The sequence below is a fragment of the Loxodonta africana genome, chromosome 27 (assembly GCF_030014295.1).
Source record: "Loxodonta africana isolate mLoxAfr1 chromosome 27, mLoxAfr1.hap2, whole genome shotgun sequence".
Taxonomy (NCBI): domain Eukaryota; kingdom Metazoa; phylum Chordata; class Mammalia; order Proboscidea; family Elephantidae; genus Loxodonta; species Loxodonta africana.
In genome coordinates this window covers 6,161,865-6,270,346 of record NC_087368.1, presented here as the reverse complement: position 1 = coordinate 6,270,346, position 108,482 = coordinate 6,161,865, and the positions used below count along the sequence as shown (strand labels likewise).

At 43.2% G+C, this 108,482-nt stretch overlaps 1 long non-coding RNA gene across 1 annotated transcript; it reads left to right on the top strand.

The window, feature by feature from the left end:
- Positions 1-28,036: 28,036 nt before the first annotated feature.
- LOC135228739 (uncharacterized) lies at positions 28,037-89,066 on the top strand. The gene is made up of 3 exons (XR_010319540.1): positions 28,037-28,147; positions 50,373-50,474; positions 88,551-89,066. It is a non-coding gene; the product is annotated as an uncharacterized LOC135228739 (long non-coding RNA).
- The last annotated feature ends 19,416 nt before the right edge of the window (positions 89,067-108,482 follow it).

Sequence of the window (108,482 nt, the reverse complement as noted above, 5' to 3'; positions counted from 1 at the left end):
CTGCATTTCAACCACTTCTCTGGACAAACTCATGTCTGTGTCCCAGTCTCTGCAACAGCTCTGTCTTCTCCCTGGCACGCTGTCCCCAGACTCGCGCAGGGCTGGTGCCTCCTGTCATTCTGGTCAGACATAAATGTCACCTTAGTGAGGCCTCCTGGACCACAGCCCAGTCTTGTCTCACAGCACCCTGCTTTATTTTCTCTATAAAATATGCTTTTTTCTTTGCATGTGTTTGTTTTCATGCTTTTATCCATCTCCATGTCTCCCCTACAGATTGTGAGTTCCAGTGGACAGGGACCACATGGGTCATTTTCAGAACCAGCTCCTGGACGACCTGCTGATGTTGATCCTGCTCCTGCACTAACACTGGAGCTCCACAGTGCACCAACTATACCGTCACCAGCTCCATCACCAGCGTCAGATGGCAGTCAGCTGGAGGCGTAGAGTTCAATCGTAGCCACCTCCTGAATGGCTCCCAGATCACCTGCTGATGTCGATCCGGCTCCTGCTCAACATCAGAGCTCTATAGAACACCAGGTCCTCCATCTCCTGCTCTGCCTCGGTCACCAGAGGTTGAGCCATTTGCTGCAAGTCCTCCACGGCCACCCCTCATTCACAGCTAGGAGACGTCAGCTCCAGAAACACACCCTACTTCAACTTACGTGAGCGGGAATTTCTTTGGTTTTGTTGTAATATTTTCCCAGATCACTTTATACTTCATAGTTTATGCTATTTAAACTGGTTGATTTCTCATAAAATTTGTTTTAATAATTTTTAAGTGTGTAGTATACTGGCTTTATATACTTTTACAGTCTTATTCAACCATCATCAGTACCTACTTCAGAATATTTTCAACACCACTGTGATAGTTAATGTTATGTGTCAGTTTAGTTAGGCCATGATTCTCAGGGGTTTCGCAGAAATTATGTAATGAGCCTCCATTTTGTGATCTGATGTGAGCAGCCAATCCGTTGGAAGAGGAGTTTCCTTGGAGGAGTGAACGGCAAATTAACACATCTCCTGGTACCTGGTATGCAGCCGTTGATGTGGCCAATGCCTTTTTCTTCATCCTTCTTCTGAAGGACAGGCCCTTTTGGCGAATCACTGCACAGATCTGCAGGATTTTGGAGCAAAGCCGTACCATTCTCTGTAGGTAACTACTTTCCTTTTTTAATATTTTTTATTGTGCTTTAAGTGAAAGTTTACAAATCAAGTCAGTCTGTCACACACAAGCTTACTCCATACTCCATACTCCCGCTAACTCTCCCCCAATGAGTCAGCCCGCTCCCTTCTTCCAGTCTCTCCTTTCGTGACAATTTTGCCAGTTTCTAACCCTCTCTACCCTCCCATCTCCCCTCCAGACAGGAGACGCCAACACAGTCTCAAGTGTCCACCTGATACAAGTAGCTCACTCTTCATCAGCATCTCTCTCCATCCCATTGTTCAGTCCCTTCCATGTCTGATGAGTTGTCTTCGGGAATGGTTCCTGCCCTGGGCCAACAGAAGATTTGGGGACCATGACTGCCGGGATTCTTCTAGTCTCAGTCAGACCATTAAGTCTGGTCCTTTTATGAGAATTTGGGGTCTGCATCCCACTGTCCTCCTGCTCCCTCAGGGGTTCTCTGTTGTGCTCCCTGTCAGTGCAGTCATGGGTTGTGGCCGGGCACCAACTAGTTCTTCTGGTCTCAGGATGATGTAAGTCTCTGGTTCACGTGGCCCTTTCTGTCTCTTGGGCTCATAGTTATCATGTGACCTTGGTGTTCTTTATTCTCCTTTCATCGAGATGGGTTGAGACTGACTGATGCACCTTAGACGGCCACTTGTTAGCATTTACGAACCGATATGCCATGCTTTAAAATGGGATGCAGAATGTTTTCATAATAGAATTTTTTTGCCAGTTGACTTAGAAGTCTCTTTAAGCCATAGGCCCCAAACCCCGACCCTTGCTCCGTTGACCTTCGAAACATTCAGTTTATCCTGGAAACTTGTTTGCTTTTGGTCCAGTCCAGTTGAGCTGACCTTCCCTGTGTTGAGTATTGTCCTTCCCTTCACCTAAAGCAGTTCTTATCTACTAACTAATCAGCAAATAACCCTCTCCCACCCTCCCTCCCTCCCCCTCTCGTAACCACAATTGTATATGTTCTTCTCAGTTTGTACTATTTCTCAAGATCTTATAATAGTGGTCTTATACAATATTTGTCCTTTTGCATCTGACTAAATTCACTCAGTATAATGCCTTCCAGGTTCCTCCATGTTATGAAATGTTTCACAGATTAGTCACTGTTCTTTATCGATGCGTAGTATTCCATTTTGTGAATATACCCTAATTTATTTACCCATTCATCCGTTGATGGACACCTTGGTTGCTTCCAGCTTTTTGCTATTGTAAACAGTGCTGCAATAAACACGGGTGTGCATATATCTGTTTGTGTAAAGGCTCTTATTTCTCTAGGTTATTTTCTGAGGAGTGGGATTTCTGGGTTGTATGGTAGTTCTATTTCTAACCTTTTAAGAAAACGCCAGATAGATTTCCAAAGTGATTGTACCATTTGACATTCCCATCAGTAGTGTATAAGAGTTCCAATCTCTCCGCAGCCTCTCCAACATTTATTATTTTGTGTTTTTTGGATGAATGCCAGCCTTGCTGGAGTGACATGGAACCTCATCGTAGTTTTAATTTGCATTTCTCTAATGGCTAATGATCGAGAGCAAGCATTTTTCTCATGTATCTGTTAGCTGCCTGAATATCTTCTTTTGTGAAGTGTGTGTTCATATCCTTTGCCCACTTTTTGATTGGGTTGTTTGTCTTTTTTTGGTTGAGTTTTAACAGAATCATATAGATTTTAGAGATCAGGTGCTGGTCGGAGATGTCACAGCTGAAATTTTTTTCCCAATCCATAGGTGGTCTTTTTACTCTTTTGGTGAAGTCTTTAGATGAGCATAGGTGTTTGATTTTTAGGAGCTCCCAGTTATCTGGTTTCTCTTTGTCATTTTTAGTAATGTTTTGTATTCCATTTATGCCTTGTATTAGGGCTCCTAAGGTTGTCCCTATTTTTTCTTCCATGATCTTTATCGTTTTAGTCTTTATGTTAAGTCTTTGATCCACTTGGAGTCAGTTTTTGTGCATGGTGTGAGGTATGGGTCCTGTTTCGTTTTTTTGCAAATGGATATCCAGTTATGCCAGCAGCATTTGTTAAAAAGACTCTCTTTTCCCCAATTAACTGACACTGGGCCTTTGTCAAATATCAGCTGCTCATATGTGGATGGATTTAAATCTGGGTTCTCCATTCTGTTCTATTGGTCTATGTGCCTGGTCTTGTACCAGTAGCAGGCTGTTTTGACTACTGTGACTGTGTAATACATTCTGAAATCAGGTAGAGTGAGGCCTCCCACTTTCTTCTTCTTTTTTAGTAATGCTTTACTTATCCGGGGCTTCTTTCCCTTCCAAATGAAGCTGGTGATTTGTTTCTCCATCACATTAAAAAATGTCATTGGAATTTGGATCGGAAGTGCATTGTATGTATAGATGGCTTTTGGTAGAATAGGCATTTTTACTATGTTAAGTGTTCCTATCCAGGAGCAAGGTATGTTTTTCCACTTATGTAGGTCCCGTTCAGTTTCTTGCACTAGTATTTGTCGTTTTCTTTGTATAGGTCTTTTACATCTTTGGTAAGATTTATTCCTAAGTCTTTTATCTTCTTGGGGGCTACTGCGAATGGTATTGATTTGGTGATTCCCTCTTCGTTGTTCTTTTTGTTGATGTAGAGGAATCCAAGTGATTTTTGTATGATTATCTTATAACCTGAGACTCTGCTAAACTCTTGTATTAGTTTCAGTAGTTTTCTGGAGGATTCCTTAGGGTTTTCTGTGTATAAGATCATGTCATCTGCAAATAGAGATAATTTTACTTCTTTCTTGCCAATCCGGATGCCCTATATTTCTTTGTCTGGCCTAATTGCTCTGGCTAGGACCTCTAGCACAATGTTGAATAAGAGCGGTGATAAAGGGCATCCTTGTCTGGTTCCCGTTCTCAAGGGAAATGCTTTCAGGCTCTCCATTTAGAGTGATATTGGCTGTTGGCTTTGTATTGATGCCCTTTATTATGTTGAGGAATTTTCCTTCAATTCCTATTTTGCTGAGAGTTTTTATCATGAATGGGTGTTGGACTTTGTCAAATGCCTTTTCTGCATGAATTGATAAGATCATGTGGTTTTTGTCTTTTGTTTTATTTATATGGTGGATTACATTAATGCTTTTCCTAATATTAAACCAACCTTGCATAAAAAAAAAACAAAAAAACAAAAAAAACCTTGCATACCTGGTATAAATCCCACTTGGCCATGGTGGATTATTTTGTTGATATGTTGTTGAATTCTCTTGGCTAGAATTTTGTTGAGGATTTTTTGCATCTATGTTCGTGGGACATAGGTCTGTAATTTTCTTTTTTTGTGGTGTCTTTTTTTTTACCTGGTTTTGGTATCTGGGATATGGTGGCTTCACAGAATGAGTTAGGTAATATTCCGTCATTTTCTATGTTTGGAAATACCTTTAGTAGTAGTGGTGTTAGCTATTCTCAGAATGTTTGGTAGAACTCTGCAGTGAAGCTGTCTGGGCCAGGGCTTTTTTTGGGGGGAGTTTTTTGATTACCTTTTCAATCTCTCTTTTTGTTATGGGTCTATTTAGTTGTTCTACTTCTGATTGTGTTACTTTAGGTAGGTAGTGTTTTTCTAGGAATTCATCCATTTCTTCTACTTTTGCAAATTCGTTAGAGTACAATTTTTGTAATAATCTGACATGATTCTTTTAATTTCAGTTGGGTCTGTTGTGACATGGCCCATCTCATTTCTTATTCGGGTTATGTGTTTCCTTTCCTGTATTTCTTTAGTCAGTCTGCCAAATGGTTTATCAATTTTGTTAATTTTTTCAAAGAACAAGCTTTTGACTTTGTTAATCCTTTCAATTGTTTTTCTGTTCTCTATTTATTTCAGTTAGGTCAGCTCTAATTTTTATTATTTGTTTTCTTCTGGTGCCTGATGGATTCTTTTGTTGTTCGCTTTCTATTTGTTCAAGTTGTAGGGACAGTTCTCTGATTTTGGCTCTTTCTTCTTTATGTATGTGTGCATTTATCGATATAAACTGACCTCTGAGCACTGCTTTTGCTGTGTCCCAGAGGTTTTGATAGGAAGTGTTTTCATTCTCATTGCATTCTATGAATTTCTTTATTCCCTCCTTAATGTCTTCTATAAGCCATTTTTTTTTTGAGCAGGGTATTGTTCAGTTTCCAAGTATTTGATTTCTTTTCCCTGATTTTTCTGTCATTGATTTCCACTTTTATGGCCTTGTAGCCTGAGAAGATGCTTAGTAATCTTTCTGTGTTTTGGATTCTGCAAAGGTTTGTTTTATGACCTAATATGTGGTCTATTCTAGAGAATGTTCCATGTGCAGTAGAATAAAAAAACTATACTTTGCATCTGCTGGGTGGCGTGTTCTGTATAAGTCTATGAGGTCAAGTTGGTTGGTTGTAGCAATTAGGTCTTCCCTGTCTCTATTGAGCTTCTTACTGGAAGTCCTGTCCTTCTCCGAAAGTGGTGTGTTGAAGTCTCCCACTATAATTGTGGAGGTGTCTATCTGACTTTTCAGTTCTGTTAACGTTTGTTTTATGTATCTTGCCGCCCTGTCATTGGGTGTATAAATATTTAATATGGTTATATCTTCCTGGTCAATTGTGCCTTTAATCATTATGTAGTGTCCTTCTTTATCCTTTGTGGTGGATTTAACTTTAAAGTGTATTTTGTCAGAAATTAATATTGCTACTCCTGCTCTTTTTTGCTTGTTGTTTGCTTGATATATTTTTTTCCATCCTTTGAGTTTTAGTTTGTTTGTGTCTCTATGTGTAAAGTGTGTCTTTTGTAGGCAGCATATAGGCGGATCGTGTGTCTTTATCCAGTCTGAGACTCTGCGTGTCTTTATTGGTGCATTTAGTCCATTTACATTCAGCGTAATTATAGATAAGTATGTGTTTCTATGTGTTTAGTGTTGTCATTTTGATCCCTTTTTGTGTGTGTTGTTGACAATTTCCTTTTTCCATTTGCTTTTTTGTGGTGAGACGTTTTCCTTTGTAAATTGTGTGTTTCTCATTTTCATAGTAGTTGAATTTATGTTGGTTGAGTTGTTATGTTTTTCTTGGTTTTTATTTTGAGTTATGAAATTGTTATACCTCTTTGTGGTTACCTTAATGTCTACCCCTATTTTTCTAAGTAAAAACCTAACTTGTATCGTCCTATATCGCCTTGTTTTCCTCTCCATATGGCAGTTCTATGCCTCCTGTATTTAGTCCCTCTTTTTGATTTTTATTTTTAAGGAATGACTTCAATGATTCCCTGTTTTGAGCATTTTTTCCTTTTTAAATTAATCTTAATTTGTTTTTGTGATTTCTCTGTTTGAGTTGATATCAGGATGTTCTGTTCTGTGACCTTGTGTTGTGTTGGTATCTGATATTATTGATTTTGTGACCAATTTCCTTTAGTATTTCTTTTAGCTGTGGTTTGGTTTTTCCAAATTCTCTAAGCTTGTGTTTATCTGTAAATGTCTTAATTTCGCCTTCGTATTTGAGAGAGAGTTTTGCTGGATATATGATCCTTGGCTGGCAGTTTTTCTCCTTCAGTTCTCTATATTGTCTGAACTTATTGATTCTCCTTTGTAGGAGACATTTCTCTTATCCCTGGCTGCTTTTAAAATTTTCTCTTTATCTTTGGTTTTGGCAAGTTTGATGATAATACGTCTTGGTGATTTTCTTTTTGGATCAATCTTAAATGGGGTTCGATGAGCATCTTGGATAGGTATTCTTTCGTCTTTTTTGATGTCAGGGAAGTTTTCTGCCAACAGATCTTCAACTATTCTCTCTGTGTTTTCTGTTATTCCTCCCTGTTCTGGAACTCCAATCACATGCAAGTTATTCTGCCTGGTAGAGTCCCACATAATTCTTAGGGATTCTTCATTTTTTTATGTTCTTTTATCTGATTTTTTTTTTCAGATATATTGGTGTCAATTCCCTGGTCCTCCAGATCTCCCACTCTGCATTCTAATTGCTCCTCTGACTTCCTATTGCGTTGTCTAATTCTGTAATTTTATTGTTAATCTTTTGGATTTCTGAATGCTGTCTCTCTATGGATTCTTGCAGCTTATTAATGTTTCCACTATGTTCTTGAATGATCTTTTTGATTTCTTCAACTGCTTTATCAGTGTCTTCCTTGGCTTTTTCTGTAGGTTTCCTTATTTCATTTATGAGGTCACCCCTGATGTCTTGAAGCATTTTGTAAATTAGTTTTTTATATTCTGCATCTGGCAATTCCAGGATTGTATCTGCATTTGGGAAAGATTTTGATTCTTTAGTTTGGGGAGTTGTAGAAGCAATCATGGTCTGCTTCTTTATGTGGTTTGATATCGACTGCTGTCTCCGAGCCATCTATAAGAAATTGTAATGATTTATTTTATATTTGCTCCCTGAGTCTTATCTTGTTTTGTTTTCTTTCAATATACGTAGATGGGCTACTAGATTGCACTGTCTTGATTATTGTAGCCCTTGAATCACTTCTGTCCTGTTACCAGCTGGTTTGGGCTGTTACCAGATATAGAAGCCTAAGAGTCCATTCACTATTCTTTAGTAGAATCTGATTTTGGGTCACCAAGTGTTTGGTGCAGACTGTCACCTATCCACCTAGAGGAGTAGTGGTGATAGTTGCGTGCACCAGATTCTAGTGGCAGGAGGGGGTCACACTCTGGGGGGGCAGGATGCTGACAGGCTTCCCCCAAGTGCCAGTGAGGTAGGTGTGTCTCTCTTCCTAAAGCACTTTGGTGGGTGGGCTCTGCAGATGTACCTTAGGCACCCAATGCATGCCCCTCTACAGATTGGTAGGTGTCACCATCCTCAGACCCCTAAGGCAGGAGGCTAGGTGGTCTGGGGGGAGCTTCAGCCCTCAGGTCCCCGATGTGGGTCAGTGAGGGCTCTGTTTAATATGCAGAGATATCAGACCTGGGAAACTTGTCTTTTCAGTAATCCGCTGAAACAATTACAGTCAGATCACTATCAGATTTGCCTTTGCATTATAATAGCCACCTTCTTCCCTGTAGGGATGAAAGCCCAAGACTGTGGATCTCATATGCTTGGCTGGAGCTGGTTCTGTGTTTTTAGTCCAATTTCAGGAAGTCAGGGAAGGATTTTTGGTCCCTGGGTTTTTTGTTGCTGCTTCTGTCTGGCCAGGAGGATGGGTTAGGAAAAGACCAAAATATAAAAAAACGGCAGAGCACTTCACTCTCTGGCTCAGAAAATTCCAATGTTAATGAAGCTGCTTGGGAAGGGGAGGGGAGGGATCAGAAAAATAGGAGAGGGTAGCACCCTGGAATATAGACAAAGTTACTTATCTTGCTTGGGGATGACTGATTTATCTGAGATTCCCGAGGGGTGCGTAGCCTGTGTGCATTGGCTGGGTCAAGATTGCCCCCGAGGGTCAGGCCTGCATCCTGTGTTTGTACTGTCTCAGAAGCCGTGGTCAGTTCCTCCTCTCCCAGTCCAAAGCCCAGTGCCAAGGTTCCCAGGCTGGGATGCCGCACTCCAGGATCCCAAACCAGTCACTGCCTCATGGCGACTTCTCCTGTCAGCTGCGTTGCTGCGCTGCCTGTGTGCACTGGCTGGGCTTCCCCCGAGGTCAATTCCGGGGCCTAGGGCTGGTTCCCCTGTTTGTGCCGTGTCAAATTCAGATTCAGGAGGCGGGGCCAGGATGGCTAACTAGTCAGAAGCTTCCCCTGAACCCTCTTGCAAAAAAGACCCGAAAAAACAAGTGAATCAATTATATATGTGACAGTCTACGAACCCTGAGGATCAAACACAGAACTAAGGAATCGATCTGAGTGACAGAGGAGCAAGAGACAGTGGAGAAGCAGTGACGAGTTACCGAGCCCACACAGCACCTCAGCTCCGATTCCTCGGCACCGTTCTTCAGTGCAAATGTGGCAGAGCTGATGGTGGTTTCCTGAGACACAGCAGATTCAGCAAAAGAATGCAAGCTAAGTGGCACACCCCTGACCCTGTAGTGTGTCTACAGCAGGGCTGGCCACAGCATTTTAGAAGCAGCTGCTTCAGTGAAAAAAGGCAAATGAAGTGCCAGCACCTCGATCCCCTGGTGTGACAGCCGCTGATCTGGCTGTGGAGTTTAGGACACAGCTGCTTTAGCGGAAGAAGGCAAGCACGGAATGCAGCCCTAACCCCCTGGGGCCATGTTGGTGGGTACCAGCCAGTGCACACAGGCTACACGCATCCTGGAATCTGTGATAAAAGAGCACTCTCGGTACAAGATACATGATTTTGTCTAATTTACCACAAGGATCTAATAGCTCTTTCTTCTGAAAGTACTCTGTCCTATCTATCTGATCCCTCCTGCCTCTGCCCCAGCAGGCTTCATTAGCTGGTGAATTCCCTGGGCCTGAGATAGAACCTGTTGCACCCTCTCTGAGCCATTCTCCAGGCCTGGGAGATGGAACCAATTAACAAACATGGGGAAAATACTTTCCCAACTCCCCTAAACTGGAAGCTCAGAGGAGAAGTGGCTCCAGTCCAGGCATAAGTGATCCACAGACTTTGGCTTTCACCTCTACATGGATCCAGGTGGCTATTATAATGCATGGGCTTATCTGTTAGAGATCTGACTGTAATGGTTTCAGCTGTGTGGTGGAGAGGCAGGTTTTGGAGGTCTGAAACCACTCTGTCTATTAAACAGAGCCCTCACCTACCCACAGCAGAGACCTGAGGGCTTAGGCTCCACCCATGCCACCTAGCCACTCCTGAAAGGGCTCTGAGGATAGTGGTACCTACCACTCTTTACAGGGATAAGCACTGGGTGCCTAAGGTACAGCTAAAGAGCCCACCCACCAGAGCACTGTAGAGAACAGAGACTCTCCTTCCTCACTGACACTTGGGGGAAGACTGTCAGTACCCTGCCATCCTTAGAGTGTGACCCCCTGCTGCTACCAGAAACCAGTGCATACAACCATTATCACTACCTCTCTAAGATAGCAGGTGAGAGCCTACACCACGCACTAGGTGACCGACTGTCAGGACACCTGAGCTGAATCCACCCAAGAGTAGTGAATGGACTCTTAGGCTCATATACCTGGTAACAGCTCTAACCATCTGGTAACAGGACATTAGTGCTTCAAAAAAAAAAAAAAGGCTCCAATAATTAAGTTAGCACACTCTAGTAGCCTATTTGGGTATATTGAAAGAAAACAAAGCAAGAAGCTAGGACACAGTGAGAAAACATAAAATAAATTATTACAAGAACTTACAGATGGCTCGGAGACAGCAGTTAATATCAAATCACATAAAAGAAGCAGACTGTGCTGGCTTCAGCAAACTCCCAAAAACAGAATCAAGGACTCTCCCGGATGAAGATGTATTCCTGGAATTGCCAGATGTAGAATACAAAAGATTAATATACAGAACACATGAAGACATCAGGGATGACATCAGGCAACATACAGAAAAGCCAAGGAACACACAGATAAAGCAGTTTAGAACTTAAGATTGTTCAAGAACATAATGAAAAATTAATAAGCTGCAAGAATCCGTAGAGACAGCATTCAGAAATTGACAAGATTAACAATAAAATTATAGAATTAGACAACACAATTGGAAGTCAGAGTAACAGAATTGAGGAGGTGGAATGCAGAATCACGTCAGACTCTATCAAGAAGAATAACTTGTGAGTGATTTACATACAAGAACAGGGAGGGATAAGAGAAAATACAGAGAGAATTGTTGAAGGTGTGTTGGCAGAAAACTTCCCTGACATAGTGAAAGATAAAAGGATATCTATCCTAGAACCCCATACACTGTAGGTCCCAAAAGAAAGTCACCAAGACGTATTATCATCAGTCTTGCCAAAACCAAAGATAATGAGAAAATTTTAAGAGCAGCCAGGGATAAGCAAAAACATCATCTACAAAGGAGAATGAATAAGAATAAGTTCGGACTACTCGGCAGACACAATGTAGGCAAGAATGCAGTGGGAAGACATATATGGAGCATCGAAGGAGAAAAATTGCCAGCCAAGAATCATGTATCCAGCAAAACTGTCTCTCAAATATGAAGGTGAAATGAAATCATTTCCAGATAAACACAAGCTTAGGGAATGTGCAAAAACCAAACCAAAACTACAAGAAATAATAAAGGGAATTCTCTAGTTAGAAAATCAATAATGTTAGATATCAACAGAGCACTAGGACACAGAACAGAGCATTCAGACATCAACTCAGATAGGGAAAGCACAAAAATAAAGATAAAAAAAGCTGAAAACAGGGAATCAGTGATGTCATTATGTGAAAGATGACAATTTTTAAATAAGGTAGCCCCCACGTGTGTGTTGCTGTGATGCTGGAAGCTAGCCGCTGGTATTCAGACACCAGTAGGGTAACCCATGGAGGACAGCTTTCAGCTGAGCTTCCAGACTAAGACAGACTAGGAAGAAGGACCCGGCAGTCTACTTGTGAAAAGAATTAGCCAGTGAAAACCTTATGAATAGCAGTGGAACGTTGTCTGATATAGTGCTGGAAGATGAGCTCCCCAGGTTGGAAGGCACTCAGAAGATGACTGGGGAAGAGCTACCTCCTCAAAGTAGGGTGGACCTTAATGATGTGGATGGAGTAAAGCTTTCGGGGCCTTCATTTGCTGATGTGGCATGAGTCAAAATGAGAAGAAATAGCTGCAAACATCCGTTAATAATCGGAACCTGGAATGTATGAAGTACGAATCTAGGAAAATTGGAAATCGTCAAAACTGAAATGGAATGCATAAACATCGATACCCTAGGCATTAGTGAACTGAAATGGACTGGTATTGGCCATTTTGAATTGGACAATCATATAGTCTACTGTGCTGGCAATGACAACTTGAAGAGGAATGGTATTGCATTCACTGTCAGAAAGAATGTTTCAAGATCTATCCTGAAGTACAACGCTGTCAGTGATAGGATAATATCCATATGCGTACAAGGAAGACCAGTTAATGCGACTGTTATTCAAATTTACGTACCAACCACTAGGGCCAAAGATGAAGAAATAGAAGATTTTTATCAGCTGCTGCAGTCTGAAATTGATTGAACATGCAATCAAGATGCTTTGATAATTACTGGTGATTGGAATGCGAAAGATGGAAACAAAGAAGGATCAGTAGTTGGAAAATATGGCCTTTGTGATGAACAATGTGTGAAAAATGTCGGAGATCGAACGATAGAATTTTGCAAGACCAGCGACTTCTTCATTGCAAACATTTTCCTTCACCAGCATAAATGGTGACTATACACATGGACCTCGCCAGATGGAATGCACAGAAATCAAATTGACTACATAAAAAAAAAAAAAAAATTTTTTTTTTTTTTTTTTTTTCTGGAAGAGACGATGGAAAGCTCAATATCATCAGTCAAGGCCAGGGGCCGACTGTGGAACAGACCATCAATTGCTCATATGCAAGTTCAAGCTGAAAGTGAAGAAAATCAGAGCAAGCCCACGAAAACCAAAATATGACCTTGAGTATATCCCACCTGAATTTAGAGACCATCTCAAGAATAGATTTGACGCATTGAACACTAGTGACCAAAGACCAGACGAGTTGTGGAATGACATCAAGGACATCAACTTTGGAGAAAGCAAGAGGTCACTGAGAAAACAAGAAAGAAAGAAAAGACCAAGGTGGATGTCAGAGGAGACTCTGAAACTTGTTCTTGAGCATCGAGCAGCTAAAGCAAAAGGAAGAATTGATGAAGTAAAAGAACTGAACAGAAGATTTCAAAGGGCTCTCGAGAAGACAAAATAAAGTATTATAAGAACATGTGCAAAGAGCTGGAGATGCAAAATCAAAACAGAAGAACACGCTTGGCGTTTCTCAAGCTGAAAGAACTGAAGAAAAAATTCAAGCCTCGAGTTGCAACAGTGAAAGATTCCATGGGAAAAATATGAAACGACGCAGGAAACATCAAAAGAAGATGGAAGGAACACACAGAGTCATTATACCAAAAAGAATTAGGCGATATTCAACTATTTCAAGAGGTGGCATATATCAGGAACCCATGGTACTGAAGGAAGAAGTCCAAGCTGCTCTGAAGTCATGGGTGAAAAACAAGGCTCCAGGAATTGATGGAATATCAATTGAGATGTTTCAACAAACAGATGCAGCACTGGAGGTGCTTACTCGTCTATGCGAAGAAATATGGAAGACAGCTTCCTGGCCAACTGACTGGAAGAGATCCATATTTATGCCTATTCCTAAGAAGGGTGATCCAGACGAATGTGGAAATTATAGAACAATATCATTAATATCACACACAAGCAAAATTTTGCTGAAGATCATTCAAAAACAGCTGCAGCAGTACATCAACAGAGAGAGAACTGCCAGAAATTCAGGCTGGTTTCAGAAGAGGACGTAGAACCAGGAATATCATTGCTGATGGCAGATGGATCCTGGTTGAAAGTAGAGAATACCAGAAGGATGTTTACCTGTGTTTTATTGACTATGCAAAGGCATTCGACTGTGTGGATCATAACAAATTATGGATAACATTGCGAAGAATGGGAATTCCAGAGCACTTAATTGTGCTCATGAGGAATGTTTACATAGATCGAGAGGCAGTTGTTCAGACAGAACAAGAGGATACTGATTGGTTTAAAGTCAGGAAAGGTGTGTGTCAGGGTTGTATTCTTTCATCATGCGTATTCAATCTGTACACTGAGCAAATTATACGAGAAGGTGGACTATATGAAGATGAACAGGTATCAGGATTGGAGGAAGGCTCATTAACAACCTGCATTATGCAGATGACACAACCTGGCTTGCTGAAAGTGAAAAGGACTTGAAGCACTTACTAATGAAAATCAAAGAGCACAGCCTTCAGTATGGATTGCACCTCAACATAAAGAAAAACAATCCTCACAACTGGTCCAATGAGCTATATCATGATAAACAGAGAAAAGATTGAAGTTGTCAAGGATTTCATTTTACTTGGATCCACCATCAATAGCCATGGAAGCAGCAGTCAAGAAATCAAAAGACGCATTGAATTGGGTGAATCTGCTGCAACGGACCTCTTTCATTTGTTGAAAAGCAAAGGTGTCACCTTGAAGACTAAGGTGGGCCTGACCCAAGCCATGGTATTTTCAATCGCATCATATGCATGTGAAAGCTGGACAATGAATAAGGAAGACTGAAGAAGAATTGACGCCTTCGAATTGTGGCGTTGGCGAAGAATATTGAATATACCATGGACTGCCAAAAGAATGAACAAATCTGTCTTGGAAGATGTACAGCCAGAATCCTCCTTAGAAGCAAGGATGGCGGGACTGCATCTTACATACTTTGGAGATGTTGTCAGGAGGGATCAGTCCCTGGAGAAGGGCATCATGCTTGGCAGAGTACAGGGTCACTGGAAAAGAGGAAGACCCTCAACAAGGTGGATTGACACAGTGGCTGCAACAATGAGCTCAAGCATAACAATGATTGTTAAGGATGCTTAGGACCAGGCAGTGTTTCGTTCTGTTGTGCATAGGGTTGCTATGAATTGGAACTGACTCGACAGCGCCTAACTACAACAACAACAAGGAAGATCAGTTAATTCAACTATTATTCAAATTTACACACCAACCACTAATGACAGAGATGAAGAAATTGAAGATTTTTACCAATTCTGCAGCCTGAAATTGATCAAATATGCAATCGAGATGCATTGGTAATTACTGGTGATTGGAAGGAGAAAGTTGGAAACACAGATGAAGCATTAGTAGTTGAAAAATATGGCCTTGGTGATAGAAACTATGTGGGAGATTGCATGATAGAATTTTGCAAGACCAGTAAACTATTCATTGCAAATACCTTTTCTCAGCAACATAAATGATGACTACACACGTAGACCTTGCCAGATGGAATACAAAGGAATAAAATCGACATATCTGGAATCTATATATGTGGAGACAACTGAGACATTCAGTATCATCAGTCAGCACAAGGCTGGGGCTGACTGCAGAGCAGGCCATCAATTACTCATATGCAAGTTCAAGTTGAAGGTGAAGAAAATTAAAAGAAGTCCACAAGAGCCAAAGTACACCCTTGAGTATAGCCAACCTGAATTTAGAGACCATCTCCAGAACAGATTTGATGCACTGAACACTAATGAATGAAGAGCAGATAAGTTGTAGGATCATGCATAAAGGACATCATATACGAAGGTCCTTAAAAAGACAAAAAAAAAGAAAAGACCAAAATGGTTGTCAGAAGAGACTCTGAAACTTACTCGTGAACATCGTGTAGCTAAAGCAAATGGAAGAAATGATGAGTAAAAGAGCTGAACAGAAGATTTCAAATGGCATCCAAGAAGACAAAGTAAAGTTTATAATGAAATGTGGAAGACCTGGAGTTAGAAAACCAAAAGGGAAGAATAAGCTCGGCACTTCTCAAGGTGAAAGAATTGAAGAAAAAATTCAAGCCTCAAGGTGCAATATTGAAGCATTCTACAGGTAAAAAACTGAACAAGCAGGAAGCATCAAAAGATGATGGAAGGAATACACAGAGTCGCTGTGCCAAAAATAACTGGTCAAAATTCAACTATTTCAGGAGGTAGCATATGATCGAGAACCAATGGTACTGAAGGAAGATGTCCAAGCTGCACTGAAGGCATTGGTGGAAAACAAGGCTCCAGGAGTGGAGGGGAAATCAATAGAAATGTTTCAACAAGCAGATACAATGCTGGAAGCACCCATTCATTTCTACCAAGAAATTTGGCAACAGCTACCTGGCCAACCGACTGGAAGAGATCCATATTCATGCCCATTCCAAAGAAAGGTGATCCAACAGAATGCAGAAATTATTGAACAATATCACTAATATTGTAATAAGTAAAATTTTGCTGAAGATAACTCAAAAATGGTTTTAGCAGTACATTGCCAGGGAGCTGCCAGAAATTCAAACTGGATTCAGAAGGGGATGTGGAATGATGTCAGATGGACCTTGGCTGAAAGCAGAAAATACTACAACAACGTTTACCTGTAGTTTATTGACTATGCAAAGGCATTAGACTGTGTGGATCCAACAATTTATGGGTAACATTGCCAAGAGTGGGCATTCCAGAACACTTAATCGTGCTCGTGAGAAACCTGTACATAAAGCAAGAGGCAGTCTTTAGAACAGCACAAGTGGATACTGCATGATTTAAAATCAAGAAAGGTGTGTGTCAGGGTTGTATCCTTTCACCATATTTATTTAATCTGTATGCTAAGTAAATAATCTGAGAAGCTGGACTATACGAAGAAGAACAGGGAATCAGTATTGGAGGAAGACTCATTAACATCCTGCCATATACACATGACACAACCTTGCTTGCTGAAAGCGAGAGGACTTGAAGCACTTACTGATGAAGACCACAGCCTTTAGTATGATGTATACCTCAACAGGAAGAAAACAAAAATCCTCACAACTGGACCAATAAACAACATCACGATAAACGAAGAGAAGACTGAAGTTGTCGAAGATTTCATTTTATTTGGATCCACGATCAACGTCTACCGAAGCAGCAGTCAAATAATCAAAAGATGCACAGCACTGGGAAAATCTGCTGCAAGAGATCTCTTTAAAGTGTCAAAAAGCAAAGATGTCACTTTAAAGTCCTTAAGGACTAGGGTATGCCTGACCCAAGCCATGGTGTTTCCAGTCGCTTCATATGTGAAAGTGGGACAATGAATAAGAGAGACCGAAGGAGAATTGATGCCTTTGAATTATGGTGTTGGCGAGGAATATTGAATATACCACAGGCTGCCAGAAGAAGGAATAAATTTGCCTTGAAAGAAATACAGCCAGAATGCCCCGTAGAAGCAAGGATGGTGAGACTTTGTCTCGCTTATTTTGGACATTTTATCAGGAGGGACCCGTCCCTGGAGGATATCACGCTTGGTAAAGTAGAATATCAGGGAGAAAGAGGAAGACCCTCAATGAGATGGATTGACACAGTGGCTGCAACAGTGAGCTCAAGCATAACAATGATTGTGAGGGTGACACAGGACTGGGCAATATTCTTTCTGTTGTACCTAGGGGCAGTATGAATCATAATTGACTTTACAGCACCTAAGTACAACAACACCACCTTTCAATCATCATTTCACCCTCTTCCCCTCTCACACCTAGTTAAACTCTTTTCTCTTCCCCAGTGTTCCATGCTTCCGTGCTTTTTATATGGCCTGTTCCCCAGGCCTGGAATACCCTTGGCTGGAAGCTCTTACTAGTTGTTTGGAATTCAGTTAAGGCATTACTTCTTGCAAAAATTCTTCCCTGTTTCCATCAATCAGAAGTGGTGGTCCTATTTGCTTTCTTGCCATGATGTGTGCGTCACTTGCAATACAACACTTTTTAATCTTGAATTGTGATGGCTTACTTCTCTTCTAAAATGAGCTGAAAGACAGGGGTCATGGAGTGTGTTTGTTGAATGAATGAGATCTGATCCCTCACCTTAGGCCTGCTCCTAATTGCCTGTGCTGCCCTCCAAAGGTGACTTGCTTTCCAGCTCCAAATCTGTAACTGTAAAACAGAAGGGTTGGGTGGACCACGTGGAATCTCCAGCTCTGTCATCATGCTCTTATACCAGTTTGGAATTTCCAAACATTTGGTTCAGTAAGAACTTTGTCCATTTATATTTATGTTGTTTATTACTTGTATACAACATGATGTTTCCTTACATAAGCCATTCTCTTTCCTTTGTGGCTAAGCTTGCTTATTGTGAATTCTCCTTCTAAAAAGTAAACGTCTTGGGAGTGGTTCACGGAGTTTTGACTGTGTTTATAACGTTTTCTTTCATGAGTTGAAGGGGGGGCTATAGAAGGCTATATCGTATATTACCTACACATTCCTTAAGTCTGAAATATTTTTTTTAAAAGTAACAACGTATAGAGACTATAAAGAAAATCATTTTATCTAAGCTGTGTGTTAGGTTAAAACTAAATCTGTACAGGATTACACTGGATGACAAAAAAAAAAAAAAAGCAACAGCTATTAAAACACAACTAAAACTCTTTGGTGTCAAGTTGATTCTGACTCATAGAAACCCTCTAGGATAGAGTAGAACTGCCCTATACAGTTTCCAAGGAGCTCCTGGTGGATTTGAACTGCAGACCTTTTTGTCAGTGGTCATAGCACTTAACCTCTACGCCACCAGCATTTCCAAAAGACAGACACATAGGTATAACATGTTACAGAGTAAATTTTTGGATAACCTGTGAGTCTTTGTGAATGAAATCAATTGCATTTAAAGAAGCTGTTTATTGCTAGAGAGATAAAAGTGTAATTAGCAATTATAAAGGAGTCTACAGAGGTTTTGCTCACAACGGACCAATGGGCGGATTTCTGGGGACTTGGCAAATTGGTGGGGTGTTTATATCTTATCTCTTTCTTTTCTTTTCAAATATACCCCAATCTCTTGTTCAGCAATTTCTGGGGGGGAAGAAAGTGCTTGCGATCACTCGGGATTTATATCACATCCTAACATAGCCATTTCCTGAGACAGAATAGTCGAGTTATGTACGTGAGGCAAGTAGACCGAGAAACAGAAAATGAATGAGGGCCTGGATGTCCTTTTTACAAATTTATATCCTCAGGTAAGCATCTCGTTGCTTCCTGTTCCCTCTCTTTATAATGATGACACCCATAAAGAGAAAAACAAATGTTTTTTTTCCTAGTTAAAAGTTCACATTCTTCATGCTAGTTAAATACCAGTGAAATCTGTCCTTAATTTCCCCAATAGATGCAGCCAGAAGTTTACAAGGCAAAAAACATTCTTCCCCCATTTGGATGCTGTGAAATATATTTTTTAAAGCGTCAGAGCTAGAAAGAAGCTAGTTTGAAGGCTCACGCATTGGGCTTCCGCATTTTTGGTGTCACAAATAAAGTTACTTTAGAAAAAGATGGCTGTTGTTAGCAGAGCGTTCTGAGGGGACCTCACTAATTGAGTTAAAAACTGAGTCAAGCTCCACTGCATTACACATCATTCCGTAGAAAAACTCTGTGCAACAACAGCATCCCGATGCCTTATTAAAAATAATGATAATAATAATGACAGAACTTCATACAATCCCAGTAAAGAGAACTGAGAATCTCCTGGAGTTTTATAAAATGGAATGGCCCTCCTTTATTTAGCCAGCATGGCAAACTAATAGCATAGGTCTTCTACTTGAAGCCTTGCCTGTGTGTAGGTGCTCTCTATCAGGAGGTCCAGTTTGGACTCCCATTTAACCAATACTGACTTCAGGATTGTTACATGAGAAAAGGTAACAGGAGGCTCTGGGGTGGGTCCTGGGAATCTGCATTTTAACAAGTACCCCTGGTGACTCTGTTACACACTTTGGGAAAAGCCTCAGAGAATAACTGTTACTGATATTCAACCAGGAATTTGCTTTTGGTAAGAGGGGCATAGAATAAGTGAAGATATCACTAGAGAGCTGGTCAGCTTGGCATGGTTAACAAAGATAACAGGTTCTTTCTGAAATATTTAGCTAATCAACTGGAATGAAACTGAGTTATGGACCTGGCTTTTCAGTTTGTACCGCTGAACTGTCCTTGGTGTATTTATTTCCTGTGAGTTATTTTTGGCCTTTCTTATCTCTTCTCACATGTTGTGTGCAACATGCCCTCTGTTTTCACAGTCTTCACGTCATTAGTGTTCTGTGTTGCAGAGCTGACTGTTCCTTGTGAAGGAATGACTCCATTGATCTAGGAACTTATGCAGGTGTTCTCACACATGCTGGATAGCAAATCACCTGCGGAGCTTTTTAAACCTATCGCTATGCAGGTTCCACGCCTCACCCCAATCAGAATCTCTGGGCACAGGGGCCCAAAATCTATACCCTTAAAAACCTTTACTGTACAGCCACGCGTGAGAACCACTGATTTAACGATAAACCCAAAATCAAACCCATTGCCATTGAGTTGATTCCAACTCATAGCGACCTTAGAAGACAGCAAAGGAGATTTTCTTTGAGACTTCAAATGTGTTTTTCTTGCTTGGACATCTGTTTATTCCTGCTGTAACCAGAACTGGTGCTATACTTGATTTAATGTGCTCCCAGAAACTCTGAATTTTGTGCTATGCCTGGCCTGGTACTGAGCAATGTGATGAACAATGTCCAAGGTTACTCACTGGGCTTCACTTCTAGCACTAAGACACACTGACAAGGATGAAGTTCTCTCTAAGTGGCAGTTTAGTCCCCTTGATGAATAGTCAGAGAGAACTGCTTGAAGCAATGTGGTGGAATATCACACCACCTGGTCTGAAGGCTTTAGAGAATTTAGCACTTAGACTCTTGAGCCACATCAGTACAACACTGGGTAATAAGAGCTTGGCTATGCTGAACCACAAAGCTTCCAGATGGCAGTCTGTACACTAAGTTCAGGTCAAGTGTGAGAGATGGCGGTGGCAATGGGCTTCTTGACGTCCTGACTCTGGAATTACAGAAGAGCATCTGGGAAAATTTTTAAGACTTCTAAGGCAGGTTTGCTATGGCTGCTAACCAGAAGGCCAGCAGTTCGAATCCACCAGGTGCTCCTTGGAAACTCCACAGGGCAGTCCTACCCTGTCCTATAGGGTCGCTATGAATCGGAATCGACTCGACGGCAGTGGGTTTTAAGGCAGGTTAGTGTACAACCACTCTAGCTTACACTGCAAGCATCAGGTCCCTGCATGTTTTTCCTATACTCCAAGTGCCCTTCCTGAACTTGCCCTTGTAGTTGTAGGACACACTGTAAATTAAATAAAGTAGGGGGGACTTTATGCCAGAGTCTGGCCCAGCTGCCACTCAGAAACACATGCCCAATATTTCAGAACACAGTCCTGTTATTTCCAAGGGTCATACAGTCTCCATTTCTACTTTCCATACCCCAACCCCAAGTTGGCATAGGTTGTTGTGCCTTAGCCTAAGGGTGGGTGGTTGGTGTGGGAATTAAACACAGCACAGCGGTGAAAGGTCAGGGGTTCCAATCCACCAGCTGCTCCTGGGACAAAGCAGTCTGCTTCCCTAAAGATTTACCGCCTTGGAAACCCTATGGGGCAGTTCTTCTCTGTCCTGTAGGGTCCTATGAGTCCAAATCGACACCACAGCACTGGGTTTCCTTAGCGGGTTTTTTCCCTCAGCCGGTGCCCAAACTATGAGCCTCAGCAGGACACCCCCTGCTTAGTCAGTCACTGGAATGCTCTGCATCACTGGAGGAAGAGGTCTCAAAAGTTGAAAGAGCGGCAGGGTTTGTTTTGTTTGTTTGTTTGTTTTGTTTTTTTTCCCCCGGAGCGTCGGAGGAAGCCGGAGCGTTTCTTCCGAGGTGAGCGATGCAGCGGAGCTGCTGGTCCCATCGCACGTTCGCGGGGTCTGGGCGATCGGGATAGGCGGGGCAGGGCGGGGTGAGCGGGATGGGCCTGGCGGGGCGGGCGGGGATTCACACGCCCCTCCCCCACCCCGGGATCCCCGATTCTGAGGTGGACGCAGACCCTCTTCCCTGGTGCGGGCGGGGTGGGGGCGGCGTGACCCGGAGACCGAGCCCGAGTGCCGCCCGGAGAAGCTTCTCTGGTCGCTTGACCTGCAGGCGAGTCCTCGGCCCAGGTTCCCCGCAGGTGGGCGCTCTGAGTGGGCTGCAGGGCCCAGGTTCAACGCAGTTGGACGCTCTGAGTGGGCTGCAGGGCCCAGGTTCCCCGCAGTTGGGTGCTCTGAGAGGGCTGAAGGGCCTAGGTTCCCCGCAGTCGGGTGCTCTGAGGGGGCTGAAGGGCCCAGGTTCCCCGCAGTCGGGCGCTCTGAGGGGGCTGAAGGGCCCAGGTTCCCCGCAGTTGGGCGCTGTGAGTGGGCTGAAGGGCCCAGGTTCCCCGCAGTTGGGTGCTCTGAGGGGGCTGAAGGGCCCAGGTTCCCCGCAGTTGGGCGCTCTGAGTGGGCTGAAGGGCCCAGGTTCCCCGCAGCTGGGCGCTCTGAATGGGCTGCAGGGCCCAGGTTCACCGCAGTTGGGCGTTCTGAGTGGGGTGCAGGTCCCAGGTTCCCCGCAGTTGGGCGCTCTGAGTGGGCTGAAGGGCCCAGGTTCCCTGCAGTTGGGCGCTCTGAGTGGGCTGAAGGGCCCAGGTTCCCCGCAGTTGGGCGCTCTGAGTGGGCTGAAGGGCCCAGGTTCCCCGCAGGTGGGCGTTCTGAGTGGGCTGAAGGGACCCAGAGATTCATTACAAAGGTAAAAATGTTCTAAGTAGCTGGGCGCTGGCGGAGCAGGTCTAAATGAGACGCTTAACTGGTGACTGGTAAATTGTGAGGAAGGAAATGCCTGCAGTGAAGGGCAGACCAGATCAGCACACTGAGATTCTTGTTCAAGAAGAAAGGATTTTGTGTGTGTGTGTGGGGGCGGGGGGGGGGGTCGCTGTAAACTGAGGCTTTTCTGGGGCTGTTCAAGAGGGAAATTAGTTATCTTCTGCATGTTACTGGGCTGTAGGGTGAGGAAGGCAGGGTCTAACTTAAGCCTCTTCAGACTTCCTCAGTTCTTTGAAAAGTGTGTGTTTGAAGACGACCATTTGGCTGGCAGAAGAGGGATGTGCGGGGAGGGATTATCTCCTGTAAACCACGCTTTGAAAAGGGGAGGTGCGTGCAGGAGTTTCAGAGCAGATTAAAACTGCAGGGTATCCCCCACCTCTCTTCTCCATTTCTGCAGACCTGCAATAGGAAGGGCATACTGTACATCCTTACAGTGAAACATAAAAAGTCCCTTCAGTTTTCCAGTGGTTAACTAGTGTTCATTTTACTGTATTCTGGAGTTTGAATGTAATCCACTTAGAATTTATTCTGGCATGAGACTGACAAAGATCTTTATTTACTTGATTCCTTGGAGACACCCTGATACCTTTTCCAAGCCCTTTTATTCCTCTTCTCCCTACAAATTTGTTTCTTTAGGAAACACTATGATTTTCAAACATGTAAGACATACTCCAGAGATGGTTTATCCAATGAGCAAGGTACACGTGGGTTTACTTGTGCCTACCTACTAATCTGCAGTCAAAATTTTCCGTTTTTCACCACATCAAAGGTGTGATGAAACCCCTGTGAAATTGTTCACTACTGATTAGTGAGTAAACACAATTAACCCTGTTGTACACCTTGCTTCCTGGCTAATCAACCCTTGCATACTGGCAAAATGTCTATACTTGATAGGCAATCAATTAGCTTGGCAAGTTAAAAAAAAAATTGAAGAGGGAGCACTTGGATCTGTTAAAGAGATGAGAACTCTGAGGTGAATGGAAGTAAAAGAAGTTGCTGCGAAGCTCAAGCTCGCTGGGAACAACTGTCCCTAGTAAAGTGAAATATAGGTTGTTGGCTAATAGTTTGGAACACAAAGCAAATTATTGGTAATAACTTCAAATTTTGTCTAAAATTTTTAAGTTGGTATTGGTGATGGTGAGGGAAGGAATTCTGAAGGTTGAGAGAGGTGGTATAACTTGAAAAAGTATATGCTTTGAGATCTAAAAAAAAAAATGTCATTTTTGTCATGCAGGCAGTCCCCGGATGAAGAAGGAGCTCCGTTCCTAAATCTGTCTTTAAGTTGAATTTGTACATAAGCCGCAACAGTTAGGTACGGTTTGTATCTAATGTTAGTTAACCAAATGTTTGTCTTAGCACGTAGTGTTCCTTTTGTAGACATAAAAAGCATTAAAGAATCATTTCCAGATACACTAAAATATCTTTAACTGATAATATGGTGATAATAAGAGTGTTTTAATGCTCTTTGCAAAGTAGCACCTGTTTATTATTACGAGCCATTGTATATACCTCAAATTTTTAATATAAATAGGCTTTATGGGGATTGGTTTGTAACTACAGGTTGCATGTTAGTGGGACGTTTGTAACTGGGGACTGCCTGTGAAAACTACACAAAGGGCGTGCAGTTCTTACGTTCACCTGCGGAAGGGGCTGTGAAAAGGTTGAAAAACAGTGATCAGGTTAAGCAAGGGAAACCAGGAAGATCGGCAGGCTGAGTGCATCTTGAGGGACGCAGCATGTATCAGTGACCTATAGCACAAGGGTTTACTCTCTGAATCAATGGAAGCTCACTAGTGTTACTTTCAAAACAATAACAAAATCATTTCCTTCCTGTCCTTTCTGTCCCTTGGGTTAGGCACGGGGAGGATGGAGAGTGAATGAAAGATTAGAGTCTGACTTGCATGCCTAAGCAGTAGTATCCCTTGAGAAGGATCTGTGTCACATTGTGTACATGTAAGAGCCTTCACATTGGGAGGGGTCTGAGCACCTTCCTTAGGATGTAAGGTAGAGCTAGATAGCACAGCTACAGGTGGGGGCTGAGAGTGCTGTTATCTGATACTGAAGCAGTGGGGGAAAAGGAGAGCCAGGAAATGTTGAATTCAGTGAGGCTCTTGCATTTGCAAGATTGAGGAGGCATTTCCAGGCAGAAGTGCCTCATCGTTGGCCAGCCTGGCTTTGCTTTACATGGCTTCCAGACGACCTGCCAGTCACAGTGGAGGCTCCTGTGGAGGTTACACATCTCAGATGGTAGCTTATGCTTATGATGTGCTCTAGAAAAGAAAGGCTCCCAAAGACAGAAATCTAGGATGCCATTCCTGTCACCCATGGGCTTCCAGAAAGCAGATTGTGCCCTCCCTACCAGCAGGTGGCACTGCTGTCTCTGGGAGTTCCTGGAGGAGGCGAAATAATGGAGCTGGCAAACTAGCAGTGTGTAGCCTCTAGTCTACAGGATCTTGAGAGGCTTTGTGAGATCTCAGTCAAAGAGAAGCTCAAAGAAAATAGTTGTGAAAGCCAAATTGTTTACGTAAGTTTGAAATAATGGGTTTTGTGGAGACTGTGGAGACGGAGGGATGGTTGTGGTTACTTTGCTAGGGGTGTGTGTGTGTGTCTGTGTTTGCGTGTGTAGTGGGGGAGAAGGCGGGATGTAACCTAACAATTAAGCATCATAATACAGGTTTTGAATTTTGGGTTGCATAAATTGGGTAATTGAACCTGAAGTTGAAATCATGATTCAATTAAAATTCCCCATAACTTCATAGTTTCTAATTCGTTGCATGTAAACCTAGCCTACACACATGGGTGGGATTCTGGAAACATACATGTGACTTTTAAACCTGATCAATATCCAGTAATTATAAACCTTGAAGGTAGGCGTGAGAGTACTAGTAAAAATAATTTTGGTTAATTAGTGAGTATACTTCAGGGCTGGCACAGAAGGCATGTCAAAGTTATTCTGAAATCAGTTTCTTCTAGAACTTGGAACTTTCTAATAAGTATGGATTTTCTTAAATTCTGTCCCTTTGAGATTGTATTCACAACCCAAAACTTGAACATTGGTTTTATTGACCTCACGAGCCAGGGTTCATTCATCCATTCTCTTTTCTGAAATAACTAGATGGCTGTTCTTTGAGGTGAATTTTGTAGACATGATGTTTGAGGGAGATGGGTGCTGTTGCCAGTGAAGGGGAGGTTACAGTGTATAATGAGGACCTCAGCTTTGACCCTGACCCAGGTAGAGTACACTGCCTTTGATGCCAGTACGCCAGTCACCTGCTTCCTCTTTTAGTTCGTATTCTATGTTCAGTTTATTGGAGGTTTATTTCTGTCTCTCTTCAAAGGAACTGATAAGCTTGTTTTTACTACCGATGACGAATTCCAAAATTCTGCTGGTGCTAGCTCAACATTGTTAGTCCTTAAAAAAAAAAAATTTAGGGAGATGCAAATCAAAACCAGAAAGACATACCACCTCACCCCCACTAGAATGGCTATAATAAAAAAAAAGAAAAATAACAGGTGTTTGCAAGGATGTGGAGAAATTGGAACCCTCGTTCATTACTGGTGGGAATGCAAAATGCCATAGTCGCTGTGGAAAACAGTTTGGTGGTTCCTCAAAAAAGTTCAACGTAGAACTATCATATGAGCCAGCAGTTCCAATCCTAAGCGTATGGCCCAAGGAATTGAAAGTAGGGATGCAAACAGTACCTAACAACAATAACAGCAATGACCCTCAGAGGAAGGCAGGGTATTTTACAGATGGGGAAATCAAGACTCAGAGTTGTTAAGTAACTAAGGCAAGGTTACTGTGCTTGTGTCTTATCCCAAATTTCTTGCTCTAAACCTGATGTAGCCAGAATGCTCATTAGAAGTGAGGATAGCAAAACTTCATCTCACATGCTTTGGACATATGATCAGGAGGGTCGAGCCCCTGAAGAACATCATGCTTGGAAAAATAGAAGGTCACCAAAAAAGAGGAAAGCCCTCAATGACATGGATTGACACACTGACTGAAACAGTGAGCTCAAACACAGCAATGATTGTGAGGATGGCACAGGACCAGGCAGTGTTTCATTCTGTTGTACACAGGGTCTCTGTGAGTCAGAATTGACGGCACCTAACAACAACAACAACAAATGTAATGCTATCTTCCTGGTTGGGCTGGAGTCAGCCTTGTACAACAGAGATTCCTAGCTGCCCAGCAGTTCGTGTGGATAGCTCTAGCCCGCATAATGTGAGTGGAAGTGGGAGGTACTGAGATCCATTTCTAGGGAAAAGAGACAAGCTCAACAAGATAACTCCCATGCAGCTCCTCCATTGTGTTTTCCACTCCTAGCTGGCTTGAAAGGAGTGAACTCCCCAGAACAACCTTGGTCTTTGAGGGGAAGGGGAGATTGGTGTAGGAACAGGTATCTGGTTGCAGAAGGGGGTCATGCTCTGAATAAGGCAGGGGGCTGCCAGCCATCCCCCGAGTGTCTGTGAGGAAAGTGTGTCCCTGTTCCCTAGAACGCAGAGTTCGGTGGGTTCTGCAGCTGGACCACGGGCACCCAATGCTTTTGGTTGTAAGGACTGGTAGGAATGACTTACCCTTGGACCCCTGTCGTGGGTGGCTAGGTGACATGGGTGGAGCCACCAGTCCTCAGGCCCCTGATGTAGGTAGGTGAAGACCCTGTTTAAGAGGCAAAGAGTTGTCAAACATCAAAAACCCACCTCTCCACCACACAGCTGAGACTGTTAAAGTCAGATCTCAAGCAGATGCACCCTTGCGGTCTACCAACAAGGGCCTAATCTGAAATGGGCCCACACAGCTCCATGCAGGAGTTAAAGGTATTCAAAGTTCACGGACCATTTGTGCCTGGACAGGAGCCGCTTCTGTCCTGAGCTCCCCAGCTTAGTGGAGCTGGCAGATTATCTTTTCCCTCAAGGCCGGGAGAATGGCTCAGGGTGTGCATCAGGACCTATCTCAGGCCCAGGGAAATCAATGGCCACTGAAGCTGGCTTGGGGGCTTGGGGATACGGTAAAATAAACGCAAGTACTTAGCTTTTGCCGAGAGAGCTGTTGTTCTGTGGTTTGGGAGGTGTGAGTAGACTGCGGCTGGCTGTCTCTCCCTGAGGAAACCACGTCCTGAATGCCACCACCAGCCCTGCTGCAGTTGCTCTGGGGGATTGTGCCTGAGGGGCACTGGTTCCTGTCAAGTCAGGTCCAGCAACTCCTTGCAGCTTCTGACCCATCTCTCTGTTCCCCTGCCACTCAGTCTGACTTCTGAACTTTGCCTTTGGTGTTCAGGGATCCTCCCTTGTCATATATATAACCATTTCACTTGTTTTTTCAAGTCTTTGTTGTAAGAGGGGTCCTGGAAGCATCTGACTATTCCACCATCTTTGCCCCGCCTCACCCCAGAGCAACCTTAGAAATTGTTTCAGAGATGGCAAGACTTGTCAGCCTGGGTTCCTGGATCACTGCATTGAGGAGGCCCAACTCAGTGACAGACCTAGAGGAGGAGGCCCACCTCAGTGACAGAGAGTACAGGAGCTAGAAGTAAACTTTTATTTTGAGCTTGAGCCATTATCTGTGTTTGGGTCTATTTCTTCAGCACTTAGCCAACTTTAACAAATACACTCGAGCAGTGACTTAGTAATTGAAGTCGTGGGTCTGTTGGCCTAATGCATTCATTCCTTTTTTTTGTCTCTGGCAGTTGGTGATTGATTGATCGTGGTCCAGCATGCAGAAGTGAGTGAGTGGTGAAGAGCAGCAGAGCTGATGGGTTGTGAAGATGTGTTTGAAGGCTGTCACACTCCCTACTTCAGGGTAAGGCAAAGGCAGTGGCTGCCACTGTTACTCTGACTTTGCCAGGTCATAGGGACTCTTGTCTCTCCAGCCTCTTGGAATTAGTGCAATGGAATACCCTGCCTGTGAAAGGTTCCCAAAGCCTCTGTTGATTCAACTCATAGACACCATGCCAGTGAATAATTGTGAAGAGAAAACCATTAGGTTTTGGGTGATAGGATGGAATTCATTATGTGGGTGGAAATATCTCAGGCATCATTAGGGATTTATTGACATGAGACATGATTTTCCTAGAACCAGGGAAGGGTTGTTGGGACTTCCTGAGGTGTGTTGTCGAGAATGGAACCAGGTCTGATTGCCCTTTTCCTGTACCATATCAGGTTGTTAGCTCTGCCAGCTCACATTCCCTCAACCACCATCCTCCTTCTCCGTGGATCACTTTCCTTAGCTGTTCTTTTGTTAATTACTTTTTCTAGAAAGGAAACAGCTTGCCAAAGAGTTGAGGATTCCAGGTTTGGTGGATAATAGCATTAGCAAAGCACATGGTTCTGCCAGTTCCACTTTATCCTTTGTCACTGGCAGTCACATGTCCATTTACTCATCTATTTACAGTTCCTAGTGAATCAGGCAAGGAGCCCTGGTGGCGCAAAGGTTAAGCACTTGGCTGCTAACCGTAAGGTTGGGAGTTCAAACCCACGCACCAGCTGGGAGAAAGACCTGGGAATCTGATGGCACCTAACAACAGTGAATCAGGCATTGGCATTGGGAGCATTATGACCAAGGCTGCCTTTGAGCTCTCATTTGTGCTGAAGAGTTTTGAGGCCAGAAGGACAAAGTCACTGTTTGGTGTACCCTTCTGAGAGTCCAGGTGGAAGTCTTGGAAGAAGGAGTAGAAAAGATACCACATCTCTTTTTGAGCTCTCCAGCTTCTCCAGCTTGAACTCAAAGCAGACTCCTTGAAGAGAAAATTACAACTAATAGAAATCTAGGCAGAGCCAAGGATGGTTAGGAAAGAGGGACAGGGAGTGAAAAATTAAGAACGAAAAATTGTATTCAGCTTAAAAACTGGTTGGAGTGTTGTTTTCAGCTTAGGATAGTAATTTGGAGCCCTTACTAGATAATGTCCCATTGCCCAGCCTCAGACAGAGGGCAGCCAGAAAGGCTGATGTCCTTAGGTGCCTCACATGGCTCGGTAATGAATGTAATTTACTGAGCAAAACAGACAAGTAGGGGCTGTAGATCTCTGGAGATTCCCATCAATGTACATCATTACTGCTGTGGAGTGAAGCATGTGTGTGGGGATGAGCAAAGCAGAGAAAAGGCAGCTGCAAGAGCATGTCAGCAACTGAAGACTCCAGGTGAGCAGCCAGGCACAGGCAGACCACAGCTCAGGGGATGGAGGTTGCTAAGGAAAGCAGCTGGTCTTTGCCAGGTTTTCTCAATAAAGGAAAAGAGTTGGGCTTTGTGAGCTCTACTCATTTTCCTCTATGGCTCCCTGTATCATCTGTTTTAAAAAAAAAAAAAAAAAATATTTTTTTAAGAGTAACTAAAAACTATTTTTTTTTTAAAGTATAACATGTCAGAAATAGCACTTGACTAAAAAAGGGGGGCATGTGTAAATGCTGTACAATGATAAAATTGTACAGTAAGCCATTCTTTAACTATCAATTAGTGGCCAAAGAACGTAGTCCTAGAGATTAGGTCAAGGCAGTTGACATTTTGATCCAGACAGTTCTTGTTTGTTGCGGGGGCGGGGGGAAGGGGGAGTTGTTGTAGGATGTTTAGCAGCATCACTGGCCTCTGCTCACTGGATGCCGGTAGCACTGCCCCCCTCCCGAATTGTGAGGATCAAAAATGTCTCCAGACATGGCAGATGTCTGCATGAGGGGGGAGGGGCACCAAAAGAGCCCCAGCTGAGAGTGACTCCAGGGGGAGATAGGAGTTTATTCTTGCTCGGAGTTTCTCTGGGATTGTATTTTAATGATTTAACCTCATCGTGCCTCAGTTTCACTACCTGTAGACACAGTGTAAGGAAGTAATGTGCACAGAACTGCCTGGCAACTAGGGGGATGTGTAAGTGCTCAGAAACAATACCTATCTGCCCACATTTCCAAGACCCAAAGATCACTCTTAATCTTTGTGATGGCAGTAAGTGAGGGGCAGTGGGAATTTGGAGAAGGGTAAAGGCTTAGTGGTGTGGGAAATGGTGAACAGTAGTGGCATCTGAGTTTATTTGAAGGCATCCTGTCCTAGTTTATTGTGACAGTGTATTCTGGATGAAGGCTTTCTTTTGGAGAGGAAAGAAAGAGGAGGGTGGAGGAGGCAGGAAGGAGGCTGTTCAGAAGAGCAGTCTGGAAAGTGCACTTGGTGGGGTGATCTCGTGATGTGAAAGTGACTCATGTATAATTGGACCAGAGGACACAGAGAAGTGACCTCCAAAATCAAAGTGTCTTTTCAAATGACTGCTGATCCAGAAGAGTTGTTGCAGGTGATTAATGAAGACCAGAAACTTTTTGGAAAAGTCTCTTTTTTCTAGAGCCTTTAGGTTTCTGTCTCCTCTCTTCTGGAATATGGAAAAACGTTGTCTTCACATAGGCTTTTCATAAATGCTTGACTATGATCCGTGTGTTCTTTTATTACTCTTCAGAACTGTGTGTTGAAAAGGTGAAAAAGGCTGTAATCCTGATCTAGACCTGAGTGATCTACGTTATTTTGATAGAAAGCAGCAACTTGACTCTAAGACGGGCAGTGCAGGAATTAGATGTAAACCATCCTGGAAGGCTAGCATTCACCCTTGCTGTGTTTTTGGTCTCTGTAGTGTTAGACACACTTGCAAAGTTTATGACAGACGTGGACAAATCTTGGATCTAATACGTGGAGAAGCCGTCTTAGACAGGTAGCCTTGTTTTTTCATCTTCTGTCTGCCCTGCATTTATAGTACTAGGTGTTAAGTTTTTTTTTTTTTTTTTAAATAATTTTTATTGTGCTTTAAGTGAAAGTTTACAAATCAAGTCAGTCTGTCACACATAAACCTATATACACCTTACTACATACTCCCATTTACTCTCCCCCTAATGAGTCAGCCCGCTCCCTCCCTCCAGTCTTGCCTTTCGTGACCTTTTTGCCAGTTTCTAACCCTCTCTACCCTCCCATCTCCCCTCCAGACAGGAGATGCCAACACAGTCTCAAGTTTCACCTGATACAAGTAGCTCACTCTTCATCAGCATCTCTCTCCAATCCATCGTCCAGTCCCTTCCATGTCTGATGAGTTATCTTCGGGAATGGTTCCTGCCCTAGGCCGATAGAAGGTTTGGGGACCATGACTGCCGAGATTCTTCTAGTCTCAGTCAGACCATTAAGTCTGGTCTTTTTATGAGAATTTGGGGTCTGCATCCCACTGTTCTTCTGCTCCCACATGGGTTCTCTGTTGTGCTCCCTGTCAGGGCAGTCATTGGTTGGACAGGCACCATCCAGTTCTTCTGGTTTCAGGATGATCTAAGTCTCTAGTTCATGTGGCCTTTTCTGTCTCTTGGGCTCATAGTTATTGTGTGACCTTGGTGTTTTTCGTTCTCCTTTGATCCACGTGGGTTGAGACCAATTGATGCATCTTAGATGGCCGCTTGTTAGCATTTAAGACCCCAGACGCCACACTTCAAAGTGGGATGCAGAATGTTTTCATAATAGAATTTATTTTGCCAATTGACTTAGAAGTCCCCTTAAGCCATAGTCCGCAAACCCCCGCCTTTGCTCCACTGACCTTCGAAGCATTCAGTTTATCCCAGAAACTTCTTTGCTTTTGGTCCAGTCCAGTTGAGCTGACCTTCCCTGTATTGAGTATTGTCCTTCCGTTCACCTAAAGTAATTCTTATCTACTAACTAATCAGTAAATAACCCTGTCCCACACTCCCTCCCTCCCCCCTCTTGTAACCAGAAAAGAATGTGTTCTTCTCAGTTTATACTATTTCTCAAGATCTTAGAATAGTGGTCTTATACAATATTTGTCCTTTTGCATCTGACTAATTTCACTCAGCATAATGCCTTCCAGATTCCTCCATGTTATGAAATGTTTCACAGATTCGTCACTGTTCTTTATCGATGCGTAGTATCCCATTGTGTGAATATACCATAATTTATTTAACCATTCATCTGTTGATGGACACCTTGGTTGCTTCCAGCTTTTTGCTATTGTAAACAGAGCTGCAATAAACATGGGTGTGCATATATCTGTTTGTGTAAAGGCTCTTGTTTCCCTATTCTGAGGAGTGGGATTTCTGGGTTGTATGGTAGTTCTATTTCTAAGTTTTTAAGAAAATGCCAGATAGATTTCCAACGTGGCTGTACCAGTTTACATTCCCACCAGCACTGTATAAGAGTTCCAATCTCCCTGCAGCCCCTCCAACATTTATCATTTTGTGTTTTTGGATTAATGCCAGACTTGTTGGAGTAAGATGGAATCTCATTATAGTTTTAATTTGCATTTCTCTAATGGCTAATGATCGAGAGCATTTTTCTCATGTATCTGTTAGCTGCCTGAACACCTTCTTTAGTGAAGTGCGTGTTCATATCCTTTGCCCACTTTTTGCTTGGGTTGTTTGTCTTTTTGTGGTTGAGTTTGAACAGAATCATACAGATTTTAGAGATCAGGCGCTGGTCGGAGATGTCATAGCTTTAAATTCTTTCCTAATCTGTAGGTGGTCTTTTTACTCTTTTGGTGAAGTCTTTTGATGAGCATAGGTGTTTGATTTTTAGGAGCTCCCAGTTATCTGGTTTCTCTTCGTCATTTTTGGTAATGTTTTGTATTCTGTTTATGCCTTGCATTAGGGCTCCTAAGGTTGTCCCTATTTTTTCTTCCATGATCTTTATCGTTTTAGTCTTTATGTTTAGGTCTTTGATCCACTTGGAGTTAGTTTTTGTGCATGGTGTGAGGTATGGGTCCTGTTTCATTTTTTTGCAAATGGATATCCAGTTATGCCAGCACCGTTTGTTAAAAAGACTGTCTTTTCCCCAATTAACTGATACTGGGCCTTTGTCAAATATCAGCTGCTCATATGTGGATGGATTTATATCTGGATTTATATGTGGGTTCTCAATTCTGTTCCATTGGTCTATGTGCCTGTTGTTGTACCAGTACCAGGCTGTTTTGACTAGTGTGGCTGTATAATAGGTTCTAAAATCAGATAGAGTGAGGCCTCCCACTTTCTTCTTCTTTTTCAGTAATGCTTTACTTATCCGAGGCTTCTTTCCCTTCCATATGAAGGTGGTGATTTGTTTCTCCATTACATTAAAAAAGGTCATTGCAATTTGGATCGGAAGTATAGATGGCTTTTGGTAGAATAGACATTTTTACTATGTTAAGTCTTCCTATCCATGAGCAAGGTATGATTTTCCACTTAAGTAGGTCCTTTTTAGTTTCTTGAAGTAGTAGTTTGTAGTTTTCTTTGTATAGGTCTTTTACATCTTTGGTAAGATTTATTCCTAAGTATTTTATCTTCTTGGGGGCTACTGTGAATGGTATTGATTTGGTGATTTCCTCTTCGATGTTCTTTTTGTTGATGTAGAGGAATCCAAGTGATTTTTGTATGTTTATCTTATAACCTGAGACTCTGCCAAACTCTTGTATTAGTTTCAGTAGTTTTCTGGAGGATTCCTTAGGGTTTTCTGTGTATAAGATCATGTCATCTGCAAATAGAGGTAATTTGACTTCCTCCTTGCCAATCCGGATGCCCTTTATTTCTTTGTCTAGCCTAATAGCTCTGGGTAGGACCTCTAGCACAATGTTGAATAAGAGCGGTGATAAAGGGCATCCTTGTCTGGTTCCCGTTCTCAAGGGAAATGCTTTCAGGCTCTCTCCATTTAGAGTGATGTTGGGTGTTGACTTTGTTTAGATGCCCTTTATTATGTTGAGGAATTTTCCTTCAATTCCTGTTTTGCTGTGAGTTTTTATCACGAATGGGTGTTGGACTTTGTGAAATGCCTTTTCTGCATCAAGTGATAAGATCATGTGGTTTTGTCTTTTGTTTTATTTATATGGTGAATTACATTAATGTTTTTTCTAATATTAAACCAGCCTTTCATACCTGGTATAAATCCCACTTGGTCGTGGTGGATTATTTTTTTAATATGTTGGTGAATTCCATTGGCTAGAATTTTGTTGAGGATTTTTGCATCTATGTTCATTAGGGATATAGGTTTGTAACTTTCTTTTTTTGTGATGTGTTTACCTGGTTTTGGTATCAGGGATATGGTGGCTTCATAGAATGAGTTAGGCAGTATTCCATCATTTTCTATGCTTTGAAATACCTTTAGTAGTAGTGGTGTTAACTCTTCTCTGAAAGTTTGGTAGAACTCTGCAGTAAAGGCATCCGGCCCAGGGCTTTTTTTTATTGGGAGTTTTTTGATTACTGTTTCAAACTCTTTTTTTTATTATGCGTCTATATAGTTGTTCTACTTCTGATTGTGTTAGTTTAAGTAAGTAGTGTTTTTCTAGGAATTCATCCATTTCTTCTAGGTTTGCAAATTTGTTAAAGTACAATTTTTCGTAATAATCTGATATGATTCTTTTAATTTCAGTTGCGTGTGTTGTGATGTGACCCATCTCGTTTCTTATTCGGATTATTTGTGTCCTTTCCTGTATTTCCTTAGTCAGTCTGGCCAGTGGTTGATCAATTTTGTTAATTTTTTCAAAGAACCAGCTTTTGGCTTTGTTAATTCTTTCAATTGTTTTTCTGTTCTCTATTTCATTTAGTTCAGCTCTAATTTTTATTATTTGTTTTCTTCTTGTGCGTGATGGATTCTTTTGTTGCTCACTTTCTATTTGTTCAAGTTGTAGGGACAGTTCTCTGATTTTGGCTCTTTTTTCTTTATGTATGTGTGCATTTGTTGATATAAATTGACCTCTGAGCCCCGCTTTTGCTGTGTCCCAGAGGTTTTGATAGGAAGTGTTTTCATTCTCATTGCATTCTATGAATTTCTTTATTCCCTCCTTAATGTTTTCTATAAGCCAGTCTTTTTTGAGTAGGGTATTGTTCAATTTCGAAGTATTTGATTTCTTTTCCCTGATTTTTCTCTTATTGATTTCCACTTTTATGACCTTGTAGTCTGAGAAGATGCTTTGTAATATTTCGATGTTTTGGATTCTGCAAAGGTTTGTTTTATGACCTAATATGTCATCTATTCTACAGAAAGTTCCAAGTGCACTAGAAAAAAAAGTATACTTTGCAGCTGTTGGATGGAGTGTTCTGTATAAGTCTATGAGGTCAAGTTGGTTGATTGTAGCAATTAGGTCTTCCGTGTCTCTATTGAGCTTCTTACTGAAGGGAAGTCCTATCCTTCTCAGAAAGTGGTGTGTTGAAATCTCCTACTATAATTGTGGAGGTGTCTATCTCACTTTTCAGTTCTGTTAAAGTTTGTTTTATGTATCTTGCAGCTCTGTCATTGGGTGCATAAATGTTTAATATGGTTCTATCTTCCTGGTCAATTTTCCCTTTAATCATTATGTAGTATCCTTTATCCTTTGTGGTAGATTTAACTTTAAAGTCTATTTTTTCAGATGATTAATATTGCTACTCCTGCTCTTTTTTGCTTGTTGTTTGCTTGATATATTTTTTCCATCCTTTGAGTTTTAGTTTGTTTGTGTCTCTACGTCTAAGGCGTGTTTCTTGTAGGCAGCATATAGATGGATCATGTTTCTTTATCCAGTCTGAGACTCTCTGTCTCTTCATTGGTGCATTTAGTCCATTTACATTCAGCATAATTATTTTATTTTATTATTTTTTTTTATAATTATAGATAAGTATGTGTTTATTGTAGTCATTTTGATGCCTCTTTGTGTGTGTTGTTGACAATTTCACTTTTCCACTTACTTTTTTGTGCTGAGACGTTTTTCTTTGTAAAAGCTGTGTTCCTCGTTATCATAGTAGTTGAATTTATGTTGCTTGAGTCGTTATGTTTTTCCTGGTTTTTATTTTGAGTTATGGAATTGTTATACCTCTTTGTGGTTACCTTAACATTTACCCGTATTTTTCTAAGTAAAAACCTAACTTGTATCATCCTATATCGCCTTGTTTTCCTGTCCATATGGCAGTTCTATGGCTCCTGTATTTAGTCCCTCTTCTTGATTATTGTGATCTTTTACATAATGACTTCAATGATTCCCTGTTTTGAGCATTTTTTTTCTTTTTAAAATTAATATTAATTTGTTTTTGTGATTTCTCTATTTGAGTTGATATCAGGATGTTCTGTTCTGTGACCTTGTGTTGTGTTGGTATCTGATATTATTGATTTTGTGACCAAACAATTTCCTCTAATATTTCTATATATATATTCTTGTAGCTGTGGTTTGGTTTTTGCAAATTCTCTAAGCTTGTGTTTATCTGTAAATGTTTTAATTTCACCTTCATATTTGAGAGAGAGTTTTGCTGAATATATGATCCTTGGCTGGCAGTTTTTCTCCTTCAGTGCTCTATATATGTCATCCCAATGCCTTCTTGCATGTATGGTTTCTGCTGAGTAGTCTGAACTTATTCTTATTGATTCTCCTTTTTAGGAGACCTTTCTTTTATCCCTGGCTGCTTTTAAAATTTTCCCTTTATCTTTGGTTTTGGCAAGTTTGATGATAATACGTCTTGGTGATTTTCTTTTTGGATCAATCTTAAATGGAGTTTGATGAGCATCTTGGATAGATATCCTTTCGTTTTCCATGATGTCAGGGAAGTTTTCTGCCAACAGATCTTCAACTATTCTCTCTGTATTTTCTGTTATCCCTCCCTGTTCTGGAACTCTAATCACACGCAAGTTATTCTTCTTGATAGAGTCCCACATGATTCTTAGGGTTCCTTCATTTTTTTTTAATTCTTTTATGTGATTTTTCTTTATATTCGTGTCCATTTCCTTATCCTCCAACTCCCCCACTCTGCATTCCAGTTGCTCGATTCCGCTCCTCTAACTTCCTATTGAGTTGTCTTATTCTGTAATTCCACTGTTAGTCTTTTGGATTTCTGAATGCTCTCTCTCTATGGATTCTTGCAGCTTATTAATGTTTCCACTATGTTCTTGAATAATCTTTTTGATTTCTTCAACTGCTTTATCAGTGTGTTCCTTGACTTTTTGTGTAGATTGCCTTATTTCATTTTTGAGGTCACCCCTGATGTCTTGAAGCATTCTGTAAATTATTTTTTTATATTCTGTATCTGGCAATTCCAGGATTGTATCTTCATTTGGGCAAGATTTTGATTCTTTAATTTGGGGAGTTGTAGAGGTAATCATGTGATTTGATATTGACTGCTGTCTCCAAGCCATCTATAAGATATTGTAATGATTTATTTTATATTTGCTCCCTGAGTCTTATCTTGTTTTGTTTTCTTTCAATATACGTAGATGGGCTACTAGATTGTGCTGTCTTGATTGTTGTAGCCTTTGAATCACTTATGTCCTATTACTAGCTGGCTTGGGCTGTTACCAGGTATATAAGCCTAAGAGTCCATTCACTATTCTTGGGTAGAATCTGATTTTCGGTCACCAAGTGTGTGGTGTAGACTGTCACCTATTCAATAGAGGAGTAGTGGTGATAGTTGTGTGCACCAGATTCTAATAGCAGCAGGGGGTCACACTCCAGTGGGGGCAGGATGCTGACAGGGTTCCCCCAGGTGCCAGTGAGGTAGGTGTGCTCTATTCCTAAAGCACTTTGGTGGATGGGCTCTGCAGATGTACCTTAGGCACCCAATGCATGTACCTCTACAGATTGGTAGGTGTCACTATCCTTAGACTCCTATGGCAGGAGGCTAGGTGGTTTGGGTGAAGCTTCAGCCCTCAGTTTTCTGTTGTGGGTCAGTGAGGCCTCTGTTTAATAGGTAGAGATATCAGACCTGGGAAACTTGTCTTTCCAGTAATCCGCTAAAACAATGACAGTCAGATCCCTCTCAGAATTGCCTTTGCATTATAATAGCCACCTTGTGGCCTGTAGGGATGAAAGCCCAAGACTGTGGATCTCATATGCTTGGCTGGAGTTGGTTCTGTATTTTCAGTCCAATTTCGGGAAGTCAGGGAAGGATTTTTGGTCCCTGGGTTTTTTGTAGCTGCTTCTTTCAGGCCAGGAGAATGGGTTAGGAAATGATAAAAAACAAACAAACAAAGAAAAACCGCAGAGTACTTCACTCTCTGGCGCAGAAAATTCCAATATTAATGAAGCCGCCTGGGAAGGGGAGGGGAGGGATCAGATAGTTAGGAGAGAGTAGCACCCAGGAATATAGACAAAGTTACTTACCTTGCTTGGTGATGACTGTTTTTTCTGAGATTCCTGAGGGGCGTGTAGCCTGTGTGCTCTGGCTGGGTCGAGATTGGCCCCGAGGGTCAGGCCCGTGTCCCGTGCTAGTGCCGTCTCAGAAGGCATGGTCAGTTCCTCCGCTCCCAGTACAAAGCCCAGCTCCAAGGTTCCGCAGCTGGAACGCCGCACTTCAGGCTCCAAAACCAGTCACTGCCTCCTGGTGACTTCTCTTCCTGTCAGCCGCACTGCTGCGCTGCCTGCGTGCACTAGCTGGGCTTCCCCCGAGGTCACTTCTTGGGGCTAGGGCTGTGTCCCGTGATTTGTGCCGTCTGAGAAGCTGTGGTCAGTTCCTCCGCTCCCAGTACAAAGCCAGGCGCCAAGGTTCCCCAGCTGGGACGCCGCACTTCAGGCTCCAAAACCAGTTGCTGCCTACTGGTGACTTCTCCTCCTGTCAGCCGTGTCGCTGCGCTGCCTGCGTGCCCTGGCTGGGCTTCCCCCGAGGTCACTTCTGGGGGCTAGTGCTGTTTCCTGTGTTTGTTCCGTCTCAGGATGCCGTGCTCAGCTCCCTGTGCCCAGTCCAAAGCCTGGCGCCAAGGTTTTCTGACAGGGATAGTGGCTCCAGGCTCCGAAAACAGTTGCTACTTCCCTATGATTTCTCGTTCTCTGGTTAGCTGCATCCGTGTGTAGCCTGCTTCCACTGGCTGAGTCTCTGTCACTCAGATCAACTCTTTAGGTTTGTGTTTGATGGTCAGGGTTCGTAGATTGTCATGTATGTGATCGATTCACTTGTTTTTCTGAGTCTTTGTTGCAAGAGGAATCCGAGGTACCTTCTACCTAGTCAGCCGTCTTGGTCCCGAGGTGTTAAGTGTTTACTAGAAGAAAGGGACATTTCTGTGTAGCAGAAAGGGGACATGAAAGAAGCTGTTCTTGTAGATAGGTTGGTGTCTTAGTCGTCTAATGCTGCTGTAACAGAAATGCCACAAATGGATGGCTTTAACAAAGAGAAATTTGTTCTCTCACAGTTTAGGAGGCTAGAAGTCCAAATTCATGATGCTAGCTCCAGGGGAAGGCTCTTTCTCTGTGTGAGCTCTGGGGGGAGGTCCTTTTCAGCAATCTTCCCATCCTAGAAGCTTCTCAGTGAAGGGGCTTTGGGTCCAAAGGAAGCGCTCCCCTCCTGGTTCTGTGTTCTTGGTGTTAGGAGGTCCCCATGTGTCTGTCCTCACTTCTCTCTTTTATATCTTCAAAGAGATTGATTTAAAATAAAAACTAATTTTGTAGATTGACTCCTGCCTCATTAACATAACTGCCACCAATCCCACCTCATTAACATTCTAGAGGTAGGATTTACAATGCATAGGAAATTACATCAGATGACCAAGTGGTGGACAGTCATACAATACTGGGAATCCTGGCCTAGCCATGTTGACTTACATTTTGAGGGGAACACAATTCAATCTATGACAGTTGGTGTTTGAATGGTTGAAGTTTTTATTTTAGTACTACTCAGAGTGTGGTCCTAGCAGTATCAGCATTACCTGGGAACTTGTTAGAGATGTAAATGATGGGGGCTGAACCCAGACCTCCTGAATCAGACACTTGGGGTTTGAGCTCAATAATCTGTGTTTTAACAAGCCCTCCATGATTCTTACGTGTGCTAAAATTTGAGAGTGCTGGTCTAGTCATGCGTGATATGCTGAAATTTTATGCGTAGTGTCTGCATGTGTATGGACGGCAAGGGTTAAGGAAGTGCTTTATCAGGTAGTCGGAGGATGAGTAAGACTGTTTTGTGATATACTTTGGGATCATTTTCCCAGGCCGTGGTCTAAGCCTTTAACTATGCTGTCCAGTACAATAGCCACAGGCCACAGGTGGCTATTTATACTTAAATTAATTACAATTAAAAAAAAACTTAGTTATTCAGTTGAACTAGCCACCTTTCAAGTGCTTAGTAGCTACATGTGTTTAGTGCTGCCTTATTGGAGAGCACAGATGTAGAGCGTGTTCATCATCACAGAAAGTTCTATTGGACAGCACTGTTTCAGCCTGTAATGACCCCTGTTTGACTCATACAGGCTGGAAACCCCCACTTGTAGTGATGGTATGTTCTAGTTAAGTGAATACGTCAAGTCGTTGAAAACAGAATTGAGTTTTGGACTTCTGTACTCTGGGGAGGGTTTCAGTCTGTAGTTGTATCCTGGTGAACTTTCTACCTTGTGTTGGCATCTGCCTGGTATAGAAAGTGCCGTGGGTCTGTCTCCCACATAATTGAGCACACTGCCTCTAAAATATTTGCTCTTTGATCTGCTAAGCTGTCTCTTTCCATTTGGTCTCCCCATGCCCTGACCATTGGTGGTAAAGCTTGTTTGTGCAGATGTCTCTGTCAGCACTGCCTAGAGCTTTATAAAGAGTCTGGAAGAGGTGACAAGAGAAATTCACCCCTTCTGTTTCCCCAGCGTGGCTCAAAAAACTGTTTCCTAAGAGGATATTAATTGACAAACTTAATCTGTGAAGAGTTATCCTCTGAAGAATTAATCTCTAAGGTGAAATTTCAACAGACATATTACAGCACAGATTAGTAATTAGTCCCTTTAGTAACGTGGAAAAAATTTCAGTTGTTACTTTATTGCTATTATCAAGGAGCTCTGATGATGCAGTGGTTAAGTGCTCAGCTGCTAACCGAAAGGTCGTTTTTCGAACCCAGCAGTTGCTGTGTGGGAGAAAGATGTGGCAGTCTGCTTGTCTAAAGATTACAGCTTTGGAAACCCTATGGGGCAGTCTACTCTGTCCTGTCAGGCTGTTCTGAGTTGGAATTGACTTGATGGTAATAAGTTTGGTTTTGGCATCGCTGTTATCAACAACAGCAATAATTATTCTTAGTTGCTAAGAAATTATCCTAATTGGAACAAATGAAAAGATGTGGAAATGTACAGTTTTTCAAAGATGAAACTGAAAGCTAGCTGGGCCCATGGGAGGGGGCATGAGAGTAAGAACTTTTTTTGTCTTTAGCATTATTGCTGGACGTGAGGGAAGGAGGTGCATAGGGGCTCACGTTGATCTTTGGACAGTCTTAACTTGACTGGTTCACTTCTTACGGAGATGTTGCTTATTCTCTTACTGCCGCCTCTCTTTAATTTGCGTTTCTTACCCTTTTCTGTGTGCCCAGAACGTTGGAGGGGGCCCAGTGTTTCTCAAGGAGAGTGTTTTGGAGTGATTTATCATTGTATGGGACTGTCCTTGCCCATTTAGGAACATTTAGCATCCCTGGTCACTCGATGCCGGTGTTACTCCAGCCTAACCAAGTCATCGTGTCAAGCAAAGATATCCACCCCACCCACAATACACATTTCCAGATGCCTGTGATTGAGAATCACTGGTAGCTAAAGAGATGAGCTTGGTGTCTTTTTTGGAAGGGAGAAGTGATTAGAGTTGGTGAAGGTGCGGGTGCTCCAAGGGGCTGGCTCATTAATTTCTGACACAGCTGACCCCAAACAGGCACTTCTTGCAGTGCTGGAACTGATGTTGGGAACTACTTTTATTCTGTTAGACTAGAAGAATTGCATTTTGCTACTGCAAGACTTGGCCCTGGAGGGTGAAGGTCAACAGAGGCCTCTGTTTCTGCCACGGAGGGACCTAACTCATGAGCAGGAAGATAGTTCCTGGTCTGGTGCCACTCCAGGGTGTGTCTGCTCTAACATTGGCTGCTCATTCGTACTCTACTTCTTGGCCATTAACATGACTCAGCATTTCCATTTTGGCTTCTCTTCTGGTGTCTTTCTGCTCCTGCTCTCCCTTCTTGCTCCCACAACCTAGCTGATGGTCTGTGTATGGACCAAACTCCAAGAAAAGAATGGACTATGATAGGTTCTGTAGTAACTATCATCCCTAGATGATGGGCTACATCTCAGTATAGAATAGTAGGGAAGTTGCTAGACTAGATGATTGGGACATGGGGAGTTGTATTTACCATATGGATATCGTATTTTTTGCATCTGTCAAGTGTGATTCTCTCAGGCACTCATGGATCCCACGAGAATAACGGCTAGGTGACTGTCTAAATGTTGAAAGACGTTTTGACATCTGTGACCATTGCTGTTCAACAGCTGGGTTTGTAATATTCTAGTTCTGACAAAGAAAATAACTTGGCTTATTAGTCTAAAAATAAATTCCATATAAATGTTGTCATTTTGGGGATTACTGTCTTAGAGAGTGTAGTTAAAATTTTTTATAGTGGGTTTTGTTCATGTGAACCAACGATTGAGTGTGACTTTACAAGGGAATGCATTATAATATCACAGAGAGCTCTGTCCTTATTCCTGATTCTGTGCCAGGTTAAGAACGACGGTCCAGGTTCCATTGGGACTGGCACAGCTGTGAGCGGGGTGATCTGTGGCAGCACAAAGAGCTCATGATGTCGATGGCTAGGACCTCTAGCACAATTTTGAATAAGAGCGGTGATAAAGGGCGTCCTTGTCTGGTTCTCGTTCTCAACGGAAATGCTTTCAGGCTCTCTCCATTTAGAGTGATGTTGGCTGTTGGCTTTGTATAGATGCCCTTTATTATGTTGAGGAATTTTCCTTCAATTCCTATTTTGGTAAGAGTTTTTATCATAAATGGGTGTTGGACTTTGTCAAATGTCTTTTCTGTATCAATTGCTAAGATCATGTGGTTTTTGTCTTTTATTTTATGTATATGGTGGATTACATTAATGGTTTTTCTAATATTAAACCAGCCTTGCATACCTGGTATAAATCCCACTTGGTCATGGTGGATTATTTTTTTGATATGTTGTTGAATTCTATTGGCTCGAATTTTGTTGAGGATTTTTGCATCTATTTTCTTTTTTTGTGATGTCTTTACCTGGTTTTGGTATCAGGGATATGGTGGCTTCATAGAATGAGTTAGGTAGTATTCCATCTTTTTCTATGCTTTGAAATACCTTTAGTAGTAGTGGCGTTAACTCTTCTCTGGATGTTTGGTAGAACTCTGCGGTGAAGCCGTCCGGGCCAGGGCTTTTTTTTGTTGGGAGTTTTTTGATTACCGTTTCAATCTCTTTTTGTTACGGGTCTATTTAGTTGTTCTACTTCTGAATGTGTTAGTTTAGGTAGGTAGTGTTTTTCTAGGAATTCATCCATTTCTTCTAGGATTGCAAATTTCTTAGAGTACAATTTTTCATAATAATCTGATATGATTCTTTTAATTTCAGTTGGTTCTGTTGTGATGTGGTCCTTCTCGTTTCTTATTTGGGTTATTTGTTTCCTTTCCTGTATTTCTTTAGTCAGTCTAGCCAATGGTTTATCAATTTTGTTAATTTTTTCAAAGAACCAGCTTTTGGCTTTGTTAATTCTTTCAATTGTTTTTCTGTTCTCTAATTCATTTAGTTCAGCTCTAATTTTTATTATTTGTTTTCTTCTGGTGCCTGATGGATTCTTTTGTTGCTCACTTTCTATTTGTTCAAGTTGTAGGGACAGTTCTCTGATTTTGGCTCTTTCTTCTTTTTGTATGTGTGCATTTATCGATATAAATTGGCCTCTGAGCACTGCTTTTGCTGTGTCCCAGAGGTTTTGATAGGACGTATTTTCATTCTTGTTGCTTTCTATGAATTTCCTTATTCCCTCCTTGATGTCTTCTATAACCCAGTCTTTTTTCAGGAGGGTATTGTTCATTTTCCAAGTATTTGATTTCTTTTCCCTAGTTTTTCTGTTATTGATCTCTAGTTTTATTGCCTTGTGGTCTGAGAAGATGCTTTGTAATATTTCGATGTTTTGGACTGTGCAAAGGTTTGTTTTATGACCTAATATGTGGTCTATTCTAGAGAATGTTCCATGTGCGCTAGAAAAAAAAGTATATTTTGCAGCAGTTGGGTGGAGAGTTCTGTATAAGTCAATGAGGTCAAGTTGGTTGATTGTTGTAATTAGATCTTCCGTGTCTCTGTTGAGCTTCTTACTGGATGTCCTGTCCTTCTCCGAAAGTGGTGTGTTGAAGTCTCCTACTATAATTGTGGAGGTATCTATCTCGCTTTTCAATTCTGTTAAAATTTGATTTATGTATCTTGCAGCCCTGTCATTGGGTGCATAAATATTTAATATGGTTATGTCTTCCTGATCAATTGTCCCTTTTATCATTATATCGTGTCCTTCTTTATCCTTTGTGGTGGATTTAAGTCTAAAGTCTATTTTGTCAGAAATTAATATTGCTACTCCTCTTCTTTTTTGCTTATTGTTTGCTTGATATACTTTTTTCCATCCTTTGAGTTTTAGTTTGTTTGTGTCTCTAAGTCTAAGGTGTGTCTCTTGTAGGCAGCATATAGATGGATCGTGTTTCTTTATCCAGTCTGTGACTGTCTCTTTATTGGTGCATTTAGTCCATTTACATTCAGGGTAATTATAGATAAATAAGTTTTTAGTGCTGTCATTTTGATGCCTTTTTATGTGTGTTGTTGACAATTTCATTTTTCTACATACTTTTTTGTGCTGAGGCGTTTTTCTTAGTAAATTGTGAGATCCTCATTTTTATAGTGCTTGACTTTATGTTAGTTGAGTCGTTACGTTTTTCTTGCTTTTTATCTTGAGTTATAGAGTTGTTATACCTTTTTGTGGTTACCTTATTATTTACCCCTATTTTTCTAAGTAAAAACCTAACTTGTATTGTTCTATATCGCCTTGTATCACTCTCCATATGGCAGTTCAATGTCTCCTGTATTTAGTCCCTCTTTTTGATTATTGTGATCTTTTACCTATTGACTTCCATGATTCCCTGTTATGTGTATTTATTTTTTTTTAATTAATCTTAATTTGTTTGTTTTTGTGATTTCCCTATTTGAGTTGATATCAGGACGTTCTGTTTTGTGACCTTGTGTTGTGCTGATATCTGATATTATTGGTTCTCTGACCAAACAATATCCTTTAGTATTTCTTGTAGCTTTGGTTTGGTTTTTGCAAATTCTCTAAACTTGTGTTTGTCTGTAAATATCTTAATTTCGCCTTCATATTTCAGAGAGAGTTTTGCTGGATATATGATCCTTGGCTGGCAGTTTTTCTCCTTCAGTGTTCTGTATATGTCGTCCCATTCCCTTCTTGCAACTGCCGGTTTCTGCTGAGTAGTCAGAACATATTCTTATTGATTCTCCCTTGAAGGAAACCTTTCTTTTCTCCCTGGCTGCTTTTAAAATTTTCTGTTTATCTTTGGTTTTGGTGAGTTTGCTGATAATATGTCTTGGTGTTTTACTTTTTGGATCAATCTTAAATGGGGTTCGATGAGCATCTTGGATAGATATCCTTTCGTCTTTCATGATGTCAGGGAAGTTTTGTGTCAGGAGTTCTTCAACTATTTTCTCTGTGTTTTCTGTCCCCCCTCCCTGTTCTGGGACTCCAATCACCCACAGGTTATCCTTCTTGATAGAGTCCCACATAATTCTTAGGGTTTCTTCATTTTTTTTAATTCTTTTATCTGATTTTTTTTCAGCTATGTTGGTGTTGATTCCCTGGTCCTCCAGATGTCCCAGTCTGCATTCTAATTGCTCGAGTCTGCTCCTCTGACTTCCTAGTGCGTTGTCTAATTCTGTTATTTTATTGTTAATCTTTTGGATTTCTACATGTTGTCTCTCTATGGATTCTTGCAACTTATTAATTTTTCCAGTATGTTCTTGAATAATCTTTTTGAGTTCTTCAACAGTTTTATCAGTGTGTTCCTTGGCTTTTTCTGCAGTTATCCTAATTTCATTTGTGATATCATTAAGCATTCTGTAAATTAGTTTTTTATATTCTGTATCTGATAATTCCAAGATTGTATCTTCATTTGGGGAAGATTTTGATTCTTTTGTTTGGGGGGTTGGAGAAGCTGTCATGATCTGCTTCTTTAAGTGGTTTGATATGGATTGTTGTCTCCGAGCCATCACTGGGAAACTAGTTTTTCCAGAAAATCCGCTAAAAAAAAAAAAATGCAGTCAGATCCCTATCAGAGTTCTCCCTCTGGCTCAGGCTATTCAGATGTTAATGAAGCCGCCTGGGGAGGGTGGGGGAGGGAACAGAGAGATAGGAGAGTAGCACCTCAGAATATAGCCAGAGTTGCTTGTCTTGCTTGTAATGACTATTATATCTGAGATTCCCGCGGGCGCGTCGCCTATGTGTGCTGGCTGTGTGGAGATTGCCCCCGGGGGGTCTGGCCCACTGGAGTCACGGTCAGATCCTCCGCTTCCAGCCCCACGCCCAGCGTCAGGGCTCCCCTACTGGGACGGTGCACTCTCGACTCCAAAATCAGTCGCTGCCTCCCGGGGACTTCTCGTCCCTCCAGCCACGTGGCCGTGCCGCCTCCGAGAACCAGTTGGGCCTCCTCCCGGGGTTAGTTCAGATGGGTGGAGCAGCTCCCCGTGCTTCTGCCATGACCGAGTGTCCTGGCTGGGACGCTGTTCTCCCCACTCCAATACCAGTCGCTGCCTCCCGGGAACTTCTCCTACCGGCTGCGTCCCACACCGCCCCCGTGACCCGGCTGGGCCCCTTCCCAGGGTTAGTTCAGGGGGGTGGAGCAACTCTCCGTGTTTATGCCGTACCTGCGTCCAGTCCAAATCCCTGCGGGACGGTTCTCCGGCTCGGACGCTGCTATTTCTGCTCCAAGACCAGTCACTGCCTCCTGGGGACTTCTCCTACCGGCTGCGTTCCACGCTGCCCGTGGAACCGGCTGGTCCCCCTCCCAGGGTTAGTTCAGGGCGGTGGAGCAGCTCTCTGTGCTTGTGCTGTACCTGACTGGTACGCTGGCTCCAGGCTCTGGAAACAATCGCTGCTTCCCCGTATTAGTTCGTTCTCCGTCTCTAAATCTGTGTTTATTGTTCAGGGTTCGTAGATTGTTATGTATGTGATCGATTCACTTGTTTTTCCGAGTCTTTGTTGTAAGAGGGATCCGAGGTGGCGTCTGCCTAGTCAGCCATCTTGGCTCCTTGCTTCCATCTTTTTTGCTGCTGTAAACGGTGCCGCAGTGAACATGGGTGTGCATATACTGTTTATGTGAAGGCTCTTATTTCTCAAGTATATATTCCAAGGAGTGGGATTGCTGGATCATTTGGTACTTCTATGTCTAGCTTTCTAAGGAAGCGCCAAATTGATTTCCAAAGTAGTACCATTTTACATTCCCACTAGCAGTGTATAAGTGTTCCAGTCTGTCTACATTTTCTTTAACATTTATTATTTTGTGTTTTTTGGATTAACAGTAGCCTTGTTGGGGTGAGATGGTATCTCATTGTAGTTTTGATTTCCATTTTTATTTTAATGGCACCTGTCAGGATATATTGCCATTGCTGATCAGGTGATATGTCTTTCCAGCTGGTTACTGGAGCATGGGTGTAGGAAGCATTCTTACTGATCTCTGGGTTGGGCACTGTGTGTGTGCACTGCTGGTTTCCCAGTGGTTGGGTTGAGAGTGCATGGGTCAGGTGTCACTGCGTAGGTAGCACAGGAACTTGTGCCAGGAGGGTGGAATGGTGGGCGGGAGAGGGGAGTTTCACTCCTCCGATTGCCAGTCTGGTGGTGGGAGTGGTGGACTGGGTAGCACAGGGGTGGATGGAGTGTCCATGAGCCTCTGGTTGCAGGTCCGACAGCTTAGGACTGTGTGCTGTGGATTGCCAGCTGTGCAAGTTGGCATGAGAATGGACGGGGCAGATGAAAACCTCGGGTTGCAAGTGTGACAGCATGGGGCTGTGTGATGTGGATTGCCAAGTGGCGAAGGGAAGAGAGGCACACTCCTGGGAACTGGGAGGGAAGCGGGGAGCATAGAGAGGGATTGAGGCACTCCCCACAGAGTGCAACCAGTGATCAGGACCAGCTCTGACCAGATGCTGGGAGTGGGCTGTTCAGAGTCTGGTCAAGTGAGGGATCTCTAGTTGCCACTTCAAGGATCCTCCACTCTGGCAGTGCCAGCTGCCCTAATGATCAGAAACTGCTGCTGGTGAGTAGTTCTGCCCTATTTTCTAGCTGAGTCTCTACTCTGTGTTTGCCTGGATCCCTAGGGCTCTCGCCTGCCTTCCTGCACTTTGCTTCCTTAGATATGGTTCATGTTTTGCTCATCTCGTTTTGTTCCATGTTTGTCTACACAGTATCTCTATCTCTTAATGGGGGTTCTGTGAAGTTGCCTTCCTGAGCTCCTCACACAGGAATGTAACTCACTTTGTTTTAAGATGGCCACATGGTGCTGGGCTGGCTGGCAGGACGTCTAAAGTCTGTAAGTCTTGTTTGCTGTTTTCATTCGGTTCTCCTTCCCTTCGGTGTTTGACTCATTTGCTGTTCTGGGTTCCCAGATTGTCATCTGTCTTAGTCATCTAGTGCTACTGTAATAGAAATACCACTAGTGGATGGCTTTAACAAAGAGAAGTTTATTCTGTCCAAGTCCAGTAGGTCAGAAGTCTGAATTCAGGGCGCCAGGTCCAGGGGAAGGCTTTCTGTCTTTGTCATCTCTGGAGGAATGTCCTTGTCATCAGTCGTCCCTTGGTCTGGGAGCATCTGAGTGCAGAAATGTCAGATCCAAAGGACACACTCTGTTCCCAGCACTGCGTTCATGGTGGTGTGAGGTTCCCATGTGTCTCTGCTCACTCCTCTCTCTCATATCTCAAAATAGATTGGCTTAAGACACTATCTAATCTTGCAGATCTCATCAGTATAACTGCCACTACTCCATCTCATTACATCATAGTGATAGGATTTACAACACATAGAAAAATATCATGAAATGACAAAATGGTAGGCAATCACACTATACTGGAAATCATGGCCTAGCCAAGTTCACAGATATTTTGGGGGGACACAGTTCACTCCATGACATCATCTTTATCTGTTTCACTTGGTTTCTTGGTTCTCTGCTGTAGGGGGACAGCATGGTGTGTATGAGTAAGCTGCCATCTTGGGTCATTTCCTACTTCCTTAGGTTTTGTTTCTCTGGGAATATTCTATTTTTTGCCCTCAGTTTTGAAGGACAGTTTTGTCAGATACAGAATTATTAGTTGGCAGTTTTTTTTTTCTTTCATCGTTATAAGTATGTGACCCCACTGCTTTCTGGCCTTCATGGTTTCTGAGGAGAAATTGATACTTAATCTTTTTGAAGATTCTTTGCATGGGATGATTTGCTTCTCTCTTGCTGCTTCAAAACTCTTTATCTTTGGTGCTCATCAGCTTGATTATAATGTGTCTCACTGTGGATCTCTTTAGGTTTATCCTTGGAGTTCATTGTGCTTCTTGCATGCATAAATTCATTACTTTCATCAAATTTGGAAAGTTTTCAGCCATTATTTCTTGAAATATTCTTTCTGTCCCTTTCTTACTTTCTCCTCATTCTGGGATTTCCATAATGTGTATATTGTCTGCATGATGGTGTCCTACAGTTCTGTTAGACTCTGTACATTGTTTTGAAATTCTTTTTTCTATCGGTTTCTCAGATCGAATTATTTCAATTGTCCTGCCTTCAGGTTCACTGATTCTTCCTTCTGCCAGCTCAAATCTGCTGTTGAGCCCCTCTAGTGAATTTTTCATTTCAGTTATTGTACTTTTCTGTTTGCTTCTTTTTTGTGTATATATAATTTATATCTCTAGTGATATTCTCGCTTTGTTTATAGATTGTTTTTCTGATTTCCTTTAGTTCTTTATGTTTTCTTTTAGCTCTTCGAGCATATTTAAAAGAGTTGTTTAAAAGTCTTTATCTAGTAAGTCCAGTATCTTGGCTTTCTTGGGGATGATTTCTGTCACTTTGTTCCTTTGAATGGGCCATTCTCCCTTGTTTCTCTGTATACGTTGTGATTTTTTTAATTGAAAATCAGATATTTGAGTAATATGGTAACTCTTGAAATGAGATTCTCCCCCTTCTACCGGACTTTCCTTTCTTCCTCCATTCCTCTCTCTCTCTCTCTTTGTTTTGTTGTTGAAGTCCATTGGTTTAGTGACTTTCACAAATAATTTTTGCAAAGTCTGAATTACTTGACGTGTGTGTTCACTGAAGTCTCTGTTTCTTTAGGTTGTGCTCAGCTATTGTTCTGACAGAGTCTTCCATGAACACTAGCAGTTGAAAAGAAAAACAAAAAAATGAAAGAAAACAGGAAAAAGAAGCAAAGAAAAGGTAAGCAATGAGAGGAAAAGTCCTCTGTGGTCTTTGCAGATAGGGTCTGTCCTGCAACACTCCTTCAATACTTAGGAAGGTTTACGCTGACCTAGAGATCAACCCCAAGTGAACGTTAAAGGTGTTCTCAGGTCTTTTGTGGGTGAGCATCTTAACCTAGGCGTTTGTATGTCTTTTTAAATTCCTCTGTATACCTGGGTGCTTCTGAATGCCCCAGCTTCCCAAAGAAGCTCTCTTTTTGGCCCCTGACCTTACCCCACAGCTTTCTAATGTGTGTCTGAATCTTCCTGTCTTAGCCCAGGACTTTCAGTGAGCCCGCTACTCCTCCACCTGTACAACCTCTAAGATAGATGATACAGAGACACGCGGTTTGCTTCAGCACTTTAGGTAGCCACTGACAGGTTCAAACAGACAAACATAGTACTTTGTGCATGAGGTTTGGTTTATTCCTTTCAGAATCCAGGACCAGAGTTCCAAGCTGAAAATATGGGTTTCCCCTTCAAGCTGGCTACTGAGCCAGGGCAGGGGAGAGGCATAGGCCAGTAACAGAAAGCCACACAATTTTCCTACCATTTTCTTCACGTTACCCCCTTCTTGATTTAGTGTTTGTTTGATTGCCATGCGCCTCTGACTGTGTACCAGAGTTCTGACAAGGTTAATTCTGACAGATTCTACTTGCTTTTCATGTTTACTTGGTAGTCAGGAGCTTGGAGCTTTTTACTTTACCATCGTGGTGATATCATTCTAGCATTACTATGTTTCATTTGGTTCCCAAGTCTACAATTCATCTCTGTTTCTATGAGCTTAAACTTTTCAAATGGAATTATGACTTAGGTACAGTAAACTGCACAGATCATCAGTATACAGTCTGATGAGCTTTGAAAAATGCAAACAGCATGTAACCCACTATGAAAATAAGGCTATTTCTGTCATATCAGTAATTTCAATTTGCCCCTTTCGAGTTAATTCTACTCCCCCTCCCCACAAGATAATTACCATAGCTTGTTTTTGTCTGCTGTAGAATTTCATAGGAATGGAATCACGCAGCATGTCGTCTTTTATATCAGGCATTTCCTACCTTCTATGAATTTAAACTAAACTTTTCACTTTCTATGGTGCTACCCTTCCCTGCACATTTCATGTGGAGCAACCTGTCTTGAACATGTTTAAATATCATGGGTAAAGAGAGGCCTAACTTTAAAAGTCAGAGAATGGCTTGGTATTTTGGAAATGGGTTTAGTACTTCCTGGTTACATGACCATATGAGTTTTGGCAGTTAAGCTCTCTGAACATCACTCATCGCTTTTTTTTTTTAAACAATTTTTATTGTGCTTTAAGTGAAACTTTACAAATCTAGTCAGTCTGTCACATATAAGCTTATATACACCTTACTCCATACTCCCCCTTACTGTCCCCCTAATGAGTCAGCCCGCTCCCTCGTTCTAGTCTCTCCTTTTGTGACAATTTTGCTAGTTTCTAACCCTCTCTACCCTCCCATCTCCCCTCCAGACAGGAGATGCCAACACAGTCTCAAGTGTCCACCTGATACAAGTAGCTCACTCTTCATCAGCATCTCTCTCCAACCCACTGTCCAGTCCCTTTCATGTCTGATGAGTTGTCTTCGGGAATGGTTCCTGTCCTGGGCCAACAGAAGGTTTGGGAACCATGACCGCCGGGATTCCTCTAGTCTCAGTCAGACCATTAAGTCTGGTCTTTTTATGAGAATTTGGGGTTTGCATCCCACTGTTCTCCTGCTCCCTCAGGGGTTCTCTGTTGTGCTCCCTGACAGGGCAGTCATGGGTTGTGGCTGGGCACCATCTAGTTCTTCTGGTCTCAGGATGATGTAAGTCTCTAGTTCATATGGTCCTTTCTGTCCCTTGGGCTCATAGTCATCATATGACCTTTATGTTCTTCATTTTCCTTTGATCCAGGTGGGTTGATACCGATTGATGCATCTTAGATGGCCGCTTGTTAGCATTTAAGACCCGAGATGCCACATTTCAAAGTGGGATGCAGAATGTTTTCATAATAGAATTATTTTGCCAATTGACTTAGAAGTCCCCTTAAGCCATAGTCCCCAAACCCACACTCTTGCTCCACTGACCTTTAAGGCATTCAGTTTATCCTGGAAACTTCTTTGCTTTTGGTCTAGTCCAGCTGAGCTGACCTTTTGTATATTGAGTATTGTCCTTCCCTTCACCTAAAGCAGTTCTTATCTACTAACTAATCAGTAAGTAACGCTCTCCCACCCTCCCTCCCTCCCCCCCATAACCACAAAAGTATGTGTTCTTTTCAGTTTATACTATTTCTCAAGATCTGTTAATAGTGGTCTTATACAGTATTTGTCCTTTTGCCTCTGAGTAATTTCACTCAGCATAATGCCTTCCAGGTTCCTCCATGTTATGAAATCTTTCGCAGATTCGTCACTGTTCTTTATCGATGCGTAGTATTCCATTGTGTGATTATACCACAATTTATTTAACCATTCATTCGTTGATGGACACCTTGGTTGCTTGCAGCTTTTTGCTATTGTAAACAGAGCAGAGCTGCAGTAAACAGGGGTGTGCATATATCTGTTCGTGTAAAGGCTCTTTTTTCCCTAGGGTATATTCTGAGGAGTGGGATATCTGGGTTGTATGGTAGTTCTATTTCTAACATTTAAGAAAACGCCAGATAGATTTCCAAAGTGGTTGTACCATTTTACATTCCCACCAGCAGTGTGTAACTGTTCCAATCTCTCCGTAGCCTCTCCAACATTTATTATTTTGTGTTTTTTGGATTAATGCCAGCCTTGTTGGTGTGAGATAGAATCTCATCATAGTTTTAATTTGCATTTCTCTAATGGCTAATGATCGAGAGCATTTTCTCATGTATCTGTTAGCTGCCTGAATATCTTCTTTAGTCAGGTGCGTGTTCATATCCTTTGCCCACTTTTTGATTGGGTTGTTTGTCTTTTTGTGGTTGAGTTTTAACAGAATCATATAGATTTTAGAGATCAGGCGCTGGTCGGAGATGTCATAGCTGAAAAAATTTTCCCAATCTGTAGATGGTCTTTTTACTCTTTCGATGAAGTCTTTAGATGAGCATAGGTGTTTGATTTTTAGGAGCTCCCAGTTATCTGGTTTCTCTTCGTCATTTTTGGTAATGTTTTGTATTCTGTTTATGCCTTGTATTAGGGCTCCTAAGGTTGTCCCTATTTTTTCTTCCATGATCTTTATCTTTTTAGTCTTTATGTTTAGGTCTTTGATCCACTTGGAGTTAGTTTTTGTGCATGGTGTGAGGTATGGGTCCTGTTTCATTTTTTTGCAAATGGATATCCAGTTATGCCAGCGCCATTTGTTAAAAAGAGTACCTTTTCCCCAATTAACTGACACTGGGCCTTTGTCAAATATCAGCTGCTCATATGTGGATGGATTTATGTCTGGGTTCTCAATTCTGTTCCATTGGTCTATGTGCCTTTTGTTGTACCAGTACCAGGCTGTTTTGACTACTGTGGCTGTATAATATGTTCTAAAATCGGATAGAATGAGGCCTCCTACTTTCTTCTTCTTTTTCAGTAATGCTTTAATTATCCGGGACTTCTTTCCCTTCCATATGAAGTTGGTGATTTGTTTCTCCATCACATTAAAAAATGTCATTGGAATTTGGATCGGAAATGCATTGTATGTATAGATGGCTTTTGGTAGAAGAGGCATTTTTACTATGTTAATTCTTCCAATCCAGGAGCAAGGTATGTTTTTCCACTTTCGTAGGTCGTTTTTTGTTTCTTGCACTAGTACTTTGTAGTTTTGTTTGTATAGATCTTTTCCATCTTTGGTAAGATTTATTCCTAAGTATTTTATCTTCTTGGGGGCTAATGTGAATGGTATTGATTTGGTGATTTCCTCTTTGATGTTCTTTTTGTTGATGTAGAGGAATCCAAGTGATTTTTGTATGTTTATCTTATAACCTGAGACTCTGCCAAACTCTTGTATTAGTTTCAGTAGATTTCTGGAGGATTCCTTAGGGTTTTCTGTGTATAAGATCATGTCATCTGCAAATAGAGATAATTTTACTTCCTCCTTGCCAATCCGGATGCCGTTTATTTCTTTGTCTAGCCTAATAGCTCTGGCTAGGACCTCTAGCACAATGTTGAATAAGAGCGGTGATAAAGGGCGTCCTTGTCTGGTTCCCATTCTCAAAGGAAGTGCTTTCAGGCTCTCTCCATTTAGAATGATGTTGGCTGTTGGCTTTGTATAGATGCCCTTTATTATGTTGAGGGATTTTCCTTCAATTCCTATTTTGCTGAGCGTTTTTATTATAAATGGGTTTTGGACTTTGTCAAATGTCTTTTCTGCATCAATTGCTAAGATCATGTGGTTTTTGTCTGTTGTTTTATATATATGGTGGATTACATTAATAGTTTTTCTAATATTAAATCAACCTTGCATACCTGGTATAAATCCCAGTTGGTCATGGTGGATTATTTTTTTGATATGTTGTTGAATTCTATTGGCTCGAATTTTGTTGAGGATTTTTGCATCTATTTTCTTTTTTTGTGATGTCTTTATCTGGTTTTGGTATCAGGGATATGGTGGCTTCATAGAATGAGTTAGGTAGTATTCCATCTTTTTCTATGCTTTGAAATACCTTTAGTAGTAGTGGCGTTAACTCTTCTGTGGATGTTTGGTAGAACTCTGCAGTGAAGCCCTCCAGGCCAGGGCTTTTTTTTGTTGGGAGTTTTTTGATTACTGTTTCAATCTCTTTTTTTTGTTATGGGTCTATTTAGTTGTTCTACTTCTGATTGTGTTAGTTTAGGCAGGTAGTGTTTTTCTAGGAATTCATCCATTTCTTCTAGGTTTGCAAATTTGTTAGAGTACAATTTTTGTAATAATCTGATATGATTCTTTTGATTTCATTTGAGTCTGTTGTGATGCGGCCCATCTCGTTTCTTATTCGGGTTATTTGTTTCCTGTATTTCTTTAGTCAGTCTTGCCAATGGTTTATCAATTTTGTTAATTTTTTTCAAAGAACCAGCTTTTGGCTTTGTGTATTCTTTCAATTGGTTCTCTGTTCTCTAATTCATTTAGTTCAGCTCTAATTTTTATTATTTGTTTTCTTCTGGTGCCTGATGGATTCTTTTGTTGCTCACTTTCTATTTGTTCAAGTTGTAGGGACAGTTCTCTGATTTTGGCTCTTTTTTCTTTATGTATGTGTGCATTTATCGATATAACGTGACCTCTGAGCCGTGCTTTTGCTGTGTCCCAGAGGTTTTGATAGGAAGTGTTTTCATTCTCATTGCATTCTATGAATTTCTTTATTCCCTCCTTAATGTCTTCTATACGCCAGTTTTTTCTGAGCAGGGTATTGTTCAGTTTCCAAGTATTTGATTTCTTTTCCCTGGTTTTTCTGTTATTCATTTCCACTTTTATGGCCTTATGGTCTGAGAAGATGCTTTGTAATATTTTGATGTTTTGGATCCTGCACAGGTTTGTTTTATGACCTAATATGTGCTCTATTCTGGAGAATGTTCCATGTGCGCTAGAAAAAAAAGTATACTTTGCAGCAGTTGGGTGGAGTGTTCCGTATAAGTTTATGAGGTCAAATTGGTTGATTGTAGCAATTAGGTCTTCCATGTCTCTGTTGAGCTTCTTACTGGAAGTCCTGTCTTTCTCCGAAAGTGGTGTGTTGAAGTCTCCTGCTGTAATTGTGGAGGTGTCTATCTGACTTTTCAGTTCTGTTAACGTTTGTTTTATGTATCTTGCAGCCCTGTCACTGGGTGCATAAATATTTAATATGGTTATATCTTCCTGGTCAATTGTCCCTTTAGTCATTATGTAGTGTCCTTCTTTATCCTTTGTGGTGGATTTAACTTTAAAGTGTATTTTGTCAGAAATTAATATTGCTACTCCTGCTCTTTTTTGCTTGTTGTTTGCTTGATATATTTTTTTCCATCCTTTGAGTTTTAGTTTGTTTCTGTCTCTAAGTCTAAGGTGTGTCTCTTGTACGTAGCATATAGACGGATCGTGTTTCTTATCCAGTCTGAGGCTCTCTGTCTCTTTATTGGTGCATTTAGTCCGTTTACATTCAGCATAATTATAGATATGTATGTGTTTAGTACTGTGATTTTGATGCCTTTTTTATGTGTTGTTGACAATTTCATTTTTCAATTATTTGTGCTTAGACGTTTTTCTTTGTAAATTGTGTTCCTCCTTTTCATAGTATTTGACTTTATGTTTGCTGAGTCATTATGTTTTTCTTGGTCTTTGTTTTGAGTTATGGAGTTGTTATACCTCTTTGTGGTTACCTTAATATTTACCCGTATTTTTCTAAGTAAAAACCTAACTTGTATTGTTCTATATCGCCTTGTTTCCCTCTCCTTATGGCAGTTCTCTACCACCTGTATTTAGTCCCTCTTTGTGATTATTGTGATCTTTTACATATTGACTTCAGTGATTCCCTGCTTTGAGTGTTTTTTTCTTTTTAAAATTAATCTTAGTTTGTTTTTGTGATTTGTGAGTTGATATCAGAATATTCTGTTTTGTGACTTCGTGTTGTGCTGGTATCTGATATTATTGGTTTTCAGACCAAACAATTTCCTTTAGTATTTCTTGCAGCTTTGGTTTGGTTTTTGCAAATTCTCTAAGCTTGTGTTTATCTGTAAATGTTTTCATTTCGTCTTCATATTTGAGAGAGAATTTTTGCTGGATATATAATCCTTGGCTGGCAGTTTTTCTCCTTCAGTGCTCTGTATATGTCATCCCATTGCCTTCTTGACTGCATGGTTTCTGCTGAGTAGTCTGAACTTATTCTTATTGATTCTCCTTTGTAGGAGACCTTTCTTTTATCCCTGGCTGCTTTTAAAATTTTCTCTTTACTTTGGTTTTGGCAAGTTTGATGATAATATGTCTTAAGGATTTTCTTTTTGGATCAATCTTAAATGGGGTTTGATGAGCATCTTGGATAGATATCCTTTCGTCTTTCATGATGTCAGGGAAGTTTTCTGCCAACAGATATTCAGCTGTTCTCTCTGTATTTTCTGTTATCCGTCCCTGTCCTGGGACTCCAATCACATGCAAGTTATTCTTCCTGATAGAGTCCCACATGATTCTTAGAGTTTCTTCATTTTTTAAAATTCTTTTATCTGATTTTTTTTTCAGCTATATTGGTGTCAATTCCCTTGTTTTCCTGATCCCCTGCCCTGCATTCCAATTGCTCGAGTCTCCTCCTCTGACTTCCTATTGAGTTGTCTAATTCTGTAATTTTGCTGTTAATCTTTTGGATTTCTGAATGCTGTCTCTCTATGGATTCTTGCAGCTTATTAAGTTTTCCACTTTGTTCTTGAATAATCTTTTTGAGTTCTTCAACTGCTTTATCAGTGTGTTCCTTGGCTTTTTGTGTAGATTGCCTTATTTCATTTCTGAGGTCATCCCTGATGTCTTGAAGCATTCTGTAAATTAGTTTTTTACATTCTACATCTGGCAATTCCAGGATTGTATCTTCATTTGGAAAAGATTTTGATTCTTTAGTTTGGGGAGTTGTAGATGCAATCATGGTCTGCTTCTTTATGTTGTTTGATATTGAGTGCTGTCTCCGAGCCATCTCTAAGATAGTGTAGTGTTTTGTTCTATATTTGCCAACTGAGTCTTATCTTCTTTTGTTTTCTTATCTTTCTTTTATTTTAGTGGGTGGGCTCTGCAGCTGTACCTTAGGCCCCCAATGCATGCACCTCTACAGATTGGTAGGTATCACCCTCCTTAGACCCCTAAGGCAGGAGGCTAGGTGGTCTGGGGGGAGCTTCAGCCCTCAGTTCCCTGTTGTGGGTAAGTGAGGGCTCTGTTCAATATGCAAAGATATCAGACCTGGGAAACTTGTCTTTCTAGTAATGGGCTAAAACAATTACAGTGAGATCCCTATCAGAATTGCCTTTGCATTATAATAGCCACCTTGTTCCCTGTAGGGATGAAAGCCCAAGACTGTGGATCACATATGTTTGGCTGGAGCTGGTTATTTGTCTTTAGTCCAATTAGGGAAGGATTTTTGGTCCCTGGGTTTTTTGTAGCTGCTTCTCTCAGGCCAGGAGAATGGGTTAGGAAATGACCAGGAAAAAAAAAGGAAAGAAACAAAAACAGCAGCACACTTCACTCTCTGGCTCAAGAAATTTCAATGTTAATGAAGCCACCTGGGAAGGGGAGGGGAGGGGAGGGGAGGGTTCAGATAAATAGGAGAGAGTAGCACCCTGGAATATAGACAAAGTTACTTATCTTGCTTGGGATTACTGTTTTATCTGAGATTCCCAAGGGGCGTGTTGACTGTGTGTGCTGGGTGGGTAGAGATTGCCCCCGAGGGTCAGGCCCGTGTCCTGTGCTTGCACTGTCTCAGAAGCAGTGGGCAGTTCCTCCGCTCCCAGTCCAAAACCCAGCGCCAATGTTGCCCGGCTGGGACGCTGCACTCCAGGCTCCAAAACTAGTCGATGCCTACTGGTGGCTTCTCCTCCTGTCAGCCACGTGGCTGCGCTGCCTGTGTTCACCGGCTGGGCTTCCCCCGAGGTCACTTCTGGGGGCTAGTGCTGCGTCCCGTGTTTGCGCTGTCTCAGGATGCCGTGCTCAGGTCCCCTGCACCCAGTCCAAAGCCCGGCACCAAGGTTTCCTGACTGGGACGCTGGCTGCAGGCTCCGAAAGGAGTTGTTGCTTCCCTGTGGTTGTTCGTTGTCAGTCTCTGTCACTCAGGTCAACTCTTTAGATCTCTGTTTGATGGTCAGGGTTCGTAGATTGTCATGTATGTGATCGATTCACTTGTTTTTCCGAGGCTTTGTTACAAGAGGGATCCGAGGTAGCTTCTACCTAGTCAGCCATCTTGGCCCCCGCCTCCTCCGTAAACCACTTATCGCTTTTAAAATAGTTGTTGTAATATTTACCTCACAAGAGTTTTTTTATTAGAATAAAATGAAATAATGCATATAAAGTACTCACCACTTGTGAGTACTAAAAAATCATCATTCTCCTTTTAGGCCAACAAGGCTAATAGCAGCAACCAACAAATATTTTGAGTGTTTGTGTGACTAATCAGGTATCCATCAATTACAATGTAATTGTAATTACAATGACTCTGTTGGTTGCTGTTGTTTTTAGGTGCCTCTGAGTTGATCCTGACTCATAGCAACCCTGTGTACAACAGAACGAAACAGTGGCAGGTCCTGCGCCATCCTCACAGTCGGTGTTATGCTCAAGCCCATTGTTGCAGCCACTGTGTCAATCCATCTTGCTGAGGGTTTTCCTCTTTTTCACTGACCCTTTACTTTATGTTGTCCTTCTCCACGGATAGGTCCCTCCTGATAACATGTCCAAATTATGTGAGAAAAAGTCTCACCAACCTTGCTTCTAATGAGCATTCTGTGTGTACTTCTTGTAAGACAGATTTGTTTGTTCTTCCGGCAACTCATGGTATTTTCAATATTCTTCACCAACGCTATAATTCAAATGTACCAATTCTTCTTCCGTCTTCCTTAATTATTGTCCAGCTTTCATGGGCATATGAGGCAATTGAAAACATCATGGCTTGAGTCAGGCGCACCTTAGTTGTTAAAGTGACATCTTTGTTTTCTAACACTTCAAAGAGATGCTTGCAGCACATTTGCCCAAATGCAATGTGTCGTCTGATCTCTTGACTGCCGTTTCCATGGATGTTGATTGTGGATCCAAGTAGAATGACATCCTTGACAACTTCAATCTTTTCTCTGTTTATCGTGATGTTGTTTATTGGTACAGTTGTCAGGATTTTTGTTTTCTTCACGTTGAAGTGTAATCCATACTAAAGGCTGTGGTCTTTGATCTTTATCAGTAAGTGCTTCAAGTCCTCTTCACTTTCAGCAAGCAAGGTTGTGTCATCTGCATGTCTTAGGTTGTTAATGAATCTTCCTCCAATCCTAAGTTGCTAAGTAGGTCCAAATCAGTATTGTTCTCTTCTACCATCACAATCTATATTTATTCCTTTTTTTTTTTAACAGTTTACAGAACGTTGTTTTCATGTTACCTCATTTAATCTTCATTGCATCCCATATGAAAAATAGCTGATATGTTCTCTTGTTTTACAGATGAGGAAACTGAGACTCATTGTAGTTAAGTTACTTTCTCAAACCTTCCAAATAATTAATGGATTTTAAAACTAGACCTTCTGGAACCACAACTTGTACTTTTCATAAGGCAATATTCTATCCCCTGGAATGGAAATAGGTGGTGACCCAAGACTCTCAAGTCTTGCTGTCAGTCAATCTGTACCCAGGAAAGTTTCCAGACACAACTTGTGGACCCAGGAGTAGGCAGGGAAGATGAGTGTATTCAGTCCCCTAAGCTATCCACTTGTCTCCCTTCCCCTACTTAAATGGTGATTGGCTGTGAATTGACTATGGCCCAGTGGTTCCTTTGTGCATTCTTTCACTCAACAGGTGTGTGTTATTTTGGCCATATGTGTGACTACTATAGTTCAGAAACCATTCTGCCCACTCAGAATTCAGCAAAAAGCAAAATAGATTAAAAAAAAAAGTCTGTGCTCTAATAGAGCTTAAATTCTCAATGGAGAATATGGTAATAGATAAATGAACAAACGCTCATTTACTTATTCATTTAATTTTGGGGACAATAAGTACTTTGGAGAGAAATAAAACCAGTAAGAGGAAGCTGGAGTTCCAGGGCATGAGGTTTGTTGTTTTAGGTAGGTGATGAGAGATGACCTTGTTAAGGTGAAGGAATTGGGAAATGAGACACAGATATGGGGAGAAGGGTAGTGCTCCAAGATGAATGAACAGCAAGTTGAAAAGCACTAATGCAGCAGGGTGTGTGGGGTTTTCTAGAAAGAGCAAGGAAACCAGTGAGTCTGGAGCAGAGTGAGCCAGGGGAAGATGATAAGAGAGGAGTAATAGGGGACAATCATGGAGAGCCTTATTGGTCATTTGTCTTTTTATTTTTATGGTCAACAGATTTTTTTTCCTGAATTTTATTAGTTTTTTTGTTGTTGAAAATATACAGAACAAAACATACACCAATTCAACATTTTCTGCATGTACAATTTAGTGACACTGATTGCATTCTTCATGTTGTGCAACCATTCTCACCCTCCTTTTCTGAGTTGTTCCTTCCTCATTAACATAGACTCACCCTATATAGATGGTTCTTAAAAGAGCATATTGCTACACTCTTGGCTGATTTTAAGATGACTTCAGGGAATATTTTTGGTTTAATGTTTAAAAATCATTTCAGGGCAGTAGTTTCAGTGGTTAATCTAGTCTGTATGGTCCAGAAAGTATGGATTCCATGAGAATTTGAAGTTCTGCAATCAGGATTCTTCTATGGACTTTTTGATCAAAATGTTTAGTAATGGTAGACAGACACCATTAAGTTCTTCTGGTCTTATGGTAAAGGAGGCAGTTGTTCATGGAGGCAATTAGCTACACATTCCATATCCTCCTCTTATTCCTGACCCTCTTTTTTCCCGTGTTGCTCCAGGTGAATAGAGACCAGTTGTGCCTTGGACAGCTGCCTGCAAGTGTTTTAAGACCTCAGTCACTACAAAACAAACTAGGAGGTAAAACAGAAGCACTAAATACATTATTAGGTCAGTTAACTGGGATGGTCCATGAAATCATAACCGTAAACCTCCAAGCCAAGGAACCAAATCCCATGAGGTGTTTGGTTATACATAAGCAGCCTCAACAGCTCCTCTTTTTTTTTTTTTTTTGTAGTTATAAATCTATCTGTCACACAACTTTTGCCAATTCAGCTTTTTACAGGTGTATGAATTGACAGCAATTACAATACTTAGCTGTGCAACCCTTGTTTAATCAATGTGATTTTTCCAACATCGTCAATCCCCCTTTTCCTCCTCCTTCCCTGCCTCAGGTAACCACTAATAAACTTTGGGCTCTGTACATTTGCCTTTTCTTGTCTTTTTATATAATGGAGGTCATATAATATTTTTCCTTTTATGATTGGTTTATTTCACTCAGCATACTGTCACATGTATCAAGACTTTATTTCTCCTACTGGATGATAGTATTCCATTGTATGTATGTCCCACATTTTGTTTACGCATTCATTTGTAGATGGGCATTTAGGTTGTTTCCACCTTTTGACTATTGTGAATAGGCTGCAATGAACATTCTTGTAGAAATCCCTATTTGAGTCTTTGCTTTCAAGCCTTTCAGCTATATACCTAGGAGTGGAATTGCTCAGTCGTATGGTAGCTCTATTATTGGGTAAAAAAAAATATTTCTTATTATTTATTGTGCTTTAAGTGAAAAGCTACAAATCAAGTCAGTTTCTCATACAAAAACTTACGAACACCTTGCTATGTACTTCTAGCTGCTCTCCCCCTAATGAGACAGCACACTCCTCATCTCCAACCTGTATTCCCGGTGTCCATTCAACCAGCTCTTATAACCCTCTGCTTTCTCATCTCACCTCTAAACAGCAGTTGCCCATATAGTCTCATGTGTCTGCTTGAGCCAAAAGTCTCAGTCCTCACTAGTATTATTTTCTGTCTTATTGTGCAGTCCAATCCCTGTCTGAAGAATTGGCTTTGGGAATGGTACCAGTCTTGGGGTAACAAAGGGTCCGGGGACCATGACTTGCAGGTTACCTCTAGTCTCAGTCAGATCATTAAGCCTAGTCTTTTTATAAGAATTTGAGGTCTGCATCCCACTGTTCTCCTGCTCCATCAGGGATTCTCTATTGTGTTCCCTGTCAGGGTAGTCATTGGTTGTTGCTGGGCAGCATCTAGTTCTTCTGGTCTCAGACTGATGTAGTCTCTGGTTTATGTGGCCCTTTCTGTCTCTTGGGCTCATCTTTACCTTATGTCTTTGTTATTCTTCATTTTCCCTTGCTCCAGGTGGGTTGAGACCAATTGATGCATCTTAGATGGCTGCCTGCTAGCATTTAAGACCCCAGATGCCACTCACCAATGTGCGATGCAGAACGTTTTCTTTGTACATTTTGTTATGCAAATGACCTAGATGTCCCCTGAAAACATGGTCCTCAAACCTCCACCCCTGCTACTCTGGCCTTCAAAGTGTTCATTTGTATTCAGGAAACTTCCTTTCTTTTAGTTTAGTCCAGTTGTGCTGAGCTCTCCTGTATTGTGTGCTGTCTTTCCCTTCACCGAAAATAGTTCTTGTCTGCTATCTAATTAGTGAATACCCATTCCCTCCCTCCTCACGCGCGTAACCATGAAAGAATATTTTCTTCTGTGTTTAAACTTTTTCTTGAATTCTTATAATAGTGGTCTCGTACAATATTCGTCCTTTTGCAGCTGACTAATTTCATTCAGCATAATGCCTTCCAGATTGCTCCGTACTATAGATGTTTCACGCATTCATCAGTGTTCTTAACCATTGTGTAGTATTCCATTTTGTGAATATACCATCATTTATCTATTCATCCATCGATGGGCACCTTGGTTGCTTCCATTTTTTGCTATTATAAACAGTGCTGCAGTGACCATGGGTGTGCATGTGTCTGTTCATGTGAGGGCTCTTATTTCTCTAAGATAGATTCCAAGATATGGGACTGCTGGATTGTATGGTAGTTCTATTTCTAGCTTTTTAAGAAAGCGCCAACTCAATTTCCAAAGTGGTGGTACCGTTTTACATTCCCATCAGCAGTGTATAATGTTCCAGTCTCTCCACAAGCTCTCGTATATTTATCATTTTGTATTTTTTGGATTAATGCCAGCATTGTTTGGGTGAGATGGTATCTCATTGTAGTTTTGACTTGGATTTCTCTAATGGCTAATGACTGTGAGCATTTCCTCATGTATCTGTTAGCTGCCTTAATGTCTTCTTTGGTGAAGTGCCTGTTGATATCCTTTGCCCATTTTTTAATTGCATTATTTGTCTTTTTGTAGTTGAATTTTTACAGTATCATGTAGATTTTAGAGATTAGATGCTGATGAGAATTGTGGTAGCCCAAAACTTTTTCCCAGTCTTTGGTTATCTTTTTACTCTTTTGGTGAAGTCTTTGGATGAGTATAGGTGTTTGATTTTTAGGAGCTCCCAGATGTCGAGTTCCTCTTCTGGTGTTTGTGCAGTGCTACTAACGTTTTGCATACTGTTTATGCCATGTATTAGGGCTCCTAGCACTGTCCGTATTTTTTCTTCCATGATCTTTATTGTTTTAGATTTTCTATTTAGGTCTTTGATCCATATTGAGTTAGTTTTTGTTCATGGTGTGAATTATGGGTCTTGTTTCCTTTTTTTGTAGATGGATATCCTCTTATGCCAGCGCCATTTGTTAAAGAGACTGTCTTTTCCTTATTTAACAGATTTTGGGCCTTTGTCAAATATCAGCTGCTCATATGTGGATGGATTTATGTGTGGATTCTCAATTCTGTTCCATTAGTCTCTATGTCTGTTGTACCACTACCAGGCTATTTTGACAACTTGGCAGTATAATATGTTCTAAGATCAGGTAGTGCAAGGCCTCCCGCTTTGTTCTTTTCTTCAGTAATGCTTAACTTATCGGGGACCTCTTTCCTTTCCATATGACGTTGGTGATTTGTTTCTCCATCTCATTAAAATACGTCGTTGGTATTTGGATTGGGATTGCATTGTATCTATGGATCACTTTGGGTAGAACAGACAGTTTTACAATCTTGAGTCTCCCTGTCCATGAGCAAGGTATGTTTTTCCACTTATGTTGGTCTCTTTTGGTTTCTTGCATTAATGTCTTGTTTTCTTTGTATAGATCTTTTACATCTCTGGTTAGATTTATTCCTAAGTATTTTCTCTTCTTGGGGGCAATTGTAAATGGTATTGATTTGGTGATTTCCTCTTTGTTGGTGTAGAGGGATCCAAATGATTTTTGTATATTTTTCTTGTATCCTGGTACTCTGCTGAAATGTTCTATTAGTTTCAGTAGTTTTCTTGAGATTGCTTAGGGTTTTCTGTGTATAAGATAATGTCATCTGCAGAGATTCTTTTACTTCTTCTTCACTAATTTGGGTGCCCTTTATTTCTGTATCTAGCCTAATCGCTCTGGCTAGGGCATCCAGTACAATGTTGAATAAGAGTGATGATAAAGGGCATCCTTCTCTGGTTCCCATTGTCAAGGGGAATGCTTCCAGACTCTCTGCATTTAGGATGATGTTGGCTGTTGGCTTTGTATAAATGCCCTGTATTATGTTGAGGAATTTCCCTTATATTTTTATTTTGCTGAGAGTTTTTATCATGAATAAGTGTTGGACTTTGTCAAATTTCTTTTCAGCATCAGTTGATAAGATTATGTGGTTCTTGTCTTTTGTTTTATTTATATGGTGGATTTCATTGATTGTATTTCTAATGTTGAACCCTCCCTGCATACATGATATGAATCACACTTGGTCATGGTGAATTATTTTTTTTTGATATGTTTTTGAAATCTTTCGTCTAGAAGGTTATTGAGGGTTTTTGCATCTAGGTTCGTGAGGGATATAGGTCTGTAATTTTCTTTTTCTGTGGTGTCTTTACCTGGTTTTTGTATCAGGGAAATGCTGACTTTATAGAATGATTTTTGGCCTATCCCATCCTTTTCTGTGCTGTGAAATACCTTTAGTAGTAGTGGGGTTAACTCGTCTGAATGTTTGGTAGAATTCTCCAGTGAAGCCATCAGGGTCAGAGCTTTTTTTGTTGGGAGTTCTTTAATTACCTTTTCAGTCTCTTTTTTTGGTATGAATTTTAGTTGTTCTACCTCTATTTGTGTTCGTTTACGTAGGTAGTGTGTTTCTAAAATTTGTCCATTTTTTCTAGGTTTTCAAATAGAGTACAGTTTTTCACAGTAATCTGAAATGATTGTTTTAATTTCAGTTGGGTCCGTTGTGATATCACCCATCTCATTTCTTATTTCAGTTATTTGCTGCTTCTCCTGTTTTTCTTTTGTAAGTCTGGCCAGTGGTTTATTGATTGTTAATCTTTTCAAAGAAAGAGCTTTTGGTCTTGTTAACTCTTTCAATTGTTTTGTTTTTCTCTATTTCATTTAATTGTGCACTGTATTAATTTATTTTGTATTTATTTATTTTGTTTGCTTCCTGTCTTAGCTTCTTACTTTGTTTTGTTTTGATATACCCAAATAGGCTGCTGGAATGAGCTAACTTGATTATCGGAGCCTTTTAAGCCGTAATGTCTTTTCACGAGATGGCTAGAACTGTTACCAAGTATACGAGCATAGGCGTCCATTCACTTTTCTTGTATGGACTCAGGGCAGGTGTCCAGTGAACGTGTCACGAAGTGTGTGGTGCATGCTGTCACCTATGGTCTGAGAGGAGAGTAGTGATTGGTACATGCTCAAGTTTCCTGTTGCAGCAGGAGGTCACACTCTGAGCAAGTCGGGGTTGACAACCACCCCCTAGGTGTCTATTCTCTAGAGCCTACAGATGGATGGGCTCTGAAACCGTGCCATAGCCACCCAGTGCTTTTAACTGTAAGGACTGGGAGGCACCACTTATCCTTGGACCCCTGTTGTGGGTGGCTAGGTGGTATGGGTGGAAACACCAGTCCTCAAGCCCCTGATGAGCGTAGGTGAGGACCCTGCTTAACAGGCAGAGCAGTGTCAAATATTAAAAACTTGGCTCTCCACCCCACAGCTGAAATAGTTAAAGTCAGACTTCAGGCACATAAACCCTTGCAGTGTAACAGCAAAGGCTTAGCTACTGAAATGGGACACAGGTCCATGCAGGGTCAAAGGCATTCAAAGTCATGGACTGTTTGTGCCTGAACAGGAGCCACTTCTTCCCTAAGTTCCCAGTTTAGGGGAGCCGGCAGATTATTCTTCTCCCCGTTTGTTAATTTGCTTCTTCTGTAAGGCCAGGAGAGTGGCTTAAGGTGCGCAGCAGGACCTAGCTCAGGCCCAGGAAAACTGACTGTCACTGAAGCTGACTTAGGACCTGGTGCAGAGGGAGGAGGGATCAGATAAATCTGCACAGTAAATTAGATGCAAGCACTTAACTTTTGCCAAGAAGGCTGTTCTTCGCTGATTCCTGAGGCATGAGTAGATTCTGCTGCTCACTCTCTTTGGTTGAGAAAACCGCATTCAGTATGGTATAGCCAGGGCTGCTGTGGTCAAGCCAGGGGATTGGGGCTTAGGGGCGCTGGTTCCCACTGAGACAGGTCCAGCAACTCCTCATGATTCTGAACCATCTGTCCCTCCCCCCTGCTGCTCAGTCCAGTTTCTTAACTTTGCTTTGATGTTCATGGGTCCTCACTGTTCATGGGTCCTCACTTTTCATATATAATCAATTCACTGTGTTTTTTGGGTCTTCTTTGTAAAAGGGACCACTGGAAGCATGTGAGTACTCCCCCATCTTGGCACTGCCTCTCCTATTTTAGTTTTTTGAGGAAGTGCCAAGTTTTCCACAACTGCTGTACCATTTTGTATTCCCACCAGTAATGGATAAGGGCTCCAATTTCCCCACATCCCAACCAACGTCTGTTATTTTTTTGTATTATTAGACATCCTGGTGGAAGTGACATGGTATCTCATTGTGTTTTTGATTCACATCCCTCTGATGGCTAATGACACTGAGCATCTTTTCATGTGTCTGGTGGCCATTTGAATGCCCTCTTTGGTGAAATGTCTGTTCAAGCCCTTTGCCCATTTTATGATTTTTTTTATTTGTCTTTTTGTCACTAAGAGTCAGAATTGACTCATTGGCAACGTGTTTGGTTTTCTTTTTTGTTGAAGTTTTGTATATAGTTTCATTGTTAGATTCTTATATGACATAGAGTTTCTGAAGATATTCTCCAATTTGGTAGCTTGTGTTTTCACTTTTTTGATAAAGTCTTTTTACTTTTTATGAAGTTCTATTTATTAATTTTTCCTTTTGTGCTTTTATTATTATATTAAATAAGCCATTGTTCAAAGCTGGACCTCAAAGCACTGCCCCTGCATTTTCTTCTAAGAAATTTATGGTTTTCATTCGCACATCCGTGAGGGCTAAAATACAACCTTGAGTATACCAACCCATCAACCCAACCCTGTTGCCATCAAGTGTATCCTGACTCAAAGCAACCCTATAGGACAGAGTAGAACCGCCCCCACAGAGTTTCCAAGGTGTGCCTGGGGGATTCAAATTGCTGACCTTTTGGTTAGCAGCTGTAGCACTTAACCACTACACCACCAGGACTTTGACCTTGAGTGTATACCACCTGAATTTAGACGCCATCTTAAGAATAGATTTCATGCATTGAATACTAATGACCAAAGACCAGAAAAGTTGTGGGATGGCATCAAGGACATCACACATGAAGAAAGCAAAAGGTCATTAAATAAGAGAAGAAAGAAAGAAAAGACCAAAATGAATGTCAGGAGAGACTCTGAATATTCCTCTTGAACATAGAGAAACTAAAACGAACAGAAGAAAGGATGAAGTAAAGGAGCTGAACAGAAGATTTCAAAGGTCCGTTCGAGAAGACAAAGTAAAGTGTTATAATGAAATGTGCAAAGACGTGGAATTAGAAAACCAAAAGGGGAAGAACACACTAAGCATTTCTGAAGCTGAAAGAAGTGAAGAAAAAATTCAAGCCATGAGTTGCAGTACTGAAGGATTCTACAGGAAAATATTGACTAACTCAGGAAGCACCAAAAGTAGATGGAAGGAATACACAAAGTCACTGTACCAAAAAGAATTGGTCGATGTTCAACTCTTTCAGGAGGTAGTATATGATCAAGAAGCAATGCTACTGAAAAAAGAAGTCCAAACTGTACTGAAGGCATTGGCGAAAAGCAAGGCTCTAGGAATTGGCAGAATACCAACTGAGATGTTTCAACAAATGAATGCAGCGCTGGAGGTGCCAACTTATCTGTGTCAAGAAATTTGGAAGCCGTGTACTTGGCCCAGCCACTGGACAAGATCCATATTTGTGCCCATTCCAAATGAAGGTGATGCAACAGAAATTATTGAACGACATCATCAATATCACACACAGGTAAAATTTTGCTGAAGATCATTCAAAGCTGGTTGTAACAATACATCAATGGGGAACTGCCAGAAGTTCAAGCCAGATTCAGAAGAGGACATGAAACAAGGTGCATCATTGCTGATGTGAGATGGCCCTTGGCTGAAAGCAGGGAATACCAGAAAGATGTTTACCTGTTTCATTGACTATGCAAAGACATTCAACTGTGTAGATCATAACAAATTATGAGTAACATTTAAAGAATGGGAATTCCAGAACACTTAATTTTGCTCATGAGGAACCTGTACAATGACCAAGAGGCAGTCATTTGAACAGAACAAGAGGATACTGAGTGGTTTAAAGTTAAGAAAGGTGTGCGTCAGGGTTGTATCCTTTCACCATACTTTTTCAATCTGTATGTTGAACAAATAATCCAACTACATGAAGAAGGATGGGGCATCAGGATTGGAAGAAGACTCATTAACAACCTGAGATATGCAGATGTCACAACCTTGCTTGCCGACTTAATGCACATACTGATGAAGATCAAAGATGACAACCTTCAGTATGGATTGCAACTCAACATAAAGAAAACAAGACATTTCCAACATGGCACTATACACAGAAGCAGCATGCCATCTCTCTGCAGCAAAGACCCAAAAAAACAAAACAAATATATACATCAGTTCTGGAACGTTAAGCATCAAATGAAGGAATAAAGAACTCGATCAAGCATCAAATGGAATAAGAAACTGATAGAGAACAGAGAAAACAGCTACGGAGTGGAGGTCCCCTACCACCTAATACAGCATGGATTCGCCATCTTGGACTACAGCTACCAAGGAATACAGACAGGGAGTATGAGAAGGCAACAGGAGACAGAGCAGCTGGTAACCGGGCATATGTGCTGTCTTAAGCTAGGTTCTTTGGAGAAGCAAAATAGTAAAGTGTATATACATATACATACGTGTATAAATATATATGTGTGTGTGTGTGTTTGTGTATCAATCACGTGATTGTAGAGGCTGGAACAACCCAAGTCCATGGATTAGGATAGAGGTTTCTCCTGATTCATGTAGCCCCAGGGGCTGGCAAACCCAAGATGGGCAGGTCAAAGAGGAGGGCTCTTGCTCACAGGCTGTGAAGGCTGATGAATCCCAAGATTGGCAGGTAGGTTGTTAGCTCAAGTCCCAAGAACCAGAGGTGAGATGAACTCGAGGTACCTGCAGGGTCCAGAATCAGCCAAAAGCCTTGGCGAGGCAAGCAGGGAGGAAGTAGGCAGCAGAGGGAGGAGAGATGAAGGCTGAGGGGTGGTGAACTGCCACTTGCCCTGCCTCTGCTGATGCCACTCAGCAGATTCCATCTCGGGGGTGATTACATATCAGATTTCAACAGGAAGTGATCACAATACTATAGAACTGCCAAAACATTGATAATCATGGCCCAGCCCAAGCTGACATGCAATCTTAACCATCACAGTCCACGCCTTGTCAGCTTGGCACCTGTACACATCTCCCCAAACCATACAAAATCTCTGAAGAAAGACAATTAGAAAGTCACACTTGGAGCTAACATGATACAACTAACACACATCCAGCCGAAAACACACTAGCCCTGTTGACATCTTACATTTTATAAGTGAAGAAAACAAAAATATTTGATGCACACATACAAAGCAGAAACTCATAACAATTAGAGTCCTCATTTCTGTAAGTGGTCACGTGGCCGCAACTGGTATTTAGAACTACCTTCTACCACCACCCATTCCATATTCCCTTTGTCCTCAGGAAGCACCTCAGCAGGTCATGGTTCTTTGCGTGGTGGGATGACCCAAACCTTCATTCCTGAAGGGCCTGGGCCATTAGTAGTCATGTCGGAATTGGGTTGCTGTAGTTTTCCGTTGACTTTAATCACATGGCATGGTAATACTAGGGGGTGCCTTAAGAGATCTCCTGCATTCCAAACATACTCTTCTTTACTTCCATTATGTACTATCAATCTGATTTCCTCTTGGTAATAAGAATCAATCACACCAGCCACTATGGTAACTCCCTTCTTTGCTTGTTGATCCAGAGACATAAGGAACCCAAAGTGGCCAGGTGGCATTCGTAGCTTCGAGTTTAGTGGAATCAGTGATGCGTCTCCAGGTGGTAGCATTCTTCCTTTGGAACTAAGACCTCTAGACATGCAAAGCATAAGGTTGCAGGGACAGGAAAAAAAATCTTATGAGTGAATGACTAGGGGTAATAGTGCATGGTGCCACTTCCATTTCTACCCCTTGATTCCTGGACCCATGAATCCTGATTATGGGAGCAACAGTACCATATACTGGGCGCTGGTTTAGAGCATATAGAGCCTTTGGAGAACACAGCCCCAAACCTGCAAGGTATTGCCACCTACCTAGCACCATAATTGTGACGTCAGGGGGCCATTCCATCATTCTGTGAAACCAGCTGCTTCAAAATGATGGGGAACATGGTAAGATTAGTGAATTCCATGAGCATGGGCCCACTGCTGCACTTCATTTGCTGTGAAGTGAGTCCCTTGATCAGAGGCAATGCTGTGTGAGATACCATGACTGTGGATAAGACATTCTGTAAGTTCACGGATGGTAGTTTTGGCAGAAGCGTTGCATACTGGAAAGGCAAATCCTTATCCAGAGTGTCTGTTCCACTAAGAACATAACGCTGCCTTTTCCATGATGGAAGTGGTCCAGTATAATCAACTTGCCACCAGGTTGTTGACTGATCACTTCAAGGGATGGTGCCATATTGGAGAGTCAGTATTGGTCTGTGCTGCTGGCAGATTGGATGCTCAGCAGTGGCTATAGCCAAGTCAGCCTTGGTGAGTGGAAGTCCATGTTGTTGGGTCCGTGCATAACCTTCATCCCTGCCACCAGGGCCACTTTGTTCATGAGTTCATTGAACAATGACGGGAGTAGCTGGGGAAAGAGGATGACTGGTTTCCAAAGAACACATCACCGTATCCACTTAATTGTTAAAATAATCCTCTGGTGAGGTCACCCTTTGGTGAGCATTCACATGACGCACATATCTTCACTTCTTTGGCCCATTCAGAGAGGACTATCCACATACCTATTCCCCATAAATTCTTGTCTCCAATTTTTGAATCATATTCCTTCTAAGTCCCTGACCATCCAGCCAAACCTTTGGACACAGCCCATGTATCAGTGTACAAGCTCACATCTGGCCATTTCTCCTTCCAAGCAAAGTGAACAACCAGGTGCACTGCTCAAAGTTCTGCCTGTTGGGAGGAGTTCCCGTCAGCACTGTTCTTCAGGGAGGTCCCAGAAAGGGCTGAAGTGCTGCCACTGTTCACTTTTGAGTGGTGCCTGCATATTGCAGAGAATCATCTGTAAACCAGGTACAAGTTTCTCTTTTTTAGTCAGCTGATCAGAAGGAACTCCCCATGAGGCCATAGGTGCAGACTGGGAGAAGGAAGTTAATGTGATAGAAATAGAGACCGTGGGCATTTGGGCTATTTCCTCATGCAACTTACTCAGGCTTTCAAGTCCTGCTCGGGCCCGATCTTGTATATACTGCTTCCATTTAATGATGGAATTCTGCTGTGCACATCCAACTTTATGTCTCTGTGGGTCATACAACACCCAGTTCATGATGGGCAGCTCAGCCCACATAGTGACTTGGTGTGCCATGGTTAAGCGTTCAGTCTCTACTAAGGCCCAGTAACAAGCCAAAAGCTGTTTCTCAAAAGGAGAGTAGTTAAATGCAGAGGATGGCAAGGCTTCGCTCCAAAATCCTACGGGTCTGTGCAGTGGTTCACCAGTAGGGGCCTGCCAAAACCTCCAGACAGAATCTTCATCTGCCACGGACACTTCAAGCACCATTGGATCAGCGGGATCATATGGCCCAAGTGGCAGAGTGGCTTACACAGCAGCCTGAACCTGTTACAGAACCTTCTCTTGTTCTGGGCCCCACTCAAAACTAGCAACTTTTCAAGTCAGTTGATAAATAGGCTGGAGTAGCACACCGAAACGCATAGAGAGATAGTATTAAATTCCAAAGAGGCTGAGTAGACATTGTACCTCTGTTTTAGTTGTGGGAGCAGCCAGATGCAATAACTTATCCTTCAGTTTCGAAGGAATATCTCAACATGCCCTGTACCATTGGACCCCTAAAAATCTGACTGAGGTGGTAGGTGCCTGAATTTTTGTGGGATTAATTTACCACTCTCTGGCAGGCAAATGTTTTACCAATAAGTCCAGAGTCATTGATACTTCTTCCTTACTAGGTCCAATTAGCATAATGCCATCAATGTAGTGGACCAGCTGTGACATCTTATGGAAGGGAAAGGCAATCATGGTCCCTGCTGACTAAATTATGACATAGGGCTGGAGAGCTCGTGGAGCGCTGAGGTAGGCAAGTGAAGGTGTATTGGTTGCCTTGCTAGCTGAAAGTGAACTTCTCCTGATGGTCCTTCAAAACAGTTATGGAGAAAAAGGCATTAGCCAGTTCAGCAGCTGCACACCAGGTACCACGAAGTGTATTAATTTGCTCAAGCAATCAAACTACATCTGGAACAGCATCTGCAGTTGGAGTCACAACGTGATTAAATTTTTGATAATCTACTGTTGTTCTCCTAGGTCCATCTGTTTTTTGCACAGGCCAAATAGGCGAGTTGAATGGGGGATGTGGTGAGAATCACCACCCCTGCATCCTTCAAGTCCTTGATGGTGGCAGTAATGTCTACCATTCCTCCAGGAATGCAGTATAGCTTTTGGTTTACTGTTTTCCTAGGTAGGGGCAGTTCTAATGGCTTCCACTTGGCTTTTCCTACCAAAATAGCTCTTTCTTCCTTTGTTAGAGATTCAGTGTGGGGTTTCTGCCGATTGTTGAGCATATCTATTGCAATAATGCATTCTGGAACTGGGAAAATCAGTGTGGAGGGATTCAGGGACCCACTGGACCTGCTGTGAAACAAACATGAGCCAAGACTCCATTAATAACCTGACCTCTGTATACCCCCACTCTGACTGGTGGGGTACAGTGCTGTTTTGTGTCTCCTGGAATTAGTGTCAGTTCAGAGCTACTGTCTGGTAATCCCCAAAAAGTCTGATTATTTTCTTTTCATCAATGAAAAGTCACTCTCATAAAAGGTTGTAGACACCTTTGGGGAAGGCTAGGAGAGAATTGAGCGTATAAATTTTTGACAGTGTATTGGAGTCCTTCCTCATGGGGACCTGGCCTCCCCTTCATTGAAGGGGTTGTGGGTCTTTAAATTTGCTCAAGTATGGAAGTTGAGTGAGAGCGATTTGAGTTAGACTGCTGTTCACCTGAAGTAGAATTCTTCTGTTTGTACAGATCAAGTAAATATTTAGTAGATTTCCTATCTAATTCACTCCTAGGGACACCATGACTAAGTAGTCTTAAGTCCATATGAGTCACACTATTCTGATTACTGCTTTGATTCTGCATCCATTACTTTAACCACGTCCACTTGTATTTGTTGATTGAGTGCTGCCACTTGGCTTCTGCTATCACAGGGTCTTAATTCAGTTAGGGCAGTTCCCACTGTCAAATCTGATTTACATAAAATAGCAATCACAGCAGTCTTCAAGGATGCTGAATTTCCCTTCAGAAATTTGTACCTCACAGTTGTGGTAAAAGGTGTGTTCTCTGAGCATTCCATGTGTGGGTCTGTGGGTTTAACCTGAGAAATCCATTTTAGCATGCCAGTATCTCTAAGCCTTTGAATCCCTTCTTCTACAGTATACCAAGGCATGTCTGGTACTTCAACTTGATTTAGTGTAGGCCAGTGCATAGCCCATGCTTCAGCAACCTAACCAAAGGAACTATTAGATCTTTTCCTAACTTCTTGAGGTGAAACACTGAATGAAGAATCTGTGCTTAGTGGACCCATATCAATAAACTCAGTCCGATCCATGTTTACGTTCCTTGGAGCATTATCCTGCACCCTTAATAACCATTCCCGCACCTATTCCCCAGGTTCCTGTTTGTACATATTAGAAAACTCAAGTACTTCTCTTGGAGTGTAGCATACTTCCTCCTGGGTCACACTTCGTACTTCACCTTTTGTGGTTCGCTGGGACTTAAGTCTAGTTATAGGTCTAGAAGCCAGAATCTGTAGTGTGGAATTGTTTTGAGAACATTCAGCAATGTCTTGTAAAGCATCTGCCTCAGATGATGCCCCAGGGAATGGCTCAGGCAAGGGCTCTTTAGAGGCAGCTGGGCAGGGGCTAATTTCATTAAATGGAAGTGGAGGGGCTAATGCTTTTACTGGGCAGGGTGGTGTAGCAGACAAACATGAAGTAATCTCTTCAGATGGAAGTGGTTCTACTGGCAACCCGACCAACAGGAGTGATTAAATGGAATTTAGGGGCTCAGTGTCTCCAGCTTTCTAATTACCTTCCCATATGTCCCCATCCCACATTTCAGGGTCTTATTTCTTCCCAATCAGTGCCCTCATTTTAACTTCAGACACCTCTTGAGGTTGGCAGTTGAAGCAGGATTGTAATTGAGCCACTCTTACAGTAAGACTCTGGTTTGGTTTTTGGCAATATCAGTGTTATTGCTACAAGAAATAAGGCTTTCTTTCAAAGCACAAGTGGAAACTTTGAGGCTGTTCATGCTGTACTTGAGGTTTGACACTGAAGTCCTGAGTGCATCTGTTTCACCAGTTCGTCTAGTGAAAGTAGGACCAACCAACCAGGTTCTGTATACTTCTCATTATGAGAAAATTGTTGAAAGGTATCATATATGCGATCACCCAGAGCCTCGCCTTTCACCAATACCTGATCTGTTGGTGGTGATAATTTGCATACTTGAATTGCCTCATGGCATGGATTAGCAGTGCCTTCTTTACTACTGAGAGCAGAGTCATCAACATCTTCAAAACTAACCAGAGTTGAAAATTAATTTAGAAAACTCATCCTTAAAATTTCGTTTGTCTAGAACCACTCTCGGTACCAACTGTCTTAGGCTGGGTTCTCTAGAGAAGCAAAGCTAGTCAAGGGTATAAATATGTATAGAAAGAGAGATTTACATCAAGGAAGCAGCTCATGTGATTGTAGATTTGCAAGTCCATGCATCAGGATAGAGGCTTCTTCTGATTGATGTAGCCATAGGGGCTGGCAAACCCCAGATTGGCAGGCTAGAGAGCAGGGCTCTTAAACACACAGGCTGTGAAGGTTGATGAATCCCAGGATCGGCAGATAAGTCCCAAGAACTGGAGGTCGGATGAACAAGAGACAGCTGCAGGATCCAGAGCAAGCCAAGAGCCTTGGCAAGATGAGCAGGAAGGAAGTACATGGCAGAGGGTGAAGAGAGGAAGGCTGAGTGGGGAGTGAGCCACCACAGGCCCTACCTGCACTGATACCACTCAGAAGGTTCCATTATGGGGGTTCCATATCTGAAATCCACATATCAGATTTCAACAGGGAAGTGATCACAACATCGGACAATAGCCAAGACACAGAGAATCGTGGCCCAGCCAAGTTGACACACACAATCTTAACAATCACACATGCCTTGTGATTAATGTCAGTGTAAAATTACAGCAATTCAGTTACGACAGGACTACTAATGGCCCAGACCCTTTACGAATGACAGTTTGGTCACCCGACCAGGAAAGAGCCACGACGAGCTGAGGTGCTTGCTTAGAGCAAAGGGAACATGGAATAGGTGGTGGAAGAAGATAGTTCTAAATACCAGTTATGGCCATGTGACCAACTGCAGAAACCAGGAATGTAACTGTTATGAGTGTTTCTGCTTTGTATGTGTGCATCAAATATTTTTGTTTTCTCAACTTATAAAATATAAGATGTAAACAGGGCTAGTGCATTTTTGGTTGTATGTGTGTTCATTGTATCATGTTAGCACAAGAATGCCTTTGTATTTGTCTTTATTCAGAGATCATGTATGGTTTAAGGAGATGTGTAGAGGTGAAAAGTTGGAAAGGGGTGAACTGTGATAATTAAGATTGTGTGTTAACTTGGCTGTGCCATGATTCTCAGAGTTTTGGCAGTCATGCTATGTTGTGGTCACTTCCCTGTTGAGATTTAATATGCGATTACCCCCATGGTGCAATACACTGTGAGTAGCCAATTGGTTGAAGGGGAGTTTCCTTGGGCGTGTGTCCTGCATCTAGTTTGTGCAGACATTCTGTCAGGGCTCGGGGTTTTTTGTCATTCTGGAATCTGCAGCTGGCTTCTGTTCGTCTCACCTCCAGTTTTTGGGATGTGAGCTAACAGTTTACCTGTGGTCTTGCCTGCCACTCTTTGGATTTGTTGATCTTCATAGCCTGTGAGCAAAAGCCCTGCTCTTCAGCCTACCGATGTTGGGTACACCAGAATCAGGAGAGGCCTCTATCCTGACCCACAGACTTGGGATGTCATGGCCTTTAAAACCATGTGAGCCATTGTCTTGATATAAATCTCTCTCTGTATAGGTATTTATACACTTTACTGGTTTTGCTTCTTTAGAGAACGCTGCCTAAGTCAGAGCATTCACATGAGATACAAATATGTTTGCTTCTTTGGCCGGTTCAGGGAGGTCTGTCACATGCCACTTCTTCATACTTCCTTGTCTCCAAATTCCAATCATGTTCCTTCCAATTCCCTGGCTATCCAGTCAAACAATTGGCCACAACCCATCAATCAGTGTACCGCTGCATATCTAGCCATTTATCCTTCCAAGTAAAGTGAAAATTCATGTTCACTGATTGAAGTCCTGCCCATTGAGAGGCTATCCCCTTACCACTGTCCTTCAGGGAGGTCCCAGAAAGGGGCTGTAGTGCTTTGCTGCCACTGTCCATGTTCAGATGGTGCCTGCATATGATGCAGAGAAACACCTGTAAACCAGACATCAGTTTCTCTTCCTCAGTCAACTGATCATGAGGCCATAGATGAAGACTAGGAAAGGGCAGGTAATGTAACAGGGGTGGAGACCATGGGCATTGGGGCATTTTCCCATGCAACTTACTTGTGCCTTCAGGTCCTGCTGAGGTCTGATCTTGTATATACCACTTTCATTTAATGATGGAGTGCTGCTGTGCACATCCGGCTTTATGGCTCTGTAATCAGACAATACCCAGTTCATGATGGGCAGCTAGGGAGCATGGTGACTTGGTGTCCCATGGTTGAGTGTTTAGTAACAAGCCAAAAGCTGTTTCTCAAAAGGAGAGTAGTTAAATGCAGAGGATGGCAGGGCTTTGCTCCCAAATCCTAAGGATTTGCACTGTGATTTACCAATAGGGGCCTGTCAGAGACTCCAAACAGGACTCCAAACAGCATCTCTGTCTGACACTTCCAGAACCATTGGATCCGCCAGTTCATATGGCCCAAGTGGCAGAGCAGCTTGGACATCAGCCTGAACCTGTCGCGAAGCTTTCTCTTGTTGTGTTCCGTAGTCAAACGAGAAGCTTTTCAAGCCATTTGATAAATAGGCTGGAGCAGCACCCCCAAATGAGGGATATGATCCCTCCAAAATCCAAAGAGACCCAACAAATATTGTGCCTCTTTTTTAGTTGTAGGAAGGGCCAGATACATAAACTTATCCTTCACTTTACAAGGAATATCTCGACATGCCTCACATTGCTGGAGCCCTAGAAATTTCACTGAGATGTATGCACCTGGATTTTTGTCAGAATAATTTTCCACTCTCCAGCATGCAAAGGTCTTACCAATAAGTCTAGGGTATTGATAGTTCTTTCTTACACGTTCAGTCAGCATAATACCGTTAGCATAGTGGACCAGTGTAATGTCTTGTGGAAGGGAAAAGAAATTAAATTCCCTGTGGACTAAATTATGCCACAGGGCTTGAGAGTTGATATACCCCCGAGATGAATTAGCGAAGGTGTATTGCCGGCCTTACCAGCTGAAGGCAAAGTGCTTCTGGTGGTCCTTTAAAACAGGGATAGAGAAAAAGGCATTGGCCAGAGTAATGACTGCATACCCCAGAAGATATATTAATTTTCAGGCCATGTCCCCAAGGAAGCTTCTCTTCCAACTAATTGGCTGCTCATATCAGATCACAAAATGAAAGATGATTACATAATTTCTGCCAAATCCCTGAGAATCATGGCCTACCCAAGTTGACACATAACATGAATCATCACGGTGGTCGTGAAAGTGTTCTAGAGCAGATACTGGTGGTGGTTGAATAGGATTGTGAAAGTAGGTAAAGCCACTCTATTACATACTTTAAAGCTATTAAAACAAAACTTTATTAATAAGAAATCTACCAGTTAATACAGTATAAGCTATAAAGTATAAATTGAGCTGGAAAAATACTACAAGAAAAGCGAAAAAACACCCACTGAGGTGAGAAGAAGAAAATGTCTGGTTCTGAGGCTGATGTTCCCTGGCTGTGAATGAGGAGCTGCTGTGGAGGAGGTAGGGCAACTGGCTCCGCCTCTGGTGCCTGAGGCAGAGCTAGAGGTGGAGGACTTAATAGCCTATGGGGCTCCAGTGTTGGAGTAGGAGCAGGATCAATATCAGATGTTTGTCGGGAGCCAGTTGGAGGTGGCCCAGAATGGAAATCCACCCCTCCAGCTGACTCTTTGTCTAGCGCCATGGCCGGACCTGGTGATGAAATAGCTGGTGGTCTAAGGACTTCCGGTGTTGGTGCAGGAGCAGGTGGTTGAGGAACCATTTCTGTAGGTGGCCCAGGGTGGGAATCAGGCCCTCCAGCAGTCTCTTCTCCTGGTTCCTGGGCCAAAGATCGAGATGGAGGGTTGTTGGCTACATTGAGCCCTGGTGTTAGTAGAGGAATAGGAGCAGGACTGACATCAGCCAGTGGTCCAGGAATCAGTTCTGGATGTAGCCCGGAATAAGAATCTGATCTTCCAGCCGGCTCTCCGTTTGGTGCCAGTGCTGGAGCTGGTGATGGTGTTCTGTGGAGCTCCAGTGTTAGTCCAGGCGCATGATGGACCTCACCAGGCGGTCCAGGAGCTCGTTATGGTCTCGAACCAGTGAGAGAACCCGATGTTTCAGCACGCCCTCTGACAGGTGACTGTGCTCGACTTGGTGATGGAGGACCTGCTGTCGTATCCTGCTCCAGTGTTGCTGCAAAAGCAGGATCTGACTCAGAAAGTGGTCCTTGAGTGTGTTCTCAAAATTGCCCAGGGAAAAAATCCAGCTCTTCTGCGGGCTCTCCATCTGGTGGTGGGATAGGCGATGCTGTATTGAGCGTCGGTGTCTGTACAGGGTCAGGATCGACATCACGAGGTGGTCCAGGGCCCGGCTCAGGTCTTGGCCCTGGTTAAGAATGTGATCCTCCAGCGGGCTACCCATCTGCTGCCAGAGCTGAAGCTCGTGACGGAATAACTGGTGCTCTGTTGACCTCCTGTGTTGGAGCAGGAGCAGGATTGACGTCAGCTGGTGGTCCAGGATCTGGTTCTGGAGGTGGCTCACGATGGAAATCCACCTCTCCATCTGACTCTCCACCTGATGCTCGTGGTGGACCTGGGGAAAGACCTGGGCTACATCAAGCTCCAGTGTTGAAACAGGAGCAGGAGCAGGAGCAGGATTGACATCAGCTGGTGGTCCGGGAACCAGTTCTGGAGGTGGCCCAGGATACGAATCTGAGCCTCCAGCTGGCTCTTCGTCAGGTTCCATTGCAGGAGCTGGTGATGGAATCAGTGGTGCTCTGTGGAGCTCTGGTTTTGGTGCAGGAGCAGGATCAACCTCACCAGGTGGTACCGGGGCCAGTTCTGGAGGTGGCCCAGGATAAGAATCCCACCCTTCAGGCAGCTCTGGGTCTGGTGGCAGCGATGGAGCTGGTGATGGAATAGCTGGTGCTCTCTGCAGCTCCGGTGTTGGAGCAGCAGCAGGAGCAGGAGTGACATCATCTTGTGGTCCGAGAGCCATTTCTGGAGGAGACCCAGGAGAGGGATCCACCCCTCCTGCCAGCTGTCCATCTGGTGCCAGTGCTGCAGCCGATGACATAGTAGGCAGTGCACTATAGCACTTTGGTGCTGCTACTGGAACCGAACGTAACCCAGGAGATTGTCCAGGAGCCGGTTCTTGGGACAAGGATAGCTCTCGAGCTCCTTTTACCACTGGTGCTGGCCCCGGCTCTGGAGCTGCAAGAGGAGAAAGGTTCACCAACATGACTGCCTCTCCTCATGCCTTGCCAGTGATGGAAAACACCCGCTGCCACGAAGAGAAGCCCATTCCCAAGATTCCCACCCCAGGAAGTCTTCCCAGACTGTCGTCCACCAGAGGACGTTCTGAAGTTACTCAACCCCATCCTCTGGGGGTCTTCCCCTGTGCCCCTCACAAGCTCACATGCAGTCTTGCCCAGTCTTCCTCACCCTCTGGCTCTGCCTCAGTGACCTCCATTTGATCCAACTGTGCCAAGAGAAGTTGGGCACAGCGCTCCAGATGTGAGCCTGGCATGTTCACCTGCACATACTCCACCACGAGCTTTAGGCAGGGGAAGTCCGGGGGCTGATGGAAATCCTCCAAGTATTCCTTCAGCCACGTGCCCAAGATAAAAGAGATGGCGCTGGGGGTGGGTGATGAAGAGCAGGGTCAGAAGCTTTGCTTCCCTGCTATACTGCCCTCCCAGGGCACCCTTGCAAAGAGCCATTCCCTCTGTCTCCCCCTGACCTTCCAAAGGTCAGCACCACCCCGTATCACACCCTCTGTCTGCCCTGGCAGTAGCAGGCCTGGTCTCTGACGGGACTAGCACAGAGCCTTGTCCCAGGGAGCTAACCGTCGATGGTCTGACCAACTCTCCCTCCTTGGGGAGCCTGAATTACATCCATTTCTGTCCCCTGGCCCTCTCCCCACTGGACAGGAGATGCGTGTCTGCATGTTCACCCCAGAGCCTGGCACACATTAGTGCTCCAGGATTATCTGATGCTGGGGGACACACAGAGTCCATCCCCTGCCCCAGATGTCCAAGCCATAGGGCTCCTCTAGAGCGTGTGCACCAGCGTGCTGCCTGGTTGTCTGCCCATGTGTGAGGGTCTCTTCTCCCATGGACACTGTTCTGCCCTGGGACAAGGGCACATATGCAGCTGAGCATCCCTGACTGGGGATTGGGATTTGGGAGCAATTTTCTCCACCCCCACCCCACACCTCCTGTTTTGGGTCCCAAATAGGAGAGGGGGCAAGCAGTGATGTGAGGAAATTGTGGCAGGATGAATTTTCTCAGGGGCCTCTGTGAGCACCCAGCCTCTCCTCTGCTCCCCAGGACACCCAGGTTCCACTCCCAGCTCTCTATGACTGCTTATGTCCTGCAGGGGACACCCCTAAACTCATCCTTCTAGTGGAATCTTGATGTATGGGGCCCAGGGTCTGCCAACCCCAATCCAGACACCGAACTCACTGCCGTTGAGTTGATTCCGACTCATAGCGACCCTATAGGACAGAGTAGAACTGTCCCATAGAGTTTCCAAGGAGTGTCTAGCGAATTCCAACTGCTGACCTTTTCATTAGCAGCCATGGCACTTAACCACTGCACCACGAGGATTTACCCCAATCCAGACACAGGCCCCGTACAGCCTCCACCCTTCTGTAGAGATAGGAGCTCCTCCTTCTCCACCCAAAGTCCACTCACCCTTTCAGCTGCTCCTGGGGCTCACTGTCCTGGGCAGAAGAGGGGTGGTTACATCCATACCTAGAGGTGGTGTGAGGGTGTCACATCTATTGCACTGTGAACACTACTTGCTTAAGATGTCTCGTGTTCCTGTCTGACTCTCGGACTGGAATGGAGGCCCAGGAGGGCAGGGCTTCCTATCTGCTTTGTTCATTGAGCAATGCTAAATACCTAGAACAGTGTCTGCAACAGTAGGGGCTTCATGGATAACTGGTGAATGAGTGAACTTACCCACCACCTTCCCAGGTATCTGAGAGTCGAGGGGCCCCTCTACCAGCCTCCAGGGATCCCTGTTCTAGCTATACCAAGGACAATCTCAACCTCCCCTTTACAAATGGGAGGTAGATTTGCTCAAGGGCAGAGAGCTCGTTCATGGGGGAGAGGAAAATAATGAATGTGAACATCCCAGCCCCTCCAGCACCCTTTACCATAGAGCTGGGCTCTGGCTACACACTTCCTGTGGCTTATCCCACGTGGCCCTGACAGTAATTCTAGCTGATTGGACCTTTACCACCCCACTTTTCAGGGGAGAAAACTGAGGCTCCGAGTGGTGAAGTGACATTCTCCAGACTCACAAGTGGTAGGGGGTAGAGTCCCCACTGGGCTGTGGAGGGCAGAGTGCTCACCTTTGGAGCAGCTGGTCTAGGACCTGCTGGGTGGTGGCATAGGTTCTGTAGGCTCCCAGAAAGATTTTGATGTAGGAGAAGTCACCTTTTAGGTAGGCGGGCACGAGGTACTCCACCAGCTTCTCCAGTGAGCCTGCCTTGAAGGTTTTCATCACCCAGGCCTCATCCAGGTCCTCGTAAGAACCACAGACACACTGGGGTGGGACAGAGGAGGGACATATTGTCAGAGGCAACCCCATGAACCACCAGGAGGGTTGGGGGCCTGGAGCTCAGACCAGGTACTCCCTCTCCTTCAGTGACCTGTGGCAGGAGGTGGGACACGAGTGCCTTCAGCAGCAAACAGGACTTGGCTTTCCAAGCAGAATTGGAGGTGGGGATGATTACAAACATTAGGAACCTGAAGTGATTTCATTAACTAAGTAACCGTGGTATCTCCCTGAAGGAAGAGCAGTATCCCAGTGAGTCCTCACAAAACACCCCGTTCCACAGATGAGACAATAGGCTTGGTGACGTCTAGTGTCTGCTCGAAGTCACCTAGTCAGCACCCAGAGCCATCCGACACTAGGGCTCTGTGATGTTCCCTCTGTGCTACATGAGGCCTGCTCTGCTCCTGACTTAGAGGGGAACGTCTGGTGCAAGCTCACCCTTTCCCAGCTGGAGACAGTGCACAGAGCAGACACGCCCATGAGATAAGCCAGACACAGATTTTTCTTTCTGTACCTTAAAGGGGTTTTTGAGAACCTGAAGCTAGGGAGCACCCAGATCCAGCCAAAGGTGAGAGCCTGGAGATCCTGGGGTAGGAGAAAGTCCCCCAAGGAACTGAGGATTTGAACAGATGGTTCAGGGAGGGCAAATGTGAATGCTCGGTAAAGGAGTGAGGGGGGCTCAGCTTCTCAGAGCCAACAAGTGCCTCAAAGCCACCCTGCAGTTCTGTTGGCCAGCAGATTCGGAAAATGGAAAAGAACCATAACACCCAGAACAGGCTCAATGCAGAGATGCAGCCAGCATCAGAAACTACTGGGCCGTGGGACTGGGACAGCTATTTTGAGAAGGATTCTGGCTTTAGTGATCATAACTTGAAATGTGCACATCCTTCCCCTAGCAGGCCACTCCTGGGAGTCTGTCCTGGGTGGGTTAGTGTAAGCGTTCCTGCAGCCCTGCTGAAAGGGCAGCAGAAGGAATCAGTCCAGGGCCAGCAGCAGTGAGAAGCTCAGTCGCTGTGGGGACAGGCCTACCTTCTGGAACATTCTACATCAAGTGAGGATACAGGCCCTGACCTGAAGGGGTCATGTGATGTGCTCCCCAAGATTGTAGGTTGTAGAAAAAGGTGTGTCATAGCCTGGACCCTGTACTTCGGGGTAAAAGAAGCCTGCTAACTGATGATGTGTGAAGCTGAGAGAAGTTGTGGAAGGACAGTCCAGCCGAGTGTTGCCTGAGGCCCTGGGGTTTGAAGTTAAACACTAAAACAGCAGCAACACGCAAAAGACACATGGGCTTATGTGAAGACAGTATAAAAAACTCTCTTCTGACATTCCTACAAATACGGGAAGAGTGACTTTGTAGCTGGCCAGGGCAGGGAGGACAGTGGGAAGGAGGGGAAAATGTTCGTTCTGTTGTGAGGAGGCTGCGGACCCTCGAGAGGGAAAGCCCTGGGAGTGACCTGCGGTCCACAGGGTGGTGTCTTGGTCATCTTGGGTCCCTGGTAGGGACGTCACTCCCCTCCCCCTGCACTCACCCAGAACCTGCGGCAGCCCTTCATCGCCCCTTTCTTGGGGTAAACCGAGGAGATGATGCCATTCTCCTTTTCCTTGGGGATCTCCTGCGGGGAGTTCTGCAGAGACAGTGCCGGCAGCAGCCAGGGAGTTATCAAGAGCCCCTCCAAGCCACCCACTTCCCTCTCTGCCCCTCAAGCCCTTGTGCCTGTGAGGAGCTCCCAGTTCCCCCATGCTGGGCGGCTAGGCCTGTGGGCTGTACCATCCAGCCCTGACCACGTCCACGAGTAGAAGAATGAGCCTCTGACTGTTGCAGCAGGATCTGGCAGAAGTTGGCTGGTACAGGGTCAGCAGTGGCCCAGGCAATGCCAGCAGCCAGGGCTGCACATTGACTGCCACACTCAGGGTGAGCTGGATCTCAGAGAAGGTCCAGGTGAGAGTGCTGACTCAGCCTGTGACCCCAACAGTTCCTCCCTAAGGCCTGGTCTGAACTGGAACCCCTGGGTAGACTTACATCCTACTGTTCTATCTGATCAGGGGGATCAGGGCAGGGAAGTGATAGAGTCCTCCGCATTTGCCACCCCAGCCCCCAGCCCCCCAAGGCACCCAACCTGCCACGCCCAGCCACGGTCAGACTCAGCCCCATGAACCCAGTGTGGTGAGAGGCCGTGGGGATGGAGCTTGGGGTTGCCCTCAATGTGTGCTAGTCCTGAAGCAGCATCCCCATTTTCATCATCCTCATTATCACTCCTCCCCTCCCAGATCTCCCCAGGCCACATGGCTCCTCCTTCCCTGACCCCCACCACCTCTCTCCCAAATGGACCCTGCCTCAGCCAACAACTTTCTGCCTCCTATCAGTTCTGTCCACATTTCCTCCCAGCCCCCATTCCCAGGGACCCCATGAGGACAAGGGCTGACATGGCCTGGTGGATGGTATGACCTTGGGGAGGGGTGTGGGGCTGCCCGGGTGGGGTCACAGTGGTGGCCTGGCCTGGATTGGCAGCCCTGGGCCACCCTGTGTTACCTTTGGATTCTTTTTGGTAAATGGCCTGAGCTTTCGTGGGTGGGGGATGAGAACATGTCTCAGCCTTCGTGAAAGTGTCGAACTCCTGGGTCTCTCAAGTTTTGATACAAGGGAAGATGGGAGACAAGAAGAAAACATGTTTCTAGTTTGAGTGTCTCCACTCAAGTGAGCTGGTAGGGTGGTGCGTGTTGAATGTGGGTGCCTGGTTACCAGGGTTCCAAGTTCTATGTACTCTGTCATCAAGGAAGTGAGGTCATGTCCTGGGTCTCCTGGCTTGGGCCAGATGGCAGATAAAAAAAAAAAAAAATTTTTTTTTTTTTTTTTTTTTATAAGACCTCCCCAGATTCCCCTCTGGGCTGCTGAGTGCTCACCTTTCCCCCATGCCATCTCCATAATTGTACAGAGTGACACCAACACAGCCCTCCCCCTGCCCCCAGAACCTGGGGAAGGCCTGGGTGTAGCCAGGGCCCCAGCTTTGAGCAGACAGAGCTGGGTTTAGACAAAGGTCATCCCTGTCAGCCAGTTTGTGACCATGAACAAGTGTCTGTGTTTCTCAGAGCCTCCCCATCCCCTTACCCACACAAGGGATCATTCTAGCATCTTCTTCCCAGGGACCTCAGCAGGTATATGTGAGATAACACCTATAGAACCTGTGGGCTGGCATTACCTGTAGCTAATCTGGGGCAGATTATCTAATAGGCAAAGTAAGCAGAGGGCTTACCTGCTTACCGGATCATCTGTAATGAACATTTTCACCTTTTCATATTTTTTTCACATCTAACACTCTGCTTCTGGGTATGTCTGGCATCTGTCTCTCCTAATCCCACAGCACCTTCCTACAGAATCAAAGCCTCTTCAAATTTACAATCCCTGATGGGGGCAGATGACCGTGTAAGCAAGGTAAACACAGGTCTCCTTGTACTTCCTACTCTGTAGTGAACAATTTCACATGGGTTTTGCCGCATTAAAGATGTGGTATTCACTGTGCTTACCTTGCCTGTTGGATAATCTGCTCCTGTAGCAAATGCAGAAACTCAGAGATGGCAGAGTTTCAGGCAGGTGTGAGAAGCAGCATGGAGTACATCTCCAAACAGGGCTGGGTTCTGGTGGTGTGAGCTTGGGAAAGTCACTTCCCCTCTTGGCCTCATTTCCCAGTCTGCACCAGGAAGGGGTTGGAATTAAATGAACATCAGATATTGTCACCCTCTGCATAAAACCCTGCAATAACTTCCATTATATAGAATCTGACCCAGTGCCTAATCTCAGACTAGGGGGTGGGCAGCCTGCACTATGGCTCCCAACAATCCTACCTCCTGGTTTCCACATCCTGTGTGACACCCTCCCCTCAGTGTGGATTGACTCAAGGACTTGCTTCTGAAGAATGTTGTTATTTACCACTGAGTCGATTTCGACTTATAATGACCCCATTCGGGGCAATGTTTCTTGGCGCTCTCTTATTCTCTCTCTCTCTTTGTCTCTGTCTATGTCATCTCTCTCTGTCTGCAGTTTATTTCTCTCTCTTCCCCTGGGAAGCAGCTGTGATGTATGACTTGCCCATGGAGAGATTCATGTGACATAGACCTGAGGGAGGGTCCTAATCAACAGACAGAGAGGAAGTGATGCCCCCCAGTCCAACAGCTCACAGAGTCCTGCTCATAGCGTGGTAGTTGGTAGAGAACAGATCCTCCCCAGTCAAGACTCAGTTGAGACCCCAACCACAGGCTTCTGAGAACTTGGGACAGTCACCATGTAAGCCATGTCTGGATTCCTGGCCCACAGAGAGTGTATGCTGTGTGCTGTTGTGTGTTGTGAGTCATTAGTTTTGGGTGTGTTGTTATCACAGAGCAGGAGATAACTCCTCCAGCCCACCAGGTCATGGGTCCTGGACCTGTTCTCCTCCTCCCTGCCTCCTCTCCTCCTCAGCTCCCTCTGGCCATACTGGCTGCATTTCAACCCTCTCTCTGGACAAACTCACGTCTGCCTCCCAATTTCTCCACCAGCTGTGTTTTCTCCCTTGTGCGCTGTTCCCAGACTTGTGCAGGGCTGGTCCCTCCTATCATTCTGGTCAGACATAAATGTCACCTTAGTGAGGCCTTTTGGACCACACCCCAGCCTTATCTTACAGCACCCTGCTTCATTTTCTCTATGAAACACGCTCTTCGTATGTATTTGTTTTCATTTTTTATCCATCTTCGTGTCTCCCTTACAGATTGTGAGCTCCTGGGGACAGGGACCACATGGGTCATTTCAGAACCAGCTCCCGTACCACCTGCTCATGTTGATCCTGCTCCTGCACTAACACTGGAGCTCCATAGTGCACCAACTATTCCGTCACCAGCTCCATCACCAGCATCAGATGGACAGGTAGCTGGAGGCGTAGAGTTCAATCGTAGCCACCTCCAGAAATGGCTCCCACACCATCTGCTGATGTTGGTCTTGCTCCTGCTCAACACCAAAGCTCTACAGAGCACCAAGTCTTCCATCTCCAGCTCTGCCTCGGTCACTACAGGTTGAGCCATTTGCTACACCTCCTCTACAGCCACTCCTCGTTCATGGGTAGGGAACGTCAGCTCCAGAACCACACCCTTTCTTCAATTCACCTGAGTGGGATTTTTTTTTGGTTTTGTGGTAGTATTTTTCCAAATCACTATATGCTATTTTAACAGGTAGATTTCTCATAAAATCAAAATTGTTTTAATAATTTTAACATGTGTAGTATAGTGGCTTCTGGTACTTTTACAGTCTTATTCAGTCATCATCAGTATCTACTTCAGAACATTTTCATCACCATTGTGATGGTTAATGTTACATGTCAGTTTGGTTAGGCCACGATTCTCAGGGGTTTGGCAGAAATTATGTAATCAGCCTCCATTTTGTGATCTGATGTGAGCAGCCAATCAGTTGGAAGAGGAGTTTCCTTGGAGGAGTGAACTGCAAATTAACACATCTCCTGGTACCTGGTATCCAGCCATTAATCTGGCCAATGCCTTTTTCTTCATCCTCATTTTGAAGAACAGGCCCCTCTCGGTGAATCACAGCGCTGATCTGTAGGATTTTGGAGCAAAGCCCTGCCATCCTCTGCAGATAACTACTCTCCTTTTGAGAAACAGCTTTTGGCTTGATACTGGGCCTTCGTAGAGACTGAACGCTTAACCATGGGCCACCGACTCACCATGTGGCCTGAGCTTCCCATTATGAACTGGATGTTGTTTGACCCACAGAATTATAAAGTTGGACCTGCCCAGCAGCACTCCATCATTAATTGAAGCAGTATATACAAGATCGGGCCTGAGCAGGATGTGAGGGTCCAAGTAAGTTGCATGGGGAAATGCCCCAATGCCCATGGTCTCCACTCATGTCACATACCTTTCATCTCCCAGGCTGCACCTGTGGCCTCATGGGGAGCTCTTTATGATCAAGTGACTGAAGATGAGAAAACTCGTGCCTTGTTTACAGATGGCTGTATGCAATATGCAGGCACCACTTGAAAATGGAGAGCGGCAGCACTACAGCCCCTTGCTGGGACCTCCCTGAAGGACAGTGGTGAAGGGAAATCCACCCAATGGGCAGAAGTTCAAGTAGTGCACCTGGGTGTTCACTTTGCCTGGAAGAAGAAATGGCCAGAAGTACGATTGTATGTATACTGATTCGTGGGCTGTGGCCAGTGGTTTAGCTGGATTGTCAAGGACTTGTAAGGAACATGATCGGGAAGCTGGAGACAAGGGTTTATGGGGAAGAAATATGTGAATATACCTCTTTGAATGGGCCAAAGAAGTGAAGATATTTGTATCTTATGTGAATGCTCACTAAAGAGTGACCTAAGCAGATGAAGATTTTAACAATCAAGTGAATAGGATGACGTGTTCTTTGGAAACCGCTCATCCTCCTTTCCCAGGTACTCCCATCATTACTCATGAACAAAGTGGCCATGATAGCAGGGATGGAGGTTATGCCTGGGCCCAGCAACATGGACTTCTACTCATCAAGGCCGACTTGTTGACAACCACTGCTAAGTGCCCAGTATGCCAGCAGTAGAAACCAAAATTGAGTCCCTGATATGGCCCTACCCCTCAAAGTGATCATCCAGCAACCTGGTCGCAAGTTGATGACGTTGGACCACTTCCATCACGGAAAGGGCAGCGTTTGGTTCTTACAGGAATAAACACTTACTCTGAATATGGATTTGCCTTCCCTGCATGCAATGCTTCTGCCAAAACTACCACCCATGCACTTACAGAATGCCTTATCCACCATCATGGTATCCTACATGCATTTCCTTGAATCAAGGGACTCACTTCACAGCAAATGAAATGCAGCAGTGGGCCCATGCTCATGAAATTCACTGGTTTTACCATGTTCCCCATCATCCTGAAGCAGCTGGTTTGTTAGAATGATGGAATGGACTCCTAAAGACACAATTACGGTGCCAGCTAGGTGGCAATGCCTTGCAAGGTTGGTGCAGTATTCACCTAGAGGCTGTATATGCTCTAAACCAGTGTCCAATATATGGTATTGTATCTCCCATAGCCAGGATTCATGGGTCCAGGAATGAATGGGTGGGAATAGGAGTGGCACTACTCACTATTACCCCTAGTGACCTCCTCACAAGATTTTTTGCTTCGTGTCCCCACAGCCTTATGCTCTGCAGATCTAGAGGTCTTAGTTCCAAAGGGAGAAGTGCTGCCACCTGGAGATGCATCACTGATTCCATTGAACTGGAAGCTAAGAATGCTACCTTCCACTTTGGGCTCTTTATGCCACTGGATCAACAGGCAAAGAAGGGAGTTACTGTACTGGCTAGTGTGACTGATCCTGATTATCAGGAGGAAATCGGATTGATATTACATAATGGAGGTAAAGAAGAGTACATCTGGAATTCAGAAGATCCCTTAGGGCATCTCTTGGTACTACCATGCCTTGTGATTCAAGTCAATGGACTAGAGGCAGGGCCAAGATGTCAGAGTAGTCAGATGCTTCTCGTGGTCCCTCTTACAAAAAAGACCTGCAAAAACAAGCAAATCGATTACATATGGCAATGTAGGAGCCCTGAACGTCAAAGACAAAGTCGAGGAATTGGACCGAGTGGCAGAGGGAGGAAGAGACAGTTCAGAAGCAGTGAGAAGTTGCCAGGCCTGACCTGGCCAGCACTGGCACCCTGCAGGCTAGATTGGCTGGCGCATGTGGTGAGGAAAGTGGTGGTTTTGGGACTAGTTCTCCACCTTGGGAGAGACCAATTGGTGGAGAGTCTGCTCAAGTCTCCAGAACCAGTGAGAAATGCTGCTCAGTCAGCGAAAGATAAGTACAAGCATCTAACCTACCATATGGATCAAAATAGAAACAAAAACAAAACGCTTTTTGTCTGCATTTTCCTTGCTCTGCTCTGGGTCCTGGTCAGGCTTTAGAAAGTGCTGTGCTCCCTGGGCAGGAAGTAGGACCCATCATGTGTCCTGAGCCATTCTCCTCACTTTGGAGAGGGAACAAATTAATAAATGGGAAAAAATAATCTGCCAGTTCCTCTACTCTGGGAATACAGGGCAGGCAGAGGCTCCCTGCCTAGGCACAGACATTAGGGGTCCATGGACTTTGTAGGCCTTTCACCCCTTCTTAGACCTGTGTTAGCCCATTTCAACAGCGTAGGCCCTCATTAGCACAGTATAATAGGGTTTATACCTGAAGCCTATTTTCATGTGTATCTGCTATAAGGTGGAGTGGTAGATTTGTGACAGTTGACTCTGCCCTGCCCATTTAGCAGGGTCCTCACCTACCCACATCAGGGGCCTGCGGACTGGTAGCTCCACCCATTCCACTGAGCGACCTGCAACAGGGGTCCAAGAATAAGTGGTGACTCCCAGCCATTACACCCAACAGCATTGGGTGCCCATAATCTGGCTGCAAAATCCACCTACCTATGTGCTCTTGGGAGCAGGGACATGCCTTCTAGATAGACATTCAGGGACAGCAGTCAGCCCCTAGCCTTGATCAGTGCATGACCCTCTACTGCAGCCAAATACCTGTGCCTACTCCAATCATCCCTCCCATCTAGGACTGTAAGTGAGAGCCTACACCTCACACTTGGTGACCAATGACCTGGACACCTGATCAGAATCCTCACAAGAAAAGGAAATGGACTCCTGGACTCACATACCTAGTAAGAGTTCTAGCAGCCTGGAGACAGAATGTGAGAGTTTCAAAGGCATGAATAACCAAATTAGTTCACGCCACCACCCTATTTGGGCATATAAAAACAAAACAAGAAGCAGGGACACAGTAAGCAAACAATAAATGAATAAATAAAATAAATTATTGATGGCTCAGAGGCAACAGTCAATATCAAATCACATAAAGAGGCAGAGACCATGATGGCTTCATCAAGCCACCAAAACAAAGAGTCAAGAAACCTTCCTGAGGAAAATAATGTCTTGGACTTACCAGAGGTAGAATTCAAAAGACTAATATACAGAACTCTTCAAGAGACCAGGAAGGAGATCAGGCAAAACAGAGACCACACAAAGGAACACACAGACAAAACAATAGAGGAACTTAACAGGTTTATACAACAGCATTATGACAAATTTAAAAGGCTGCAAGAATCTGTAGAGAGACAGCAAACAGAAATTGAAAAGATTAACAATAAAATTTCAGAATTAGACAACTCAGTAGAATGTCATAGGAACAGAATTGAAGCAATGGAAGTCAGAATTGGTGATACTGAAGATGAAGCACTTGACACCAACTTATTTGAGGAAAGTCAGATAAAAGAATTAAAAAAAATGAAAAAACCCTAAGAATTATGTGGGACCCTATCAAGAAGGATAACCTGCAAGTGACTGGAGTACCAGAACAGTGGGGGCATAAGAAAAAATGCAGAGAGAATTGTTGAAGATTTGTTGGCAGAAAACTTCCCTGAAACCACAGCAGATGAGAAGCTATCTATCCAAGTTGTTCATTGAACCCCACACAAGGTAGATCCCAAAAGAAAATCACTGAGACATAGTCAGACTTGCCAAAACCATAGATAAAGAGAGAATATTAAAAGTGGCTATACATTAATGAAAAGTCATTTACAAAGGAGAGTCAACAAAACTATGCTCAGACTACTCAGCAGAAACCATGCAGGTAAGAAGGCACTGGGATGACATATATAAAGCCTTGAAGGAAAAATATTGCCAGCCAAGAAGTATATAATCAGCAAAACTGTCTCTGAAATATAATGGCGAAATTAGGGCATTTCCAGATAAACAGAAGTTTAGGGAATTTGCAAAAACCAAACCAAAATTGTGAGAAATACTAAAGGGAGTCCTTCAGTTAGAAAGTCAAAAACATCAGATAACAACCCAAGACTCGAATACAGAAGAGATATCACACAGATATCGACCCAGATAGGGACGTCACAAAAATAAATCAAAGCTAAAACACTGAAAATAGGGAAAAAGAGACATCAATAGTAAAAGATGACAACATGAAAACAAAAAAGAGGAACTAAAAAATGTAGTCAGAAATCTTCCATATGGAGAGGATGTCAAGGCAATATAAAGAAATAAACGATTTGTTTCAACTTAGAAAAATAGGGATAGATATTAAGGTAACCACAAAGGAAACTAACAATCCTACCTATCAAAAAAAAAAAAAAAAAAAACCCACAAAGACTCAGCAAATACAAAATCAACAACAATGAAAAAGAAAATAACGTAAAGAAAAACAACACAGCATAGAAAATTAAGTGTAACAGAGAAACTCTCCACGGTACGCACACACACACACACACAGACACACACACAAATACATCAAAATGACAGCACTAAACTCATACCTGTCACTAATTACACTGAATGTAAATGGACTAAATGCACCAATAAAGAGACAGAGAGTGGCAGAATGGATGAAAAAAAAGATCAGTCTATTTGCTGCCTACAAGAGACACACCTTAGACTTAAACACACAAATAAACTAAAACTCAAAGGAGGGAAAAAAAATATACCAAGCAAACAACAATCAACAAAGAGCAGGAGTGGCAATATTAATCTCTGACAAAATAGACTTTAAAGCAAAATCCAGCACAAAGGATAAGGAAGTACACTATATAATGATTAATGGGTCAATACACGAGGATAACATAACCATAATAAATATATACACACCCAATGACGGGGCTCCAGAATACATAAACTCTAACAGCATTGAAAAGAGAAATAGACAGCTCCGCGATAGTAGTAGGAGACTTCAGCCCACCATTTTCGGTGAAGGACAGAAGATCCAGAAAGAGGATCTAAAAAGACACAGAAGATCTAAATGCCACAATAAACCAACTTGACCTCGTAGACAAACACAGAACACTCCACCCAACAGCAACCAAGCATACTTTCTTTTCCAACGCACGTGGAAGAGTCTCCAGAATAGATCACATATTGAACCCCAAAGCAAGCCTTAACAGAATCCAAAACATTGAAATATTACAAAGCATCTTTTCTGACCATAAAGCCATAAAAGTAGAAACCAATAACAGGGCCAGCAGCTCTCTCTGGAGGGTTATGATGAAAAGCTGAGACGTAGCCTGGCCAGAAGCCCAGGGTAGATCAGTCACCCCTTTTCATGGATTGAATTGTGTCCCCCCAAAATGTGTGTCAATTTGGCTAGTCCATGATTCTCAGTATTGTGTGACCTTCATTTTTCATCTGATGTGGTTTTCCTATGTGTTGTAAATCATACCTCTATGATGTTAACGAGGTGGGATTAGTGGCAGTTATGTTAATGAGACAGGGCTCAATCTAAAAGATTAGGTTGTGTCTTAAATCAATCTCTTTTGAGATATAAAAGAGAGAAGCAAGCAGAGAGACAGGGGGCCCTCATACCACCAAGAAACAAGAGCTAGGAAAATAGCGCACCCCTTGGACTTGGGGCCCCTGTGCTAAGAAGCTCCTAGAGCAGGGGAAGATTGATGACAACGACCTTCCCCAGAGCTGACAGAGACAGAAAGCCTTCCCCTGGAGCTGGCACCCTGAATTCAGACTTCTAGCTTCATAGACTGAGAGAATAAACCATCCACTTGTGAAATTTCTGTTGTAGCAGCACTAGATAACAAAGACATGCCTGTATCAGTCAGGGTACAATCAGAAGGCAAAAAAGCACACCAGGTTGTTTTTTCAAAGCAAAAATTTAATATAAATAATTTCTAATTAAACAAACAAAAAACTTGTTGCCTTTGAGTTGATTCTGACTCTTAGTTGGGCCCCATAGGGTAGAGTAGAACTGCCCTATAGGGTTTCTGAGGAGTGCCTAGTGAATTTGAACTGCCGACCTTTTGGTTAGCAGCTAAACTTGTAACCACTATGCCACCAGGGTTCCCAAATGAGGCAACTGAAAAGGCAAACAATTATCTGGGAGTAGAAACTGCAGTAAGTAGCTAGCACTTCTAGGGCTGGAGAATAACAGGAAGAGGCTGAAATTTATGAAAACTTAGAAACTCAGGGAAGGGTCCTGGGGGCTGGGACCCAGACCTCTGAGGAGAGGGTACTGCTCAGCAAATGCTGGTGTCTTTGAGGGGCTCCATGAGGTGAGTTCAGTAGTGTTGCAGAAACTGCAGACTGAACCCAATGCTTCTTACAGGACCAGGAAGCAAACAGGAAGGAGCAAGTGCCTGCCTTGCCCTCCAGCCTGCGGTATTCCTCTATCGCCCTCTATTGGCAGACCCGAGTGGGGAGCCACTGCAAAGCAGAAATTTGGTTGCCCTGTCCCAGCGCCAGCATCACAAAGCTGACTATGGAAGAGCATGTTTGGAGTTGAGAGGCAACAACTCGGTAACTGGCACGTCTTTCCAAAGGGTACATTTTGCAGGAGTCATGGAGACGAGCTGCCTGTGACCTGACCAGCACAGGCCAACCCCAAGAATATAAGTCAAAGGGAGAAGAAGCAAGAAAATAATTTGGAGGCCCAGCAGGTGATTGGAAATTCAGTTTGTAAAAGGAATGAGCAGCTCAGGGTTACCATAGCAAGATGACCCAATCTTCAGGGACAGGCAGGGGCATTGCTAGAGGTACTAAGAACTTGGCAATATTGATGTGTAAACTACCAGTTTCCATGCCTTTCTTCCTATCACTCCACCCCCCGCAACCCTCTGTAGACCCCTCATTGGTTGCTGTGTCTGCTTTGTAGAAAATAGGGATTAAACTTTCACCCACCTTTCTCAATGACACCATACAAGAAGAGTCCTGAATAAGTGACTGTTTTTGCTACCTACTGCTGCACAACAAATTACCCCCAAATTTCGCAGCTTAAAACAACAATGTATGATCTCACGTTTCTGTGGGTCAGGATGCCTTTGGTTCAGAGTCTCTCGTGGGCAGCATCAAGGTGGATCTCAGTTGTCTCAAGGCTTGACTGGTGTGGCTGTTGGTAGGTCTCAGGTTTTCTCTCTGATTGGTGTCCAGAAGCCTCCCTCAGTTCCTTGCCATGAAGGCCTCTCCAGAGGGCTATTCACAACATGGCAGCTGGCTTTACCCAGAATAAGTAAGCAGCAAGAGAGAGTGAGAACAAAAAATATCTGTTGCTGTCAAATCAATTCCAACTCACGAGACCCCACTTGTTACAGAGTAGAATTGCTCCATGGGGTTTTCTTGGCTGTAACCTTTTGCGGTACCACTAACGCTGTTGACCTCAGATCGATGTCAACTCATAGCAGCCCTATAGAACTGCCCCATAGGGTTTCCAAGGCTGCAAATCTTTACGGAAGCAGACTGCCACATCTTTTTCCCACAGAGCTGGTGGTGGGTTTAAACTATCAACCTTTTGGTTAGCAGCTAAGTGCTTAACCACTTTGCCACCCGTGCTCCTTTTGGGGTACCACTGGGTGGGTTCAAACCACCAACCTTTAGGTTAGTAGACAAGTACAAAGCATTTGTGCCTCCCAGGGACCTAGAGAGAGTGAGAGGTAGAGAGAATGAAGTCACAGTCATTATTCACCTCATCTTGTTAAAAGACAGTCACTAGGTCCAATTGGACACAGAAGGGCAGGGGATCACACAAGGGTGTGAACACCTGGAAGTGAGGCTCCCTGGGAGCCGTTTTAGAGGCTGCCATAGCTGCTTTTCTCTCTGTGGCTTAGACCATAGTTGCATCAACGTTAAGATTAGCAGCTATCCGTTCCGAACCAGTGACAAACTATAATGGCTCAATTCAATACGTGTTGAGTCTCCTGTTCTAATCGGATTACACTTTATGACAAAGTTAACTTAAGGCATATATGATATACGTATTACGGTGCCATATGGGAATTAGGCATCTATGCTAGGAGGCTCACCCAAATGACTATAATTAGCCAAACTAATTTAACTTTTCTCATTTATTTAGGTCGCCAGTATCTATCATCAGCCTCCATGTTGACAGTTTTCCCTGATACCACCTACCACTTAATTATCACCCCACATGCAGACCCTGACACTCACGGAAACTCAACTAGAAATGCCTAGATATCACCATACAATAGTTGGGTGCTTTGGCTCTGTCTCTCTCTTCTCCTTGCTCCCCCAAACAGCAGCAGGCTTGAGGTAGCAACCAATTGGATGAGGAGACTGTGAACTGAATTTCTCAAGGCAGGTGCTGACACAGTGTAGGGCTTCGTGAGACCAGTTTAAACTCTCCAGCATTTCAGAATGTTCTCCTTCGGTTATTAAAGCAGGTTGTCCCTGGATCTCCCCTCACCCATTGCGTATTGTCTGGGAGCCATTTTAGCAGGAAATAAAAACCTCAAAACAGGGATGGGAGAGGTGTGGAAACTGGTGAGCTACAGACCTCCCAGATAGAGTTGCCAGATAAAATACAGGACTCTCAGTTATATTTGAATTTCAGATAAACAACAAATAATTCTTTAAGTATATCCCGTGCAACATTTGGATTATACTGAAAAATTGTTGTTTGTCTGAAATTCGAATTGAACTGGGACTCTTGTATTTTTAGTTAAGTATGACAATGCTACTACAAGATCAATCTCTCATACTCCTGTTAACAGGTGGAAACCCCAGGTTCTTACTCGGCATGACTCATGCTGGCGAATAAACGAGAGACCGAGGTAGGAGAACAGGACACCTTTGTTTTATTGTACAAGGAAATGGAGTCAGTCAGGGAAAAAATCCTTCTTAAAAAAATGAAGGACAGCGGCCAAAATGTCCATGTGGTGTTTCCAAGATTTCTAAATGCCCCTTAAATATCACACATTTATCCAGGGTAAGAAAACTCCCTGATGAAAGTGTCCATCTGCGTTGTTTCTGGCTGGAATTCTATAAGCCCTCTCAGATTACCCCAGTTTTTTCATGAGGAGCAGAAATTGTAATTGGCTGTTAATATATGTATATCCTTTTAAAGAAGTGTGCAAATTATCACATAAGTGCAGTTTTTGGAGATAGAAAGGTACGTCAAATCACCAGTAAACTGCACAGGATAAAAAATAAAATGTTTTCCTTAGTAGTGAAAAGGTTGAGAGCCAAATTTATGTCATCATTTATTCAAATATTTATTGAGCACCACTTACATGCCAGGCACTGTTTTAGGAGCTTGAGATACAGTAGTGAACAAGACAGACAAGATCCTCTCCTCCTGGAGTTTACCTTCTATGGGGAGAAAGACATCGTAAACAAATAAACCAATAAACATATAAGGAACTATCTGATAATAGGAAACGCTCCCCATAGAATGGAGTCTCTGGGTGGTGCAAACGGTTAAGGTGCTTAGCTGCTAACTGAAAGGTTGGTGGTTCGAGTTCAAGGCCTGGTGATCCACTTCCGAAACATCAGCCACTGAAAACCCCGTGGAGCACAGTTCTACTCTGACAGACACGGGGTTGCTGTGAATCGGCATCGACTCAATGGCCGCTGGTTGTACTCAGAGAATGAAAATTGAGGGATGTTCTAAAGGGTGACTGGGTGGCAGGGAAGGCCTCTATGAGAAGGTGACATTTAAGCTGGGACCTAAGTGACAAAAAATATTACAAGAAAGAGCAGTTGAAGAAGAGAGAATCATGCAAAGGGCCCCGGGGCAGGACCAAATGAGGCATTTTCATAGCGTGTGTTTATTGTTTATCATCTGTCTCTTCCACTAGGCTGCAATCTCCAGGACAGGAGGGACAATGTCTGTTTTATTTACCAACATATCTCAGTGCCCAACATAGCATCTGTTTGTGACATAGAAGGTGCTCAATATATATTACTGAGCAACAAATGATCACTCATTTTGCCCAAGTTAGGGCAGTCCCTGCCTTGTGTACCACAGCGTCACCTGGAAAGGAGGGAGGAGGCAGAAGCTGTGTCCTGGCGGTCTGCCAGCCAGAGGGCCCAGGGATGCAGGGGTTGGGTGAGCGAGTATTGCTCTTCATCGCCCCCTCCCAGGACTTTATGTTCAGACTACTTATTTTCTGTGAGTATGGGAATCTGAGAACAGACTGGGCTGAATTCATTCTTATCACTCAGCTACACAATAATTTCTTGAAAAGGAAGCTTCTAATTAGGAGTTGGAATCTCATAGAAGCCACCAAAACCCAAAAACCCAAACCCGTTGCTATGGAGTCAATCCTGACTCACAGAGACCCTATAGGACAGAGTATAGCTGCCCCATAGGGTTTCCACGGAGCGGCTGGTAGATTCAAACAGCTGACCTTTGGTTAGCAGCCGTAGCTCCTAACAGCGTACCACCAGGGCTCCTACCAAGCCACATATATGGAAAAATCCCCAGTTGTCTTCCCCGTGTAAGGATGATAACAGGCACCTGGCATGCTGCTCCGGTACAGTTGGGGCCTTTAACTCAAACACAGCAACAACAAAATGACTATTAAAACAACCCACTGTAGCTGCGCGTTCTGGGGACTGGGGTTATTTGAGGGCCCATCTTCTACCAGCTGCTTGGCATCTTCTCTCTTGTTAGGTCCTCGGACCTACTTCACACTCTATCAAATATCTTCAATTCCACCCATGTCCCAAAGTAGGCATACGGAATTTTTCTTTTTTATTGAACTTTAGATGAAGGTTTATATAACAAACTAGTTTCTCATCAAGCAGTTAGTACACACATTGTTGTATGACATTGGTTAACAACCCCACGACATGTCAACACTCTCCCTTCTCAACCCTGGGTTCCCTATTACCAGCCTTCCTGTTCCCGCCCCAGGGCTGGTGTGCCCCTTTAGTCTTGTTTTGTTCCATGGGCCTGTTCAATCTTTGGCTGAAGGGTGAACCTCAGGAGTGGCCTCATTACTGAGCCAAAAGGGTGTCCAGGGTCCATACTCTCAGGGTTTCTCCAGTCTCTGTCAGGCCAGCAAGTCTGGTCTTTCTTTTAGAGTTAGAGTGTTGTTCTACATTTTTCTCCAGCTCTGTCCGGGACCCTCTACTGTGATCCCTGTCAGAGCAGTCAGTGGTGGTAGCTGGGCACCATCTTACTGTACTGGACTCAGTCTGGTGGAGGCCGTGGTAGATGTGGTCCATTAGTCTTTTGGACTAATCTGTTCCTTATGTCTTTAGTTTTCTTCATTCTTCCTTGCTCCCGAGGGGATGAGACCAGTGAAGTGTCCTAGATGGTCGCTCACAGCCTTTTAAGACCCCAGATGCTACTCACCAAAGTAGAATGTAGCACATTTTCTTTATAAACTCTGTTACGCCAATTGAGCTAGATATTCTCTGAGACCATGGTCCCCACAGCCCTGAGCCCAGCAATTCGGTCCCTCAGGGAGTTTGAAAGTGCCTATGGACCCACCATGGCCCTGCCTTTTGTAGGTTGTACTGGCTTCCCTAGTATTGTGCACTCTTACCCTTCACCAAAGTTACTGCTTATCTATTGTCTATTAGTGTTTTTCCATCCCCACCCCTCCCCACCCTCACAACCAACAAAGATTGTTTCTTTTTGTATGTAAACCTGTTCATGAGTTTTTACAGTAGTGGTCTCATACAATATTTGTCCTTTTGTGATTGACTTCTTTCACTGAGCATAGTGTCCTCTAGATGCATCTACGTTATATGATGCTTCACAGTTTCATCGTTTTTTAGCATTCCGTAATACTCCATTGTGTGTATGTACCACAGTTTGTTTATCCATTTATTTGTTGATGGGCAACTAGGTTGTTTCCATCTTTTTGCCATTGTGAACAATGCTGCAGTGGACATGGGTGTGCATATGTCTGTCTGTGTGACGACTCTTATTTCTCTAGAATATATTCCTAGGAGTGGGATTACTGGATCATATAGTATTTTTGTTTCTAAGGAAGCGCCGTATCATTTTCCAAAATGGTTGTATCATTTTGCATTCCCATCAGCAGTGCATAAGAGTTCTGATCTCCCCACAGCCTCTCAAACATTTGTTGTTTTCTGTTCTATTGATTCATGCCAGTAATGCCGGGGTGAGATGGTGTCTCACTGTGGTTTTGATTTGCGTTTCTCTGATGGCTAGAGATCGCGAGCATTTCCTCATGTGTCTGTTGACCGCTGGAATGTCTTCTTTGGTGAAGTGTCTATTCATATCCTTTGTCCATTTTTTGAATTGGATTATTTGTCTTTTTGTTGTAGAGGTAGGCATACAGAATTTTGCTGTTCGAAAGGGTTTTGTTTCACTTAGCTAATGCTGTTTAACAAATTACCTCAAAAGGTGGTGGCTTAAAACCTGGGGCAAATTATCCAATAAGCAAGGTGAGCATGGTGCTTACCAGATCATCAGTAGTGAACAAAGATGTGGTGAAATCCATGTGAAACTGTTCACTACAGATTAGTAAGTAAGCACAAGTAACCCTGTGCTTACCTTGCCTACTGGGTCATCTGCCTCTGTCAGAGATTATAAGTTTAAAAAGAGGCTTTGATTCTGTAGGAAGGTGCTATGGCGTTGGGAGAGAGAGAGATTCCAGCCAGACCTAGAAGAAAAATCTTTGATGTGGTGAAAAAATGTTCACTACAGATGATCTGGTAAGCAAGGTAAGCGCCTTGCCCATTGGATAATCTACCCCTGCAGAGCCACAATTCTGTGGGTTGACTGTGTGGTCCTTCTGCTCCAGGTAGTGTTGGCTGGGACAGGGGCTGGTTACAATCATCTGGAGGCTCGACCAGGCACTCAGCTGAGACTGGAATGTCTGAGATGCCTGGACATCTGGACGTTTAGAAGCAGATGGAGCTTGACTGAGAAACACTGAGTTAGTTGTCATAATGCTGTTTTGTAGAAATTTAATGAAACATTTATTGATTTTGATTATGTAATTTTCTGTTTTGCATTTTGAAGTCATTATACTTTTTTTTTGTTGGATCCCTGGTGGTGCGGTAGTTAAGCGCTTGGCTGCTAACGGAAAGGTTAGCAGCTTGAATCTACCAGCCACTCCTTGGAAACCCTATGGGGCATTTCTACTCTATCCTATAGGGTCGCTATAAGTTGGAATCAACAGCAATTTTTTTTTATACTTTTTTTTAACCCTTTTAAAATTTCACAGACTTTTAAGAAGCTCCCAGGTCCTAGGCAGCATGCCTAGAGTGCCCAGGGGATGGAATTTGTAAAGCTTGCATGTAGTCACATCCCTTTGGTTCTAATCCTGACTCTCCCCTCCACAGTTACAGCTCTCCCCGTCATCTGCCTCATTTTCACGTGAGCTCTTCCCTGAAATGAAGCTGCCGGGACACTGCTGGGCTTTCAGAACAACAGCCCATGGCTGAGTGACCTCAGCCCTCAGAGCAGACCCAGGTCTCTGGGATACGAGGTCCAGCTGGCCAGGGAGGCAAAATCAACCACTTTGGCTCCAACTATCCAATGATCAGGCCAGCCTTAAAACTTCCTCTTGGAGAAGGTAACGTCAACTTTAGCTCTATTATTGTTGTTATTATTTACTATTTATTGAAGTATGATATACATACGGAAACCGTGGTGGCGTAGTGGTCAGCAGTTCGAATTTACCAGGTGCTCCTTGGAAACCCTCTGGGGCAGTTCTGCTCTGCCCTAAAGGGTTGCTGTGAGTCGGAATTGACTCCATGGCAACAGGTTTGGTTTTTGGTTAATATATATACAGAAATATGAACACATAAATTTACAACTCAGTACATTTTCATATACTAGTTTCTCCGTTGTAGATAGTCCCCAGATGAAGGCACAGAATATTACTAGCACCCAGAAGATCCTTCTAGTCACTACTTTCTCCAAGGATAACCATTCTGACTAATAACGTGCATTAGTTTTACCAATTTTTATTCTTCATATAATAGAGTGATAACAGCATATTCTCTTTTATGTCTAGCCTCTTTCGCTCAACTTTTCATATGTGAGATTCATCCATATTGTTGCATGTAATTGTAGTTTGTATTGTCGTTGCTGTATAGTGTTCCATTTTGTGAATTCAACTCAATTTTTTTATTCATTATGTTGTTGATGGGCATTCGGGCAGTTTCTAATTTGGAGCTATTATAAATAATGCGAGTAGGAACATCTCAGTACATTTGGGGGGGTTCAGGTCCCATTTCTGTGGAAATAACCTAGGAGTGGAATTGCTGGGTCACATAGTGCATGTCTGGGTGCCCTGGTGGCACAATGGTTAAGAACTTGGCTGCTAACCAAAAGAGCAGCAGTTTAAATCCACCACCTGCTCCTTGGAAACCCTATGGGGCAGTTCTACTCTGTCCTATGAGTTGGAATCGATTCCAGGGCAATGGGTTTGGATGGCTTAGTGTGTGTCTATGTTTAGCTTTAGTAGATACTGCCAAACAGTTTTCCAAAACAGTAGGCCCATTCTTAACCTAACATTGAATGCCCCACCCCGTTCTGGAGCCCTGTTGGCTTGGTGGTTAAGAACTCAGGCTGCTAACCAAAATGTCCACGGTTCAGATCCACCAGCTGCTCCTTGGAAGCCCTATGGGGCCGCTGTACTTTGTCATATAGGGTTGCTATGAGTCACAATTGACCCGATGGCACACAAGAGCAAGAAACCCCCATCCTATCCCTTCCTTGAGTTGTGAGCATTCTCAAACATGACGTTACTTCTCACATGCAAGATTTACAAATTTCTACCAAAACCTCAGTGCTAACGTTTCAAAATAAGTAAATGCTTCCATGAAATCCATCCTCAGCAGTGGCAGACTGGAAAAGCAGAGAATCTGAATAACAGCTAGAAAGCCCAGATGCCAAGATGTTTTTCTTTGTTGAGGAGAGGGCTGGGAGCCTTTTTGCAAACACCACTGCCAGGCAGGCTTGCTGAGCTTTGCAGGGCTCATTACAACACTTGGGCAAGCAAGGGGGTGGGCCCTGCACAGTGATTCGAATTGAGCCATCCCAGGGCTTCTGACTAATTGTAAACACAGAGAGCACTTAAAGGCTATGATTAAAAAAAAAAAGAAAAAACTCGTCAGGGTGCTAGTGATTGCATGGCTGGCAGGCAGGGGTGCCAGGGAAAATCTCCTGCCACTGACTAAATCACGCCAAGCCTTGCTTCACACAGCCATCCTCCCAGTCCTGCACCGAGGAAGGGCTTTCTTTGTGTCCTGCAGGAGCTGGAAGGGAAGGGGTCAATTCATTTCCATTGTTGGGGGCCCTTCTGTGATAAACCTGCTATTTTCTTGCTCTTACAAAGCAGGGATGGGCAGACTGGGGTGATCTAAGCTTCTGGAGGGAGACTGTTGTATGTGCAAGCTTTGATCCCCATTAGCTACAAACCCCCAAATAATCCATAAGGTCTGCAAATCAGGCTCCAATTAATAGCACTTATTAACATGTCCTGGAACCTGCCAGGAGAAGCTGCGAATGTTTGCCAGGGAGGAAAGCCACACTTGTGGGCCTCACTGCAAAAGCTTGTCTGCTCAGGTGAAAACTCCTGGGCTCGCTGGGAGGGAAGAAAGATCTGAAACTGAAAGGCTGCTTCGGTGCCCCCAGGTCATCTGGAAAAGTGTCAACATGGTTCAGGTTTGAGGGGTGATTTGGTGTGAGGTGGAGAAATGGAACAGGAACGCATTTCCCTGCCTCCCCGGCCCTTGGGGCCCTGCCTGGCCTGGGCCCTACTGAGTTCTCAGCACACAACCACCGTCCTCCCACCAGCCTCTGAGAAGAGACAGGCAACCTAAGGCCTGAAAAAACTGTCAGAGGCTGGGCTCCGAAGGGAAGACTGATGGTGAAAAGTTGATTGCGTTAATAGCCTTGCTTACTCCCTGGAGCTATAACCCAACCCAAGCTGTAACCCAACCCATTGCTGTTGAGTCAGTTCCAACTCATAATGACCCTACAGCACAGAGTAGAACTGCCTCATAGTGTTCCCAAGGACCGACTGGTGGATTCGAACTGTCGACCTTTTAATTAACAGCTGATTTCTTAACTACTTTGCCACCAGGGCTCCACTCCCTAGAGTGGGGGTGGAGGGGGGTGGACATTTAATCTTACTTGATCTGTGGATCCCTTGGGCAGTCTAGTGGAGCCCATGGACCCCTTTTTAAAATAAAAATTTTAAATACATAAGACATAATGTATAATATATTAAAATACAGCTTTCAAAAATATTTAAAGTATTATAATATGATAGTAAGTGTGGCTGAAATATCAAGATCTAGTAACAGATTGATGATTGCAGTAATTTTGAAATAATGATGAATGTAAGCAATACTTCCAGCTATCTCCAATAACTGTAACCTTGTATAAGAGTATCTGTGATTTCTGTTGGTGACAGTTACAATTACTGCTTACACTCCTGTGGTGTGTTACCTACATTCATTACGGAAGGTAATGCTAAATTTCAGATAGAGGTTAGTGCAAATGTGATTTTTCTCTTCCAAGTTGACAAACCTCTTGAATTCTACCCACAGATTCCCTAGATTAAGAACCCCTTAAGCAACCCTGGTGGCGTAATGGTTAAACTCTTGGCTGCTGACTGAGGCTCAGTTCGAATTCACCAGCAGCTCCATGGGAGAGAAGACCTGACAATCTGCTCCCTTAAAGACTGCAGCCTTGGAAACCCTTTGGGGCAGTTCTCTGTCCTGTAGGGTTGTTATGAGTTATAATTAAGTCGACGGCACACGACAAGAAGAAACCCTTGTTTGGTATCACTTACCGATGGCTTAAACTGTTTTTAAAAATATACATCCAAGGTTATTAATAAACACTCCCCTTGCTTCAAAAGACAATAATTAAAAATGATTCTTATGAAAAATTATTCTGAATGACATTGGCATTAAAATATTTTAGTGGCTCTTCACAATAGTTGAGTTGAGATACAAAGAGATACTTATCCTTTCCGTCATTCTTCTATTTATCTATTAAGAATTTTCTGAGTCGAAATCGACTCAATGGCAATGGTTTTGTTTTTTTTAACACAGCAATTAGGGACAAAACCTGCCACAGTGATTATAACAAGTTTAGCTGGTGGCAGACACCTAGCTGTTCCCCAAAGATTTGTTCTCTCCTTCCATAGACTAGAGTTGTTCCTGGGAAGTTGCTGCCAAGCCAAGGACTGTGTGTCCCACCCCTTGCATTTAGGTGGAGGTGATAAGATGAGCTCTCAGCAGGGGAATGTGAGCATAAGTGATGGATGCCTCTTCCAGGCCAAGGCTTTGAAGAAGAGCACATGCCTTCCTCACCCTCTTTTCTTCTGTCTGCCAGTTGATATTGAAGAAGTCAGCCTGGGTCCTGGAATGACTCACGGAACAAAGTGCCCCCCAGTCCCCTTCCACAATTTTCAAGACCCATTTCGGACATCACAGGGTTGAATGATAAACTTCTATTGTGCTAAACTATTGAGATTTTGGGGTTTGTCTGCTACAGCGGCCACTTTTTCCCTAACTAAATAGAAGAGGCATCAATCAGGGATTTTGCATGGGGGCTCTATTTCCCTACCTATCACGGATGGTATGGCAGGTATTGCAAACTGGCTCACTCAATTCCATCCCAACCCTTTTGTAGTGGGAAAGCTAAATGGGAGGAAGTCAAAGATATTTCCTCATTTCCCAGATACCCATTTATAGTTCAGATTTCACATGAGATATAGGTTGTTCCAGGGGTGTACTTGTGTGTGATTTAGACAGCAGAGATGAACATAATGAGGTCATGCTCCTACTATTTCTACTGTTTCTTTTGTCAAGCATGTTTCTGAGGCTACAAATAATAGAAAAATCCACTTTCAAGGGCTTAAACAAATAGGAACTTATTTTTTCACCTAACAAGAAGTTTGGAGGTAGGCAGATACTGGTGTTGGTTCATGAGTTCAACAGTGTCAGGGTCAGCATCTGTGCAGTTCTTTTGGATGTTCCCTCATGGTTGCAAAGCCATTGCTGCAGCTCCAGCCATCACATCTGTATTCTAGGCAGAAAAAAAAAAAAAAAAAAAAAGTAGAAAAGGGGAACAGCAATGCCAACTGGTTCTTTTTATCGGAAAGGCAAAAACTTTCCCAGAAGTCTTCACAACAACTTACCTGTAGGTCTCACTGTCCAAAACTGGGCACATTGCCACCTGAACAAAATTAAGATTCTGTTGGCATGGAAGAGGGGAGGATAGGGTACCCTAAAACATAGAAGTCATGGTCGTTATTCTCAAAGACCTGATAATGGCTTTGGTAGAAACAAAACATATGCATGTACACTTGAATAATAATACCAGAGTTAAGAAAAGCTATAAGACAATAATATAAGTTACAGAGCAGACATTTTAGAGTCGATGGGAACTGTAGGGGTTTTCAGGAGGGCTGGTGTGAAGGACCATGCATCTCAGTTGAACTCTGTGGGTAGCCTCTTGCTTGCCCATGGTGCCATGCTAGCATCACCTGCCAGAGCAAACCAGTGTTCTGAGCGAGCGTCCAAATGAAGTGCCCTTGGCAGGATTGATGGGCAGCAAGTGGTGAACCTGGCCTGGCCCTGGGCGGATGAGAAGGTACTACAGGGACCGAGAAAGGGTCCCGAACACAGCTCCAGAAGTTAGTTTTGTGAGTAGAGCATTTCCCTGGATGCCAGAAATGATAAGGATGGCCACCTGCCTGTAATTAATCCAAGTCTCCTTAGTCACCCAGACGTCATACAAGCTCTAAATTTGCCTCCAGAGAGTAAGGGGCCCTCACCCTGGAATTACTGGCAATTGCCTTTTGAAGTGAGATTTATTGACATGAATGATCCCAGTCCCCTATGGAGTTGCCTTGACCACTGAGATGATAAATTTACCTTCTATGGCAGCAGTGCTC